The 144179-nt window shown below is 36.9% G+C and overlaps 1 pseudogene; it reads right to left on the minus strand.

The window, feature by feature from the left end:
- Positions 1–25300: 25300 nt before the first annotated feature.
- On the minus strand, positions 25301–82588 carry LOC127090969 (probable LRR receptor-like serine/threonine-protein kinase At1g53430; annotated as a pseudogene).
- Between the last annotated feature and the right edge of the window lie 61591 nt (positions 82589–144179).

Below are 144179 nucleotides of genomic sequence, written 5' to 3' on the forward strand. Positions count from 1 at the left end.
GAGCCTTGGGTATTTGGTAAATCATGTATAATGAAGTTTAACAAAGTTAAACAAAAAACAAATGGATCTCTTGATTACATTCATGGTGATCTTTTGGGGCTTGGAAATAATCATTCATACTCAGGTACAAAGTATTTTCTATCTATAGTTGATGATTATTCTAGAAGGTTATGGGTATTCATTCAGAAAGCTAAGGATGAAACTTTTGAAAATTTCAAAAGTTGGAATACCCTGGTCGAAAACCAAACTGGATGGAAGGTTAAGAGGTTGGGGATTGACAATGGTCTCGAATTTTGCAATGAGGCTTTCAACAGCTATTGTGTTGCATTTGGTATTGCAAGGTATAAAACTACGGCAGGAACTCCTCAACAAAATGGTTTGGCTGAAAGGTTCAATCAAACCATTCTGGAAAGGGTTAGATGCATGTTGGTTAGTGCTGGATTGAAGAAGGTGTTTTGGGCTGAGGCTGTTGCGACTGTAGCATACCTGATAAATAGGTGTCCTTCGACTTCCTTAGGGATGAAGACACTTGAAGAAGTCTAGTCGAAACATCCACCTAATATCAATAGACTTAGAGTACTTGGTTGTTTAGCCTATGCTCACATTAGAAAAGATAAGGTCAAACCTAGAGCTATGAGATGTATGTTTCTTGGATGCCCTGAAGGAGTCAAAGCTTATAGGAATTAGTGCCTAGAGCCAGGTCATAGAAGGTGTATCACAAGTCGAGATGTAGTTTTCAATGAAGCTAAGATGGATTTCAAGAAAACTGATGACATTGGTCGAAGTACCAAGATCTCTGAAGAAGAGTTGGAACAAGAAGTGATTCATGTTGAGGTGGAGCATAGTGATACTGAATTGCATAACCCAGATGAAGTCAAAGAAGAAGCACAAGTTGCTGATGAAGATGAGGAAACTGATAATGACCACCTATTGACAAGAGAAAGATTGAGAATAGTCATCAAGCCACCTCAGATACTTGGTTATGCAGATCTCATAGCATTCGCCTTAATCTCTATAAGTGAGGTCCTTAATGATGAACCTAGAGATTACAAGGAAGCTGTGAGGAGTGGAAATAAGACTGAATGGATGAAATCCATGGATGATGAGTGATCAGTGACTTTTGATGCACTTTCTTCTACTATTGTACTTAGGAAAATCTATAATTTATTATATTATTTTTAAAATTTTAGTGTGTTTTAATATTTAAGTTTATTTTTGCCTTTATTTTATTTTCGTATTTTATTTTCAGCATAAATAGTTATTTGATACCTTATCACTATGTAGATCATAACTTTGGCTATAGGAGTCGGATTGACACGTTCTAATATGCGTTGGAAAGATAAGAGAAAGAGATACACGTTTAATGTTAAAGTCAAAAGCTGTTTCTAAGTGACTGAGGGTCGAATAATTCGTTGAAGTTCCAGACTTAATTAAAATAGTTAGTTTGGGCCAGTTTTTGTAATTTTCGGGCCGGATCCTATAAGAGCTCGAATTTTCCTTTTATTATATTAGGTCTTTCACTACTATAGTAATCCTAATTATGAATTTGGATGATACAATATTGCTTAGAAGATTTCATGGAGAGCTAATTCCCAAATAGTTGATCTGTTGTATTCGAATTCCACTTTGAGGTTTTTATTAATTTCAGTTTAATTTCAATTTCTTTTCAATTCTTCCTATAAAATCGTTTGCTTAATTTGATTACTTTCGTTTGCTTAATTTGATTGTTTCTTATAGGATAGAATTGATTAAATTTGATTGTTTGTATGATCCTTAACTATAATGACATTACCGTAACTTTTTCGTTATCGTGTTTGATTAAGTCGCGTTTGCTTAATTCGCGTATGCTTAAATCCGTTTGCTTAATTCGGAAATTAGGAACATGTATCATATAATACCAATTTGTGCTTGTCAGTGGGTATTGTAATCAAATGGGATAGAAACCGCTAGATAATTGAAATTATAAGAATTGATGATAAGTCGGAAATCGATACAATAGATTAGCTTAGCTATCAATTTTGCTTTTACCTTTAATCATCTTCGATTTATGTTTTGAACCTTAAAAACCCCTTCTTTCTATTCGTTTGGTTATAACATTCAAGAGTCCTTGTGATACGATATCTGAGTGTCGCTTCTGTTTTACTACACTTTTAAACTCGTTTTTGACCCGTGTGCGACAACGGATCAAATTGACGTCATTGCCAGGGACTCTTGTAGATCTTAACCATGATTATAGTCTTATCATTATTATAGTTTTAGGTATTGTGTTTTAGCATTTTTTTCCCTAACTTTCTTGCGTTCTAGTCTTTTGGGGTTTTAGGATAAAAAAATCTGTTTTTTTAAGAAAATTGTCTCAAATTTTTCCGATTCTTTGTCGATTAACTAGGAAAAAATAAATGATCAAAAACCTCTATTTAGAAACTAAATAGTGGAAGCCGTCCTAAAAACCCGAAATTCCTTATTTTTCTATTTTTTTATGATTTATTTTCTGTTTTGATAGTTTCAGAAAATTCCGAAAAAATTCTCAAAATTTTTAATTGACGTTATTAGATTAGTTTTTATGTTTTTGTATTTTTTGTATTTTATTTTAATCATTTTTTTCTTATTTCGATTGTTTTTACTTAATAGGGATATTGTCGGTATTTTTCTATTTGTTGCTGCATTGCTGAATTAGTTGTGTTTTCTCATTGTTTGTTGATTTTTTTTCTTTCCTATTGAGTTTAACATGGTTGATCAAAGAACCCTGAGAGAACTTGTTGCCCCTGATGTTGATAATAATGCATTGTGTATTGAATATCATGTTGTTGTAAAATCATTGATTGAGAACATGTCATTTAACTCCCAACAGTTCACAACAAGGGATAATTTTGTGGTGCCAGCAAAAGCTGTGAATGAGATTCAGGTTTCTTCTTCCAACAAAGCTCTAGAAACCAGAATTGATGAACTTACCTCTTTAGTAAAACAATTGATGTTACCCATTCCACCACCACCATCATATAACCCTCCACAAGTAACCACCTCTTCACCTTCTAAACCTTCACTAGAGGAACTTGTCAAGCAAATGGTTGTAAACAGTCTCCAATTTCAGCAGCGAACAAATTATAGTATTCAGACTTTACAAACACAAATTGGACAACTTGCCACTTCAATGAATGTCATGCAACAAACTCAAGGATTAAACCAACTACATGCCCAAACAGTATCTAATCCAAAAGTCTCTAATGTGAGTGCAATTTCCTTGAGATCCGAAAAAGTTGCAAAACCATCCCTAGAAAAAAAATAAAAAAATTGTTAGTGTAACACCTGAAAATAAACCTGAACCTTCTATTGTTATTGAGGTTGAAAAAAAATATGTATCCACCAATCCCTTTCCCACAAGGAGTACTGAAAAATAAGAAGATTGACGAGGAAGAGCATTATGTTTTTCAAATAGAGTTGCTTTCTGAAGTTGTTGATGAAGCTTGTTCTGATTTGTTTTCAGCTAATTTTCCAACTTTATCTAGTTTTGATGATATTTACTCATGTGATGATTGTACTAACACTAACCTTTATGATGTTTGTGCTGAGATTGACGCTGCCTTGCAGGGTGATAGTGTAAACGAAGTTATTTATGTAGGTGATGCTTTTTACATCCCAGCTACCCCAAATATATCATCCATTGAACAACCACATTTTGTAGATCCTAAACCACTTCATGAGGATTCATATTATTCATCAAAGCTTCAACTTAAAAAGAAACATAAGAAGGGAATTGAATGGATCTTGGCCGACAGTCATGATATTAGCTCATCCATATATATATGCATAAGATCTCACTTAAAGATGTAATAAAAGTAGTGAGGCATCCCCGTAATCCTTTGATTCTTGATGTTGTGAAAAAGGAGATCATTTTCACGTTCTCATTTAACACTTTTACTTATCGAAGATTCTTCTTTGATCCTGGAATACAAGACAAATGCACTAATCAAAATTTTAAGGTCAATGGACACTACCCAAAGCTACTCCATGAGAATCCGACTTTGGAAGGAGATGTTGTAGAAGGGCTCTCTTTAGGAAAGGTTGTTTATGCAATCACTTACCCGCCTTGACTCCTCGGGTGTGTTTTTTCCTTTCTCCCACTCTTATTTTATATTTATGGTCTTTCATTCAAGATAATGTATGTTTTAGGTGTGGGGGATGGAACCATTTATTAGTTTTGTTTTCTTTGTTTTTTTCCAGTTTTTCTCTATTTTGGTTTTTGTTTGCTTTCTTAAAAAAAATTGCATGCTTTCTCCTTTGGTTTTTGAGTTACAATTATGAGTATTTTTCTTAGTTCTCTTGACTAAAGTCTTGTGGTGTGATGTGAAAAATTTGATGTGCATTTTTAGTATGATAGGTAGGACTAAACTCTGAATTATACATCATTTGTGGTAGATCAATTAACCTTGTGAGCTTTGAGCCTTATATGGATAACATACAAAAATCCATCTCTTTCTTTCTTGTGTGATTCACTCATGTCTGATAGTCTCTAGAACTTGAATTGACTCTTGTTGATGCTGTTGTTTACTTGTGCACACTGATATGATAAAGGCAGTTTTCTTTTTTGTTTTTTTAGGCAGTTAGCCAAAAAGCCAACCCTGAAATAATAGCATCCCTTGTTTGAAACCCCCTTGAGCCTATACGTGTCAATACATACTCCTTATGAAAAAGAAAAAGAAAGAAGAAGAAAAAAGAGAAAGGAGAAAAAAAATGAATGAAAACAGTTAATATAGAGTTGTTGAAGTGAATGAAATATTTTATAAATTCAACTTCCGCAATTTCTTATAAGTCTCTTTTGTCTCTTTGAATTTTAGCCTAGTGTCATACCCCGATTTTGGTCCTGAATTTTTTATTTTTGTTTGGCACTTGGCCTAAAGTTCATTTGCATACATTCCCAACTCCATATTTTTGTTACACATTGATCATTGTCTATGCCTTTTTGATCATGGTGCTAAAATGGATTTTAATCATTTGACTTTTGTAATTTTTCAATTTTTGATTTTAATTTCAAATTAAGTTCAATTCCCAAATTTCAATTTAATTTTAATTGTTATTTTTACTAATGATTCAAAACTCTAATTGATTTTAATTTTCAAATAGATGTTAGAATTGATGTCAAAGGTAATTTTAACAAATTATTGAATTAATTTGATTTTAATTGGGTTTTCTACTGATTTTTTTAAATTGATATTGAAATTAGTCTTGGATTATTTCTAAAAAATCCATTTTATATCCATAGTACATTTCAAAATCAAAATGGCATTACAACATTATCATGAATTACAAAGTCATCTTCCAAAGGACAAACAATTCCATTTCCATATCAATACATTGCTAGTATTTATCCATGAGAATGAGCATTGATACTAAAATGTGACATTACATGTTGTTCTTACAAAAAGGTCCTAATCCTACATTAGCTTTTATGCTACATGACATGTTCCAAATACTACACTTCATGATCACTATGGACCAACACTTTGGCATGACAGTCCATCCCATCAACAAGCCCTCATCATAACCTGCAAGGCACACATCAATAACTCACAATGACAGGGTGTTTGTACGTGAATGCATCCAACATCAAAGATAACGACTCATGCTCACATGGATGCCTCATTTTTACAAGTGACAGGATACTGTCATCGAGCAACCACAACATGACATCACATGTTCAATTCATGGCAGCAACTTCACACTTTCAATCATAGCCCAACCAACTCTCTGATAACCGAAACAACCCTGCAGAACTTCCCATTTTATGAAAAAACCATGAGAATTCAATATGCAAAAACAAAGTCAGATTGTATTGCTAAAGAAGAGAAAGTTGAGAAAAAGAGGTTCCCTGAGGAATCAAAACAATCTTCCGTGCCAAATGGAACACATGGTGCCAGTAATTGTGGCCCAACAGCCTCATTCCGTCCAGGGTCTACTTCCCAAGAAGCAGCTGCTCCTAACGTTATTTTGTTCATAGAGAACTTGCCTTATGAAACTACCGGCAGAATGCTTGAAATGCTCTTCGAACAATACCCTGGGTTTAAGGAAGTGCGCTCGATTGATGCAAAGCCAGGTATCGCATTCGTAGATTTTGAAGATGACATACAATCATCTATGGCAATGCAGGCTCTTCAAGGCTTCAAAATCACACCTCAAAATCCTATGGTCTGTTAAAAAAAAAAAGAAACCACTTGCAGAAGTTGTAAGTTTACAGGAAGTTAGATACAACAAGATGACAGAAGAAAAAACAAGAAACACAAGTACAACTACGCGAATTCAGAATGCGCACAAGCCAACCAATACCAACTGAAACGCCTATCAACTGCAATAAACACCATCCAATCATGGTTACCTTCGCTGCAACACCATGTTTGTTGTCTCAGCAGGGAGCTGATATCCAGATGATGTTGGCAGCCGACGCTCACATCGACACCCAGGAACTGCTATCTCTAGATCAACTCTTCTAAGACGAAACTTCAATCAGCCATAGCATTGACAAGTCCGCAAACCAACGCTAGCCCAAAACAGTGCGGATACCTTTGTAGTATCAAACCACCCCGAACACGGACCTTCGCGTAGCAATGAGTTTCCCGCAAAAATCTCAGCAACCTACAAATACAGCACAACCATTTCCAACATTAGCTGCCCAAATTTTTTCTACCATTGTTTTGCCGATAAAAAAAATAGATTTGGATGGGCAAATAATACTTGTTGATGTAATATCTCTCAAAGGGCGGTATGGTTTCCCCTGTTGGTTCATGCAGGTTCGGGGTCAGCCTGTGCTAGATGAGCGGTTGAAGAGTATCCGTAAGGGCAAAAGCGGTGATGCTAACGTCAATAAGTCGAAAGAGTTTTGTTAGCTTTTACACTATGCACTGTATGATCTTCCAGTGAACTTTCGTGCATTAACCTGCAATGTTGGAAAACTTGTTAATAATTCTGAAACTCAAAGGAAAGCAAAAGAACTTGTATTCACTTGGAAGAATCGTGACTGATACAAACACCAAGAACCTGTAGAATCCCGTGGCAATCAATAAGCAGCTTGCGTTTCAATTCCATGGACCTGCAAAATTTCACAACAGAAACAACAAACAATTAGGTAAGAACCCGAGCTTTATGAATGTGATCAAATCAAAGTATCCCGAGGATCAACCGAAGCACAAAACTCAAATAGGACGAGAATTGGAAATGCTTTTGCTTCCGGAACAGTTCAATCTGCTAGTTTGAAGAATTTCCCTGAAAGTAAAAACGGTGTTCTTCAACAGCAGTGTCATTATCTTGGCATATCTCTGTCTCAGGCTTCTCCAACACCTGCATTTGCTTCAGAGTTTCCTACCAAGGAGTTTGCTCATGGGATATCTCTCGCAGCCGAGTCTTCCAATTCCGCTCACATAGCTGCAGCTAGCACTTCTTCGCACCTAGAAGTTCATGGCAGTAGCAATAGTTGAGCTTTGCAAATGACCGAAGTGTTTCTTTTCACCAATTTTTACTACAGTAAAACCAGGTAATTAGCAAAGGTTGTAAAGTTCAAAAAATAACCCAAAATGTAATTAAGGACAAAAGCGAAGAAGAAAGCTAAGTTCAGAGTACCCTTTCCGAATCAAGCATCAAAAAGGCCAATCCCAACTGAGCGCATCAAAAGTAGTTTGCAGAAGATATTCTTTGGAATTCCATACAACAACCCTAAACCCTAAGCTGCAAAGATAAATAGGAAAGTGAGTTCGTGAGGGGAGAGGGAGAGAATTTGAAAACGAAACCCTAATACTCGGAGGCGGCCGCGATTTCGAAGGTACAAAACCTAATTCCAAAAGCAAAGAAAATCAGGGGCAGAGGCGAGAGAAGAGGATTCGAGGTTTACCTGAGTCACTGCCGTCGCCGGAAGTAAGTCTTCGGTTGGTTTTTTTTTCCTTGTACTTTTGGTCTTAGCTCGCCGTGGATCGTGAGATTGTGAGAGCGATTTGTTTGAGGTTGAGAGTTAGGGACGCTCGTGAGAGGGGTGAGAGATTGAGGGAGCATTGTAAAATTAAGAGAGAGAGCGGCGGATAAGAGATAGAGAGAGCATTTGAGGTTGTGTTTTTGTTAGAACGAGTCTGTGCTTTTTTCTTAGTGTTTTTTTATTTATTCCATACAGAATAAGTCATTTTTAAAACTATTAATTTATGATTAGGTTTCCTAGGTTCAGTCAATAAATATTTTCCATTTCCCATTTTATTCTCTTTTTGAAGAAACCAACGGCCAGGGGTTGGGATTAATTAGGGTACTCTACAGTTTTTTATTATTTAGTTTTTTCATTTTAATTTTATTTTAGTTTATATTAGTTTATATATTTAAGTTAGTATTAAAATATTAGTTAGTTAGTAAGTGGTCTGGTGGAGGGGAGTGGCTTCTAGATCTTTAGTTTAGTGGGTTCGATACTCCTAGGCGTAGTTTTTCTTTCTTTTAATATTTTCTTTCATATTTATGCTTTATTGTTTATATTTCTTTTTTTTATTATTGTTTAATAATATAGATTTGTTTTTTCTTTTAATTGCATCATGCATTCGAAACCATTTTTTTTAACTTATAAAAATCATATTTTCTCGATTTAATATCGAGCCCATTTTCCACACCCTTGTAAGTCGATTACTTTTTAAGCATCGCCATCAACCTCACATAGCTTACTCTTGGGCTTTCTTACAATGAGCCGGTTCCCTTGCACTTACACTCATGCATTATTTGTTGTTTGGATCCGATTTAATTATTTCATGATTTTTTAATCCCCATTTGACAAAATGTACCCCACTCCCCCGATGTGTAATAATCTTGTACTATTTTATTTCTTTATTGTTTGGTTATTTAGTTAGATACTAACACAAGAATAAAATCAACAATTTCAAAAAATACAAAAAAAATATGACTCGATCCAACGTCGAGTATTTTCTCAATAAACAAATTAATTCACTTCTCCCTCCTATTCTATTCCATTTCTCTCAAACTCTCATCAAACGCTTGATTCAACGTCAAGCCATTTTTTTCTGATAAAAATTCAAAAAAAATATTAATTCATATTCAAGACCTTTTCAATAAAGATGGAAATGGAACGTGGTGTATACCACGCACTCCTGAGACTAGGATTCGAGATGTATATCTCGCCAATCCTAGCTCTCGCCATCATCCAAAATTATCCACTTTGTTCTCTCGAACACTCATTCAAATTTCTCAAACGTCCATCAATACTTGATCTAGGTTAAGTCATTTTCACAACAAAACTCAAAACACCTAATTCTTACTTAAACACTTTTTCAATAAAGGTGGAAATGGAACATGGTGTATACCATGCACTCCTGAGGTTAAGATTCGAGACGTATGCCTCGCCAATCTTAACTCTCGCCATCGTCTAAAATTGTCAATGTGGTTTCGTCAAACCTTTTTCTCAATCAAATCTAAGATACTTAAATCTTATTTAAGACTCTTTCAATAAAGGTGGAAATGGAACATGGTGTATACCATGCACTCCTGAGGTTAAGATTCGAGACGTATGCCTCGCCAATCTTAACTCTCGCCATCGTCTAAAATTGTCAATGCGGTTTCTTCAAACCCTTTCTCAATCAAATTCCAAAATACATAATCCCTATCTTAACCTCTTTTTAATAAAGATGGAAATGGAACATGGTGTATACCATGCACTCCTGAGGCTAGGATTCGGGATGTATATCTCGCTCATCCAAGTTCTCGCCATCACTCAAAATACATCCAACCAATCAAACTTTTTCTCGCCGCCGTGCGATTAATCAAAAACCTTTTTCATAAACGAAAGGTATCTTGTCTTAAGTGATACAAAACAATGTTTCGGCCACGATTGTTGAGTAGAGGTAATGACGCTTTTCCGAATGTAGATTTATAAATCCGTTCGATGTGTGGTATGCGTCCACTCCTCATCTGTTTTGGGTAAAACAATGTTTTCGTCGATTAATTTAGGATAGCTTTCGCTAAAATCGACCAACAAACAAACATTTTTCTACCCAGAACTACGTAAGCCTTGATTTCTCTTTTGAGATACGTAGGAGCAGGATTTGTAAATCTTGTCAGGCCCACTAATAAAAAACTTAGGTTTAGTCCTTCGTTAAAAAAATCCAAAACATTTCTTCCCTCTTATATTCTCTCTTTCCCACCTAATAAATTGAAAAGCCTAACATTTTAACTAACACTAACGCACACAATTGACCTAATGGTTCCCGTTGAGTACAACGGACGTGAGGGGTGCTAATACCTTCCCCTTGCGTAATCGACTCCCGAACCCTGATATTGGTTGCGATGACCATATCTTATCCTTTCTTTTGTCCTGGGTTTTATCGATATTTCCCCTTTCCTTTCTAGGAATAAATAAAGTTCGGTGGCGACTCTGTTCAGTCCATCATTGCGAGCGTACGATCGCGCTTCGCTTTGAAGTCGTATCCCCATATTTTTTTCGAGGTGCGACAGATGGCGACTCTGCTGGGGAGTCAGAACAACCCTAAGCGAGTCAAGCCTAGTTAGGACGTTTGTGTGCCTTTGTTTGTTTAATTGTGTGGCTTTTCCTTATTTATTGTTTGTTATTATCTTTATTATTATATCGATATATCTGTTGAATATTGGTTCTATTGTGATTGTTGGTGCTTGGGTATTTGATTGCAAACCATGTGGGAAAGACTCTACACCCGAGTCTAGAGTGAAAAAACATAAGATAGGACGATGGTTGAGTAGTACGGACTCCCGAGGTGTATACTTCGTAAGAGTCGGTACGAGAACCTCACTTAGAGTAGATCCTTTTGCAAATATTGTCGCCCGAGGTGTATACCTCGTAAGCGGCGATGTTTCAAAGGGGTCCATGACTCTAAGGACCTTTTAGAACATTAAACCTTTGGCCAACTAGAAATGATGGTTGCGTAGTATGGATTCCCGAGGTGTATACTTCGTAAGAATCGATACGAGAACCTCGCTCAGAATAGATTCCCTAGATGGAGTTGATGACCGGAAAGTATTTTCCGTAAGCGTCAAACAGTCTTTCGAATCCATGACTCTGAGTACCCTGTCTAGAACCCAGACGATGGTTGCGTAGTACGGACTCGCGAGGTGTATACTTCGTAAGAGTCGGTACGAGAACCTCACCCAGAATAGATTCCCTTGATGGAGTTGACGACCGGGAAGTATTTCCCGTAAGCGTCAAACATTCTTGTGAATCAATGACTCTGGGGATCCTTTGTAACAAAAGCCCTAGATCATACCCGGTGAGAACCCCATTTTGGAAAAGCAATCAAATTTATCCATACCTCGAACCGTTGAACCTATCCAAAAAAAAAAAAAAAAAAGCATTGCATCCATTCATTCATTGCATATGCATAAAAAGCAAAACTCTTAGTTGTTTCGCATTATTTCAGGAATCCAAGACTTGTTAGCAAGATGAATCCTGAGAGAAGAGTCACTTTTCAGTTCAAATACAAGAACGTGGACCTTACCGGCCTACAGAAGTTGAGTGCCAAAATAACACCACTCAAACTCAACAGCTTTGTACAAAACTATGGAAGAATTCTGGACATCCTGAATGAGAAGATGGACATGATGACCGCAGTGACTATTGCTCAGTTCTATGATCCACCTCTACGTTGTTTCACATTTTCTGACTTCCAGTTGGCTCCTACCTTGGAGGAGGTTGAGAGGATCGTAGGCCGGAACTTGAAGGACCATAACCCATTTCCTAAGCTCGATGAAGATATTCCCCCCAAGAGAATAGCTTCAGCTTTGGGTCTGAAAGTTGTCGAAGTCGTGGACAATTGGGATGTGAAAGGACCTTTCAGTGGTTTTTCTAGGAAGTTCTTGGAAGATCAGGCCAAGAAGATGGAAAAAGAAGGAGATTGGGAATCCTTCTATGCGGTGTTAGCCGTGTTGATATATGGGATAGTCCTCTTCCCAAATATTGACCATTTCGTGGACCACCTGGCGGTGAAAATTTTCCTCTCTGGTAACCCTGTACCGTTCCTCTTGGCAGATCTCTACTACACTCTCCATGATCGTCATGAGAGGAAGGGAGGAATTGTCTTATGTTGCGCGCAGTTGTTGCACGCCTGGTTTAGATCCCACATGCCCGAAGAAGGTCCTTTCGTCTCCAAGGAACTCAAGCCTTTCCAGAAGTTGGCTTCCCTCACCTCCAGTCACGTTAAGTGGTATATCAGAGATTGGGAAACCGAGAATGTGATTGTCAGCATTGGAGACTTCCCCAATGTGCTGTTGATAGGAACCAAGGGTTGCATTAACTATAACCCCATGTTATCTCTGAGGCAGCATGGGTACCCTATGAATGGCCCTCCAAAAGTTGAAGCTCTAGAGCCTTTCATCTTACATAGTATTGAAGCGGATCATCCCATGGTGAAAAAGATCAAGAGGTCTTGGCAAGCAGTCATAAGAAAGGGTAAGGAGTTGGGTAAGAGAAATGTCATTGCCCAAGAGCCTTACACTTGTTGGGTTAGAGAGAGGGTTCAGATGATTAAACTCCCTTATCCATTTGATCCTTCCATCTATCCAGTGGTTCCTGAGCCAGAGCCCATATTACCTGAAGATGTAGAGAAGCTCAATGCCCGTATCAAGGAGTTGGAGTTGGAAAATGCTGATTTGAGAATCAGGCTTGGCCGAGTCTCGATAGAGAATGGGAACTTGAAAGACGATCAACAAAAGAAGGACAAAGAGCTTGAAGTCTCCAACAAAAGAGCCAGAGAGTCTGAAGCCAGGAGGGAAAAGTTTGGACAAGCGCTCTATAGCACTAAATCTGTGTTCAAATCAAAGGAAGAGGAGTTGGATAGAGCTTTACTCCGGATTCAGAAACTCAACAAGACTTTGGAGCTGACCCTTGAGATGAAAAGGGAAGCACGGTTGATTTCTGAGATTCGTACTCGTGAATTGGAGAATACCATTCAGAAATACAAGGATACTCTGGAGCGTGGGAAGCTGAAGACCGAAGAGTCAGAAAGAGTGTGCACACGATTGAAACATCATTTGGATCGAGCCGATGCCAGAATCCAGGCGCTTGAAGGTGGGGAACAGGATGCTGCCTATATGGTGTTGCTAAATGAATGCAGATATTGGAGAAACCTCTATAGGGACATAGAGGTGACCAAGGCTGAAGACGTGCGCATTATCCAAGATCTCCAAGGGCTTTACACTGAGTGGAAAGGCAAATTTCTGAAGCTGTCCGGATTTGCGAGTTCCATCATGCAAGAACTACCTGAGAAGCTGCAAGAAGCTGATTGGTGCATGTGTCCAGAAAACACCCCGCATCAAGTCTTTAATTTCATTAAGTTTTGTAAGGCAATGTTAGAAGGGTTAACTACCGACCTTGCTACGGTCCGGAAAGCCCATAAACCATGAGCACGTTGTTTGTATTTGAACTCGAATATGAGATTAATGAAAAATTGCTTTTGAGATTCATTTTATTGTGTTTCATTTCCTTATTATTTTGAATATTTGCAAACAAGTGTTGTGACATTTTTGAAATGAATGATTGAAACTAACCAAGAGTTTTGCAAACAAAATGCATTCATACATACATTCATGCATTTTTCAAAACAGAGTCTCATTCTGTCCTTTCCTCCTCCAGTTTCACGCTGAATTTTCAACACCAGTATAACACTCGTGCCAGAGCTCGTCAAAGAATGGCAGATCAAGAGCATGAATTGGAGCGAGTGAGCTCAGAGCTCGAAAACCTGCGTGGAAACATGGGGCAGGTCATGGAAATATTACAGGTTATCAGGGCAAAGCTAGATACCCAAACAACGGTTGTTTCTGAAATCGTAGGTCCATCGATTGAACCCCAACCTGCGAGGGCGGTACCAACAACCTGGCCAACCTATGGTTTACCTCCCGGTTTCACGCCTACAGTTGAAGGTGCACCTGGTTTTGCACCACCTGCTCAGCAGACAGCTCCTCTACCGACCATCAATGAAAACCATCCAGTGGTTCACACATTCGCACCTCCTCTCGTCCGGGCACATGTGCAACCCTACTTTGAGGATCAACAACACGCTCCAGACTTTTCAGATGAAGATGAGGAAAGGCAGGAGGACCTAAGGGGGATGAAGGAGAATTACCAGCTGCTTGAGAAGAGATTGAGGGCTATGGAGGGCGACCAAGTTTTTGGTGCTACCGCTAAGGAGATGTGCTTGGTATCAGGTCTTGTGATTCCTGCGAAGTTCAAGACCCCAGATTTCGATAAGTATGAGGGCCACTCGTGTCCTAAGAGTCACCTCATTATGTACTATCGAAAAATGGTTGCGCATGTAGAGGACGACAAGCTCATGATACATTGCTTCCAGGATAGCCTGAGGGGAGCTCCCTCTAAGTGGTACCTAAGCCTGGATCAGAGTAGGATTCGTTGCTTCCAAGACTTATCTGATGCCTTCATCCAACACTACAAGTATAACATGGATATGGCCCCAGATAGGAGACAACTGCTCAGCATGTCCCAGAAAGACAAGGAGTCTTTTAAGGAGTATGCGCAACGATGGAGGGAAGTGGCCTCGCAAGTCGAACCACCTCTGGCTGAGAAGGAATTAGCGGATTGGTTCATGGATACAGTTAAACCTGTGTTCTATGAAAGAATGGTAAGTAGCGTATCTGCAAGTTTCTCCGACCTGGTCGCTGTAGGCATAAAGGTCGAACTTGGATTAAAGAATGGAAAGATGACGACTACCTCTGAAACATCTGGTAGTAATGCCAAAAAGTTTCCTGGAGGATTTCAAAGAAAGAAGGAGGGGGATACGAATGCAGTGTCAACCAGCTAAAGAAGGAGTCATTCATGGAAGAAGCAACACCAATTTGCTCAACAACAACCGATTTATCCAGTACAATATGTCCAACAACCGTATGTGGCAGTTGTCACACCAAATTTTAACCAACCACAAGCTTCAGTTTATCAACCTGTTCCTACTCAACAAGCGCCGATATATCAGCAAGCGCCCGCGCCACCTGCTTATCAACAGCCGAGGGCACGGGCTCCTCGTCCGCAAAATCCTCAAAATCAAAATAGGGTGCCAAGAAGTAGAGTTCCGTTTGCTTCAATCCCTATGACATACACTGAATTGTACCCGTCATTGCTACAAAAAGGGTTAGTGACGCCCAGATCTTTGGGTCCTCCACCAAATCCTTTACCGCCATGGTACAATCCAGATGCTCATTGTCCTTTCCATGGGGGTGCCCCTGGACATGACTTAGAAGGATATTATGCTTTAAAGCATGTTGTGCGAGACCTGGTTGAAAAGAAGATTCTGTCCTTTCGAGACGTCGGACCCAATGTCAAGAACAACCCTTTGCCAGCACATGGTGATGTCAATGCCGTCGAAGATGCTTCTGATGTGTGTGTAATCAATAATGTGGAGGATGTTAAAACTCCGTTGCTAGTACTTCATGCAGGATTGGTGAGGGCTAGATTGATTGATACCTGTCACGATAGCTGTGAAGAATGTGCCATTCAGCCGAAGGGATGTAAAGTAGTACAAAAGGATATTCAGAACTTGATGGATCAAGGCGTTTTGCAAATTTCTGGTCCAACAATTAATGAGGAAATTTCGGTCATTGAACCTGTCTTTAACATACCAGAACCATTTGAGGTGACTTATCACAGGAGAGACATTGTTCATCCGTCACCCATGGTAGTTTGTATGCCTACCCCATTTCCTTTTGAGAGCACCAAGGCGGTACCCTGGAAGTACGACATAACAGTGGTGGATGGGTTGGTAGATGGAAAGCCCAAGATTGCTAAAAGTAAGGAAGCTTTGGAGAATGTTGACACCGACATCACCAATATCGCAGGGACAAGCAGGATGACCCGCAGTGGTCGGATTTATACTCCCAATTTTAATGTGAACCCTCAAGAGCCAACGAGGGAAGCTGCAAATGTAAATCCTATCCCAGAACGTGGAGGGGCACAGCCGGCTGTGCAAACAGATGAAGCAAGTGAGTTCCTAAGGATAATAAAGAAATCTGACTACAAGATAGTTGATCAGTTACACCAAACGCCATCAAAAATATCTATCTTGTCTTTGCTTCTGAATTCCGAAGCTCATAGGGAAGCTCTGCTAAAAGTGCTTGCTCAGGCTCATGTTACCCAAGACATAACGGTCGGCCAATTCGATGGAGTGGTCGCCAATATCATAGCCTGCAACACTCTAAGCTTCAGTAATGAAGAGCTGCCCAAGGAGGGGAAGAATCACAATCGTGCTTTGCATGTATCCATAAAGTGCCAAGAAGATGCTCTGGCCAGAGTTTTAGTTGACACTGGATCATCCCTAAATGTTCTACCAAAGAGGGAACTCGCTAAATTGTCCTACCAAGGTTCAGAGTTGAAACCTAGTGCGCTTGTGGTGAAAGCATTTGATGGTTCGCGAAGGACAGTAGTTGGGGAGGTAGAGTTACCAATACAGATTGGACCGCATGTATTCCCCATCAATTTCCAAGTCATGGACATAAATCCAGCTTATAGCTGCCTTTTGGGACGCCCATGGATACATGCCGCGGGGGCAGTAACTTCTACTCTACATCAAAAGATGAAGTTCGTTGTCGATAACAAACTCGTTATTGTCTCAGGTGAAGAGGACTTTATTATCAGTCAACTCTCCTCTTTCCGCTATATTGAGGCTGATGAGGATGCCTTAGAAACCTCCTTTCAAGCCCTTGAAATATCCAATGCTACACTTGAATAGGTTAAGGATCCTGTTGAGAAAGCTAGTTTGTCATTCGCTTCTTTGAAGAGTGCAAAATCAGCAGTTGAAAGTGGGGTCCCTGCAGGTTGGGGGCAAGTTATCAACGTCAATGAGAAAAATGACCGTTTTGGTTTGGGGTACAAGCCTTATGCTAACGGAGGAGCCCTGGTCCCTGCAAAGGACCGTGTGCGGAGCATACAAGAGGTTTTCCTGAGCAAAGGATTTATCCATGGAGAACAAGTTGGTGCAGTGGAAGATGACACTGAAGATGGAGAAACATCGAATCTGATATACCGGTGTGAAGCAGCCCTGACAAACTGGGAAGCGGTTGAGATTCCAGAAGTTTTTCCTGTGTCAAAGTAATTGTTGTTTTCCTTTGTGTTTTTTTGAAAATCCTTAGCTCTGCCCAAGGCTAATGGATCATTTGTAGGGCCCCTTTTGAATTTCGAAAAAAATCATTTATGACAAATAAAGAGCATTTTGTTCAAATTCTTGTCGTTCATTTATCTGTTGTTTTTCTTAAAATGGCAATCCTTTCAAAAACTACAAAAATATTTTTTATTTCTTTTGCATTTTATTTCCATTTTTCTAAAAAACCATCATTAAAAAACATGCAGAATAATCAATAAACCATGTGAATTCGATGACCCCGCTACTTCCTATAATTTTGAACTCCCCATCTACCAAGTGGAAGAGGAGAGTGAGGAAGATTGTGATTTCCCAGAAGAACTGGAAAGGATGCTCGAGCAAGAGTCAAAGGCCCTTCAGCCACATCAAGAACCAGTGGAAACAATCAACCTTGGCACTGAAGAGGACAAGAAAGAGGTCAAAGTTGGGACTACCCTTGAGGCAAGCATCAAGGAAAGATTGATCAAGTTGTTATATGAATATGTAGATGTATTTGCTTGGTCATATCAGGATATGCCAGGTTTAGATACTGATATTGTGGTCCACAAGCTACCACTACAGCCAGATTGTCCGCCAGTGAAGCAGAAGCTCCGAAGAGCAAGACCCGACATGGCTCTAAAGATTTGTGACGAGGTGAAACGTCAATTTGATGCCGGTTTTCTAGCAGTTGCAAAGTACCCTCAATGGGTAGCCAACATTGTGCCAGTGCCCAAAAAGGATGGCAAGGTCAGGATGTGTGTTGACTACAGGGATCTAAACAAAGCTAGTCCAAAGGACGACTTCCCCCTGCCACATATTGACACTCTGGTAGACAACACTGCTAAGTTCGCAGTCTTCTCCTTTATGGACGGATTCTCGGGTGATAATCAAATCAAGATGGATCCAGAAGACATGGAAAAGACCACATTCATCACCCCTTGGGGAACATTTTGCTACAAGGTAATGTCGTTCGGTCTCAAAAATGCTGGGGCAACTTACCAAAGAGCAATGGTCACTCTTTTCCATGATATGATGCATAAGGAAATTGAGATCTATGTGGATGATATGATTGCAAAATCCCAAAGTGAAGAGGATCACATAGACCACTTGCAAAAGCTATTTGAGCGTCTTCGGAAATTTCGACTACGACTGAATCCTGCTAAATGCACCTTCGGTGTCCGATCTGGAAAGTTGCTTGGTTTCATTGTTAGTCAAAGAGGAATCGAGGTGGACCCTGACAAGGTCCGAGCTATACAAGAGATGCCTACTCCACGCACCGAGCGAGAGGTTAGAGGCTTCCTGGGACGTTTGAATTATATCTCAAGGTTTATCTCACATATGACAGCCACATGTGAGCCTATCTTCAAATTGCTTCGAAAAGATCAAGCAGTTGAATGGAATTCTGACTGCCAAATGGCTTTTGAGAGAATCGGACAGTACCTGCAAGAGCCCCCTATTCTAATTCCACCTGTTCAAGGGAGACCACTCTTTATGTACTTAACCGTGCTTGAAAAGTCAATGGGATGTGTGTTGGGACAACATGACGAAACTGGTCGAAAGGAACATGCCATCTATTATCTGAGTAAGAGGTTTACCGATTGTGAATCCTGATATTCACTTTTAGAGAAAACTTGTTGCGCTTTAGCATGGGCCGCTCGTCGTCTAAGACAATACATGATTTGCCACACTACTTTGTTGATCTCAAAAATGGATCCAATAAAGTACATCTTTGAAAAGCCTGCTTTGACTGGAAGACTCGCCCGTTGGCAGATGTTACTATCTGAGTATGACATCCAATATGTGTCTCAGAAAGCCATAAAAGGAAGTGTGTTGTCTGATTACTTGGCAAACCAGCCCGTTGAAGATTACCAGTCGTTGAAGTTTGACTTCCCGGATGAAGACATCATGGTAGTGAAAGACTGTGAAATCCCAGGACTCGATGAAGGACCTGAACCCGGATCTCGGTGGAAGCTCATGTTTGATGGTTCCTCCAACTACATGGGGCATGGCGTAGGAGCTGTCCTGTTGAATCCAAATGGTGAATACACTCCCTTCACAGCAAGGTTGTGTTTTGATTGCACGAACAATATAGCAGAATATGAGGCGTGCATCCTAGGCATTGAAGCAGCAATTGATCTCCGAATCAAAATCCTTGAAGTATGTGGAGACTCAGCCTTGGTGATATACCAAGTCAAGGGCGAATGGGAAACCCGTGATGCCAAGTTGATCCCATATCGTGCCTATGTCATGGAATTAATAAAATACTTTGACGAAATCACTTTCCGTCATATCCCGAGAACTGAGAATCAAATTGCTGATGCTTTGGCTATGTTGGCTTCAATGTACCAAGTCAGATTCCATAATGAAGCACCTCTCATTCAGATTGAGCGGAAAGTTGAGCCTGCCTACTGCCAGTCAGTTGAGGAGGAAGCCGATGGTAAACCCTGGTTTCACGACATCAAATGCTTTTTGCAAAATCAAGAATATCCAACAGATGCCACAACCCTTGACAAGAAAACATTGAGGAGGTTAGCATCCAAATTCTTCTTGAGCAATGGTGTGTTGTACAAGAGAAATCACGACATGATTCTGCTCAGATGCGTGGATGGACGTGAAGCGGACCTGTTGATCAAGGAGATTCATGAAGGATCCTTTGGGACTCATGCCAATGGACATGCCATGGCCAAGAAGATTTTGAGAGCTGGTTATTACTGGTTGACCATGGAATCCGACTGCTTCAATTATGCTAGAAAATGTCATAAATGCCAAATCTATGCCGACAAGGTACACGTGCCTCCGACTCTACTAAATGTTTTGACGTCACCTTGGCCTTTCTCGATGTGGGGCATCAACATGATTGGCGCCATCGAGCCTAAAGCTTCCAATGGTCATCGCTTCATCCTGGTTGCCATCGATTACTTTACCAAATGGGTAGAAGCCGCCTCTTATGCTAATGTGACAAAGCAAGTGGTTGCACGGTTCCTCAAGAAAGAGATCATTTGCCGTTATGGAATTCCAAGTCGGATCATCACAGATAATGGGACGAATCTGAACAATAAGACCATGAAAGAATTATGCGACAGCTTCAAGATTGAGCACCATAACTCTTCACCATATCGTCCAAAGATGAATGGCGCCGTTGAAGCCGCTAATAAAAACATCAAGAAAATCCTGCAGAAAATGGTAAAAACCTATAAGGATTGGCACGAAATGCTACCCTTCGCATTGCATGGATACCGGACTTCCGTCCGCACTTCAACAGGGGCAACCCCGTTCTCTTTGGTATATGGGATGGAAGCAGTTCTCCCAATTGAAGTGGAGATACCTTCAATGCGAATCTTGATGGAGACCAAGTTAGAAGAGGCTGAGTGGATTCAAAATAGATTTGATCAGTTGAACCTCATAGATGAGAAGCGTTTGACTTCTTTGTGCCATGGACAATTATACCAGAAACGGCTTAAAAGGGCTTTTGACAAGAAAGTACGTGTTCGGGAATTCAGAGAAGGAGACCTCGTGCTTAAGAAGATCTTGCCAATACACAAGGATTCACGTGGGAAGTGGACTCCCAATTATGAAGGCCCATATGTTGTAAAGAAAGTTTTCTCCGGAGGTGCCTTGATTCTCACAACTATGGATGATGAGGAACTCTCACACCCCGTGAACTCTGATGCGGTTAAAAAATACTATGCCTAATAAAAACCCGCTAAATCGAAAACCTGAAAGGGCGATTTAGGCAAAAAAAGGGTATCCCGGTGGACTGAAAACCCGAAAGGGCGGTCCAGGCAAAAGTTAGGGATGAATAAAAATGGTAGCTCGCTAAGTTGAAAACCTGAAAAGGCGACTTAGGCAAAAAAGAGCGTCCCGGTGGATTGAAAACCCGAAAGGGCGATCCAGGCAAAAGTTAGGGGCATAAAGGCATAAACTGCATCAGTTGTTACTGATTAACACCGAAGAATTTGAGGTGGAAGATTAATCCAGTTACTCCCCTCAGAAGCAAGGTTTTGGGAAGTCATATCTAGTAGGGATGTTAGTGGTCACTGAATTCAATGTAAACCTTTCCTTATTGCCATTTTCAAGAAAATGTAACACTCTATGGAGCTACGCCATTTGTGTGCTACCATTCTTGAATAAAATACAAGTTTTCCCAATCATTGTTAATTTGTGTTCATCTATGCTTTCTTTGTTATGCAAAATGTCATTTATTTGTTAATAATGAAATTTTGAAACTTGGAAAAAGAATTTGAAACTTAGAACAAATTTACTTTGATACATGTGAAAATTGAAGGAAAATCATTTGTTTCCCCAAAAGGCTCAAAGTTTGCATAAATACTCCAGGATCACCAACAAAAGTCCCCATGGAATACAACTCATGAATCCTCTAGAAGGATAGACCTTTGGTTATTTATAACTGTCAATCATGATAGTTTCTCCACTGGATGCGCCTGTTAATTGTACGGGTATGAGTTATTGGTGTTGATGAATCAGAATCTCTGTCTCTACAAACTCCCAGTCTGCCCAGTGTCAGCATTCTCATAATCATGATCATTCATATATCATGCATAAAAAGAAATTCAAATCATGCATAGCCGAAATGTACTTCGTGCTCATTTTGCATTGATCCAGGTCTTGTTGTCGATCCTATGATCCTTTGACCTTTGATTCCAGTTTGTATTTGGTGCCCTTAAACCAACATCCGGTTTTCGCAGTCATTTTCAAGTCCAATTGTTGTTGGCAAAATCCGTTAAAAGTTGGTTGTAGTCCATTGCTTACGGTCAAAGTCCAATTGTTGCTATTCCGGGGTCAGGTCATACTTGAACCTGCTCTGAAGAGTTTTTCCAATTTTTGTTCAATACCATTCAGGTCATGTATGAACCTGTCATTGAGCTTTATTCTGGGGTCCGGTCACACTTGAACCTGCTCTGAAGAGTTTTTCCAATTTTTGTTCAATACTATTCAGGTCATATATGAACCTGTCGTTGAGCTTTTTTCCGGGGTCAGGTCATACTTGAACTTGCTCTGAAGAGTTTTTCCAATTTTTGTTCAATACTATTCAGGTCATGTATGAACCTGTTGTTGAGCCTTTTATTCCGGGGTCAGGTCATACTTGAACCTGCTCTGAAGAGTTTTTTCCAATTTTTGTTCAATACTATTCAGGTCATGTATGAACCTGTTGTTGAGCCTTTTATTCCGGGGTCAGGTCATACTTGAACCTGCTCTGAAGAGTTTTTCCAATTTTTTGTTCAATACTATTCAGGTCATATCTGAACCTGTCATTGAGCTTTATTCCGGGGTCAGGTCATACTTGAACCTGCTCTGAAGATTCTTTGTTCAATCCCATTCAGGTCATGTATGAACCTGTTGTTGAACCTTTTTATTCCGGTGTCAGGTCACACTTGAACCTGCTCTGAAGATTCTTTGTTTAATCATATTCAGGTCATGTATGAACCTGTTGTTGAACCTTTTTATTCCGGTGTCAGGTCATACTTGAACCTGCTCTGAAGTTTTTTCTCTGTTTGTTCAATACCATTCAGGTCATGTATGAACCTGTTGTTGAACCCTTATTCCGGTGTCAGGTTATACATGAACCTGTTCTGAAGAGTTTTCTCCTTGATTATTCCCCAGCGTTGTCAGGTCATATATGAACCTGTTGTAGCATCTTTTCCTTTATTCGGGTTTAGTAAGTCATGTGTGAACTTACTACCGAAATCCCTTGTATTCTAAGTGTCGTTTATCAAATCTCATTTTGAATACTCCCCAGTGTGTGTCTGATTCTCCAGCAGGACTGTTTCCCCAGCAAGTTGTTTCTTACCATTTGTCTGTCTCCCTGTGGATCATCAGCATTCCCCACAGTTTGGTCTGTCTAGTAGCATCTCCTGTCAAGGGTCCACCATATCCCTAGCAGGGAAGAAAATTAAAAAAAAAAAAGAATCATGCATCCATGCATATCATATCATATCATATCATATCATATCATATCATATCATATCATATCATATCATATCATATCATATCATATCACATCATGTCATAGGGATTCAGGATCAAAATCCGGGTCTTCTTAGTATTTAACCATCTCCCACTATGATCATATGAAGAGTGTCCTGCTTCATATGATCTAGTAGAAGATACTTAAATAGGGGCAACTGTCATACCCCGATTTTGGTCCTGAATTTTTTATTTTTGTTTGGCACTTGGCCTAAAGTTCATTTGCATACATTCCCAACTCCATATTTTTGTTACACATTGATCATTGTCTATGCCTTTTTGATCATGGTGCTAAAATGGATTTTAATCATTTGACTTTTGTAATTTTTCAATTTTTGATTTTAATTTCAAATTAAGTTCAATTCCCAAATTTCAATTTAATTTTAATTGTTATTTTTACTAATGATTCAAAACTCTAATTGATTTTAATTTTCAAATAGATGTTAGAATTGATGTCAAAGGTAATTTTAACAAATTATTGAATTAATTTGATTTTAATTGGGTTTTCTACTGATTTTTTTAAATTGATATTGAAATTAGTCTTGGATTATTTCTAAAAAATCCATTTTATATCCATAGTACATTTCAAAATCAAAATGGCATTACAACATTATCATGAATTACAAAGTCAACTTCCAAAGGACAAACAATTCCATTTCCATATCAATACATTGCTAGTATTTATCCATGAGAATGAGCATTGATACTAAAATGTGACATTACATGTTGTTCTTACAAAAAGGTCCTAATCCTACATTAGCTTTTACGCTACATGACATGTTCCAAATACTACACTTCATGATCACTATGGACCAACACTTTGGCATGACAGTCCATCCCATCAACAAGCCCACATCATAACTTGCAAGGCACACATCAATAACTCACAATGACAGGGTGTTTGTACGTGAATGCATCCAACATCAAAGATAACGACTCATGCTCACATGTATGCCTCATTTTTACAAGTGACAGGATACTGTCATCGAGCAACCACAACATGACATCACATGTTCAATTCATGGCAGCAACTTCACACTTTCAATCATAGCCCAACCAACTCTCTGATAACCGAAACAACCCTGCAGAACTTCCCATTTTATGAAAAAACCATGAGAATTCAATATGCAAAAACAAAGTCAAATTGTATTGCTAAAGAAGAGAAAGTTGAGAAAAAGAGGTTCCCTGAGGAATCAAAACAATCTTCCGTGCCAAATGGAACACATGGTGCCAGTAATTGTGGCCCAACAGCCTCATTCCGTCCAGGGTCTACTTCCCAAGAAGCAGCTGCTCCTAACGTTATTTTGTTCATAGAGAACTTGCCTTATGAAACTACCGGCAGAATGCTTGAAATGCTCTTCGAACAATACCCTGGGTTTAAGGAAGTGCGCTCGATTGATGCAAAGCCAGGTATCGCATTCGTAGATTTTGAAGATGACATACAATCATCTATGGCAATGCAGGCTCTTCAAGGCTTCAAAATCACACCTCAAAATCCCATGGTCCGTTAAAAAAAAAAAAAGAAACCACTTGCAGAAGTTGTAAGTTTACAGGAAGTTAGATACAACAAGATGACAGAAGAAAAAACAAGAAACACAAGTACAACTACGCGAATTCAGAATGCGCACAAGCCAAACAATACCAACTGAAACGCATATCAACTGCAATAAACACCATCCAATCATGGTTACCTTCGCTGCAACACCATGTTTGTTGTCTCAGCAAGGAGCTGATATCCAGATGATGTTGGCAGCCGACGTTCACATCGACACCCAGGAACTGCTATCTCTAGATCAGCTCTTCTAAGACGAAACTTCAATCAGCCATAGCATTGACAAGTCCGCAAACCAACGCTAGCCCAAAACAGTGCGGATACCTTTGTAGTATCAAACCACGCCGAACACGGACCTTCGCGTAGCAATGAGTTTCCCGCAAAAATCTCAGCAACCTACAAATACAGCACAACCATTTCCAACATTAGCTGCCCAAATTTTTTCTACCATTGTTTTGCCGATAAAAAAAATAGATTTGGATGGGCAAATAATACTTGTTGATGTAATATCTCTCAAAGGGCGGTATGGTTTCCCCTGTTGGTTCATGCGGGTTCGGGGTCAGCCTGTGCTAGATGAGCGGTTGAAGAGTATCCGTAAGGGCAAAAGCGGTGATGCTAACGTCAATAAGTCGAAAGAGTTTTGTTAGCTTTTACACTATGCACTGTATGATCTTCCAGTGAACTTTCGTGCATTAACCTGCAATGTTGGAAAACTTGTTAATAATTCTGAAACTCAAAGGAAAGCAAAAGAACTTGTATTCACTTGGAAGAATCGTGACTGATACAAACACCAAGAACCTGTAGAATCCCGTGGCAATCAATAAGCAGCTTGCGTTTCAATTCCATGGACCTGCAAAATTTCACAACAGAAACAACAAACAATTAGGTAAGAACCCGAGCTTTATGAATGTGATCAAATCAAAGTATCCCGAGGATCAACCGAAGCACAAAACTCAAATAGGACGAGAATTGGAAATGCTTTTGCTTCCGGAACAGTTCAATCTGCTAGTTTGAAGAATTTCCCTGAAAGTAAAAACGGTGTTCTTCAACAGCAGTGTCATTATCTTGGCATATCTCTGTCTCAGGCTTCTCCAACACCTGCATTTGCTTCAGAGTTTCCTACCAAGGAGTTTGCTCATGGGATATCTCTCGCAGCCGAGTCTTCCAATTCCGCTCACATAGCTGCAGCTAGCACTTCTTCGCACCTAGAAGTTCATGGCAGTAGCAATAGTTGAGCTTTGCAAATGACCGAAGTGTTTCTTTTCACCAATTTTTACTACAGTAAAACCAGGTAATTAGCAAAGGTTGTAAAGTTCAAAAAATAACCCAAAATAGAATTAAGGACAAAAGCGAAGAAGAAAGCTAAGTTCAGAGTACCCTTTCCGAATCAAGCATCAAAAAGGCCAATCCCAACTGAGCGCATCAAAAGTAGTTTGCAGAAGATATTCTTTGGAATTCCATACAACAACCCTAAACCCTAAGCTGCAAAGATAAATAGGAAAGTGAGTTCGTGAGGGGAGAGGGAGAGAATTTGAAAACGAAACCCTAATACTCGGAGGCGGCCGCGATTTCGAAGGTACAAAACCTAATTCCAAAAGCAAAGAAAATCAGGGGCAGAGGCGAGAGAAGAGGATTCGAGGTTTACCTGAGTCACTGCCGTCGCCGGAAGTAAGTCTTCGGTTGGTTTTTTTTTCCTTGTACTTTTGGTCTTAGCTCGCCGTGGATCGTGAGATTGTGAGAGCGATTTGTTTGAGGTTGAGAGTTAGGGACGCTCGTGAGAGGGGTGAGAGATTGAGGGAGCATTGTAAAATTAAGAGAGAGAGCGGCGGATAAGAGATAGAGAGAGCATTTGAGGTTGTGTTTTTGTTAGAACGAGTCTGTGCTTTTTTCTTAGTGTTTTTTTATTTATTCCATACAGAATAAGTCATTTTTAAAACTATTAATTTATGATTAGGTTTCCTAGGTTCAGTCAATAAATATTTTCCATTTCCCATTTTATTCTCTTTTTGAAGAAACCAACGGCCAGGGGTTGGGATTAATTAGGGTACTCTACAGTTTTTTATTATTTAGTTTTTTCATTTTAATTTTTTTTTTAGTTTATCTTAGTTTATATATTTAAGTTAGTATTAAAATATTAGTTAGTTAGTAAGTGGTCTGGTGGAGGGGAGTGGCTTCTAGATCTTTAGTTTAGTGGGTTCAATACTCCTAGGCGTAGTTTTTCTTTCTTTTAATATTTTCTTTCATATTTATGCTTTATTGTTTATATTTCTTTTTTTTATTATTGTTTAATAATATAGATTTGTTTTTTCTTTTAATTGCATCATGCATTCGAAACCATTTTTTTTAACTTATAAAAATCATATTTTCTCGATTTAATATCGAGCCCATTTTCCACACCCTTGTAAGTCGATTACTTTTTAAGCATCGCCATCAACCTCACATAGCTTACTCTTGGGCTTTCTTACAATGAGCCGGTTCCCTTGCACTTACACTCATGCATTATTTGTTGTTTGGGTCCGATTTAATTATTTCATGATTTTTTAATCCCCATTTGACAAAATGTACCCCACTCCCCCGATGTGTAATAATCTTGTACTATTTTATTTCATTATTGTTTGGTTATTTAGTTAGATACTAACACAAGAATAAAATCAACAATTTCAAAAAATACAAAAAAAATATGACTCGATCCAACGTCGAGTATTTTCTCAATAAAGAAATTAATTCACTTCTCCCTCCTATTCTATTCCATTTCTCTCAAACTCTCATCAAACGCTTGATTCAACGTCAAGCCATTTTTTTCTGATAAAAATTCAAAAAAAATATTAATTCATATTCAAGACCTTTTCAATAAAGATGGAAATGGAACGTGGTGTATACCACGCACTCCTGAGACTAGGATTCGAGATGTATATCTCGCCAATCCTAGCTCTCGCCATCATCCAAAATTATCCACTTTGTTCTCTCGAACACTCATTCAAATTTCTCAAACGTCCATCAATACTTGATCTAGGTTAAGTCATTTTCACAACAAAACTCAAAACACCTAATTCTTACTTAAACACTTTTTCAATAAATGTGGAAATGGAACATGGTGTATACCATGCACTCCTGAGGTTAAGATTCGAGACGTATGCCTCGCCAATCTTAACTCTCGCCATCGTCTAAAATTGTCAATGTGGTTTCGTCAAACCTTTTTCTCAATCAAATCTAAGATACTTAAATCTTATTTAAGACTCTTTCAATAAAGGTGGAAATGGAACATGGTGTATACCATGCACTCCTGAGGTTAAGATTCGAGACGTATGCCTCGCCAATCTTAACTCTCGCCATCGTCTAAAATTGTCAATGCGGTTTCTTCAAACCCTTTCTCAATCAAATTCCAAAATACATAATCCCTATCTTAACCTCTTTTTAATAAAGATGGAAATGGAACATGGTGTATACCATGCACTCCTGAGGCTAGGATTCGGGATGTATATCTCGCTCATCCAAGTTCTCGCCATCACTCAAAATACATCCAACCAATCAAACTTTTTCTCGCCGCCGTGCGATTAATCAAAAACCTTTTTCATAAACGAAAGGTATCTTGTCTTAAGTGATACAAAACAATGTTTCGGCCACGATTGTTGAGTAGAGGTAATGACGCTTTTCCGAATGTAGATTTATAAATCCGTTCGATGTGTGGTATGCGTCCACTCCTCATCTGTTTTGGGTAAAACAATGTTTTCGTCGATTAATTTAGGATAGCTTTCGCTAAAACCGACCAACAAACAAACATTTTTCTACCCAGAACTACGTAAGCCTTGATTTCTCTTTTGAGATACGTAGGAGCAGGATTTGTAAATCTTGTCAGGCCCACTAATAAAAAACTTAGGTTTAGTCCTTCGTTAAAAAAATCCAAAACATTTCTTCCCTCTTATATTCTCTCTTTCCCACCTAATAAATTGAAAAGCCTAACATTTTAACTAACACTAACGCACACAATTGACCTAATGGTTCCCGTTGAGTACAACGGACGTGAGGGGTGCTAATACCTTCCCCTTGCGTAATCGACTCCCGAACCCTGATATTGGTTGCGATGACCATATCTTATCCTTTCTTTTGTCCTGGGTTTTATCGATATTTCCCCTTTCCTTTCTAGGAATAAATAAAGTTCGGTGGCGACTCTGTTCAGTCCATCATTGCGAGCGTACGATCGCGCTTCGCTTTGAAGTCGTATCCCCATATTTTTTTCGAGGTGCAACACCTAGTACCCCTTAGGATTTATCTCACCCTTACCTTGGCCATGTTACAACCAAATAAAAGTCCTTTTGATCTTTGTGTGCATGTATTTAAATTGTGGATGTTAGAGTATTTTCAAGCTTATGGTAGTACTAATTTTCATGTTGTGCTTTGAGTGTAAACAGTTAATCTAAACACTCGAGAGTTGAGCGAATTATATCCTGTGAGGATCTTACTATGGTTGATGTACTCTTTGGTAACTTGTTTTCCTATCTACTTTGAATATCACAAAAAGTTGCTTACTAATACCATATTCTTAAAGCTTAGACTTAGAATTTTTCTTGCACCTTGTGTCTTGATAACCTATGGAATTGCATGTTTTGTTTGTTCTCATTTTTCTGTTTTGAGTTTTGAATTTATAATTTTGCTCGGAGTGCAAAAGTTCAAGTGTGGGAGAATTTGATCAGTGCATTTTGATGAACTTTCTTCTACTATTGTACTTAGGCAAATCTATAATTTATTATATTATTTTTAATATTTTAGTGTGTTTTAATATTTAAGTTTATTTTGGCTATAGGAGTCGGATTGACGCGTTCTAATATGCGTTGGAAAGATAAGAGAAAGAGATACAAGTTTCATGTTAAAGTCAAAAGCTCATTCTAAGTGAAGGAGGGTCGAATAATTCGTTGAAGTTCCAAACTTAGTTAAAATAGTTAGTTTGGGTCAGTCTTTGTAATTTCCGGGTCAGATCCTATAAGGGCCCGAATTTGCCTTTTATTATATAAGGTCTTTCACTACTATAGTAATCCTAATTCTGAATTTGGATGATACAATATTGCTTATAAGATTTCATGGAGAGCTAATTCCCAAAGAGTTGATCTGTTGTATTCGAATTCCACTTTGAGGTTTTTATTAATTTCAGTTTAATTTCAATTTCTTTTCAATTCTTCCTATAAACTCGTTTGCTTAATTTGATTAATTTCGTTTGCTTAATTTGATTGTTCCTTATAGGATAGAGTTCATTCAATTTGATTGTTTGTATGATCCTTAACTATAATCACGTTAGCCTAGCTTTTTCGTTATCGTGTTTGATTAAGTCGCGTTTGCTTAATTCGCGTCTGCTTAAATCCGTTTGCTTAATTCAGAAATTAGGAACATATATCATATGATACCAATTTGCGCTTGTCAGTGGGTATTGTAATCGAATAGGATTGAATCCGCTAGGGAATTGAAATTATAAGAATTGATGATAAGTCGGAAACCGATACAATAAATTAGCTTAGTTATCAATTTTGCTTTTACCTTTAATCATCTCCGATTTAAGTTTTGAACCTTAAAAACCCCTTCTTTCTATTTGTTTGGTTATAACATTCAAGAGTCCTTGTGATACGATATTCGAGTGCAGCTTCCATTTTACTACACTTTTAAACTCGTTTTTGACCCGTGTACGACAGCGGATCAATGAGATGCAATCTCTTCATGATAATAACACTTGGGAGCTGATCGAGAAACCTTCAGGGGCCAGGTTAGTTAGCTGTAAGTGGATCTTCAAGGTTAAAGAAGGAATTTAAGGAGTGATGTCGAAGTGATTTAAGGAAAGGATGGTTGATAGAGGGTTAACTCATAAAGAAGGTGTTGACTTCAATGATATGTTCTCACCTGTTATAAAGTATAGATTCATTAGAATGTTGTTAGCCATGGTGGAAAAGTTTGACCTAGAACTCAAACAGAGGGATGTGAAGACAACTTTTCTTGATGGTGATAAAATGAAACAATCCTGATAAGGCAACCTGAAGGGTATGCAGAAAAGGGAAAGGAAGATTATGTGTGTAAGATGAATAGGTCTTTTTATAGCCTGAAACAATCTCCTCGATAATGGAATAGAAGATTCTACAAGTTCATGAAACACATAGGTTTCACCAGGAGCCAGTTCGACCATTGTGTTTGCTTCAGATTTTGACCTGGAAATTAACTTGTTATTTTATTGCTTTATGTGGATGACACCCTCATAAAAATACAAAGTGTCTAAGATGTTATGAAGTTAAAGGTTGAACTCAATAAGGAGTTCGACATGAAGGATCTGGGAGCTGCCTCCAGAATTTTTAGGATTGACATTCGAAGAGATAAATAACAATCAAATTTATGCTTATCTCAAGAGACATACCTAAAAAAGATTCTTGACAAATTTGGTATGTCAAATTCAAAGCCTGTTGTAACACCAACTAATCCTCAGTTCAAGCTGAGTTCGACTCAAAGTCCTAGTACTGATGTCGAAAAAGCCTATAAGAATAGCATTCCATATGCTAGTATAGTAGGTTCTTTGATGTATGTTATGGCTTGTACGAGGCCAGACACAACGTACAGAGTGAGCCTTGTAAGCAAATATATGGCCAATCATGTAAAGACGCACTAGAAAGCATTAAAGTGAATTCTAAGGTATATAAATGGGTCTATGAATATAGTAATTATTTATGGTGGAGCCTTTAATGATGATAACAAAGTCAAAATCGAAGGATATTTTGACTTTAATTTTCTAGGTTGTATGGATTCAAGAAAATCTATTTTTGGATATGTGTTTGCTAAGTTTGACATAACAATCAATTGGTTCCTTATCAACCACTGGAGCAGAGTATATTACTCTCACAGAAGAAGCATTGTGGCTTGAAGGTTTTGCTAAGGAGCTGAAACTTCAAGGCCGAGTTATTATTGTTAAATGTGATAGTCAAAGTACAATACACTTGTCGAATAATTCAGCCTATCATGAGTGAACCAAACACGTCGTTGTGAGGTTACACTTCGTTAGAGAGATAATCGAGCACGGAGAAGTCCAAGTGTTGAATGTTTTGAATGATGATAATGTTGTCGATGTGATCACCAAGACATTTTCAAGCTGCAAATTTTTCCACTGTATGCAGTTGATAAAGCTGCACGAAGAAAGCTAATTTGTTCCCGTGATCTTGTAGAAGTGTTCCAAGGTGAAGATTTGTGAGAATTTGGATCGAACTTTAGTCTCGACAGGGATAGCTTGATATTTCCGCAGGAGTTGTACATGTTATAGTCGAAGTCTGTTCAAGCATGTTGTCGAAATATGTTAACTTGTTTTCTAGGTTAATATTTCGAATTGGACCTTTGTTTAAGCCTAATCATTTAAATTAGCTTGTTGCTTAAGTTGGCTTAGTAGTCCATTCAGGTTGATGAACAGGTTAATTGTTGTTATTCACTTGTAATCTTTAAATCTTATTAAGGAAGTGAATAGTAACACAGTTTTAACCAATTATGATTCTTCTTCTTCCTTTTTCTCTCTCTTTTATAAAATCTAATAGGGCTTCTTGTGTTTGTCAAAGAAACTCAATCTTTATCTCATAATTTGATTTATTCTTGATAACATCAATTCACAATAAAAACAATAATTCATAAATAAAAACAAACGAAATCAATTATCTATCTATTAAAATTAATTATCACCAAAGTTCCTAATATATCATTTTCTTTTTTAAAAAAATGTACTAGTCAAATGGCATATTTGTAATTACAAATGCTTAAAAATTTAAATTATCTTCTTTTGCCACCTCATTCATTTTCAACTTTTTACCTTTAACTTTCTTACTTTTTCTTTTCTTCTCTTAATTTAAATTTTAAATTTCTCACACATTTCTTTTTCTCACACTCTCTCACTTTTATTTTAATTTTTTTCTATATATTTTATTTTTTTATGTATAAATAATAAAATTTGAACATCTTTTTAATTTAACGAAGAATAACAGAAAAATATTAAATTTTTAAAACACAAAATTTAATCTCAAAATAAAAACATAATTATTTTATAATTATTAAAATATAATTCAAAAATTATATAATCATTGTTCATTCTATAATTAAATAACTCATTTGAAATTGACATGTCTATCGGAGAGACAAATTCTTTATTTAATTACTCTAACAAGAAGGAAACTTTGAGACTACTCACACTCAAGATGAACCGTAATAAAGTGACCATTTAGTCATAGATAAGATTTTTAGCTACTGGAGAAATAAATTTTATATTTGGTAGAAGATAAGAGGTGTGTGACCTTTTTAGTTTATTATATTTATACGACACATTTTATAGTGTAAATATGGGGAACAAGTATCTAACCCATAAAAAAAATATAAAATTAGATAAACCTAATATATCTGTTATGAAATTCTTCTTCTCACAAATTGGGAAGAAGTTTCACTGAATCTCTTTTTGAATGTAAAAACTTAAATCAGCGCAATTATTTCTTTTACAGAAAATATGAGACACCTTAAAATGAAAAGACTTAATGGTATGAAGACAATTTTCCACTAAGATAAAAGCTCCCGAGAGAAAATGGTAGTATTAGTTAATACTTGTATGGCAAGAAAAGAATCACTTTCTAGTCAAGGTTGAGTTCATCCTCTCCTAGAAGCATGCACTATAACTAGAATGATACTTGTAAGTTCAGCTTAAAAAGAGGTTGTGATGCCCCATTATTTTCTAATATTGCTAATTAGATGTCCAACATGTCATGAAAATATCCTCTATAGATTGCAAGTCCAACATTCCCTTATGACACACCATTTGTGTTTCATTAAACCCAATGAGATTGTGGAAATCTTCAATTGATTTTCTTAATGTAGGGTGGATGAGGGTAGAAATTTGACATCAAACTATTTCAATATAGTAAATTGATGCATCTATGAGTACATACTCTCTTTAAGAGAGGTATTTGTACCGTGAATTCAACTTTTATGTCTCTAAGTTCCCTACCAAAGTTTATCGAGTGTCGTTGAATCTAAGCTGATTACTTGTGTATTATGTTTTTCCATATGATTAAGATCATTATTACAATAATAAGATTATTGTGTTGTGGACTCACACCTATATTAGTAATGTTTCATAAGATCACGAAGATAGTTCTATCAAGCTTCATGAATGACAAGGATTCCTACAATGTCCAAAACCGCAATTTGTGGCTACAGTTCAAAAAGATGTTTTGAGAAGTTCCCAAGTCTTTAATGCAAAGGTAAGATCTAGAAACAAATGTAATTCCTCTCTTGCTAAGATTAACATATGTGGCAATAACACTTTTCATGATTCTCCAAGACATGAGAGATTTTGTAGGTGGAACGTAGGGTTGTCGTATGGTTTTTGCCCAAGTAACTTATGCATGTTCATTAATATAGAATTAATGAGAAATTTTTAATGTAAGTGTTTCATTGCTTAAAATTTTCCAAATTAGGACGTCTTCATCAATTTCATAAAAAGGAAAAGTGACTTTTAGAATATCATATGCTATCTTTGGTGTAAAGGTGGTGAAATTCTTAGGAATGTTTCAAATAATTCCTTTAATAAGTTCTTGGAGAGTAGTAATTCTAGGTACTTACGTTGGTCCGAAAAGACAATTGAGTATTTGATTTTATAACCTAACCACATGTTATGCCCAAAAGCAATGTCTTTGGCAATCCATATTTTCCACATGTTATGATTTTAATATCACTTAAAGCATGCTTTAAACCAAACCATATTAAATAGGATTTGTGATATTTAATAGGCTACTTGTTCTTGAAGTATCTTCTTATAGGGGTAATAACCCATTGATTTTATGTTGTGATAAATTTCCATCCAAGAATGACACAACCTTATTTCTTAATGCTCTTGAGTTTCCTTACACTAAGTCCACCTGAAGAGATAGGAGTGCAAAATTTCTCTCAGGAGAAAATGACTAAATTTTTATCTCAGTATTTCTTGTCTAGACAAATTTTCTAATGAAAATATCCAATCTACTCAAAAAGGTCACTAGCCACTCATATATTTTGCTCAAGAATATAAAATGGGTTTCTTAGATAAACAAATAGAAGAAATATTATCACAGAGTATAGGAATGTTACTCTCATATATCTGGAAATCTTCTAGCTGACTTTTCATCTAGAGCATATGAGTGTTGCATCTAGAGGCTGCAATGCATTCAGCTTCAGCAGTTGATAGTGCTATTGTTGATTGCCTTTTGCTGGACCATGAGATCAGGTTGTCTCCCAGAAACTAACAGTTCCATAGGTGCTTTTTCTCTCAAGTCTATCTCCAACATAATCAACATCACAATAACCCACTAGCTTGTAATCTTTATATTTTCTATAGCATAAGCCAATGTTAATCGTACCTTTCAGATACATGAAGATCCTCTTAACAGATGTTAAGTGGGACTCTCTAGGATCTGATTGGAAGCGAGCAAATAAACAGACACTAAACAAAATGGCAGGTCTAGAAGCATACACGTATAAGAGAGAATCAATCATACATCTATGTACCTTATGTTCTACATTAGCACTTACTTCATTCTTCTCAAGGATACATGTAGGATGCATATAAGTCTTTGACACCTTGCATTCTGACATGTCAAACTTCTTCATAAGTTCCTTGATGTACTTGCTCTAATGGATGTAAGTTCCTTCTGGACTTTGATTGATCATAATCCCTAGAAAGAACTTGAGTTCTCCTATCAAACTCATCTCAAACTCTGCCTACATATACTTAGCAAATTCCTATCAATTTGTGCAAAGGTTTCTGTATAGTCGATCCCTTATTCCTGATTATAACCTTGTGCAGCCAGTCGATCCTTGTTTCTTACAACTTCTCCTTGTTCGTTCAGTTTGTTTATGAAGACCCACTTTGTTCTAATAACGTGAGTTCCTTTGGGTCTTGATACAAGATCCCACACATCATTTCTGGATAATTGATTAAGTTCCTCTTGCATATCCAGAATCCATTATGTGTCCAAAAGCACTTCATCAATTGATGTAGGTTATATTAGAGACACTAAACCTAGAAGAGTCTCTTCAAAAGGTTTGAAAGAGGATCTGGTTCTGACAGGTTTAAATTTATCTCCCAGAATCAATTCTTCAGAATATGAAGATCTCTATTTGTCTTTCCTGAGAGGAGTCTGAGCTTCAACAACTTCTGGTTGAGGATCTTCAGAGTCTTTTGCCTTAGATTCTTTGGCTTATGAAGTCTTTCCTTTAGAACCTGAATAAGTGATCTTCAAATATGCAAATTTCTCAACTAGCTTTGACTTTTCAGAGTCAAGCTTGTCATCGAATATGACATGGATAGATTCTTCAACAATATGTGTCTCAATGTTATATACTCTATAGCCTTTTGGCTTATGAAGGAAAATTGCGGTCCAAAACGCAGCGGAAATTAAAATTTTCTCCTTTAGAGATCCTTACGAATGGTCATGATCAGTGATAGAATATTTACCTCTTGTGACGATTGAAACCTTTGGTGCAGATCTCTTGTGACGATCAAAACCTTTGATGCAGATCCACGGAGCGATCACGAACATTGAACGATGACAACGTCTCTACTCAGTCCACACGAACGGATTCCTTCAATCACAGTGCTAGCTGGTACGAATGAAGGCTTTGAGTGAGTGAGAGAGAGAGAGAGAGAGAGAGAAAACGAAAATGATGCAACCGCAAAAAATGCTTCTGCACAAGGGTTCTATTTATAGAACCACTTGTGTGGGCTTCAAGCTAAAAAGCCCACTTAAGTGTATTTTGGCCCATATCTTATAATATGCCCAAAATCATTTAAGCACATGGTACCTTACCATATTTCGTATTCTACTTAAGTACACCGTACCTTACGATGTTCCATAACTCACTTAAGGGCACCGTACCTTACGGTATTCCTTAGTTACTCTATCTCTCATCAATCCGTCCTTTGTGTGTGACCCTGTAGGTTTTCGCGGCGTTGGCAATTATATTAAATCACGTATTTAACATAATAAACAGTGAGCGGTATCTAGCAACACATCACTGCTACCCAAGACACAAAAATGTCATGTGATCTGACAATTCCTTCTGTGATAATACTTATGTGTATAATTACCCTTTTGTCCTTATGTCTATATTGAACACAAGGCATAGACCGTGTCATCCTTGTCCAGTTCAATATTGGGCCCATAGACATTTATCCTGTTATGTAGGATGGGCAAATTCCATCTAGGTCACTCATGTCCCTCAGCATGCTTCGTGGAGTACCCATCAACTGTCTTTATGGTTATCCAGTTACGGATAACGTTTGATCAGCAATAAAGCACCCGACTCTACATCTAGGGTCCATAGTGGTTTCAGGTCGAAGAGTGGTATACACCATTATCACCATGAGAATAACTTATGACACTTTGCATAACTTTCTATATAGTATTCTCATAGCGGGTCAATCCGGTATAAATATTACTCTTAACATTCATACCTATGTTTAAGACTTTATAACTCTTTATCCATGATCCATGAGATGTGATCATCAGTCTACAAACATAATAATCTTAATGCTTTAATGTTATCCCACTTCACACTAAAGCTCGACTACGGATACTTTAAGAATAGTGTCCTTATGTTTAATGTGTTCTCATGATTAAGTCACACTTAATACATTAAACGGACTATCTATTCCAGGGACTTTATTAATCAACCATAATAAAGAAAATGTCTTTTATAATTAATAAATAATTCGATACAAGTACCAAAAGGTATTGGCCTCTAGGGCTTACACCAACACTTTTGCCTTAGATTCTTTGGCTTATGAAGTCTTTCCTTCAGAACCTGAATAAGTGATCTTCAAATATGCAAATTTCTCAACTAGCTTTGACTTTTCAGAGTCAAGCTTGTCATCGAATATGACATGGATTGATTCTTCAACAATATGTGTCTCAATGTAATATACTCTATAGCCTTTTGAGAATTCAAATTATCCTAACATGATGAACTTTTGTGCTTTATAATCAAACCTGCTCATATTCTCCTTAGTGTTCAAGATAAAATAATAACATCCAAAAGGATGAAAGTATCAAATGTTGGGCTTCAAATTCTCCCACAATTCATAAAGAATCTTACCCAGAATAGGTTTTATAGAGATCTTGTTCTGAATGTAACACGTTGTCTTGGCTTCTTCTACCCAGAAGTGTTTAGCCACATTAGTCTCGTTGATCATGGTTCTGGCCATCTCTTGCAGAGTCTTATTCTTCCTCTATACAACTCCATTTTATTGTGGAGTTCTAGGACAGGAAAAATCATGGAAAATTCCATTTTCATCAAAGAAGTTTTCAAAATCTTTGTTTTCAAACTCTCCACCATTATCACTTTTAATTTTTACAATTTTGAGATCTTTCTAATTTTGCACATGGGAGCAAACATAGAAAACACAGAATGTGACTCATCCTTGTGTCTAAGAAATTTCACCCATGTCCATTTGATGTAGTCATCAACAATGACTAGCCCATATTTCTTACCATTGATAGAAGCAGTTTTCGCTGGTTCAAACAAGTCAATGTGTAGAAGTTCCAATTGTTTGGAGGTTGACACAACATTTTTAGCTTTGAAAAAAGTTTTAGAAAACTTGCCTTTCTTACATACTTCACAAAGATCATCTGAATCAAACTTCAGATTTGGCAGTCCTTTGACGAAATTAAGCTTGTAAAGTTGAGAAATCCTCCTCGTGCTAACATGACCCAATCGTCTATGCCACATCCATTTCTCTTCATTTACAGACGTAAGACATTTTACATTCTGACTTTTCAAATTAGAAAGTCTTATCTTATAAATGTTATTCTCCCTCTCTCCATTGAAAATAACTGAGCCATCCTTTTGACTGACAACTTTATAGGACTTTTAATTGAAAATAGCGTCATTAACCATTATCACTTAATTGACTTATGGGCAGAAGGTTAGGCATTAATCCTTCAACTAAAATAACAATAGTAATTGACTTATGGACCAAGGTTCTGAAGATTCTGTCAACTTGTGTCTTGATCCTTCTAAGCATGTTTCAACATAATTTCATCAGAAGCCTCTGAAGATTAGAAGATAAGATCAAAAGGTTTTGTATCAAGAAAATAATACACAATAAGATCAACATTTTCTCCACTACGCTGATTTTGTGGGTCAAGGACAATACTATTGTACCATTTTTCCTCTTATATGCAAATCGTTATGAAAGAGACAGTTGTATTTCAGTATTCCAATTCTACCTTCCAACAATTCTTTTATATGCCTATACAAAGGAGACTTGAAGATTGGAAGAAGTTGTTAATGCTTTGATAACACTTACACTACTGAATGAACATACACACGTTTTTGCTGAAGTAAATATTTTTTGTGTATATTCTTTGTAAACACACAAAAGTTTTTGCTCGTTACTGTGTGAGAAATATTCATTATATTAACTTGTGTTAATCTGCTTTCTTATAAGCATTCTTTGTAAACACAACTTGTAAATCTCAAATTTGTTTGAATGGTTTCCTTGAATGACTAGGGTTTAGTCAGATAGACTCAAGAAGACAAATATGATTTGTCTTTTTGGTGTCTGTAATCAGGTTTTGGTTATAGTAGATTAAGTCCTTTTTAAGAAGGCGAAATCATATTGATAGGATGTATTGGAGGTAGCTTCGTTAACACCGAACCAATATAAAAATAATTTTTTATTTTGCTTATTCATGTTTTTGTTTGAGTGAGTTGGTTTTAAAAAAGTTTTTCCTTTTAAAAATTCAATCCAAATCTCTTTTTTTATTTATTTAATTTTTTTAATTTTTTGTATTTCGCCACCTTCATTAATATCTGTGTATCTAACTAATTATAGCAGGTTAGGACAGTTGAGAATTAATTATGAGTTTTACTATGAAAACGGCTAGACGATAGTTGGTTGTGTGTTCATTAACTTATATTCGAGGTAACCATGTACTCATTCATTCAAGGCTAATAAAATTCCCTTCTTTCTATTCATTTTTCCAAATTTCATAACAATAATAATATATTTCTAGTATCTAAATTACTGTAGCAGCATAGATTTATATTTAGATAATTCATTTAGAGCCTCCAGTACCTTCTAAAACGCTCAATTATTTTCACTCATTTCTTCAAATCTTTTAAAAACATTCCCCATCCATGCCTTCCGAACTCCCAAACAATAGCTTGAAATACATATAAATGTGTTGTCACCACTTGGTATGTTATTTTTCAAATAAATTTTGTTATCATTCATTATTATTGCTGTTTTGCTTTTAAAATCTTCCTAACCTATTCAAAATTATATATATATATATATATATATATATATATATATATATATATATATATATATATATATATATATATATATATATATATATATATATATATATATATATATATATATATATATATATATATATATATATATATATATATATATATATATATATATATATATATATATATATATATATATATATATATATATATATATATGAACTTTGACGATCATCAAGAATTTTATGTGACAGTATATTAAAATTAATTGATCGTTTGAAAGAGTAAAAGGGATGCACGTAATATTGATTAGAGACGTTTATTATTAATTTTAATTTTATAAATGGCTTCTTCAAACATGCCAATGCTAAAAAAGTTATTTAATTGAAGTTAGCAATGCTTTAAATTGTACTAATGAAGCTATACAAAGAAGTATATTTATTAGAAGTAAAAGAGAAAATATATGGCTCCAAAAATCATGTTTGCATATACTTTGATCATCTTTCTTTTTCTATTTTTTGTTGAAGCTGGTAGAGCTGGAAGTGGAAGTATATCATTTTTCACACTATTTAGATTTTCTAATTTATCTTATAAATCGTATTTTATCTCTTTTTCTTAACATTCATTTTTTTGTTATTTGACAATGCAGCAACAACCATTCCTTGTGCTAATGATCATGATTGTGATGAGGTTTTTAATTGTATGCGTATGTGCATTGGTGGTTTTTGTGACTACGTGGTTATGAATCTATGAAATTGTAGAAACTAGTTTGTTGTAGCAGTTTCTTAATTTTATTTTACTATTTAAGATTTTTTTAATTAAGAACTCACTAATCAATTTATAGGTATCATTAACAAAAAGTTGATTTAACAAGACTTATTTTTCAATGTTAGAATACTCAATAACCAAATTATAAACTTTAATAATCAATTTACTACACTCGACTAACTAAGTTTACTTTCCCACTTAATACTACTTTGTAATATCAATGCACATATTAACTGAATTAGACATTGTATTAACCAAAGTTTTACACACCATTAACTAAAATTATTTTGATGAAAGAAAAAAAATATAAAAATGTCAAAGTTAAAAATATCACTATGCACCATATTTGTAAACACTTACATACAATACGAAATTTGGTGCAAAATAGCATTTTTTTTCTCGTAATTATTTATTGGTATATGTGTTAGCCTATTAGACCAATAATAAAATAATAAAAATAATATCCATTCATTTTAATTATAGTTATTACACTATTATCATACTTTAAATTTTAATCATATTTTTTTTATCTGACTAATTTTTTTTTTGAGTATGTGCCCTATCAATATAGGACTATCGTATATGAGCCTTAGGTCAATCTCAGTTTATTTGAGTCACCATTTTTATCCGAATTCATCATGTGTCAATCAATTGATCAACTCCAATAATTCAAAAGTTAAAGGAGGACAATTTTTTACTTTTATCCTTTTATTAGTCCATATTTATTTTTTAATTGCTATTTATTCTTATTTTATTAATACACTTAGTATTTGGGTCATGTCACTATTTTTGGCCCATATTAATTCTTTTGTTATTATCTCATTATTAACATATTTTATTATTATTATTATTACAATTATTTTATTTAATAGTGTTATTTTTATTTTTAGTTTTTAGTTTTAATGATCTCACTTCTTTTCAAGTTTTGTTATTCACACATTACTTGATTTTAACTTTATTATTAATATTATTAGGCTATTTTACCTTATTATTATTTATTATTATCGTAACTATTTATTATTGAGTCTAGCCCTAGAGTTGAGTCAACAGTCAACAAGTCCAAGCACAAGAGTCTAAAAATAATCAGAAATATCAAATGTGTAAACAAGATTGCAGAAATGGATCAAATAGAATATTAATAAAAAAAATCAAATATTTTCATGAAGTGTGATTGCTGTTACATTTTGAATATACCAAAAACAATACAAATCACTTCTAAACCTTTCTAATTTAATCAATCTAACCTAAAAATTCTAACCTAATTCTCACTATAAAAATAATCAAATTTACAAATAATGAAGAGCCACAATTTAAAAAATTAACTAACCCTAAGTTGTTGTTCCTCACACCGAAGAACAACAACAACTAAAACCCTAAAAAAGGCCTCCAACCTCTTGAAGCTTCCATCCATCCCAGCAGAAAGCCATACCTTACCTCAAAAAGGAAAAAAAAAGAGGAGTCAGATAGAGAGATAAAGAAAAAGGAGTAATAAGGAAAGAAAAGGAAAAAAGTAGAAAATAAACAAAAAAACTTTACCTTTTCACCAGGGAAAGTCTCATCCCTATAGGTTGGTGTGCTTAGTCCCTTTGCATGATGGCTTGACGTCTGTTCTGGTTAGGATTTTTCTGTTGCAGTTCTATGGATTTTTTTATGCTTACAAGTTTTATTATGTGGTACTAGTATGGTTTATGTTTGGAAAGGGTTCAGTTTGGGTTCAAATAGAAAGTGGTTTTGGGATTAGGGTTGGGAAATTGATGTTTGATTTGGTGGTTTTGAGTTCAGATTGGTGTTTTGGGAGGTTCGATCTGAGGTTTAGGGATGATTTGACGTTTATCGGGGTATGTTAGGTTAGTTTCTAGGTAGTTTAGGGTTTGAAGGGTTGAAGGTTGAAGAATAAGATGAATGTAAGGTTAGGGTTCACTACTAGAAAAACAGTTATTAGCGTCGGCCACTTTCAGACGCTAAAGGTGGAAAAACAGACACTAATATGTGGTTAGCGTCGGTTTAGCGTCGGTGTCGGGCCTTGAATAAAAGGTGCGAAGCTACTGTGTAACGTCGCCTGAAGATACACCGAGGCTACGTAGCCTCGGTGGAACGGAGGCTAACGCGGACACTAATGGGACCGACGCTATATTGTTTCAAAACCATGAAAAGTCAATATTATGTTTAGCGTTGCCCTGTCCGACTCTAAAGTCAACAAAAAAAGTCAACATTTTTTGTATGCATCGATCGACTGGCATTGAGGTCAATTTATAAAACTCATGAAAAAAAAGATAGCGTCCGTGTCACCGACCCTAAAGTCAACATAGAAAAGTCTATAATAATATTTAGCCTTGCATATGATATGGAAGAATAATCAAATCTCAAATAAGCCTATTGTCGCATCACGCGAAAAACCGGCGGGAAACGAAGACAACAGAGCCACCACCGTGCGTTATTTATCCCAAAAGAGGGAAAGGAAACGCTCGAAGTAAACCTAGGAAAGAACATGGTCTCGCGACCAGAGAGAATGGGATCGGGAGTCGGTTATGCGAAGGGAAGGTATTAGCACCCCTACGCATCCGTCGTACTCGACGGGATCCACGCACAAAAGGAAGGAAAATGGTTGCTAAAACACTGCTCAAACACACACACACTGGCTGAAAGAGACACAAGGAAACAGACTGAAACTGACTCGGCAGGATATAGCATCCTGGGCCTACTTAGTCTATCAGGCATAGACATCAGAGTCGAAGTAGTTCGGACTGGGGAAACGACACATGCTCGCTAGGATGTCGCATCCTATGCATACGTATCTCCTTGGACGAAGGAGAATCAGAGCATTCGTAGCTCGGCTGACACGCACACAAAACAAACACAGGCAAAGGCAAACGTGAAGCCTGAATGCCAATCACTGGACTTACATCAGCATCCGAACCAACAAACACACACAGGAAACCAACTGCCAATCGCTGGACTTACGTCGGACTCCAACCAGAAAAGAGAAACAAACTCACACAAACAAAACAAAAAGGGCGCCCGGAGAGATCAGCTCATCTCCTGCCTACGTACCTCATCTGGTATGAGGATCAGGGCGACGTAGTTCCCCTACGCAGGGAAAAAGGACTAGCCTAACCAGATAACAGAGGGAGACACAACTCTAGGGAGACTACGACTCGAGCCTAGATGTTGTCATGCAAAGTCGTCCCTAAGTCAAGGTTTCTAGCTAACTGGCACAGGGAGCCAGCCTATCCTAATCATGACTTGCACAGGAAGCAAGCCACACCTAACCTAACTTGCACAGGAAGCAAGGGTCTCGATTGCAACTAGGGCAAGAGAAAGGGGAGGTCTCAATCGCAACGAGGGCGAGAGAAGAGAATTAGTGTTAGTTGTTAGTCAAACTCGACAAGACATCGCATCTCGTGCCTACGTATCTCATCTAAACATGAGAATCAGAGTTGCCGTAGTTCGGCTAAACTATTCCTGTTGGTTTGTGTTTTTTAAGTGGACAACGTCACTGCACAATCTACCTGATGCTCGACCTTTGGAGACTTACTCATCTGTAGTAGAAGGAGTTAACGTATCCTTAAGAGGGGATGATGTTTGTTTATGTTTTAAGAAAGCTCAAGCAAGAAAGGAAGTCCTATACGAAGGAACCGTGCTACCTTAATTGACATGCAAACGAGACTACGCGGAGTCTAACAAACCTAGGGGATACAATCACACCACACAAGCACATACAGCATAAAATAAACACACCAACAAAGGGGGCTCAAACATCAAGGCTAGGTTTTAGTCGAGGGGTCATATCAACCTCAACAAACAAACCTCTGGAATTGGGTAGATGTTGCTCTTAACTTTGCCATTGAGGGGCTAAGGTGAAGCAGATGAAAGGAGATGAGGGGTGTGCCTCATTGCTCTTATCCCTGGTCAGGGAGAGCTCAAGACAAGAATGTGTGGGTTCAGAAAATGGGAACCCTTCTACACATTTGATACTGACTCAACTGTACAATTGTACAAGATCTTGGGTTTGTATCTGCAATGCATCAACACAGTGGTGTGAGCAAAGCAGATGACACACAGAATAGCAGGGGATAGGTTGCATATCCCTTGGGTTCTGCCAATTGCCTCTTCACTTAGGAGGTCTTTGACTATGTACAAGGACAAGATTTAAACATACACAAACATTGCCTCTTAAGGAGGACTTCAGACAGTTGCCTGGCCAAGTAACAGGCCAGGTCTTCCAGACTACATGAAGATAAAGAGATTATACCTCAAAGCAAGTTGCTATTTAAAGCAAAGCAAAGCAAGTTCAAAGAACTAAGCAACTAAATGGTACCTGAAATGGTCAAACAAATCAGTACACAATTCAAGAATTAAAGCAACAGGAAGTAAGAATCAACAGTCAAAACAGACAGACAAATGAGCCAAGCACAAAACTCAAGGCATATGAGCCAAGTCACCTACAAAACACACAAGTTAGTCAATGATATTCAAGCAAACTCATATCAAAAGAATTAGCCTCATTGGTCATTTGTTGGTCAACCTGAAAACACAAGCTCAAAAGTGAGTAACAGGACCACTAGGGCAAGCCTAGGGTCAAAAGAGGATGAAAAAGTCAAAACAGCAGAGGGCAAGCATTCAAAATCATGTTTAATCAATCAAGAAACAATCCCAATTGGGTTCATGTTCATATCATGCATCATCATCATTTCATAAGCAAAAGAAGTCAAAGCATGGCAAGTGAGAGCTCATAGAAGTCAACAGAAAGACTTGCATCAAAAGCAAACTCAAACATTTCCAAAAATCACCAAATAAATCATGATCAATCACAACACATAGCATGGTACGCATGTCAAATTTCATCTCATTTGGACAAGTGGAAGGCAGTCAATGAAAATCAGAAAGTCAAAGCAAATTTGAACATGCTCAAAGAAGTCAACCAAACATGCATCAACTTGAAAAATTCATAAACCAGTGATAACACATGAGAAATGAATGGGATCAACACCATGGCAAAGCTTAAGATGTCTAGTATTCACATGTAAAATTTCATGATCATCCAGTAAAGTATGAGAATTTCACAAATGAAATGGCAACATGCATCACAAGAAGTCAACATTTTGGTCAAACAGGGGAGAAAATCTCAAACAATTAGGAAATGGCACAAATAATTCCAAGAAAAATCATGTGCAAACTAGACATACAAGAGTAGGTTCATGCAAAAATTTACATCAATTGGAGGTTAAGAAGCATGGTATCAAAAATTATGAAGTTGCATATCATTGGTGTGACACAAATTGTCACACCCTAATCTAAAAATTCACAACTCACAATCCAGAAATGAGAAATTCACAAACTTTACATCAAAATAAACATGAGTGTGTCTAGTTTGTGCTCAAAAAGTTTCAAATCCATTGGATAAGTTATGACCATTTCACAAAGGTTTTGGCAAGATGTACAAAAATTGGGCACATGAACAAAACCCTAATGCCATTAAAAATTCAACCATCCAAAAAATCAGCAAAAATCATGATAAAAAAGTAGAGACCAAGCAGAGTATGATGCAAAACTTTTCATGAAATTTGGATCAAAGATGATGATGTTATGATTTTTAGAAGATGAGGTATCAATTTGGAATAAATATCAAAAACAAACATGGTTTAATGAGTCAAAGGGTTGACCGGTGGCAAACTTGTAAATCTTACTCCAACTAACCAAAACGCAACGTTTAGCATACAGAAATGAAATATTGTGATTGGTTGATGGCTTAATGGAACAGTGGACACATGCATACCACGTGAACATCAAATTTCTGGAAATAAATTAGGGTTTGTAACAGCAACATTGAAGCTTCATCACTTTTCATTCAATCGAAAAAAACAACATGCCCAGAAATAGCAATTAAGCATGGCAATCGAAACAGCAAACCAAGCACATTCATAATATAGCATCTACATTCATCAAATCGAGCTAACAAAAGAGAAAGAAGCAAGAACAAGTTTGGTCATGAAGTTTAAAATCCAGATTTCTCTTAACACAAGCAACCACAATGCACGATTCTAAGCTTAATGCAACCAGCAAACAAAGATCTACAAGAGGCATGGCATAATTTAATGAAATATGAGATTCGAAAATTTACTTGGTTATGAAGAAACTTGAGAAACAGTTGTTATTTTGGAGATGTAAGCTCAAACAGATGATGCTTGTGGTTGGTATTGATGGATACTTGAAGAAGTTTAGCTCAACAAATCCAAATCCAACTTAAATCAAAACTTGCCATGGCTGTGTGCTTGGTGAAAACAGACTCGAGATGAACTTCCAGTTGGTGATTGATGCTTGGAAATGGCTCACAATGATGGTCAGGTGATGAAACCACAAAGGGTTGCTCGAGTCTTTTGGAGTTTTGGTCAGAAAATGCAAAGTGAGAAAAATGGTGATTTTGAGAGAATGAGTTTTCGGTCTGATTGATGGCTGCTGCTAGGGTTTAATTGTGCAGAAAATGAGTTTATATACATCTGTTTTACATTGGCTAAGCAAGTGTTAAGCATGATTATCTTAAATGAAGCCATTTGCCATTTTGCTAATTTTCATCCAAATGCACAAGGAGGGTGTGATTCTGCACGAAATGGGCCTTGGGCAAGTTTCAAATAACATTTCAAACAAGTTCCAATTGGCCAAAATGCTTAAAAATCAATATTTGGCAAAGTCAAATTTTAACTTCACTTGAAATTAAATAATGCAAGTCCAAAAAGGCCATTTTGAATGGTGAAGTTTTGGTGAATGAGGATGACATTTTTGGAAAGAGGGGATCAAATATGACTTGTTGGAAAAAACCTCACCAAATTTGGCCAAATGGTTTGAGAGATATGGTCTTTTGAAGTTCACAAATTTTTGAGATTGATTTGATCATAACTTGCCAACCATACATGGGAATTGAGTGTTCTTGGACTTTTTGGAAATGGGAGAACAAGATCTTCAACTTTCATGTTGGGCAAAAATTCATTTGAAGCTTGTATCATGATGTAAGTTTAGGCTCAAGAAGTTTCCATTTTTGGCAGTTAAAATTACAGGTCCAGTTTCTATTTTTGGAAATTTCTGATTTGGCTTCAAATTCTTCAATGATGATGTTTGCCATGATATATGAGGCCTATTTGGACATGAATAAGCTCTCTCAAACCAAATCCATCCATCAAAACCATAAAATCAAACACAGTTGACCAAGTTTGACTTTTTAGGGTTTCTGACTGATTGTGCATGGACTGATGACCTCTGAACATCCAATGTTTGACCTAAACACTTCAAATGGATCCCCAAGTCATGTGAACATGTTGGACCAACCCTAGGGCCTTGGCTCAATGAGAAACACCCTTGCTTGCTTGGTTGACTGATCTCCTGATCAGTTTGACCTAATTTCCTGAATGGCTTGCACTTGAGGCAAAAGGGACAATGCAATGCTATGCAGTGGATCATGTTATGCTATGACCTAATATGAGAATGTATGTACAATGATAGGTGCAAATTTGAGGTGCTACAGCTGCCCCTATTCAATCAGCTGGGAACCCGAACGGATGATAGCAATGGCTGTCAGACTTTCAGGGTAAACAGGGATTGAATACCAAAGAACCGTAGAAATTTGCACCGACTGGATATAATACAAGAAACCACGTCATTTACCGATGACAACTGCATGACAACTTCAGAAAAGCAAAACCATTTACCGATGGCTAGAAAACTTGGAACTTGATATTTACCGATATCAACTTCAGCAAGACCATTTACCGATGGCTGTTGGGAAAACAACTTCTGAAAAGTGAAACCATTTACCGATGGTTAAAACTGGAAACTTGATATTTACCGATATCAACTTCAGCAAGACCATTTACCGATGGCTGCTGGGAAACAATTTGATGTTGGAAGGAAGCAAAACCATTTACCGATGGTGGCTTCAAAGAACCCTGACATTTACCGATGTCAACTCTAGCAAGACCATTTACCGATGGTTGTTGCAACTGGGAATTCGATATTTACCGATATCGAAGAAAACTGGGCCATTTACCGATGGCATCTCCGCTTGGGGAGGAACAAAATCTCTGTGATGGAGCCAGACAAGACGTTTACCGACGACTTCTGGGGATCTTGATTTTTATTAACAATAAAACAAAGCATGACCAGACATTTACCGATGACTGGGATGAGACTCGATGTTTACCGACATCGAAAGATGATGTTTACCGACATCCAAAAATGACCAGACATTTACCAATGACTGGGGAAGTTTTATTGAGGAAACGAATAATCGCAACCGGAAACCAGATAGGACATTTACAGATGACTCTACTGGGGATTTCTAGCTAGGGAATTATCAGACATTTACCGATGACCGAGGGAAAGACTCGATGTTTACCGACATCGAAAGATGATGTTTACCGACATCAAAAAAATGACCAGACATTTACCGATGACTGGGGTGAGACTCGATGTTTACCGACACCGAAGCAATGGTGTTTACCGACACCAAAAAATGACCAGACATTTACCGATGACTGGGTGAGACTCGATGTTTACCGACACCGAAACAATGGCGTTTACCGACACCAAAAAAATGACCAGACATTTACCGATGACTGGGTGAGACTCGATGTTTACCGACACCGAAACAATGGCGTTTACCGACACCAAAAAAATGACCAGACATTTACCGATGACTGGGTGAGACTCGATGTTCACCGACACCGAAGCAATGGTGTTTACCGACACCAAAAAAGAAAACACACGCGGGTGCTGACATGATACTTACTGGTATTACAAGAACGGACATCTGAGATATGTCAAAGCAAGGCTGATCACTTGCTGGGGGTCTCACTGGGGAGAAACAAACTTTCTGTCACCATCGGGTGAGGAAATAAACCTCTGTGGGGATATCAATTCTGAATGCTGTCGAAGCAACTGTAGCAGACGTGCTGTGCTGATGTTGAATAAAGATGATCCGCCTCTGCCGGGGATACTGCCTGATGGGGGGTCAACCACATGAATGCATATGTTTGAATTTTTCTATGGCGTAATGCTCCATATGGAATGGAAATGCTACGCAGTTTTGAGGATGCGATGATTACTATATGCAAGATGCAAAATGATGAAAACTCCGCTGGGGAATACACAGGACGACTGTGCTGAGAAAACTTCAATACAATTCCGCTGGGGGAAGCAAGGCAACTGCCGGGGAGCCATCGATACAACTCCGCTAGGGGAAAACAATGCAACTCGCTGGGGAGTAAGCACACCACTTGCTAAAGACAAGAGTAAATTGCTGAGGATATCCCAATCAATTCACAAGAACTCCGCTTGGGGAAATAACTGCTCCGCTGGGGAAGATAAACCAGGCAACTCTCTGGGGATAAGGCTCATACCAACCTCAGGTATGATAAACTCTGCTTCGGGGAATATCTGCTCCGCTGGGGGCGACCCATGCAATCCACAGGTAGGATAGACTCAAACTGGGGATGCAGATATCAGTCTGCTACGGGAATTCGTCCAATCCATTGGTAGGATGAACTCTGCTGGAGAAAACAATCGAAAGATTGACCAAAGAGTGCATGAGATATATTATCTATAGCCGTCAAAACGTAGATAATACACTCGCATGGGAGATTATCCATAACCGGGTTGTAGGTTGTTAGATGGATAAACGACCGAAAAGAAAGGCATCAGGGTACCAGGACTAGGTATGCAAAAGATGACCAATCAAAAGAGGATAAAGTTGCTTACTCGGAGCAAGTATCCAAAAAGAAGGGGAAGACCCAATGGGGACAATACTGCTTGATCAAGGCAAGTATCCAAAGGGGAAAAGAATATCAACACCGCAAACCGGATACTGATAACTGCAAGGAGGGGATTACATCTACCGGTTTGTAGGTAGAAAACCACGGAAAAGTAACCAGTCATCGATAGGATGAGCACACAGGGTTAACTCCACCAAGGGGATGAAAGTGGGATTTTACAGCTACCAGTTAGTAGGTAGAAAACCACAAAGATAGGACTTACAACTACCGGTTTGTAGGTAGAAGCCACAAAGATAGGACTTACAGCTACCGGTTTGTAGGTAGAAGCCAACAAATTCCGCTGAGGATAAGATGAATGAGTGCCGGTTAGTGAGCGACTATTCATTTATGCCCCAGGGAAGCACAGGAGACAGCCAACAGGAAGCCAATTTAGGATCGATCCAAAAAGGAAGACTGAAACAAGACTCATCCTAATGAGGAAAGAACTCAATAGGGAGAACCCATCCCAATGTGTGTTAGGAGGGAACGGAAACAACCGTCATCCACGAGGATGTATCTCAGTGGGGAAATGGCAGGAAAGGATAGACACTTTCTGCTTAAGGGGTTGGCTCTACATGGAGAGATCAGACACACCCAACTCTGCTAGGAGGATTTACTGGAGAGATCTGTATCAACCAATAGCGGGAGACAACCATCAACAGATACACGGCAACAGCTGCATCATGAGTATCCGAATGCTATGATTATGCATGTATGCATTATGCATGATGAATGTATGATGAATGCTGACAAACAGACATATTCAACACGCAGGCCCAGGAATCAACCACACGGTACTACTCTTCTTCCATAGGGAAGGCCAAAACACCAAAGAGCAAACGCGATCCGCTGGAAACCGGGATATCAGGGAACAACACCATCCTGCGGGGAGAGGAGAAGACTGCTCTGCTGGAGAGAGGAACGCTAACGTCTTCAGTAAACACTCTGCTTTGGGGAACTGCCCCACAAAAGTATTTCAACAGCAACCTTGCTGGGAATGCCCCACGGTAGGGCTCAAACAAACCTATACTGGAGATGCCCCACAGTAGGGCTAACAGGGACCTGAAGGAAGAATGTTGTACTGCCGGGGATATGAAGATGAACAAACTTCAACCGACACTGCACCGAGCAACCTCGCTGAGGAGAAACCATGAAAATGTTCTGCAGGACAAAGATACAGTCATGCTCGAGATACGAACAAATGTCTTACCTGTTGGTAATCATACCGCCCTCGGGAGAGCACTGCGGATCTCCTAAGTATCCTTCCATCATCGTGAATGTTCACTTTGTTTAAGAACAAAAATTTTTTTTTGAAAAATTTGTCTATTTTGAAAACAATGATACTTTATCAATTAAAACCATGCAAAACATTTGTTGAGTTGAAACAAATAAGAGTGCAAACAATTGGCTAAAAGCTCAAATTGATGTGATGGAATGGTAGTCTGCAAAGGGAGAGACTCCATAGATCTGTACAAGTTTGAAATCGGTGATATATATTGGAGAGGGCTACATTGAACATAATGACCTTTCCTCTACCATTCCGAATTTTCGATGTATTCGGAGCTTCAGTCGACGACGAATCGAGAATTCCTGACGGATGACAGATATAGAGCGTAGTCTTGTCAAGATGCAGTTACTTGCCAAATCCCTAATTTTTGCCTAGATTGCCCCAGTGTGAGGTGATCAATCCAGCGGGATGCAAATTCTTTTTTCAATGTCTCTAACTTTTGCCTGGATTGCCCTTTCGGGTTTTCAATCCACCGAGACGCTCCTTTTTGCCTAAGTCGCCCTTTGGGGTGTTCGACTTAGCGAGCTGTTCTGCTTTTTTTTTTTAGGCGAAGTATTTCTTGACTGCATCGGAATTCACAGGACGAGTGAACTTCCATCCATTGTTGTAAGTGTCAATTCATTGCCTGAAAAGGCTCTCTTGACGACATATGGACCTTCATAGCTTGGAGTCCACTTGCCCCTGGAATCGGGCACGAAAGACAAGACTTTCTTGAGCACAAGGTCACCTTCTCGGAACACACGACTTGACCTTCTTGTCGAATGCTTTCATCACTCTCTACTGATATAACTGACCATGACACATGGCAGATGATCTCTTCTTCTTGATCGAATTCAGCATCAGTCAACTTGGGACTTTGAGGGTGCTATTTTTCTTTTGTTTTCTTTTGATTTTGCTTTTGATTTCTTTTGATTTCTTTTGATTTTTTTTCTCTTGGATTTTGCACCCTCCTCTCTTTTTTTTTTGATTGATTTTTTTTCTCTTTTTTTTTTTGATTAATGCCCCAGTTGGCTGTTCTGCTGATTCTCGAGATGCAGCTGAGTGATCTTCTTTTCTTGCTCAAGAAGTTGGGAAATCTCGTCAGGAATCCCCTCAAGCATCATCTTCTTCCGCTTCGAATACAGGGAATTCAAAATTGGGAGATGACGTCCGATCATTATGTTCAATGGGTTTGAGAAACAACCTGCATAAAGATTTTGATATGAAAAGCTCTTTGAAAATCAAACAAGACAATCGTTATGCAGATGAAAAGATTGCTTTTATTCTTGTTTTTTTTTTTTTTTGTGATCACCAATTTCATGCAAAAAGCGAAAAGGGAAAACAAATGGAAAAACAAATGTTTAACATGAATTTATTTGAATGAAAATATCATTGCACAAAATGTTGCCAACAATGTCATCACTTCTCCTTTTGGCATGGGAGAAGGGTTTTTAAACAAAGTGATTATTACTCTGACTTATGAACAACTGTAGGAAAGCCCACAGTGACCCAATTGTGATAGATCCCACCGGGGATGACAACTGTCAGTATCTCTTGCATCAGCAGCTTCTGTTTTTGAACAACCCTTCTGAAGAAAAGTCGGCGCCAGCCCAGGACTTGTTATCTTCAAGCTTGATTATCACGGGGACCTAAATCCTCCAAGATCAGAATACCTGACCTCACAAGGTCTTGAACCTTCATCTTCAGCTGGAAACAACTATCCACATCATGACCAGGAGCACCCAAATGATACACACAATGCTGTTCAGGCCTATACCACCACCGAGGGTTGACGGGTATGAGCGGCGGGTCTCTGGGAGTAATCAAGTTCCGCTCTAACAGAGAGGGATACAGTTCGGCGTAGGACGTGGGGATTGGATCAAAAATGATCTTCTTCCTCTCATTACTAGTATTGGCTTGGTTATCATAAGGAGGCTGGTAAGCCTGCTGCTGAGGATGACGTTGTTGATGCTGATATTGCTGAGTTGGTCTTCTCTGTTGCTGTTGTTGAGTTGCTGGGATAGTCACAGCAGCGACCTGACGATGTGGTCCTCTGTTTGCACTCCTTCGACGGTGCACAACATTTGTTTCACTCTCTCCCCTTTTGGGTGCCTCAGAGAATGTTTTCTTAGAACTGGAAGAACTTGAAGAGCCAGGATGGCGAACCGGAGCGCGGGTTGCTCTGACATTAACAGTCTCTGCAGCAAGAGGCTGTTCACTGATTCTGATCCTCCTCAATTCATCACTCACGGCATAATCATCGACGAGAATAGTGACAACAACATTCTCATGAACGGGTACACCCACTGGTGAAGCACGGTGGACTGGTGGAATCATGGCTTCCAGTCTCTGGGCTAAGGCACGCAGCTCCTCTTGCCCCTGAACAACTCCTTGCATCATTGTCATGAACTGGGCCATGTTTGCCCTCATCTCGGCCGATTCTGCTTGAACCTGATCCATACTCCTCTGTTGATTCAATCTGGTTGAGTAACGGTGCGGACGACGATCAGCAATCCTGTCTCAGTCAGGAACCAAAGTGACAAGTCTCTCCCAAGCATGTCCGCAATGCAAGGATGTGCATGATATGCATGATATGCATGATATGGGTACTATTTTGTCATGAATGATCCTGATAAAGGATATGCGTATGCGAGTTAACTTTTTTCTTTTTTCATGCATTATTATTTTTTGAAAATAAACATGCTATGATGCAAATGATGCAACATGAGTGGTCAGGCTGTGCGTCTCAAGGCACAGGGTCAAAGCTTCGGCTTGAATTCTGAACCACAACTCATCTGAAACCCAAAGTCATCTGAGGAGCTGTCATCTGAACCCATTCTTAGAAACCAAATCATCATCTGAACGAGTACCCTCAAATTCATCCCAGGGATCCGAAATAAACGAAACCCTCTGATCAATACCAGGGTCGAACCTTCGGCATCCAGAAATAAATGTCCAGAATTCATAGTCACCATCAGTACTGGGAGTCACCAACTGTACCTGTTAAAATGATCAATCCCGCCCCGCTCACGGGTGTCATCTAGGCCAGGGTAAGGTCGAAAGAAACGCAGCATAAATAACCTTTCGCAGGATATCATCCTGTGCACACCCGATGTATGCACCGATAATATCCCACCAGGGTCTGAACTGCTCGTGATATCAATGTTCCGCAAAGTGGCGTACGCCACCCGCTTCCCATGAATCACTCTATTCCTAGGTTTCCTAGATTTCACTCATAGCCTGGGTATTGGGCCTTTTACCTCGAGTAACTCCCACCCCAAACAGAGAAATACAGACAGCACAGCAGATGATAATGAATGAATGCAAACATTGATGCAAACAATAAATGCAAATAATAAATGCACATATATACAATGAATGCAATAAATAACAGCAAAAAGCAACCAAAGCCCTAACCTAGAGAGCGCTAGGAGAGACTCGCTCAGGGAAGATGGACCAGCAGAGGTCAACTTCTCTATAGTCCCCGGCAGAGTCGCCAGCTGCCGCATCACGCGAAAAACCGGCGGGAAACGAAGACAACAGAGCCGCCACCGTGCGTTATTTATCCCAAAAGAGGGAAAGGAAACGCTCGAAGTAAACCTAGGAAAGAACATGGTCTCGCGACCAGAGAGAATGGGATCGGGAGTCGGTTATGCGAAGGGAAGGTATTAGCACCCCTACGCATCCGTCGTACTCGACGGGATCCACGCACAAAAGGAAGGAAAATGGTTGCTAAAACACTGCTCAAACACACACACTGGCTGAAAGAGACACAAGGAAACAGACTGAAACTGACTCGGCAGGATATAGCATCCTGGGCCTACTTAGTCTATCAGGCATAGACATCAGAGTCGAAGTAGTTCGGACTGGGGAAACGACACATGCTCGCTAGGATGTCGCATCCTATGCATACGTATCTCCTTGGACGAAGGAGAATCAGAGCATTCGTAGCTCGGCTGACACGCACACAAAACAAACACAGGCAAAGGCAAACGTGGAGCCTGAATGCCAATCACTGGACTTACATCAGCATCCGAACCAACAAACACACACAGGAAACCAACTGCCAATCGCTGGACTTACGTCGGACTCCAACCAGAAAAGAGAAACAAACTCACACAAACAAAACAAAAAGGGCGCCCGGAGAGATCAGCTCATCTCCTGCCTACGTACCTCATCTGGTATGAGGATCAGGGCGACGTAGTTCCCCTACGCAGGGAAAAAGGACTAGCCTAACCAGATAACAGAGGGAGACACAACTCTAGGGAGACTACGACTCGAGCCTAGATGTTGTCATGCAAAGTCGTCCCTAAGTCAAGGTTTCTAGCTAACTGGCACAGGGAGCCAGCCTATCCTAATCATGACTTGCACAGGAAGCAAGCCACACCTAACCTAACTTGCACAGGAAGCAAGGGTCTCGATTGCAACTAGGGCAAGAGAAAGGGGAGGTCTCAATCGCAACGAGGGCGAGAGAAGAGAATTAGTGTTAGTTGTTAGTCAAACTCGACAAGACATCGCATCTCGTGCCTACGTATCTCATCTAAACATGAGAATCAGAGTTGCCGTAGTTCGGCTAAACTATTCCTGTTGGTTTGTGTTTTTTAAGTGGACAACGTCACTGCACAATCTACCTGATGCTCGACCTTTGGAGACTTACTCATCTGTAGTAGAAGGAGTTAACGTATCCTTAAGAGGGGATGATGTTTGTTTATGTTTTAAGAAAGCTCAAGAAAGAAAGGAAGTCCTATACGAAGGAACCGTGCTACCTTAATTGACATGCAAACGAGACTACGCGGAGTCTAACAAACCTAGGGGATACAATCACACCACACAAGCACATACAGCATAAAATAAACACACCAACAAAGGGGGCTCAAACATCAAGGCTAGGTTTTAGTCGAGGGGTCATATCAACCTCAACAAACAAACCTCTGGAATTGGGTAGATGTTGCTCTTAACTTTGCCATTGAGGGGCTAAGGTGAAGCAGATGAAAGGAGATGAGGGGTGTGCCTCATTGCTCTTATCCCTGGTCAGGGAGAGCTCAAGACAAGAATGTGTGGGTTCAGAAAATGGGAACCCTTCTACACATTTGATACTGACTCAACTGTACAATTGTACAAGATCTTGGGTTTGTATCTGCAATGCATCAACACAGTGGTGTGAGCAAAGCAGATGACACACAGAATAGCAGGGGATAGGTTGCATATCCCTTGGGTTCTGCCAATTGCCTCTTCACTTAGGAGGTCTTTGACTATGTACAAGGACAAGATTTAAACATACACAAACATTGCCTCTTAAGGAGGACTTCAGACAGTTGCCTGGCCAAGTAACAGGCCAGGTCTTCCAGACTACATGAAGATAAAGAGATTATACCTCAAAGCAAGTTGCTATTTAAAGCAAAGCAAAGCAAGTTCAAAGAACTAAGCAACTAAATGGTACCTGAAATGGTCAAACAAATCAGTACACAATTCAAGAATTAAAGCAACAGGAAGTAAGAATCAACAGTCAAAACAGACAGACAAATGAGCCAAGCACAAAACTCAAGGCATATGAGCCAAGTCACCTACAAAACACACAAGTTAGTCAATGATATTCAAGCAAACTCATATCAAAAGAATTAGCCTCATTGGTCATTTGTTGGTCAACCTGAAAACACAAGCTCAAAAGTGAGTAACAGGACCACTAGGGCAAGCCTAGGGTCAAAAGAGGATGAAAAAGTCAAAACAGCAGAGGGCAAGCATTCAAAATCATGTTTAATCAATCAAGAAACAATCCCAATTGGGTTCATGTTCATATCATGCATCATCATCATTTCATAAGCAAAAGAAGTCAAAGCATGGCAAGTGAGAGCTCATAGAAGTCAACAGAAAGACTTGCATCAAAAGCAAACTCAAACATTTCCAAAAATCACCAAATAAATCATGATCAATCAAAACACATAGCATGGTAAGCATGTCAAATTTCATCTCATTTGGACAAGTGGAAGGCAGTCAATGAAAATCAGAAAGTCAAAGCAAATTTGAACATGCTCAAAGAAGTCAACCAAACATGCATCAACTTGAAAAATTCATAAACCAGTGATAACACATGAGAAATGAATGGGATCAACACCATGGCAAAGCTTAAGATGTCTAGTATTCACATGTAAAATTTCATGATCATCCAGTAAAGTATGAGAATTTCACAAATGAAATGGCAACATGCATCACAAGAAGTCAACATTTTGGTCAAACAGGGGAGAAAATCTCAAACAATTAGGAAATGGCACAAATAATTCCAAGAAAAATCATGTGCAAACTAGACATACAAGAGTAGGTTCATGCAAAAATTTACATCAATTGGAGGTCAAGAAGCATGGTATCAAAAATTATGAAGTTGCATATCATTGGTGTGACACAAATTGTCACACCCTAATCCAAAAATTCACAACTCACAATCCAGAAATGAGAAATTCACAAACTTTACATCAAAATAAACATGAGTGTGTCTAGTTTGTGCTCAAAAAGTTTCAAATCCATTGGATAAGTTATGACCATTTCACAAAGGTTTTGGCAAGATGTACAAAAATTGGGCACATGAACAAAACCCTAATGCCATTAAAAATTCAACCATCCAAAAAATCAGAAAAAATCATGATAAAAAAGTAGAGACCAAGCAGAGTATGATGCAAAAATTTTCATGAAATTTGGATCAAAGATGATGATGTTATGATTTTTAGAAGATGAGGTATCAATTTGGAATAAATATCAAAAACAAACATGGTTTAATGAGTCAAAGGGTTGACCGGTGGCAAACTTGTAAATCTTACTCCAACTAACCAAAACGCAACGTTTAGCATACAGAAATGAAATATTGTGATTGGTTGATGGCTTAATGGAACAGTGGACACATGCATACCACGTGAACATCAAATTTCTGGAAATAAATTAGGGTTTGTAACAGCAACAGTGAAGCTTCATCACTTTTCATTCAATCGAAAAAAACAACATGCCCAGAAATAGCAATTAAGCATGGCAATCGAAACAGCAAACCAAGCACATTTATAATATAGCATCTACATTCATCAAATCGAGCTAACAAAAGAGAAAGAAGCAAGAACAAGTTTGGTCATGAAGTTTAAAATCCAGATTTTTCTTAACACAAGCAACCACAATGCACGATTCTAAGCTTAATGCAACCAGCAAACAAAGATCTACAAGAGGCATGGCATAATTTAATGAAATATGAGATTCGAAAATTTACTTGGTTATGAAGAAACTTGAGAAACAGTTGTTATTTTGGAGATGTAAGCTCAAACAGATGATGCTTGTGGTTGGTATTGATGGATACTTGAAGAAGTTTAGCTCAACAAATCCAAATCCAACTTAAATCAAAACTTGCCATGGCTGTGTGCTTGGTGAAAACAGACTCGAGATGAACTTCCAGTTGGTGATTGATGCTTGGAAATGGCTCACAATGATGGTCAGGTGATGAAACCACAAAGGGTTGCTCGAGTCTTTTGGAGTTTTGGTCAGAAAATGCAAAGTGAGAAAAATGGTGATTTTGAGAGAATGAGTTTTCGGTCTGATTGATGGCTGCTGCTAGGGTTTAATTGTGCAGAAAATGAGTTTATATACATCTGTTTTACATTGGCTAAGCAAGTGTTAAGCATGATTATCTTAAATGAAGCCATTTGCCATTTTGCTAATTTTCATCCAAATGCACAAGGAGGGTGTGATTCTGCACGAAATGGGCCTTGGGCAAGTTTCAAATAACATTTCAAACAAGTTCCAATTGGCCAAAATGCTTAAAAATCAATATTTGGCAAAGTCAAATTTTAACTTCACTTGAAATTAAATAATGCAAGTCCAAAAAGGCCATTTTGAATGGTGAAGTTTTGGTGAATGAGGATGACATTTTTGGAAAGAGGGGATCAAATATGACTTGTTGGAAAAAACCTCACCAAATTTGGCCAAATGGTTTGAGAGATATGGCCTTTTGAAGTTCACAAATTTTTGAGATTGATTTGATCATAACTTGCCAACCATACATGGGAATTGAGTGTTCTTGGACTTTTTGGAAATGGGAGAACAAGATCTTCAACTTTCATGTTGGACAAAAATTCATTTGAAGCTTGTATCATGATGTAAGTTTAGGCTCAAGAAGTTTCCATTTTTGGCAGTTAAAATTACAGGTCCAGTTTCTATTTTTGGAAATTTCTGATTTGGCTTCAAATTCTTCAATGATGATGTTTGCCATGATATATGAGGCCTATTTGGACATGAATAAGCTCTCTCAAACCAAATCCATCCATCAAAACCATAAAATCAAACACAGTTGACCAAGTTTGACTTTTTAGGGTTTCTGACTGATTGTGCATGGACTGATGACCTCTGAACATCCAATGTTTGACCTAAACACTTCAAATGGATCCCCAAGTCATGTGAACATGTTGGACCAACCCTAGGGCCTTGGCTCAATGAGAAACACCCTTGCTTGCTTGGTTGACTGATCTTCTGATCAGTTTGACCTAATTTCCTGAATGGCTTGCACTTGAGGCAAAAGGGACAATGCAATGCTATGCAGTGGATCATGTTATGCTATGACCTAATATGAGAATGTATGTACAATGATAGGTGCAAATTTGAGGTGCTACACCTATCAGATGAAGAATAATCATCTTTACTTGGATATGATATGGAAGAATCAATCCATGGTCCATCCATTGATTTGCCTCTTAGCTCTCTACTATCTTGCGCCACTAGCACTATCGCTTCGCTTGATTATCGGCGCTTGAATTGGAGTGTTTCCTTCAAGCATGCTCATGACCGATGACATTGGTGCTCTAAGAGTTGGAGATGAATTGGTGCAAAGGAGTGCCAATTGCAGCATTCTCATGGCCTCTTCAGCTGAGTAGTTTGAACCAAGACTTGGATCCACCAATTCCAGAAGGTTTCCTTGTTCTTGGAGAACATAGGCCTTAAATGACATGCAAGATATAGTAATTATAAATTTTGAAACAAAGGAAATTACAATGAAAAGAGATACCAAGTGTAGCTTACCCAATCCAGAAGATAAACAAATTCCTCTTTTGGCCTATAATTTGTGTTGCTCATTCCACTAACAATCTTTAAAGCTACAACTCCGAAACTATATACATCTGCTTTGTCGGTTAAGTAACCCCGCATTGCATACTCAGGAGCCATGTAACCTCTGATAAGGAAACGTTTGTAACACCTCAAAATTTGCCCTCCTCTCTTGGGACTAGCATTAACATATTTGCATATCATTTTAGGGCATTAGGCATTTCATATTGCATAACATGTGGATACATTTTTGCAAGCCATTCTCCCCAAGTCTTGGTCAGAAGGTGAGAAAGTCAGAAGGTGCAAGCCTAGGGTTTTATTGATTGATCATGGCCATCTGAGGATTGGGTTGTGAATTAGGGTTGTATGATTCCCAAGGGTATTGGTCTTCATCTTGATTGAATTGATACATCATCATCATCATGGTTGGATGTCATCAGAAGATTGAAGAAGATTCCTTGAGATTAGGGTTTTGACCACTAGTCAACCCTAATCAGTTGTATTGGGCCAGTCAGGGCTGGATCAGGAGATGAGGTTTATGATGGAGATGAGGTTCATTCCTTGATTATATTGTGCTTATTGAGGCTAGGGTTTCACCCTGGAGCCATTTCAGTTGGACATTGGGGTTCAAATTGATCTATGCATTGCCAGATTCATCTGTCAATGGAAAAGTCAACTGTGGTCAACTGTACATGATCTGATGGATGTGGAGGTAGAAATGAGTTAGACACACTTCATTCATGTTGGAACAAGTGTTATATGACATCTCAAAGCTTAAGAATGAAGAAAATCAAGTCAGGACAAAAACTGCCAAAAATAGCAGGTGACTGGTAACTGAAGTTTCCAAAAATGGAAAGTTTTTGACCTCAAAAACAGATGTCCAAGGAAGCTTCAAATGAAAAATTGTTCAACATGAAAGTTGTAGATCTTGTTCTCACCTTTCCAAAAAGTCCAAGAACTTGAAAATCCAATGTGTGGTTTGCAAAATATGGCTCAGTGAATTTCAGAAAAGACCCGTAATCAGGAGGCCATAACTACCACATACTTTGTCCAAATTGCAAGTTCTTTATATGCACAAACTCCATTTGACATGTACTTTGAGGGTGCATCATTGGATTTTCCCAAAAATGGCCAAGGCAAAAAGTCACTTTTCAACTGGACAGCTGAATTGGACCAGGGGCAAAATTGTCCAACTCTCAAAATAATTGGAATTTTTGAATGGGACTTTTTCCAACACCTCAGGAATGGCATTTAGAATGTGTTTGAATTTTCATTTCATGCATAAGGCTTTTAATTTGGATTTTGTCTTGAAAAATGGAAATGCTAAAATTGGTCATAATGCATACACATGGTGAATTTGAGAATGGAGCAACCAATGAGCATGAAACAAGTTTCTACAGTTCACATATGATATTTAGAAGGTGTATGTGCTGTCATTGAGGTGGCATGAGCTGTCTAAAGGAATTGACCATTTTACCCTCCATTTGCAAAATTACAATTTCACTAATTAAGCCAAAATGCTAATTAACATGATTAGTAATGGATTAAGCTACCATATATATTCTAAATCATCTCCTAATCATAACAGAACCTCACAATTACCAAAGTTGGATCTCAAAACCTCTCACATTCTCTCAATTTTCATCAAGAACACCAAACCCTCAAATCCTTCAATCTTCCTCAATCTTGAACCAAATCTCGAAATTCTTTTTGCTTTGAACTTGTATCATCATGTGCTAGGACTGTTTTTGCCTCTCATCATCAATCAAGCTTCGAATCATGGCTGTTCCAAGAAGCTCCATCAATGGTGAAATCGGATTTTGAGCGATAGAAGCCAAGGCAAGTGGAGTTGAGCGCATCAATCACCTTCTCGATCTCTTTCCTGCATCTGTTTGAGGAAGAAAAGCTCAAAGAGCACTGATTTCGTGGCTGCCATTCCAGGTATGTGAATTTTCGACCGTCACGATTCTCTTAATGCTTATATGCGTTAGAAAGAGCATGAGACGTAGGTTCTAAAGCTGCTTGTGGTTTAGAAAATGATTAACCATAGGAGGAGAAATCTGGAATTAAAGTTTCATATCCAAACCCTAACTCGTTCGATTCTTGAGTTTTAGGAACTTTTAGGATGAATTGAATGGATATTTGGAATGTGCTTGAGAAGACGAGTTCAATGACTATATGCATGTCCATTTCTTTTGACGTTTGATGTTCTTCGATTTTTCGATTTTCTGGAGAATTTCGTGAGGAAGACGAAGCTGGAAGGTGTTTTGATCTGAAAATCTGTTCAAATTTTCAAACTGGAGGTTTCCCTCCCGCGCCTGTTTTATTTACAATACTGCCACTGTGCAGTTTTAATTAATTTGCTTAATTCACAAAAAATCATTAACACATTGAAAAAATCATAAAAAATTGTAGAAAATTCATAAAAATGTGAGGATTTTTTCTATGACTTTGTTGATGAGTGTAGGATTTTTTTGACCTATTGGTCAAAGTTGTGCATGGCAAATATCTTGTTTGACTTAGACTTGTTTCACATGTGTCCATTTTTGATACATTTCACCAATTTGATCACGAAATGCACATGCCGTTAAATAAATTCTTGAAAATTTTTGTGGTGATTGTAGACAGGCCAATGGTGATTTACATGTAAATTTTGTGAATTTTAGATACCTGGTCAATGAGCAGCAAATTCTGGAACTTAGGTGTGACAATTTGTGTCACACCTCATTATGTCAACTTGCTGGATTTTTTTGAGTGACCTATACTTGTTGGAATTGATTGAAATTTTGCATGATGATTGGTTGGCATGTTGAGATGTTGTATGAATTTTTTTGGAATTTTACATTGCATTTTCAATTTGATCATGATTTTTCATTTCTGGTGGTCATTTGTGCAAGCTCATGTGACATAGGTTGGTAGAATGATTGGGAAATCCTCATGTGGTACTGTATGATCATGAAATTTGATATGCTTGTAGTAGACACATGTTAGGACCTCCCTGTTTTGGTCTCATCCATTTCTTTTTTGTTTTCATTGAGTTATGAATTTTTGAAGTGGAAGCATGTATTAATGTTGTGAATTGAAGCATGTGATTGTGTCTGTTTTTGTTGATTTTCATTGACATAGTTCCATTTGCCCAATTAAGCTCAAATTTGACATGGTAGACCTTGAATAGTCCCTGTTTAGGCATAATTAATTTGAGAATTTTTGGATGTGTTTTGGTGTGGATTTGAATGCAATAATTCTGTTTGCATGTTTGATGCTTCATTTGAGCTAAGTTGAATTGTTTTGTGCATGACATGAGCATGATGGATGATATAAACATGAGACCAATGATGTTTGCTCTTGTTTGATGTTAATTTGATATTGGTTGATGAATACCTTGCTGTTTGATATTTTTTCTTGCTTTTGGACCCTAGGCTTGGCCTAGTGGTCTAGTTGCTAATGTTTGTTTGATTTTTCAGGATCAAAAGCGTAATGCGCATGGATAATGGTTCAAATCAATTTTGATTGATGTTGTTGATGTTTGTACACTAACATAACATTGTTTTGTAGGTTGTGGAGCTTGGGCTTAAGCTTTGAGCTTGCCTTGTGTTGTATATTTTATCTGATTGAACACTTGTTGTTTATGGTTTGTCTGTCTGATTACTGACTGAGTTTGATTGTTTCCAGGTACTTTAGTTGCTCAGTTCCTTGTGAACTTTTGCTTTGCGTTGCTTAGGCAACTTGCATAGAGGTATAACCTTCTTACTTCATGTAGTCTGGAGACCCGGCTGTTACCGGGCCGGGCAAATAAATGTCTGAAGTCCTCCTTAAGAGGCAATGATTGTGTTTGTTTATTTTCAAGCCCAAGCAGGTGAAAGTCCTTTGAATAAGGCAATTGGTGGAAGGTAGGGGCAAGCAACCTGTCCCCCACTATTCAGTGAGTCTTCTCCTTGCTCCCATTACATGGTTGTAGCATTGAGATCAAAAGCCCAAGATCTGTTGTGTCAGAGTCATCGAGTATAGAAGGGTTCCCCTATTCTGGACCCATGCTCATTTGTCAGCTCTCCCTGGTTAGGGATAAGAGCTGTGAGGTCTGATCCTCACTTCATCCTTTCATCTGCTTCACCTTAGCCTCGTAATGGCAAGGTTAAGAGCAAAACCAGCCTGTACAGACGACTCGCTTCGGCGGTCAAACCCCATTGATTGAGCCTCTTGTTTGGTTATAGTGGGTGTTTTGTGATTATTTGATTGACATGTTTGTTTGAGATGCCTGTTCTCATTTAATGTTGATGTATGATGGTATGCTTGTGTGCTAGCTTCTTTCCTGGTTAGGTTAGTTTGCTTATGCAAGTAGGATAGAAAACCGAACTTAGGGTTAACGATGCATGACAACATTAGGCTCGAGTCTCAGCTCCCTAGTTGTGTATCTTTCCCCGGTTTCTGGTTAGCAATTTAGTCCCTTTCAGGGGAACTACATCGCCCTGATCCTTGTTCCAGACAAGGTATGTAGGCAGGTGGTCGTGCGAGACCACTCCGGGCAACCTTTTTCTTTTTGCGTGTGTTAACTTGTTATCTGACTGTGTGTTTTGGCTCGGATGCCGACGTAAGTCCAGTGATTGGCAGTCGGGCTCCACGTTTGCCGTTTTGTGCGTGTTTTGGTTTGGATGCCGACGTAATTCCATCCAGTGGTTGTCGGGCTCCATGTTTGCCACTCTTGCTTGTTTGTAAGTTTTGTGTTGTTTGGCGTGCGTAAGCCGAACTACAGTGGCTCTGATTCTTGTTCCAGACAAGATATGTAGGCATAAGGTGCGATACCTTATCGAGCTCCCTTCTCTTAACCCCACCTGCGTTCCCTGTGTGTGTGATGTTTAGCAACCTTTTCTTTATTCTAAGACGTGGATCCCTAGGAGTACCTAGGACGTGAGGGGTGCTAATACCTTCCCCTCGCGTAACCGACTCCCGAACCTTTTCTCTCTGGTCGCGAGACCATGTCTTTCCAGGTTTCTCTGAGCGTTTCCTTTCCCTATCTTGGGATAAATAACGTTTAGTGGCGGCTCTGTGTGTTTTTATTTTTAGGCTCGCCGGTTGATTTTTCGCAGGATGCGACAGCTGGCGACTCTGCTGGGGATACGACATGTTGACCTATGCTGGTCCATCGTCCCTAAGCGAGTCCTTCCTAGCGTTTTAGGATTAGTTTAGGTTGCTTGTTTGTGTTATTTATTGCATTTATTATTCTAACCAGTGTGTATATATTTGCATTAAATGTCTGCATGCATCATACTATCATGTTGTTGCCGTCCTCTGCAGGTGGTTCTGTTGTTTGGGGTGGGTGTTCTGAGTGGGGCTAAAACCCAGGCCCGAGGATACACCTAGGATTAGTGTGGGTCTCGCGTACCTCACATGTCGGTTGGGCATGATGTTGCGACGTGACATACCACAAGCCGGACGAGGTTCAGTCGATAGTGCTTTCCATTGTGGAACATTTCACGGTGGCTTAGTTACTGCTTCTGAGCTGTTGACTCTGGTGACCGATCATTCCCGGATCTTTGGTTCAGACGATTTTAAGAGAGCTACAATGGCACACCCGAAAGGGCAAACCCATTGAGTATCTCCGCCCGATTGTCGAGACTATTATCCGCCTTAGGGTGACCTGATTAGAATTTACCTGTGAGGGGAGGGTGACTCTTTCAGATGCATAATCAGATGGACTCAGATGGTGACTTTGTGATCAGTGATTCAGAGACATAATTATGAGTCGGATTTATGGTCAGTTATTGCCGAGACGCCGGAGTGCTGTCCGAGATAGTTATCAGCGGGGATCCGTTTATTTCAGGATTCCCCGGGCCGAGATAGTTATCAGTGGGGATCCGTTTATTTCGGATTCCCTGGGCCGATTCAGATGGTGATGTGTCTGCTCAGAGACTGATGATGATGATGATGATGTATCTGTCTTCCGTTTATTTCGGAACCCGTGGGTCAGAATTGTGGTTGTTTATTCCTCAGATGTTTATGATCAGTTCAGAATCCAGATTCAGTGCAAATGATCAGAGGACTTGGAGGATGGCCCAGTGCATTGCATACATCTGCATCATTCTCATTTTGCATTCATCCGCACTCAAACTCACGTCTAGCCATATGGGGAGTATTATTGATTGAGAATCTGGTTGAGAGACATCTTGAATTTCAGAATGTGGATGTCAAAATGTTGTCTGTCTCGATGAAATCAGAATCAAAGGACAGAAGCTTCCTCATATGGATAGACGTTGCATTCATGCATATTAACTTGTTTGCTGTTTTGCAGGAATCATTGCTCGTGCTCGCAGAACTGTACCTTTGCACTCAACTCGTCCTCACAGATACTTCACCAGACGCAATACTCCCAGACTGATGGATCCTCCCAACGCTGACATCCTCGAACTGAAAGAGAAGATGGGAGAGCTGATCAATGTCATGCAAGAGTTCGCATTGGGGCAGAAAGTAATTGCCGAAAAGGTGGGGAGGATTGAAGACTGGCTGAAGATGGGGAACATGCAAGGAAACGCTTCGTCGTCTGGACCGAAGAAATCTTTTGGTAATGACCAGCACAAGGATGAGGGTGAATCGAGTGCTGTGTACGCCCAGAGAGGACACGGTAGGGGTCGTTACTACCAGCGCACCGCTGCGGTAACTATTCCTGCTGACATTCAGCCTGCACAACAGCAACAGCAGCGTCAGCCATTTCAGCGGAGGTCTCCGAGGGTAGGATATCCAGTCAAGAGGAGGATGAGTGATCGACATTTCGACAAGCCGCCTGTGACATACTCTGTCCTATTGAAAAAGCTGAAAGATATGGGGCTGGTACAGTTGAGGACTTTGGCACCTATGAGACCTGATCAAAGGCCAGCCAATTTTGATGAAAATGTCAAATGTGAATTCCATTCGGGTGCTCCCGGGCACAGTGTAGAGGACTGCAAAGCTTTTAAGCACGTAGTCCAAGACCTGGTGGATTCCAAGGCCCTCAATTTTACATTGTCATTGAATGCTGATGCCAATCCCATGCCGGCACATGGTCAGGCGATGGTGAATGCAATTGCTGAAGATTCAGATCACGCCTATACAGTGGGTAAAGAAGCTGACAGTGACTGCAAGTTCAGTGGTTGGATAAAGCCGTGCGTACCAGGAAGCTGCAAGGCCTAAACAAGATCATCACTGACACTCGTCCGGAAGAGTAATATTTCTTGTTTTCAGTTTATCTGCATGAAAGCCATACGTGTTGCCCGACACGTAATGGTCCATTGTAAGGGCCACCTCATGTTTAAATTTGCATTTTCTGCATCATTAATAAAAGGATGTTTTTCAGTCAAAAAGCAGTGTTCCCTGTTTTTCATTTATTTTGCAGTTTAAAAACAAATAAAAATGGCAATGTTTATTTTCATTTTTTATCTTTTTGTTTTGTCTCGTCCCAACTTCAAAAATAATTCTCCGGATCTCGCTGATAACAATTTGGTTACCCCTCATATGACTTCGACAATCCGAGCAATCAGGCTGAAGAAGAAGACGAAGAGGATTGTGATCTGCTGGGAGATTAGCCAGGTTGCCAAAACAAGAGGAGAAGGTGATTCAGCCGCATGAAGAGCGGATGGAGATTGTTATTCCAAGCACCGCCGAGGTCAGGAAGTGAAAATTGGAGCCGCTTCAGAGGCGAGTCGAAAGCAGAATGGTAGTCCTGTTGAAGGAGCATGTGGATACCTTCACCTGGTCGTAACAGGATATGCCAGGGTCGGATATCGATGTCGTTGTGCACAAGCTACCATAGAAAGGAGACTGTCCTCCAAAGAAGCAGAACGCCAGTGCCTGTATTAGAGAGCCATGGTGACTTTGTTTCGTGATATGATTCATCATGGAATCAAATGCTATGTTGATGACATGATAGTAAAGTCCCAAACAGAATAGGGGCACCTGGCAGATCGGGACAAGTCGTTTGACCAGTGGAAATGATTCAAACTGAGGTTGAATTCAGATAAGTGCACGTTCAGAGTGCGATCCGGTAAGATGTTGGGGTTCAGTGTCAGAGAGGAATCGAGGTTCCCGCTAAAAAAAAAAAAATGCCTGAACCGAGAAAAAGTAAAGAAAGAGAGGTTCGTGGTTTCTTAGAAAGATTGAACTACCTGTCATGGTTCACATCTCATCTAGCAGCCACATGTGAACCCACGTTCAAGATGTTGAAAAAAAAAAAAGATCAATCGGTCAGGCGAATTAATGATTGCCAAGGGGCATTGAAAAAAAAGAAGTAAAAAAAAAAAAGAACAAGTTGCAGGAACCTCTGATTCTGATGTCTCCTGTGGAAAGAGCAATTGTCAATCTGTACTTGACGGCCTTCGAGGGGTCTACGAGGTGTATTGGGTCAGCATGACGCGTCTTGTCGAAAAGAGCATGCAATTTACCTTAGCAAAAAGTTTACCGACTGTGAAACAATACATTCACTGTTCGAGAAAACTTGCTGTACTTTGGCATAGGCTGCTCGCCGACTGAGACAGTTTATGCTGGTTCATACCACTTTGTGGATTTCCGAGATGGATCCGATCAAGTATGGGGTTTGAGAATCCAGCATTGACCGGACGGGTTGCGAGAGTGAAAAAGAATATTGACTGATTTGTGATACTCTCAGAAAGCAATCAAGGGGTGTATCGTCTGATTACATTGCTCCGCAACCCATTGAGGGTTATCAACTGATGAAGTTTGAAGTTCCCTGATGAGGACATCTCGAGGTGCTCTAATCGAAAGATTGAGAGTAACCGATCCCGGAGGAGGGGCCTGACCCTGAATCCGAACGGATTCTGATGTCTGATGGGGAGGATAAGGTGGATGAGTTAGTGCTTCCCGGGGCACGATGGAATGTACCAACGATGGTGACCGAGTACGAAGCTGGTATCCTGGGTACTGTACCGCGGTACGTACGTCTGCTGGGGCACACGCCTTTCTCACTTAGAAAGCTTGATTGAAGAAAAGAGGCTAGCAGCCATCTGTCATGGGCAGTTGTATCAGCAAAGGATGAAGCGTGCTTTTGACAAGAAGGTGCGACCTCGGGTATATCACGTGGGTGATATGGTGCTGAAAAGGATTCTTCCTCCTCAAAACGATCGAAGGGGCAAATGGACACCGAATTATGAGGGTCCATTCGTGGTCAAGAAGGTTTTCTCTGGCGGAGCCTTGTTGTTAACGACCATGGATGGCGAGGATTTTCCATCCCCTGTGAATGCGGACGCAGTTAAAAAATACTTCGTATAATTGACCCGCTGGACGAAAAGAATAAAATAGTCCAGGCAAAAATGGGCATCCCGGCGAACCAAAAACAGAAGAAAGGTTCGGGCAAAAATTAGGGATAAAATGAAAAAATGTACACCCGGCAAGTCGAAAACCTGAAAAGGCGACTTGGGCAAAAAAGGGTATCCCGGTGGACTGAAAACCCGAAAGGGCGGTCCAGGCAAAAGAGGGATTGAAACGAACAACTGCGTCCAGCATGATCGTTTTCGCTTTGGTTAAGGCATCATGGATAATACCCGGTAAGGATCAGTCAGAATCGTCTTGTTCAGAAGGCAGAAAGCATGGAGAGTCTGAGGACATATGGGGTGTAACCGAGTTGGAACTCGATGAGATCACGGGTTTCACATTGCCATTAGGATAGATTTTTCCTTTTGAGCGCAATTACCTCTTTTCAGGAATTGCTTCCTTTTGTATTGCTCATTTGAGCCACACTTTTCAAATCAACAAAATGCACATTCAGTCAAATAATTTTGTTTTTGTTTTTCATTACCGTTTTGATTGCAAGAACATCCAATTATTTTTGATAAAGAATCTTGCATTTTAAGACATACAGGTTCCTTCCAATGCATGTTTATAAGATTGAAAGCTTGAAATCTTATTTGGAAGGTTGAGTGACCCAAGTGTTGGAATCTTGACACGCCTGGGGCACGGTTTTATCTGACGATCTGTTTTGCAGGAACTGTTAGATATTTTCACTCACTTGCAGGTGGTGATGTGGAAGCTTTGTAACAGATCCCCAGAGAGTCCGGTCAGGGACGAGTGTATGAAGAAGGACGAAGACGTTGAGGCGTACGACGATCCTTGATGGTAATCAAGAAGACTCTTCAAAGTCGGAAGACTTGAAAGTGTGTAATTCCCCGCAGAGTCCGATCAAGGACGAGGAAAGGGCGGAGAGACGTCGAGACGAGGGACGACCCTTGAAATTAACCAAGAAGACTCTTCAAAGTCGGAAAATTGAAATTTCTGTATAAATCCCAGGAGTACGTTTCTCGTCGAGCGCGGGGCGATTTGGAATACAAGATGATGGAGCAGAAAAGGTCCAGATGAGTCTGGGAGTTCTCAAAAGTGGAAAGCTGACATGAGATTGGGAGGTGGATACCGTGGTTCGATAAGTCGAAGGGTGTTAGACCAACCTTTCTCACTTCCCCAGCTATTCCCCGAGTGGAGCGGGTTTCAATGAAATATATCTCCAGCAGTTCCCCGAGTGGAGCGGGTCTTTTTCAAAGAAATATATCTCCAACAGTGTTCATCCTACCAGTGGATTGAACGAGTTTCCGTAGCAGACGAATATCTGCATCCCCAGCCGAGGGTATCCTACATGTGGATTGATTGGGTCCTCCCCAGCGGAGTAGTTGTCGTTCCCCTAGCAGGGTCTGGATGGTATTCCCCCAGCAGGTTGAAGATTGCTCTTTTCCCCAGCGGGAGTATCTGTGAGGGTTCCCAAAGCAGAGTTGGGATCTATATCCCCAGCAAGTCAAAGACTGTGGTATTCCCACAGAGTGCAGTGAAGGATCTGTATCCCCAGCATGTCCTCGAGAGGGTTGGGTGCAAAGGATCTGTATCCCCAGCAAGGGTTGTCTATTTCCTAGCAGCAGTGCTATCCCCGGCAGGGTGGAAATCGGAGCAGTGGCGAGTTCCTCAGCAGAGAGTCTCGTTTTCCCCAGAAAATTCCCTTGAGGGGGATATTTTTATGCATTCATCATGTAGAATAAGCATTGCATATTGCATAGAAAAATAAATAATCGCGTAGCATTTCCATAATTATGGAGCATTGCGCAGAAGAAATCAAGCATGCATCATTGCAAACGTCAGCTAGTCTCAAGCCGTGGTTACTGTTTGAGAGGTATTTTGCCAGAAAATGAAAGTGTTACTCCGAGTAGTATAGCCTCATGATTGGATCACAGGTATTGTCCCAGTGGTACGACACTGGAGAAGACTCCTTCCGTCGGACGGAGATGGAAAAGGGATGTATTCAACGCAACCCAAACTGTGGTTACCGCTTGAAGATTTGGGGTTCACCAAAGGTGAAGATGTTACTCTGAGGAGATTAGCATCACAACGTCAGATCAGCAATGTTCCCCAGTAGTGCGATATTGGAGGAAATGTTCCCGTCGGACAGAGATGGGGATACAGTCAGAAGTCGTTACGCGATCAGCGCGATTCAAGCCGTGGTTACCGCTTGAGATTTGGTTTTGTCGGACAGTGAAGACGATGCTCCGAGGAGTTCAGCATTGTGAGTTTGGAACCACCGTTTCTTCCCAGACACCAGTAAGTGTTTGGTCGATCATTGTTTGATGTCTGTCCGCATCATTGTTTGATGTCTGTCCGCATCATTGTTTGATGTCTGTCCGCATCATTGTTTGATGTCTGTCCGCATCATTGTTTGATGTCTGTCCGCATCATTGTTTGATGTCTGTCTGCATCATTGTTTGATGTCTGTCCGCATCATTGTTTGATGTCTGTCCGCATCATTGTTTGATGTCTGTCCGCATCATTGTTTGATGTCTGTCCGCATCATTGTTTGATGTCTGTCCGCATCATTGTTTGATGTCTGTCTGCATCATTGTTTGATGTCTGTCCGCATCATTGTTTGATGTCTGTCCGCATCATTATTTGATGTCTGTCCGCATCATTGTTTGATGTCTGTCCGCATCATTGTTTGATGTCTGTCCGCATCATTGTTTGATGTCATGTCAACATCATTGTTCGGTGCCTGTAAACATCGAGTTTCCTCCCGGTCATTGGTTAATGTCTGGTCGAGCTGTTTTTGGTGTCAGTAAACATCATCGTCCGATGTTCAGTAAACGTCGAGTTTCTTCCCAGTCATCAGTCAGTGTCTGGTTGAAGGTGTACCCTCTGACGTGTTGCCCTTAGAGTGGTGATTAGTGAAGTTTCCGACTATCAGGTTGAAGCACTTATGGTATTCAGGCCAGTTTTTCGGAGTTCAGACCGAAGTGGTTTTCGGACCAGGTAGAAGAAGAGAAAATTTTCGGGGTTCAAGAAAAGCAAAAAAGGAATGAGAATCCCGAGTGGATGTGGTGTTCAGACCATGGTTATCCCTGTGTTACCGTTTATTTTGGTATCCAGGTCGACAAGTTCAGAGTTTGTTTCTTCGCCGATGCTGACAGGCGTTGTTAATTATTATCCCATCAGAGTGCAAATTGTTCGTCTGTTCTTGGTATTCAATCACTCTTCATCCTGATCATCCGAAAGCCGAGGCTATTTCGTATCGACAGGTTCACAGTGGATTGAATAGGGGCAGCTGTAACACCTCAAAATTTGCCCTCCTCTCTTGGGACTAGCATTAACATATTTGCATATCATTTTAGGGCATTAGGCATTTCATATTGCATAACATGTGGATACATTTTTGCAAGCCATTCTCCCCAAGTCTTGGTCAGAAGGTGAGAAAGTCAGAAGGTGCAAGCCTAGGGTTTTATTGATTGATCATGGCCATCTGAGGATTGGGTTGTGAATTAGGGTTGTATGATTCCCAAGGGTATTGGTCTTCATCTTGATTGAATTGATACATCATCATCATCATGGTTGGATGTCATCAGAAGATTGAAGAAGATTCCTTGAGATTAGGGTTTTGACCACTGGTCAACCCTAATCAGTTGTATTGGGCCAGTCAGGGCTGGATCAGGAGATGAGGTTTATGATGGAGATGAGGTTCATTCCTTGATTATATTGTGCTTATTGAGGCTAGGGTTTCACCCTGGAGCCATTTCAGTTGGACATTGGGGTTCAAATTGATCTATGCATTGCCAGATTCATCTGTCAGTGGAAAAGTCAACTGTGGTCAACTGTACATGATCTGATGGATGTGGAGGTAGAAATGAGTTAGACACACTTCATTCATGTTGGAACAAGTGTTATATGACATCTCAAAGCTTAAGAATGAAGAAAATCAAGTCAGGACAAAAACTGCCAAAAATAGCAGGTGACTGGTAACTGAAGTTTCCAAAAATGGAAAGTTTTTGACCTCAAAAACAGATGTCCAAGGAAGCTTCAAATGAAAAATTGTTCAACATGAAAGTTGTAGATATTGTTCTCACCTTTCCAAAAAGTCCAAGAACTTGAAAATCCAATGTGTGGTTTGCAAAATATGGCTCAGTGAATTTCAGAAAAGACCCGTAATCAGGAGGCCATAACTACCACATACTTTGTCCAAATTGCAAGTTCTTTATATGCACAAACTCCATTTGACATGTACTTTGAGGGTGCATCATTGGATTTTCCCAAAAATGGCCAAGGCAAAAAGTCACTTTTCAACTGGACAGCTGAATTGGACCAAGGGCAAAATTGTCCAACTCTCAAAATAATTGGAATTTTTGAATGGGACTTTTTCCAACACCTCAGGAATGGCATTTAGAATGTGTTTGAATTTTCATTTCATGCATAAGGCTTTTAATTTGGATTTTGTCTTGAAAAATGGAAATGCTAAAATTGGTCATAATGCATACACATGGTGAATTTGAGAATGGAGCAACCAATGAGCATGAAACAAGTTTCTACAGTTCACATATGATATTTAGAAGGTGTATGTGCTGTCATTGAGGTGGCATGAGCTGTCTAAAGGAATTGACCATTTTACCCTCCATTTGCAAAATTACAATTTCACTAATTAAGCCAAAATGCTAATTAACATGATTAGTAATGGATTAAGCTACCATATATATTCTAAATCATCTCCTAATCATAACAGAACCTCACAATTACCAAAGTTGGATCTCAAAACCTCTCACATTCTCTCAATTTTCATCAAGAACACCAAACCCTCAAATCCTTCAATCTTCCTCAATCTTGAACCAAATCTCGAAATTCTTTTTGCTTTGAACTTGTATCATCATGTGCTAGGACTGTTTTTGCCTCTCATCATCAATCAAGCTTCGAATCATGGCTGTTCCAAGAAGCTCCATCAATGGTGAAATCGGATTTTGAGCGATAGAAGCCAAGGCAAGTGGAGTTGAGCGCATCAATCACCTTCTCGATCTCTTTCCTGCATCTGTTTGAGGAAGAAAAGCTCAAAGAGCACTGATTTCGTGGCTGCCATTCCAGGTATGTGAATTTTCGACCGTCACGATTCTCTTAATGCTTATATGCGTTAGAAAGAGCATGAGACGTAGGTTCTAAAGCTGCTTGTGGTTTAGAAAATGATTAACCATAGGAGGAGAAATCTGGAATTAAAGTTTCATATCCAAACCCTAACTCGTTCGATTCTTGAGTTTTAGGAACTTTTAGGATGAATTGAATGGATATTTGGAATGTGCTTGAGAAGACGAGTTCAATGACTATATGCATGTCCATTTCTTTTGACGTTTGATGTTCTTCGATTTTTCGATTTTCTGGAGAATTTCGTGAGGAAGACGAAGCTGGAAGGTGTTTTGATCTGAAAATCTGTTCAAATTTTCAAACTGGAGGTTTCCCTCCCGCGCCTGTTTTATTTACAATACTGCCACTGTGCAGTTTTAATTAATTTGCTTAATTCACAAAAAATCATTAACACATTGAAAAAATCATAAAAAATTGTAGAAAATTCATAAAAATGTGAGGATTTTTTCTATGACTTTGTTGATGAGTGTAGGATTTTTTTGACCTATTGGTCAAAGTTGTGCATGGCAAATATCTTGTTTGACTTAGACTTGTTTCACATGTGTCCATTTTTGATACATTTCACCAATTTGATCACGAAATGCACATGCCGTTAAATAAATTCTTGAAAATTTTTGTGGTGATTGTAGACAGGCCAATGGTGATTTACATGTAAATTTTGTGAATTTTAGATACCTGGTCAATGAGCAGCAAATTCTGGAACTTAGGTGTGACAATTTGTGTCACACCTCATTATGTCAACTTGCTGGATTTTTTTGAGTGACCTATACTTGTTGGAATTGATTGAAATTTTGCATGATGATTGGTTGGCATGTTGAGATGTTGTATGAATTTTTTTGGAATTTTACATTGCATTTTCAATTTGATCATGATTTTTCATTTCTGGTGGTCATTTGTGCAAGCTCATGTGACATAGGTTGGTAGAATGATTGGGAAATCCTCATGTGGTACTGTATGATCATGAAATTTGATATGCTTGTAGTAGACACATGTTAGGACCTCCCTGTTTTGGTCTCATCCATTTCTTTTTTGTTTTCATTGAGTTATGAATTTTTGAAGTGGAAGCATGTATTAATGTTGTGAATTGAAGCATGTGATTGTGTCTGTTTTTGTTGATTTTCATTGACATAGTTCCATTTGCCCAATTAAGCTCAAATTTGACATGGTAGACCTTGAATAGTCCCTGTTTAGGCATAATTAATTTGAGAATTTTTGGATGTGTTTTGGTGTGGATTTGAATGCAATAATTCTGTTTGCATGTTTGATGCTTCATTTGAGCTAAGTTGAATTGTTTTGTGCATGACATGAGCATGATGGATGATATAAACATGAGACCAATGATGTTTGCTCTTGTTTGATGTTAATTTGATATTGGTTGATGAATACCTTGCTGTTTGATATTTTTTCTTGCTTTTGGACCCTAGGCTTGGCCTAGTGGTCTAGTTGCTAATGTTTGTTTGATTTTTCAGGATCAAAAGCGTAATGCGCATGGATAATGGTTCAAATCAATTTTGATTGATGTTGTTGATGTTTGTACACTAACATAACATTGTTTTGTAGGTTGTGGAGCTTGGGCTTAAGCTTTGAGCTTGCCTTGTGTTGTATATTTTATCTGATTGAACACTTGTTGTTTATGGTTTGTCTGTCTGATTACTGACTGAGTTTGATTGTTTCCAGGTACTTTAGTTGCTCAGTTCCTTGTGAACTTTTGCTTTGCGTTGCTTAGGCAACTTGCATAGAGGTATAACCTTCTTACTTCATGTAGTCTGGAGACCCGGCTGTTACCGGGCCGGGCAAATAAATGTCTGAAGTCCTCCTTAAGAGGCAATGATTGTGTTTGTTTATTTTCAAGCCCAAGCAGGTGAAAGTCCTTTGAATAAGGCAATTGGTGGAAGGTAGGGGCAAGCAACCTGTCCCCCACTATTCAGTGAGTCTTCTCCTTGCTCCCATTACATGGTTGTAGCATTGAGATCAAAAGCCCAAGATCTGTTGTGTCAGAGTCATCGAGTATAGAAGGGTTCCCCTATTCTGGACCCATGCTCATTTGTCAGCTCTCCCTGGTTAGGGATAAGAGCTGTGAGGTCTGATCCTCACTTCATCCTTTCATCTGCTTCACCTTAGCCTCGTAATGGCAAGGTTAAGAGCAAAACCAGCCTGTACAGACGACTCGCTTCGGCGGTCAAACCCCATTGATTGAGCCTCTTGTTTGGTTATAGTGGGTGTTTTGTGATTATTTGATTGACATGTTTGTTTGAGATGCCTGTTCTCATTTAATGTTGATGTATGATGGTATGCTTGTGTGCTAGCTTCTTTCCTGGTTAGGTTAGTTTGCTTATGCAAGTAGGATAGAAAACCGAACTTAGGGTTAACGATGCATGACAACATTAGGCTCGAGTCTCAGCTCCCTAGTTGTGTATCTTTCCCCGGTTTCTGGTTAGCAATTTAGTCCCTTTCAGGGGAACTACATCGCCCTGATCCTTGTTCCAGACAAGGTATGTAGGCAGGTGGTCGTGCGAGACCACTCCGGGCAACCTTTTTCTTTTTGCGTGTGTTAACTTGTTATCTGACTGTGTGTTTTGGCTCGGATGCCGACGTAAGTCCAGTGATTGGCAGTCGGGCTCCACGTTTGCCGTTTTGTGCGTGTTTTGGTTTGGATGCCGACGTAATTCCATCCAGTGGTTGTCGGGCTCCATGTTTGCCACTCTTGCTTGTTTGTAAGTTTTGTGTTGTTTGGCGTGCGTAAGCCGAACTACAGTGGCTCTGATTCTTGTTCCAGACAAGATATGTAGGCATAAGGTGCGATACCTTATCGAGCTCCCTTCTCTTAACCCCACCTGCGTTCCCTGTGTGTGTGATGTTTAGCAACCTTTTCTTTATTCTAAGACGTGGATCCCTAGGAGTACCTAGGACGTGAGGGGTGCTAATACCTTCCCCTCGCGTAACCGACTCCCGAACCTTTTCTCTCTGGTCGCGAGACCATGTCTTTCCAGGTTTCTCTGAGCGTTTCCTTTCCCTATCTTGGGATAAATAACGTTTAGTGGCGGCTCTGTGTGTTTTTATTTTTAGGCTCGCCGGTTGATTTTTCGCAGGATGCGACAACGTTTTGTAGGTTTGTGTCAGAGATTTTAAAAAACTTAATGAAACAATTTCTAGATAAGACTGTGTAAATGATTATAGCAGCAAGAAATACATAGATTGTAGTTAACATTGCAAGCATGACCGGAAATTGTAGACAACTACAGTCCATGCGGCCACAATTGCAATTTAAATCTATGAGTGCAAGCCAACGAATGATAAACAAAGTCTTTAGGATTCAAAACTTTATAATATTGTCGTATAATACTAACATTGTCCCAGCTATTCGCATGCTGATATGAGTGTTTTCTTCTTCGTCAAGCTTGGCTAAACCGAAATCAGAGATTTTGGCATTCAGATGCTTATCGAGTAAGACATTAGTTGCCTTAATATCTCTGTGTACTATTTTCAACCTTGATTCCTCATGAAGATAGGCCAAACCTCTTGCTATCCCTACACAAATCTTCATTCTCGAGCGCCAGTCCAAGTTCAACTTTTGTTTTGGCTTACCTAGAAGAAAAGTTGTCTTTTAAAGTTTGATTTTAACTTATCAGAAACATATATAGACAACCAAAATCTGTTACATGAAGCCCTTACCGAAAAGAGCACGAGCAAGACTATTGTTCTCCATGTATTCATATACAAGCAGCAATTGGTTTCCTTCAATGCAACATCCATAAAGTTTCACAAGATTGGGATGCTGCAAAGCAGATATCATGCCTATTTCGTTTACGAATTCGCGGTTCCCTTGCTTTGATTTGGACGAGAGCTGTTTAACCGCAATCACAGCACCATCTGACAATATACCCTGCGAAATAGGCAATGCCTTCAGTATCATAGTTGAGGATAACCTTTCAAAGCTTTTAACATATAGTTTATCTAAATTTACCTTGTAAACTGGCCCAAATCCTCCTTCACCTATCTTATTTTCTGGATCGAAGTTATTAGTAGCATCTTTAATTTGTCTCAAACTGAAATAACCTGTTTTCAATTCTAGGAGTTCTGCAATAAGATAAGTGGTTTACTCAGGAACAAGAAGTGAAAATAAAGCGGTCCATGGTTCAACCATGAAAATGTTTTATTTACTTAGAACTAAAATCTTACCTTTGTCTGTTTGATCTTTCCGAAAAATGTAACCCATCTTCCAAAGGACAAAAAGTATCAGCAAAACAGGTGCCAATGATCCAATCACAATTCCAGCAATTGCTCCGGCAGACAACCGATTCGAAGGAATTTTAAAGTCTAAAGCAAAGTATAAATGATTTTAAGAATATGAAATACAATGTAGTTTAATTGGTATATTTGACAGAAGGTTATGAAATCAAAACGATATGAAAACTAGTACTTACTTGGGGTCACAGTGATAGCAGATATAAGAGGTCCATATACACCTCTCATAGGGACTGCATTAGTTCCTTTTCCTGCCCATGATAAGTGGATTTGCAAGGTGCTATCATTAACATCAACGTTAAAGTCCCGAGTAATTCCCTTGCCAACTCCACCGGCTTCTTCCATAATGTTAAAGTCTTTTAAATATTTACGACCCTGTCATTATATAGTTTTGAAATTCGGAACTTTAGATTTGTTAGAAACCAGATACAAAATATGAGCAACATTTTGGTCGAAACTAGAAACTAAGCGCCGGTCTGGATTGGTTTATTTGAGTTTATCTACGGACATAAGTACAAGCAGAACTGTCTGTAAGAGCTTATAGGAACAACTTAAGATATGTCCATAAGTTGTTTTCAACTAAATTCCATAAACTCTACAAGATAGCTTATGAAAATAGCTTTAAAATGAGAAGGGTTTGATTTTGTGGTATCTTTTTTTTTTTATAGAAATAGGTTATACACAAGCAAGCACTTATATGATAAAAGTTTATGCTATAAGTGCTTGATTAAGATACTTACCAAACAAAGCCTAAGAAAGAAGTAGTTGTGTATTCATTACTTACTTGAATTGAAACATCGAATATGCGCCTTCCAAAACTGCTAAAAGTCCGGTCATTAGAAAACATTATCTCAGCAAAATGAAGTTTCACATTATAATTTCCCTTCATCATACAAAATCCAAAGTAGTTAAGAGATATCGGCGCAATGCGGGCTGTTTGGTAGTAGTGTCCAGAAGACTCATTAATATTCAAAGAGAAAACATTTCTTGCCACATAATCAGCTTTTTCATTTCCTAGAAATACTCCTGTGCTTCTATAAGCCCATTTTCCATCAGCACTTTCAACAAAGTTTGAAATTCCGCGTAAATGTTCGTCGGCTTCATATTCTTTGTCATCAAACTCAATTGCAGGATTTCTTTCATTGGTCTGATTCCAATCATTACATCCATATCCCTACTCTTGGAAATAAATTCACTTGGTCTAATGGTAGGAAAGGTAGGCAGTTAACATAGAAAAGGTTGGATCGGGAAGCCTATAGTGTGGATTGGCTTTAGGCTGTCTTGTGATTTTCAAGAAGCTTGCAGGGAGAGTTCATATTTTTTAAGAAAACCATTTCTGGTGCAGGTTTTAGCTTTGGCTGCTGTGTCAGCTGGTGTAGCAGTTGCAACTGTATCAGATTTAGAGTTCAATTTGTATGGTAAAATGGCTAATCCTACTCATCGCTATTCAGGTAAAATGGCTAAGTTAAAATGGCTAAGTTAAGTTCAGATTTAGAGTTCAATTTGACACCACACATATGTTCATAACAGGAGTATCATAGAAACTATACAACTTTCACAAACACAGCTTTCACTACTGATGCAAACAGTTAATAAATTTGAGTCCAGAAAAAACATTTCCTTCAAAATAAATTATAACCCCAACCTTGAGAAATACTAACTGATGCAAACACTAACTATTGCAAACACTAACTGTTCAGTCTGGTTCCAAATTAACATAGGGATGACTAACCTTGAGAAAGAGTTGTCTTTGCAAAATCCCGGATGATATAGTGCTTCGGTTCCAAATTAACTTGCATTCAACAACTGCTTACTGCCTCCACTAAGTAAGATGAGCATTCTTGAAAACCTACATTCAGAAAACCAATTAGCAAATAATTTGATTTTCGTAGTTTCAGACTTAAAGGAGACTTTAAACATATTTGGAAACAATACTAAACTTGCAAAGAAAACTTGATTCCAGCATCCACAAAGCCGATTGAGTATTCATCAATTTCATAAAAAGGGAAAGTGACTTTAAGAATATCATATGCTATCTTTGGTGTAAAGGTGGTGAAATTCTTAGGAATGATTCAAATAATTCCTTGAATAAGTTCTTGGAGAGTAGTAGTTTCTAGGTACTTACGTTGGTCTGAAAAGACAATTGAGTATTTGATTTTATAACCTAACCACATGTTATGCCCAAAAGCAATGTCTTTGGCAATCCATATTTTCCACATGTTATGATTTTAATATCACTTAAAGTATGCTTTAAACCAAACCATATTAAAGAGGATTTGTGATATTTAATAGGCTACTTGTTCTTGAAGTATCTTCTTATAGGGGTAATAACCCATTGATTTTATGTTGTGATAAATTTCCATCCAAGAATGACACAACCTTATTTCTTAATGCTCTTGAGTTTCCTTACACTAAGTCCACCTGAAGAGATAGGAGTGCAAAATTTCTCTCAGGAGAAAATGACTAAATTTTTATCTCAGTATTTCTTGTCTAGACAAATTTTCTAATGAAAATATCCAATCTACTCAAAAAGGTCACTAGCCACTCATATATTTTGCTCAAGAATATAAAATGGGTTTCTTAGATAAATAAATAGAAGAAGTATTATCACAGAGTATAGGAATGTTACTCTCATATATCTGGAAATCTTCTAGCTGACTTTTCATCTAGAGCATATGAGTGTTGCATCTAGAGGCTGTAATGCATTCAGCTTCAACAGTTGATAGTGCTATTGTTGATTGCCTTTTTCTGGACCATGAGATCAGGTTGTCTCCCAGAAACTAACAGTTCCATAGGTGCTTTTTCTCTCAAGTCTATCTCCAACATAATCAACATCACAATAATCCACTAGCTTGTAATCTTTATATTTTCTATAGCATAAGCCAATGTTAATCGTACCTTTCAGATACATGAAGATCCTCTTAACAGATGTTAAGTGGGACTCTCTAGGATCTGATTGGAAGCGAGCAAATAAACAGACACTAAACAAAATGGCAGGTCTAGAAGCATACAAGTATAAGAGAGAATCAATCATACATCTATGTACCTTATGTTCTACATTAGCACTTACTTCATTCTTCTCAAGGATACATGTAGGATGCATATAAGTCTTTGACATCTTGCATTCTGACATGTCAAACTTCTTCATAAGTTCCTTGATGTACTTGCTCTAATGGATGTAAGTTCCTTCTGGACTTTGATTGATCATAATCCCCAGAAAGAACTTGATTTCTCCTATCAAACTCATCTCAAACTCTGCCTGCATATACTTAACAAATTCCTAGCAATTTGTGCAAAGGTTTCTGTATAGTCGATCCCTTATTCCTGATTATAACCTTGTGCAGCCAGTCGATCCTTGTTTCTTACAACTTCTCCTTGTTCGTTCAGTTTGTTTATGAAGACCCACTTTGTTCTAATAACGTGAGTTCCTTTGGGTCTTGGTACAAGATCCCACACATCATTTCTGGATAATTGATTAAGTTCCTCTTGCATATCCAGAATCCATTATGTGTCCAAAAGCACTTCATCAATTGATGTAGGTTATATTAGAGACACTAAACCCAGAAGAGTATCTTCAAAAGGTTTGAAAGAGGATCTGGTTCTGACAGGTTTAAATTTATCTCCCAGAATCAATTCTTCAGAATATGAAGATCTTTATTTGTCTTTCCTCAGAGGAGTCTGAGCTTCAACAACTTCTGGTTGAGGATCTTCAGAGTCTTTTGCCTTAGATTCTTTGGCTTATGAAGTCTTTCCTTCAGAACCTGAATAAGTGATCTTCAAATATGCAAATTTCTCAACTAGCTTTGACTTTTCAGAGTCAAGCTTGTCATCGAATATGACATGGATTGATTCTTCAACAATATGTGTCTCAATGTTATATACTCTATAGCCTTTTGAGAATTCAAATTATCCTAACATGATGAACTTTTGTGCTTTATAATCAAACTTGCTCATATTCTCCTTAGTGTTCAAGATAAAATAATAACATCCAAAAGGATGAAAGTATCAAATGTTGGGCTTCAAATTCTCCCACAATTCATAAAGAATCTTACCCAGAATAGGTTTTATAGAGATCTTGTTCTGAATGTAACACGTTGTTTTGGCTTCTTCTACCCAGAAGTGTTTAGCCACATTAGTCTCGTTGATCATGGTTCTGGCCATCTCTTGTAGAGTCTTATTCTTCCTCTATACAACTCCATTTTATTGTGGAGTTCTAGGACATGAAAAATCATGGAAAATTTCATTTTCATCAAAGAAGTTTTCAAAATCTTTGTTTTCAAACTCTCCACCATGATCACTTTTAATTTTTACAATTTTGAGATCTTTCTAATTTTGCACATGGGAGCAAACATAGAAAACACAGAATGTGACTCATCCTTGTGTCTAAGAAATTTCACCCATGTCCATTTGATGTAGTCATCAACAATGACTAGCCCATATTTCTTACCATTGACAGAAGCAATTTTCACTGGTTCAAACAAGTCAATGTGTAGAAGTTCCAATTGTTTGGAGGTTGACACAACATTTTTAGCTTTGAAAAAAGTTTTAGAAAACTTGTCTTTCTGACATACTTCACAAAGATCATCTGAAGCAAACTTCAGATTTGGCAGTCCTTTGACGAAATTAAGCTTGTAAAGTTGAGAAATCCTCCTCGTGCTAACATGACCCAATCGTCTATGCCACATCCATTTCTCTTCATTTACAGACCTAAGACATTTTACATTCTGACTTTTCAAATTAGAAAGTCTTATCTTATAAATGTTATTCTCCCTCTCTCCATTGAAAATAACTGAGCCATCCTTTTGACTGACAACTTTATAGGACTTTTAATTGAAGATAGCGTCATTAACCATTATCACTTAATTGACTTATGGACAGAAGGTTAGGCATTAATCCTTCAACTAAAATAACAATAGTAATTGACTTATGGACCAAGGTTCTGAAGATTCTGTCAACTTGTGTCTTGATCCTTCTAAGCATGTTTCAACATAATTTCATCAGAAGCCTCTGAAGATTAGAAGATAAGATCAAAAGGTTTTGTATCAGGAAAATAGTACACAGTATAAGATCAACATTTTCTCCACTACGCTGATTTTGTGGGCCAAGGACAATACTATTGTACCATTTTTCCTCTTATATGCAAATCGTTATGAAAGAGACAGTTGTATTTCAGTATTCCAATTCTACCTTCCAACAATTCTTTTATATGCCTATACAAAGGAGACTTGAAGATTGGAAGAAGTTGTTAATGCTTTGATAACACTCACACTACTAAATGAACATACACACGTTTTTGCTGAAGTAAATATTTTCTATGTATATTCTTTGTAAACACACAAAAGTTTTTGCTCGTTACTGTGTGAGAAATATTCATTATATTAACTTGTGTTAATCTGCTTTCTTATAAGCATTCTTTGTAAACACAACTTGTAAATCTCAAATTTGTTTGAATGGTTTCCTTGAATGACTAGGATTTAGTCAGATAGACTCAAGAAGACAAATATGATTTGTCTTTTCGGTGTCTGTAATCAGGTTTTGGTTATAGTAGATTAAGTCCTTTTTAAGAAGGCGAAATCATATTGATATGATGTACTGGAGGTAGCTTCATTAACACCGAACCAATATAAAAATAATTTTTTATTTTTCTTATTCATGTTTTTGTTTAATTGAGTTGGTTTTAAAAAAGTTTTTCCTTTTAAAAATTCAATTCAAATCTTTTTTTTTTTTATTTAATTTTTTTAATTTTTTGTATTTCGCCACCTTCATTAATATCTGTGTATCTAACTAATTATAGCAGGTTAGGACAGTTGAGAATTAATTATGAGTTTTACTATGAAAACGGCTAGACGATAGTTGGTTGTGTGTTCATTAACTTATATTCGAGGTAACCATGTACTCATTCATTCAAGGCTAATAAAATTCCCTTCTTTCTATTCATTTTTCCAAATTTCATAACAATAATAATATATTTCTAGTATTTAAATTACTGTAGCAGCATAGATTTATATTTAGATAATTCATTTAGAGCCTCCAGTACCTTCTAAAACGCTCAATTATTTTCACTCATTTCTTCAAATCTTTTAAAAACATTCCCCATCCATGCCTTCCGAACTCCCAAACAATAGCTTGAAATACATATAAATGTGTTGTCACCACTTGGTATGTTATTTATTCAAATAAATTTTGTTATCATTCATTATTATTGCTGTTTTGCTTTTAAAATCTTCCTAACCTATTCAAAATTTTATATATATATATATATATATATATATATATATATATATATATATATATATATATATATATATATATATATATATATAATATATATATATATATATATATATATATATATATATATATATATATATATATATATATATATATATATATATATATATATATATATATATATATATATATATATATATATATATATATATATATATATATATATATGAACTTTGATGATCATCAAGAATTTTATGTGACTGTATATTAAAATTAATTGATCGTTTGAAAGAGTAAAAGGGATACACGTAAATATTGATTAGAGACGTTTATTATTAATTTTAATTTTATAAATGGCTTCTTCAAACATGCCAATGCTAAAAAAATTATTTAATTGAAGTTAGCAATGCTTTAAATTGTACTAATGAAGCTATACAAAGAAGTATATTTATTAGAAGTAAAAGAGAAAATATATGGCTCCAAAAATCATGTTTGCATATACTTTGATCATCTGTCTTTTTCTATTTTTTGTTGAAGCTGGTAGAGCTGGAAGTGGAAGTATATCATTTTTCACACTATTTAGATTTTCTAATTTATCTTATAAATCGTATTTTATCTCTTTTTATTAACATTCTTTTTTTGTTATTTAACAATGCAGCAACAACCATTCCTTGTGCTAATGATCATGATTGTGATGAGGTTTTTAATTGTATGCGTATGTGCATTGGTGGTTTTTGTGACTACGTGGTTATGAATCTATGATATTGTAGAGACTTGTTTGTTGTAGCACTTTCTTAAATTTTTTAATTGGAAGAGACTTTATGAAAATTCATGCGAGATTACCACTTCATATAGATTATTAATTAATGAATACAATTTTTTGGAGTGATATGCTTTATTAAAGAGGTATGTTATCTTGACACAAGTTTTTACACCCAAATTTAACACCATACACTTTTCACTTGTTTTTTTAAAATGAAAAATATATTATTAAAAAAACTTATTTTAAATTAGTTTGTAACACAAATATACAAATATAAGGTATGTCATTAATCAATTTCACTATTATATAACCACAAAAATATATATATATATATATATATATATATATATATATATATATATATATATATATATATATATATATATATATATATATATATATATATATATATATATATTATTAACCATTAATTTTATTTATGATTTATTAATTATTTTTACTATTTTATTAATCAATAAAATAAATAATATTAATAATTTTTTAATATTAAATTATAAAATGTATTAACTAATCTTTACGCTCTATTAACCCCAACTTTATTTTACTAGTTGAGATTTTTTTTATAATTAATAATTCATTAATTTTATTTTATTATTTAAGATTTTTTTAATTAAAAACTCACTAATCAATTTATAGGTACCATTAACAAAAAGTTGATTTAACTGGTAAGACTTATTTTTCAATGTTAGAATACTCAATAACCAAATTATAAACTTTAATAATCAATTTACTACACTCGACTAACTAAGTTTACTTTCCCACTTAATACTACTTTTTAATATCAATATACATATTAACTGAATTAGACATTGTATTAATCAAATTTTTACACACCATTAACTAAAATTATTTTGATGAAAGAAAAAATATATAAAAATGTCAAAGTTAAAAATATCACTATGCACCATATTTGTAAACACTTACCTACAATACGAAATTTAGTGCAAAATAGCATTTTTTTCTCGTAATCATTTATTGGTATGTGTTAGCCTATTAGACCAATAATAAAATAACAAAATAATATCCATTCATTTTAATTATAGTTATTACACTATTATCATACTTCAAATTTTAATCATATTTTTTTTATCTGACTAAATTTTTTTTAGTCTGTGCCCTATCAATATAGAATATAGGACTATCGCATATGAACCTTAGGTCAATCTCAATTCATTTGAGTCACCATTTTCATTTGAGTTCATCATGTATCAGTCAATCGATCAACTTCAATAATCCAAAAGTTAAAGGAGAACAATTTTTTACTTTTATCCTTTTATTAGCCCACATTTATTTTTTAATTGCTATTTATTCTTATTTTATTAATACACTTAGTATTTGGGTCATGTCACTATTTTTGGCCCATATTAATTCTTTTGTTATTATCTTATTATTAACATCTTTTTTATTATTATTATTATTATTATTATTATTATTATTATTATTATTATTATTACAATTATTTTATTTAATAGTGCTATTATTATTATTTTATTTTTTAGTTTTAATGATCTCACTTCTTTTCAAATTTTGTTATTCACACATTACTTGATTTTAACTTTATTATTAATATTATTAGGCTATTTTACCTTATTATTATTTATTATTATCGTAACTATTTATTATTGAGTCTAGCCCTAGAGTTGAGTCAACAGTCAACAAGTCCAAGCACAAGAGTATAAAAATAATCAGAAATATCAAATGTGTAAACAAGATTGCAAAAATGGATCAAATAGAATATTAATAAAAAAATCAAATATTTTCATTAAGTGTGATTGCTGTTACATTTGAATATACCAAAAACAATACAAATCACGTCTAAACCTTTCTATTTGAATCAATCTAACCTAAAAATTCTAACCTAATTCTCAATATAAAAAGAATCAAATTTACAAAGAATGAAGAGCTACAATTTAAAAAATTAACTAACCCTAAGTTGTTGTTCCTCACACTGAAGAACAACAACAACTAAAACCCAAAAAAAGGCCTCCAACCTCTTGAAGCTTCCATCCATCCCAACAGAAAGCCATACCTTGCATCAAAAAGGAAAAAAAGAGGAGTCAAATAGAGAGATAAAGAAAAAGGAGTAATAAGGAAAGAAAAGGAAAAAAAGTAGAAAATAAACAAAAATAACTTTACCGTTTCACCAGGGAAAGTCTCATCCCTATAGGTTGGTTTGCTTAGTCCCTTTGCATGATGGCTTGACGTCTGTTTTGGTTAGGCTTTTTTTGTTGCAGTTCTATGGATTTTTTTATGCTTGCAAGTTTTGTTATGTGGTACTAGTATGGTTTATGTTTGGAAAGGGTTCAGTTTGGGTTCAAACAGAAAGTGGTTTTGGGATTAGGGTGGGGAAATTGATGTTTGATTTGGTGGTTTTGAGTTCAGATTGGTGTTTTGGGAGGTTCGATCTGAGGTTTAGGGATGATTTGACGTTTATCGGGGTATGTTAGGTTAGTTTCTAGGTGGTTTAGCGTTTGAAGGGTTGAAGGTTGAAGAAGAATATGAATGTAGGGTTAGGGTTCGTGTTGATGTTGTTAGGGTTCATATGAATATGGGTTATGGGATGAATGTAGGGTTAGGATTTTTAGGATTCGTGGTTTTAGGTCTAGGATTCATGGGTTGGATGGAGATCTGGGTTGGTGTTCATCATTTGGATGAAAAACGATGAAGGATAAATGTGGTCTTAGGTGGTGCTAATGGTAGATTAGTGGGTAGGTGGTGACCGAAGTTGGGTTTGTGGGGTGTTCGGAGAGAGAGTTCTAGAGAGAAGTGGGAATGAATAGTAGAGACGATAGGGAGAGAAGAGAGGAAGAGAGATAAAGTAAAATGCAAAATGAAGTGAACTCTAAAGAGAGCTCACTTATATACTTTCCCTACGTGGCCTTTGATAAAAAACATGTGGCTTAGTAGGAGCCTTCATATGGTCATACTTTGAACCCTGTTCATACACACACGCCTATCACAGCTCTCATGCACTGTCCCTCCCATCCATATTATAAGATCCCAATTTTGACCCTAAGACCCCTCATGCTATCTCATCATATGCATTAATATTGGGATCACAACTTGGCATCCTCCTTACCCCTCATCCAGTGGGTTTGCATTGGGAGATATCACCAAGCACATTTGATTGTATCATACTCCTTTTTTTATTATTTACTAACCAAAATACCAAAAATATGTCAATGTATAGTTTGTTGTTTTTGTAGGTAGTGTGTGTGCTCACATATGCTCTATCAAGCTTATATTTATGGTTTGAGACCCTTAATGCAAGGAGCTCAATCAAGAAATGATTCACATTGGCTTTAAGTATCATATATGGATCCCCATGTTCTTCACATGTTATTTTGATCAAAAAATCATCAAGAGTTTGGAGTTTGTTTGCCTTGGAAACCCTAGTTCATCTGGGTATCTTGCGTGACTTCTTCAACAAGTTTATTCAACAATTGATCAAATATTTCAAGGGATACTTCACATTACATCATCATATGCATATATGATCCTCCATTAGTCCCAAAAGTCAAGATATTGTCAAGCTAGCAAGTTGGTTCATGGTGGTTGACTAGAGGAAGTCAACTCGTCAAAACTGGGGTTTCCCTAGACCCTATCTCCTACAATTTTTGTCATATGAAAATTATTCCAAGAGAAACGTTACTATATATTACATTACAAACAACTTTCTTGTCGAGGTCAAGAGCTAGTTTTTCTTGGAAAATCATTTTTTATGGTGAAAGATTATAGGTCATTTTGTCTGAACCCTAGTTTGGAGGTCAACTTACCAAGACCATCACTTGCTCAATTTTTAAGATATGAAATCCATTCAAATTCTATGATCAAACTCAATATGTCTACTTCATCTTTTATGTTTGGGGGAAGTGCAAATTCAACTTGCAAATGCATGTTCCAAGAAGAAACATTATAGGTCATTTTGAGCCAATACCATTGAACAAGTGATTTTCCTCAACTTCTAGAATGCATAACTCCTTCATGAAAAATCCAAATAAGGTCAAATTTGTAACAAAATTTAAGTGGTTTGAAATAGCTACAACTTTAATGGAGGAACTTTTCTCATTTGAAGTCCATATAAAAAGTTATTCAAGGTGGAAGAAGTGAACATTTGACGTGGGACTTAGAAAATTTTCAAATATGTTTGATTTCCCAAACTTCCACGTTAAAATTAATCATTATCCAATCTTCAAATAAAAAAGTGTTCAACATGAAAGTTGTTCCGCTTGATCTCACCTTTCCAAAAAGTCCAAGATCATCTCATTTGGATCTAAATTGAGGGACTTGCGTATGGTTTTATTGTGGGAAGTGTTTTGGCAAGATTTGAATTCAAATGATCAAACTCTTTTGCATCCTTCCACATGATGAGTTCAGCATACTTTGCACAAGAATTTGAAGTGGGTTGCATAATTCCCAAATCCCAAATCATTGCCTATGCACCCATGCAAAGAAGTTTCTAAAATTGGCCAAATTTGAAGTGGTGAAAATATCAAGTGCATTGCCTATTTAAACAAGCTAAAGGCTTCAGAATCATCATCAACACCTTGCCTAAGCTTTGCTAGACTGTTTCAAAGCCCCACTACCATAGAATTTATAAAGTTCGTTGAAAACGAGCTTGAACTTCATCTTCTGTTTGGAAGTTTAAACTCCAAAAATTCACTCCCCTTTTTATCTCAATTGGTTTCTGCAAGCTAGAGGAAGAGAAAGCAATCAAATCCAGATCAAGATCAAGTGGAATTGGATCAACACGAAGGTGATATTTTCAGAAACTTCATCTCTTCGATTCTCTCTCAATTCTTCACCATTCTTTGTGATTTTTGGTTGTCTGAAGTCCTATCAATGTAGGCAAGAAGATTGAGTTGCTTTGAGGTCAAATCGAAGCAACTCAGTTCATGATCCTCAAATTTCAAATCCCTGTATCTTTTTATATACTTGGAATTGGACAAAATTGAAGGCAGATCCGAGCTCCTCAGTATTTTTTTCTTTAAATCCATGTCTTGCTTTTTCATTTTGGTAATGGTTGATGGTGGACCAGTCCAGTGAGGTCCACCGGAGAAGAAGACCGAAGCCCTAGCTCCGGTGATGTGTTGTCATGCATTTTAGCCATATGATCCAACTGATTTGTTCTAATCTCGTGCGTTGCTTTTGATTACCACGCGTATGGGATAGTTGATTGAAGCGCATGTGGAACACGCGTTTCCATCCATCTGATCTGCCACCTTAATTAATGAGGGAGATCAGATGACTCTCCTTTTTTTGAATTTCTGAATATTTCATTTAATTGCTTATTTTTAATTAATTCATATTAATTTCATTTTTAATCCAAAAAATATGGGACTTTCACCAAAAAAAATTCAAACATTTTCCTCTTTCATTTTCTAAATTAAAATTATTTTTTGGGTTAATTTTGATATTTTTCATAGATTAATTATTTTTATGCATATTTTAAATTGTTTTAAAATACTTCTGACTTTTCAAAAATTATGAAATTTTTTGTCCAACGTCCTTTGATCTTGTTTGACCTATGATAAATGTCTTGGAAATTTATTTGGTGTTTTGAAGAGGTTTTAGATTTTTGATCAAACATAATTTAATTTAAATGCATTTTAAATTTGATATTTAATTGATGCATTGTGTAAAAATTGTGTTGAGCCATTTTTATTGACTTGTGAAGTTTGACTATGTGTTTGGGCCTTGGTCAAGGTTGATTTCACTTTTGTTAGATTAAAATCATTGGATTTAGGGGATTGATGAAATGTACATTTCATCTCCCAAAATGGATGAATGATTTTAATTTGATAAAATTCCTCCCATGACCAATTTGTGTTTGTCTCATCTCCGCTCCCTTTTCATCTTCAATCCTATTATATCTTATTCCTTCCTTTGACCAATGACATCTCAATATCCTAAGGCTAATTGGTTCATCAATAACTTCATGTTAGATGAACCAATACAAGTATGAATGAGATTAGGTCCATTCTTTGATCATTTTCTTTTTGAGTGTGGTATGTTTTAGGAGTATGGTTCATTATACCATATCTCTAACATGCATTAACACCAAAATTTTATTGCCCGATCTCAGATAGTTGTGACTTCTACATAAGTCCAATTACGATTGCTTAACATAACGCTAAATTTTGACCCAAAAGGCATAGCATTCTAGTAAATGAGAGTGTAAGTCTCCCCTCTTTCATGGTATTGTATGGAAACTTGGCATTTTTCCTTCCTTTGGAAGATGTCTTGGTTCAAGGATCCATGCTTGTGAAAAGAGGGTTGAGTGTTCTCCGAAGAATGACTTAATCAATTGAAAAGAAAACCCCACTAACATCTAATCAACTAACATTTGACTAACTTTTATTATTATTGCCATTTACTTTATGTACTTTAAATTCAAGTCATTTGCCATTTTGCATATCATTTAATCTGTTTATGTTTATGCCATTTTCACTTTGCTCATTTGAGCCATATATTGTGATTGTACATATTTGTTTGTGTATCTTGTTTGTGATTATGGTCTTAGGACCTTAAAATAATTAATAAACAACAAAAAACCCTAAAAATGTTTGTGTGGACTGTTGGATTTGATTTGAGCTTTGGACTTAGAATTAGGCAACATTCCCTATGCAAAAGGACTTGGCCAATGCTAACATTTCTAAAACCACGTCATTGTGAATTGAGCTTTCATCTGATGCAAGTATTGGGATCCACTTGAGTTCACCTGCTACATGGCCTTGATGCAAATGTTACTTTGAACCTATGTCTAATGCCTTATTCTGAATCAATTAAGGAGTATGTCATCTGATACATGGGAAGATTTAAAATAAGACTATGAAGTTGCTAGCTTGGATGTGGCTATATTTATTTGATGCCTTGCTCTTCATATTGGTACTTGTTTATTGATATTACTTGATTCTAAACTCCAAAGGAAAAATGGGTTTCTATATGACATTCTTGTCTATTGGATTGCATCCCATTGGTCAGATCTTTTCAACTTTCAACTTTTAAATTTTATGCTTAGGATTAGTCTCTTCATCTCCTCCCATTTATTAAATTTCAAATCTCTCCCCCTTTTTTTAAAATCTTCTTTGCTTGTGATTTCTAAACTTAGACTTTATTGCAAACTAGAAACCTTGGCCTTATGCCATTGCATCTTACACTTTTTTCTTAATCAAACTTGTAAATGAACTTAACCATATTTACTTAAAATTTCAAAAGACAAAAAGAATTAACACTCATGCAAACTCTTTTAGGCCCTTTGTGCCTCTTTAAAATTTAATTTTTTTGTTAAAAGCAATCAACTCACTTTGAAATTGATACCATGAACTATGAGGGTTTGATCCCTCATTTTTATGTTGGTACGTAGGAACAAGTCCGAAGGTCTTGTCAAACACAAATATGTAATTAATTAATTCTTTTCTGATCCCCACATTCGATTTATTGCAAACATCTTTTATACCAAAAGCACATACACACATAAAAAGGGCTCCCTAGGAGTACCTAGGACACTTTGGGTGCTAACACATTCCCTCTGTGTAACCAACCCCCTTACCTGTAATCTCTGGCATTTTATTAGTTTTGATTTGAAAACTTCTTATCTTTGGGTTTTGTTCGTACTTTTCCCTTTTCCGTTGGAAACAATAAAAGCGCGGCGGCGACTCTGGTTTTATTGACGTTAAGTTTATCCATAGCTTAATGGTCATGAATTTACCGCTACAGAAATTAAGTGGCGACTTTGTTGGGGAGTAGTCCTCAGTGGGTTTAGCCTACTTTTTTTTATGTGTATATATTTGTATATTTGATGCTTGTATATTTGTTTGTGTGATATGATCTGCTGGTTGTGCTTGGTGATCTCTGAGTGTTGAGATAAGTTCTAACCCGAACTTGAGTGCAATTAAGATAGGAGGATGGTATAGTTATGTTCGACTTGTGTGGAGTAGTCCTTAACAATTTGTATTGAGACCCATCTACTCAGTGGAGACCCTTTTAGAGCTATTGATGTCACCCAAGTTATTTATGGTTAGGCATTACTTTCTCTGATTTGGGGTCCGAGAAGCTGAGGACTGTAGAATATTTAACCCAACTTGGCCTATTTAGGACGTAGTGTGGAGAATGTTCAGGTGTAGACTTGATAACAGTTGTTATGCGATACTACACTCAGACGAGTTTCTCTTGAGAATATTATGGGTTGATGAGTCAGTCATTCTAACCTGTAATATCCAATAGATGGAATTAAGACTCTGGGAACTTTTTAGAACATGATCTAAAAGTTTTATCCTTAGTACACTCCTTGGGGATGGTTCTTAACCTGACTCCATGCTCGTGACTCACAACAAACCCTTGATTCTTGGTTGATCCAATCAAGTCTTGTCAATATCAATGGATCTTGGGTATTGATAAGGTGAAAACCATAATCCACCAAAATGGATGATTGATCTTGACAATGATTTGATTCTCCCTTGACCTTTTTTTGTTTGCCTTGTGTGTGATCCCTTATTTGTGGTTGTTGCATTCATGCATTCATGCGCATCATGACATTCATCACACGAAAAATAGTTTCAAGGAACTGAGGTTTTATTTGCAAATATTTTCAGACCATGGATTGTGGACAAAGGAACACTAAGAAGTACATTTTCAGATATTCTGACTTGAAAGAGATAAGAAAGCTATCATCTTTTGTATTAGATCGCTTGACTTCAAGCAACGTCATGGGAAGCTTCTATCTGTATTGTCTATTGATGTGGTTGAAGGAATTTTGAGTGTGTTGATTCAATTTTATGACCCTCTCTACTGTTGCTTCACTTTTCTGGATTATTAGCTCATGCCTACGTTAGAGGAGTATGCCCATCTCTTGGGAATACCTATTTTTGATAAGGTTCCTTTTAGTGGATTGGAAGATATTCCCAGATATCATATTATAGCTGAAGCTCTTCATCCGAGGAAGTCTGAGATTGAGGCTCATTGGGTGAAGAAAGGAGGAATGTTTGGGTTGACTTCTGAGTTCCTTATTGGGAAAGATACTGCCTTTGCTCAAGCTGATAGTGTAGATGCTTTTGAAGCCATCTTTATGTTACTTATCTATGGTTTGGCTTTGTTCCCTAACATTGACGGTTTTGTTGATGTTAACGCCATTAGAATCTTCTTGATTAGGAATCATGGGCCTACTCTGTTAGGTGATATGTACTTCTCTTTGCATTGGAGGAATTCTAAAGGTGGTGAGACTATTGTATGATGTGTTCTTCTTCTATACAAGTGGTTTATTTCGTACTTGCCTCATACGCCTTCTTTTGTGGAGAACAAACAATGTCTATGGTGGTCTCAAAGACTTATGTCTCTCACTAATGATGATATTGTGTGGTATGATTCTATGATGAGCAGCTTGGATATTATTGATAGTTATGGTGAATTCTCTAATGTGCCTCTCATTGGTACACAAGGAGGAATCACTACAACCCTGCTTTGGCTCATCGTCAACTTGGGTTCCCCTTGAGAGACAACCCTAATAACACTTAGTTAGAAGGTCTTTTCTATCAAGAGGGTAAAGATCTCCAACATTTGAAGCAAAAGATGATACATGCTTGGCATAATGTGCATAGGAAAGGAAGATCCAGGCTTGGTATACGCAACTGTGTAGCTTTGGAAGCTTACATTACTTGGGTGAAGAAGAGCGCTTTGGAGTTGAAGATGCCTTATGCTTGTGAAAGACCTATGTCTATGGTTGTGGTTGAGCCATTAACTCTCCCTAACCAAGATGTAGAGGAGTTGGAAGACGCACTTGCCAAGATGAAACAAGAGAAGGATGTGTGGGAAGAGCGGTTCCATGCTTTGAGCCGAAAGCATGAGGAGTTGCAGCTTGAGTCTAAGGACAAAGATGCGCTTATTGAACTTCTTGAAGACCGAGCGGTGAAGAGACAGAGAGAGCCATAGGGTCCATCATCCTTTAGTATGCCTCAGTCTTCCGGTGCTTAGAAGAATATTGTTGATTAGGTTGTCCTTGAGAAGGCTCAGATGAAGACTTCTTTTGAGTCCGAGATCCGACACATCCGAAGGAAGTACGCGCCAGTAGCTAGATCATCTGACACTGTTGTTAAGGGATCCTTAGGATGATTAGTTTCCTTTTCTCTTGTATTTGTATTTTGGTTTCTGAAATTGTACTCAGTGTAATCCTTCCAAAATTTATATGAATAAAAGAGATTTTTTATGGTCAAATCAAATTGTTACTATTATATAATATTTGCGAATATAACTTTGTATGTTCCTTGAAATTGAAAATAAACAAACAAAAGCATTGCATTTCATGCATCATTTGCTTATACAGGTTTCTTTGCCAGATGTCTTATCAGTTATTCTTCTATGCTTCAGCCAAGCTAACTCACCGATACAACACTCGTGCCAATCAACCGAGAATCATGGAACATTTGGAACAAGAGAACCGAGAGTTGAAAGATGAGATTGCTCGTCTAACTGCTATGATGGAGTATGCTTTAGCTGCTCAGAATCAGTCTTCTCCAACTCTTGCAACTCCTCCTCCTCAGAGGACTGTCATCTCCGAGGTTGCTACTTCAACAATGTTTGTGGCTGCTACTCAATCTGGTCCGACTATGCCTGCTGGATTCCCGTGGGGAATGCTGCCGAATTTTATTCCTGAAGGTTTTCACCCACATTTGCTTCTATGCCGACATCTAGCCCGATCATGTCCGTTCCGCCTCTAGTTATTCACACTCTGCCTCGTGTTAAGGACACCATATATCATTCTGATTCGTCTGAGGGCCCTGATGTCTATAAGAAGATGGACGAGATGAAGGATCAGTTCCTCGAGTTGTGAAAGGAATTGAAGACGTTGAGAGGAAAATACTTGTTCGGTAAGAGTGCTGCTGAACTTTGCTTAGTGCCGAATGTCAAGATCCCGATGAAGTTCAAAGTCCCTGACATTGAAAAGTATAAGGGAAATACTTGTCCACTTAGCCATCTTGTCATGTATTCCAGGAAAATTTCAACGCAAACTGATAATGATCAGTTATTAATTCACTACTTCCAAGACAGTCTGATTGGTGCCGCTTTGAGGTGGTACATGGGGCTAGATAGTGCAAGTGTTCACACATTTAATGATTTAGGTGAAGGTTTTGTGAAACAATATAAGTACAACATGTACATGGCGCCTGATAGAGACCAGCTGAGGTCTATGTCTCAGAAGGACAAAGAGACATTCAAAGAGTATGCCTAGAGGTGGAGAGAGCTTGTTGCTCAGCTCAATCCTCTGTTGGAAGAGAAGGAGATGACCAAGATTTTCCTCAAGACCTTGAGTTCGTTTTATTAGAATGAATGATTGGTAGTGCCCCCAGTGATTTTACCGAAATGGTAAACATGGGGATGAGATTAGAGGAAGGAGTCCGAGAGGGACGTCTATCTAAGGAAGAGGTGTCATCAAGCAAGAAGTATGGAAGCAGTTTTGCAAGAAAGAAGGAAGGTGAAACCAATGCAGTGTCAGTAGGGAGGCAGAGGAGGCCTCATGTCAAAAGAAATCCGCAACTGCGTCAACATCATCACAAGGTTTCATCAGTTATTCCAGTATTATCAAACAATCAATCAACGCCCGTTCAACAACAAAGAACCAACAACTACAAAAACAACACTAATAATCAACAACAACAACAACAGAATTTCGAGAGGAAGAAGGTCTCTTTCGACCCTATTCCTATGACATAGGCCGAATTGTATCCATCTTTGGTTCTCAAGAACCTACTCCAACCAAAGAATCCATCGCAAATTCCAAAACCACTTCCATGGTGGTATAAGCCAGAACTCCGTTGTGCCTTTCATCAAGGAACTCCCGATCATGATATCGAAAACTTTTACCCGTTGAAGTATAAGGTCCAGAAGCTTGTAAAGAGTGGGATGATGTCATTTGAGGACCGTACGCCGAATGTGAAAGTTAATTCGTTGCCTGCTCATGGTAATTCCTCTGTCAATATGGTGGATGGTTGTCCAGGAAATTTCTGAGTGTTCGATGTGCAATGTATTAGTCCGTCTTTGGTAGAGATGCATAAAACCCTGTGTACCATCAGTGATTATGAGCACGGCCATGACGATTGTGCAATTTACAATGTAAACCCCCATGGGTGTTTGATCATCAAGAGAGATATCCAGAAGTTGATGGATGACAATGTAATACAAATTCAACAGTCGAGGGATATAGATGATGTGAATGTTATAGTACCAGTGTTTAAGACCCCAGAGCGGGTAGTGATTCAATTTGACAGCAACAACAACAATAACTTCAATAAATCGGTATCGCCGTTAGTGATACGGTTAGCGGGCCCCGTCCCGTATGCATCTGATAGAGTTGTTCCTTACTAGTATAATGCTACCATGGTAGAGAACGGTCAAGAGGTTCTGTTGCCTATGACCAATTCTGTTGTGAATATTGCTGATGTCACGATAGTGACCCGTAGCGGTCGTATTTTTGGACCTGTCTTTCCGGGAGAGGTGATAAAAGATGTATCCGTTGGAAAGAAAGTTGATGTGCCTGTGGTGAATCCGGTTAGTGCTCCAATGTGTCAGTCTGGCGAGTCCAGTAAATTGAATCCTAACGATGATGATGAGGTACTAAGTTTGATCAAGAAAAGTGAATTTAATATGGTGGAGCAGCTGCTCCAAACTCCTTCGAAAGTTTCAGTGTTGTCTCTGCTCATGAATTCTGAAGCGCACAGAGAAGCATTGCAAAGAGTATTAGAGCAAGCTTATGTCGAGCATGACGTAACTGTGGATCAATTTGACCATATTGTGGCTAACATTAGTTCCTACAACAACTTGAGCTTTTGTGATGAAGAACTTCCGGAGGAAGGCAGAAATCATAATCTGGCACTGTATATATCGATAAACTGTAAGGAGGATGCATTGTCAAATGTGTTGGTTAATACCGGTTCTTCTTTGAATGTATTCCCCGAATCAACTGTCTCAAGATTATGCTTTCAAGGAACCCCAATGAGGTATAATGGTGTAATCGTCAAAGCTTTTGATGGTTCTCGCAAGACTGTCATAGGAGAAGTGGACCTTCTAGTGAAGATAGGTCCGAGTGATTTTCAGATTACTTTTCAAGTAATGGATATCCACCCGGCCTATAGCTGCTTATTGGGAAGGCCATGGATCTATGAGGATGTAGCTATGACATCTACTCTGCACCAAAAACTAGAATTTGTGAAGAATGGCAAGCTTGTCATTGTGGGTGGAGAGAAGGCATTGTTGGTAAGCCATATGTCGTCTTTTTCATATGTTGAAACTGAAGAGGAGGTTAGAACCCTGTTCCAAGCTCTATCTATTGCTGAAGTGAAGAAAACTAGGGCACCCATGTCTTCTTTCAGAGATGCGTAGAAAATTATTGAAGATGGCAGTACTGATCAGTGGGGCCGTATGGTAGAGGTTGCCGAGAGCAAAAATAAAGCCGGTTTGGGATTCCAGCAAAGGCTGTCTAATGTTAACGCTGAAGATATGCAACCGAGTTTCCATAGTGGAGAGTTCATCCATGGTAATGAAAAATACTCAGCTACTGTGATCGAGGGTGATGAAGATGAACACTGCGTCAATTTTGTGAAACATGGAAAGGCTTGCAACAATTGGGTTGCTATTGATGTTCCTGTTATTGTCCACGACTCTAAGTAATTTGTTTTCATTATTTTTGAGAAAATCCTTCTCCTATGCCTAAGGGAGAAGTGAACATTGTTGGGCATTTTTTCATCATCAATAAAATGCAATTCTATTCATCCATATTTATGATGCTTTATTTTTACTTTTTTCTTTTCTGAAAATGGTAATCACATAAAACATGATTAAATAAATAATAAATTGTCCATCTGCATAATATTTGGTCACAATTCACTTCTCTAAAATCAAAATATCAAATCATTATGTAGGTTGGTTTCTAAACCCATTGAATACAATGATCCTGCTCCCTCTCCAAATTTTGATTTCCCTGTGTTTGAGGGTGAGGAAGAAATTAATGATGAAGTATCTGATGAATTGTCTCGCCTACTTGAGCATGAGGAAAAGGCCATTCAATCATTTGAAGAGCAGATTGAGTTAGTCAACTTGGGTTCCGAAGATGATGTGAAAGAAGTTAAGATTGGGTCTCAACTATGTCCCGGGGTTACGAAGGGGTTGATTGATCTTCTTCGAGAGTATTCAGATGTGTTTGCTTGGTCCTATCAAGACATGCCTGGTTTGGATTCTGAGATTGTGGAACATAGATTGTCGTTAAATCCAGAATGCCCGCCAGTCAAGCATAAGTTAAGGAGAACTCATTCTGATATGGCAGTGAAGATCAAAGAAGAAGTGCAAAAATAGATCGATGTCGGTTTCCTTGTTACCACTGAGAATCCGCAATGGGTGGCCAATATTGTGTATATTCCTAAAAAGGATGGAAAAGTCTGTATGTGTGTTGATTATAGAGATTTGAACAAAGCTAGTCCAAAAGATGATTTCCCTCTACCACACATTGACATGTTGGTAGATAATACAGCTAAATTCAAAGTCTTTTCATTTATGGACGGATTTTCCGGATAATTAGATCAAGATGGTACCCGAAGATATGGAGAAAAGCACATTCATTACACCCTGGGGAACATTCTGTTATAGAGTGATGCCTTTCGGTTTAAAGAATGCTGGTGCAACATACCAGAGAGCTATGACTACTCTTTTTCATGATATGATGCATAAAGAGATTGAAGTCTATGTTGATGATATGATCTCTAAATCCAATGATAAAGAAGAACATGTTGAGCATTTGTTGAAGTTATTCCAGCGTTTGAGGAAGTACAAACTTCGCTTGAATCCCAATAAATGTACTTTTGGTGTTCGTTCTGGTAAGTTGTTGGGCTTTATTGTTAGTGAGAAGGGTATTGAAGTTGATCCTGCCAAGGTCAAAGTAATATAATATATGCCTACACCCAAAACTGAGAAGCAAGTTAGAGGTTTTCTCGGCCACTTGAACTATATCTCAAGATTCATATCGCATATGACTACCACATGTGCACCTATATTCAAGCTTCTTCGGAAAGATCAGTCTTGTGATTGGATTGAGGACTGCCAGAAATCTTTTTACAGTATCAAAGAATATATGCTTGAACCTCAGATTTTATCATCGCCTGTTGAAGGAAGACCATTGATCATGTATTTAACTATGCTTGATAAGAGTATGGGTTGTGTTCCAGGTCAGCAAGATGAAACTGGAAAGAAAGAATATGCAATTTACTACATCAGTAAGAAATTCCCCGATCGTTAGACCCGATATTCTATGCTTGGGTTGCTAAGCGTCTGCGTCAGTATATGTTGAATCATACCACTTGGTTGATATTCAAAATGGATCCAATTAAGTATATTTTTAAGAAGCATGCTTTAGCTGGGAGGATTGCCCATTGGCAGATGTTGTTATAAGAATATGATATTGAATACCGATCTCAAAAAGCAAATAAAGGTAGTGTCATGGCTGACCATTTGGTCCACCAGCCGATTGAAGATTATCAGTCAGTACAGTATGATTTTCCTGACGAAGAGATCTTGTACCTGAAGATGAAAGATTGTGATGATCCATTTCTTGAAGAAAGGCCAGAACCTGGTTCCCGTTGGGACATGGTATTTGATGGAACTATTAATCAGTATGGTAATGGCATTGGGGCAATGATTATTACTCCTCAAGGCACTCATTTTTCGTTTACAGCTAGATTGACTTTCAAGTGTACGAACAATATGACTGAGTATGAAGCTTGCATTATGGGGCTTGAAGAGGCCATTGATCTCATAATAAAATATCTGGACGTCTATGGAGATTCAACTTTGGTTGTGAATCAGACCAAAGGTGAATGGGAGATGAATCAACCCGGTTTGATACCCCATAGAGATTATGCAAGGAGGATTTAAACTTTCTTTACAAAGTTTGAGTTTCATCATATCCCTCGAGATGAAAACCGGATGGCGGATGCCTTTGCAATGTTGGCTTCAATGATTATGGTGAAGTTCTGGAATGAAGTTCCTAATTTGACTGCGATGCGTCTTGATAGGCCAACTCATGTGTTTGCTGTTGAAGAGATCAAAGATGAAAAACCGTGGTATTTTGATATCAAGCGTTTTCTCCAAAGTCAGATTTACCCGCCTGGAGCATCTTTGAAAGATAAGAAGACTTTGAGAAGGTTAGCTGACAACTTCTACCTGAATGGTGATGTGCTGTATAAGAGAAACTTCGATATGGTTATGCTCAGATGCGTGGATAGACATGAAGCAGACTTATTGATAACTGAAGTCCATGAAGGTTCCTTTGGTACTCATTCCAATGGACATGTTATGGAAAAGAAGATGTTGAGATCAGGTTACGATTGGCTGACAATGGAATCTGACTGTTGCAAGTTTGTGAAGAAATGCCACAAGTGTCAAATTTATGCCGGTAAGATTCATGTTCCTCCGACACTTTTAAACGTCATTTCCTCTCCATAGCCCTTCTCCATGTGGGGAATTGATATGATTGGCATGATTGAGCCTAAAGCTTCGAACGCACATCATTTCATTCTGGTGGCTATTGACTACTTCACAAAATGGGTTGAAGCGGCATCATATGCAAATGTGACAAAGAAAGTCGTTGTAAGGTTTATCAAGAATCATATTATATGCTAGTATGGTGTGCCAAGTAAGATCACTGCTGATAATGGATCAAACTTGAATAACAATATGGTGGAAGCTCTTTGCAAAGACTTCAAGATTGCACACCATAATTCTTCTTCTTACAGACCTAAGATGAATGGGGTTGTTGAAGCTGTGAATAAGAATATCAAAAGGATCATTTAGAAAATGGTTGTGACGTACAAGGATTGGCATGAGATGCTCTCATTCTCTTTGCATGGGTACCGTACATCCATCCGCACTTCAACAGGGACAACCCCTTTCTCGCTTGTTTATGGTATGGAAGTTGTGCTCCCAATAGAGGTTAAGATCCCATCATTGCGTGTCTTGATGGAAGCCAGGTTGACAGAAGCTGAATGGTACCATACCAGATATGACCAACTGAATTTAATTGAAGAGAAGAGGTTGACTGCCATGTGTCATGGTCAGTTATACCAGCAGAGAAAGAAGAAAGATTTTGATAAGAAGGTTAGACCTCGTGTGTTCAGAGAAGGTGACCTTGTGCTCAAGAAGATTTTATCTTTCAAACCAGATGCTAGGGGGAAATGGACTCCTAATTATGAAGGCCCCTATGTTGTTAAGAGAGCCTTATCAGGCGGTGCTTTGATTCTTATAACTATGGATGGTGAAGAGTTCACACATCCTGTGAATGCCGATGCAGTCAAGAAATACTTCGCCTAAAAAAGAAAAGAACAACTCGCTAAGTTGAAAACTCGAAAGGGCGGCTTAGGCAAAAATGAGCGTCTCGGTGGATTGAAAACCCGCAAGGGCGATCCAGGAAAAAGTTAGAGGCATAAAACATAAGGTTTATCCCGATAAATTGAGCACCCCATCTTGGGGAAATTTATGCAAAAAATAGGGATTTATGGCAAGTAACTGCGCCCTGTTGATCTTCAGTTTTGAAGACATTCTTGAGCACGTCATTGGGTTCTGATTCCTCATCTTCAATCGAAGCCAAGAGCATAATGGATGTCAAAGTTGTTAGAAGGATTAGTGCTAATTGTATTTAATGTATCCCTTTTCCCATGTAAATTACCATTTTTCAACTTTTGTAAAGATCTATGGAGTCTTGTCATTTACAGACTACCATTCTACTAAATAAAGTTGAGCTTTTTTATCCAATTGTTTCTACTCTTATTTACTTCAGCTAAATAGAATTAAATTTTATGATGATCATTTTGAAATTGAGTTTAAAAATTAAAATCATATTTTTCTTCAATAATAAAAGCAATTACTTTTTAAGAGCAATCGATTTCATTTAAGAAATATCAACAACAGTCTGAGAATAGGTAAGCCCAAAAAAAGCGAAACATGTTTGGTTTTCCCCAAGCAGCTGGTTTGGCCATATCTTTCCAAACGGAAACTCAACATCTCCAGCCGTGTTTTGTTGGTTTCCCCAGCCGAGTTTGTAATTGCCTCCCCCGAGTTGTAGGTGCGTTATCTCAGCGGTTTGCATAGATTCAGCACAGATTATTATTCCCCTCAGGTCGTCAGCAGAGTTTATGCCTGATCCCTATTAGCACTGATTCTTGAGCAATATTTCTGGTCCTCTTCATGGTTGTCTCCCATTTGATATTGTTGACCTAAAATTCTCTGCGGAATTGATGATACAGATCCCCAACAAATTTGTCTTCTTTCCCCATCCAGGATTGAGCCCTTGGGAAGGATGATTCACGTTCATCTGATACAACTCTTTCTCCGGCAGATGCCTCCATCCCATTGAGATTGGCTGAGTGTTGTAACGATGATTCAGATCATTGACATTTATATCCTTGTGATTGTTCTGTCAGCATAATCATCATATATGCATATACATATACATTCATAGATTTCATTATTGCCTTATTATTATTGCACTTTGTGATTCATTCTGTATAGATCCTCTGATATGGTGGTATCCTTTTCCCCCACGCAGATTTGGCGTGTCTGTCCTCCCTCAATTATAGAATGTCATCCCCTTAAGCAGAAAGAATTTAACCTTCCTCATTCCCCTCTGAGTTATTTCCTCATGGATGATCATTATTTCAGCTTCCTCCCCAGTTGATTATCTGGATGGAACCACTCCCCCTGAGTTATATCCTCATTGGATTGGGTCTTTGATTGACCTTTTCTTTCTAGACCTTGCCTAGATATATACATTGATCCCCCGAGAGTCTGTTACCCAGTAAATGGTAATATTCTTCTCGATTTTTGTGAGTACTTTACTTTGGCCCAATACCCGGTAAAAGTAATATACTTCCTTTATTTCTCCCCTCGGAGTCTATCCTTGATATGTTCATCCTAACCGATGACGGGTATTCTTTCCCTATTGAGTCTATCCTCGATATGTTCATCTTAACCGATGACGGATATTCTCGTTCTCGTTTTATGCCCAGTAAAAAGGTTATTGTAATCCCTATTTCATTCCCTAGAGGGATAATCCTTGATATGTTCACTTTAACCAGTGACAGGTTTCCTCCTCTTTGCGGTCTTCTGCCCAGTAACCGGTAGTTATAAATCCTGCTTCCCCTTTGTGGAGTCTATCCTTGATATGTTCATCTTAACTGGTGACAAATATTCTCTTTTTGGTTTTCTATCCAGTAACTGATAGACACAATTCCTATTTCTCCCCTCGGAGTCTATCCTTGATATGTTCATCTTAATCGATGAAGGATATTCTCTTTTCAGTATTCTATCCAGTAATTGATAGATGTAATTCCTAATTCTTCTGATAGTCTATACTTTATATGTTCATCTAAATTAATGACAAATATTCTTCCCTTTGAGTCTATCCTTGATATGTTCACTTCAACCAGTGACGAATATTTTCTTCCTTTGCGGTCTTCTGCCCAGTAACCAGTAGTTGTAAATCCTATTTTGGCTTTTCCCCAGCTGGTTATTCTTACCTAGTAACTAGTAATGAATACACCTCCTGTTGTCCTCAACGAGTCATCCTTGATATGTTTACCCTAACCGGTAACGGATGTCCTCTCTGTCAGATTATGTTATCTCCTTACCCAGTAACCGGTAGTGGATAATATACTTCTGTTACTCCTGTGTCGAAGATCTTTTCTTCCCCAGTTGAGTTCGAGTGCATATTTCCTCAGTGAAATCGCCATTTCCTGTTTGGTTCAGGCATTTCAGCTTTGTTTTGATTTACCTGTTTTCCCTGCATATTTTTCCTTTTTATCCCTGGCTGAGTCTTTCCATTGATTTATTTTCATGGAATCCCTCGTGTCCCCCAGAAGTTTTAAGTCGTGGCCTGGCCCACGCACAACCTTTTATCCTCCAGAGTGTCTGCCTCCCAGTGAGTTTTCCTTACGAAATGCATTATACTCCTGTGGACTTTCAGTTTCCCCGGATTCTTTTCCTTTGTGGAAACATTTTCCCCACAAAGATTATTTTTTAGCATTCATATCATATGCATCATGAGGTCTCTTAGGGACCAAAACTTGTTTCTAGATGTTGTTATTTAAGTCCATTCTACTGAGTCAATATGAAGATTTTAACCTTCATCTCCTCAGCTAGAACGTCCTTAAATAGGGGTAGCTGTAAGACCCCAATTTTGACCCTAAGCCCCCTCATGCTATCCCATCATATGCATTAGCATTGGGATCACAACTTGGCATCCTCTTTACCCCTCATTCAATGGGTTTGCATTGGGAGAGATCACAAAGCACATTTGATTGTATCATACTTATTTTTTTATTATTTACTAACTAAAATACCAAAAATATGTCAATGTATAGTTTGTTGTTTTTGTAGGTAGTGTGTGTGCTCACCTATGCTCTATCAAGCTTATATCTAGGGTTTGAGACCCTCAATGCAAGGAGCTCAATTAATAAATGGTTCTCATTGGATCTAAGTATCATATATGGATCCCCATGTTCTTCACATGTTGTTTTTATCAAGAAATCATCAAGAGTTTGGAGTTTGTTTGCCTTGGAAACCCTAGTTCATCTGGGTATCTTGTGTGACTTCTTCAACAAGTTTCTTCAACAATTGATCAAATATTTCAAGATATACTTCACATTACACCATCTTATGCATATATGATCCTCCATGAGTCCCAAAAGTCAATATATTGTCAAGCTAGCTAGTTGGTTCATGGTGGTTGACTAGAGGAAGTCAACTCGTCAAAACTGGGGTTTCTCTAGACCCTATCTCCTACAATTTTTGTCATATGAAAAATTATTCCAAGATTAAAGTTACTCTAAATTATATTTCAAACAACTTTCGTGTTTAGGTCAAGAGCTAGTTTTGCTTGGAAAGTCATTTTTTATGGAGAAAGATTATAGGTCATTTTGTCTGAACCCTAGTTTGGAGGTCAACTTCCAAAAACCATAACTTGCTCAATTTTTATGATATGAAAGACATTAAAATTCCATAATCAAATTCAAGATATCTACTTCATCTTTTATTTTTGGGGAAAGTGCAAATTTAACTTGAAAATTCATGTGCCAAGAGGAAACATTATAGGTCATTTTGAGCCAATACCATTGAACAAGTGATTTTCCTCAACTTCTAAAATGCATACCTCCTTCATGCCAAATCCAAATGAGGTCAACTTTTTGAACAAGTTGAATAGGTTTGAAAGAGCTACAACTTTGATGAAGGAACGTTTCTCATTTGAAGTCCATAGAAAAAGTTATTCAAGGTGGAAGAAGTGAACATTTGACTTGGGACTTAGAAAATTTTCAAATATGTTTGATTTCCCAAACTTCCACCTCAAAATTTATCATGGTAAAAGCCTCAAATTAAAAAGTGTTCAACATGAAAGTTTTTCTCCTTGATCTCATTTGGATTAAAATTGAGAGACTTGTGCATGGCTTCATTGTGGGAAGTGTTTTGGCAAGATTTGAATTCAAATGATCAAACTCTTTTGCATTCTTCCACACGATGATTTCAGCATACTTTGCACACGAATTGGAAGTGGATTGACTCATTCCACACCCATGCAAATAAGTTTCTAAAATTGGCCAAATTTGAAGTGGTGCAAATATCAAGTGCATTGTCTATTTAAACAAGCTCAAGGCTTTAGAATCATCATCGACACCTTGCCCAAGCTTTGCTAGATTGTTTCAAACCCCCAGTGTCATAAAATTTCTTAAGATTTCTCTTGAAATAGAGCTTGAACTTCAACTTCTGTTTGGAAGTTCAAACTCCAGAAATTCACTTCCCTTTTCATCTCAATTGGTTTATGCAAGCTAGAGGAAGAGAAAGCAATCAAATCCAGATCAAGATCAAGTGGAATTGGATCAACTCAAAGGTGATTTTTTTCAGAAACTTCATCTCTTCGATTCTCTCTCAATTCTTCACTATTCTTTGTGATTTTTGGTTTATCAATGTAGGCAAGAAGATTGAGTTGCTTTGAGGTCAAATCGAAGCAACTCAGTTCATGATCCTCAAATTTCAAATCCCTGTATCTTTTTATATACTTGGAATTTGACAAAATTGAGGCCAGATTCGAGCTCCTGAGCATTTTTTCTTTAAATTAATGTCTTGCTTTTTCATTTTGGTGATGGTTGATGGTGGACCAGTCCGGTGAGGTCCACCGAAGAAGAAGGCTGGAGCCCTAGTTCCGGTGATGTGTTGTCATGCATCTTAGCCATATGATCCAACTGATTTGTTCTAATCTCATGTGTTGCTTTTAATTACCACGTGTGTGAGATAGCTGACCGAAGCGCATGTGGAACACACGTTTCCATCCATATGATCTGCCACCTCAATTAATGAGGGAGATCAGATGGCTCTCCATTTTTTGAATTTCTGAATATTTCATTTAATTGCTTATTTTTAATTAATTCATATTAATTTCATTTTTAATCCAAAAAATATGTGACTTTCACCAAAAAAATTCAAATATTTTCCTCTTTCATTTTCTGAATTAAAATTATTTTTTTGATTAATTTTGATGTTTGTCATGAATTAATTATTTTTATGCATATTTTTAATTGTTCTAAAATACTTCTGACTTTTCAAAAATTATGAATTTTTTTGTCCAAGGTCTTTTGACCTTGTTTGACCTATGATAAATCTCTTGGCCATTTATTTGGTGTTTTGAAGAGGTTTTGGGTTTTTGATCAAACATAATTTAATCTAAATGCATTTTAAATTTGATTTTTAATTGATGCATTGTGTAAAAATTGTGTTGAGCCATTTTTATTGACTTATGAAGTTTGACTATGTGTTTGGGCCTTGGTCAAGGTTGATTTGACTTTTGTTGGATTAAAATCATTGGATTTAGGGGATTGATGAAATGTACATTTCATCTCCCAAAATGGATTTTAATTTGATAAAATTCCTCCCATGACCAATTTGTGTTTGTCTCATCTCCCATCCCTCTTCATATTCAATCCCATTCTATCTTATTCTTTCCATTGATCAATGACATCTCAATATCCTAAGGCTAATTGGTTCATCAATAATTTCATGTTAGATGAACCAATACAAGTATGAATGAGATTAGGTCCATCCTTTGATCATTTTCTTTTTGAGTGTGGTATATTTTAGGAGTATGGTTCATTATACCATATCTCTAACATGCATTAACACCAAAATTTTATTGTCCGACCTAAGATAGTTGTGACTTCTACATAAGTCCAATTAAGATTGCTTAACATAGCACTAAATTTTGATCCAAAAGGCATATCATTCTAGTAAGTGAGATTGTAAGTCTCCCCCATTTCATGGTATTGTTTGGAAACTTGGCCTTTTTTTCTTCTTTTGGAAGATGTCTTGGTTCAAGGATCCATACTTGTGAATAAAGGGTTGAGTGTTCTCCAAAGAATAACTTAATCAATTGAAAAGTGAAACCCAACTAACATCTAATCAACTAACATTTGACTAACTTTTATTAATATTTCCATTTACTTTATGTACATTAAATTTAAGTCATTTACCATTTCATTTGTCATTTTACATATCATTTAATTTATTTATGTTTATGCCATTTTCACTTTGCTCATTTGAGCCATATATTATGATTGTACATATTTTTTTTTGTGTATGTTGTTTGTGTTTGTGGTCTTAGGACCTTAAAATACCTAATAAACAACAAAAACCCTAAAAAATGTTTGTGTGGACAGTTGGATTTAATATGAGCTTTGGACTTAGAATTAGACAGCATTCCCTATCCAAAAGGACTTGGCCAATGCTAACATTTCTAAAACCAAGTCATTGTGAATTGAGCTTTTATTTGATGTAAGTATTGAGATCCACTTGAGTTCATCTGCTACATGGTCTTGATGCAAATGTTACTTTGAACCTATGTCTAATGCCTTATTCTGAATCAATTAAGGAGTATGCCATCTGATACATGGGAAGATTTAAAAGAAGACTATGAAGTTGCTAGCTTGGATGTGACTATCTTTATTTGATTCCTTTCTCTTCATCTTGCTACTTATTTATTGATATTTCTTGATTCTAAAGTCCAAAGGAAAAGTGGGTTTCTATATGACATTCTTGTCTATTGGATTGCATCCCATTGGTCAGATCTTTTTAACTCTTAACTTTTAAATTTTATGCTTAGGATTAGTCTCTTCATCTCCTCCCATTTTTTAAATTTAAAATCTCTCCCCTTTTTTTTAAAATCTTCTTTGCTTGTGATTTCTAAACTTAGACTTTATTGCAAACTAGAAACCTTGGCCTTATTGCCATTGCATCTTACACTCTTTTCTTAATCAAACTTGTAAATAAACTTAACCATATTGACTTAAAATTTCAAAAGACAAAAAGAACTAACACTCATGCAAACTCTTTTAGGCCCTTTGTGCCTCTTTTAAATTTAAATTTTTGTTAAAAACAATCAGCTCACTTTGAAATTGATACCACGAACTACGAGGTTTTTATCCCTCATTTTTATGTTGGTACGTAAGCACATGTCTGAAGGTCTTGTCAAACACAAAAATGTAATTAATGAATTATTTTCTCATCCCCACATTCTATTTATTGGAAACATGTTTTATACCAAAAACACATACGCACATAAAAAAGGGCTCCCTAGGAGTACCTAGGACACTTTGGGTGCTAACACCTATCATCTGTGTAACCAACCCCCTTACGTGTAATCTCTGGCATTTTATTAGTTTTGATTTGAAAACTTCTTATCTTTGGGTTTTGTTCGTACTTTTCCCTTTTCCTTTGGAAACAATAAAAGCGCGGTGGCGACTCTGGTTTTATTTAGGTTAAGTTTATCCATAGCTTAATGATCATGAATTTACCGCTACACATATGATCAGTATACTCCTTATTGGTCAACTGATCTAGTGGTCCAAATGGCATATTGACTTCCTTGGGTACTCTGATCTAGGGCCCTGATTTTACACCATTTTCTTTAATTTTATTTTGTTTATTTAACTTCTTTTTTCTATTTTTCTTTTCCTGACTGGGCCTGGGACATTGGGCTTAGCCCCCTGTTATTCGCACCTCCATTTTTATACTAACTCAACTGATAATGCACCTCCTTAGCTTCTAAATTAATTTTTGTCATTTAATTGTATTTTATATTTTAATTATTTTTTTTTAATTTAATGACTTGCTTTTGTTTTGTTTTAGTCAGTTTAATTACCTTGTTATTAATATTTTTTTTAATAGTTTAATCAAGTATCTCTTTTAATGTAATTTTCTTTTTAATTTAGTTTTTTTTTAGATTTAACTTTCAAAATTAGTTAATCTCTAACTTATAAAAATACCAAAAATACTTTTCTTTCATAAAAACTCCAAATATTTCTTTATTAAGATTCAAAAGTACAAAGACACCCTTTTTTTCATTTAAAAATATTGAAAATATTTCTCTTTTCTTTAAGTCAAAAAATACTAAAAAAAATATTTCTCTTTTCTTTGAAATAAAAAATGTCAAAACTAAATCTTTTCTTGTGTAAATATACTTTTTATATCATATACAAAAATCATCAAATTATTTTCTTATAAATCTAATTAATTTAACTTGTTGCAAATAAATGGATAGGTGGATGCACATCCACCATGTCCCTGGGTATTTGATAGATTGGCGCACGCCGCATCGACCATTTTATCAAAATTTAAAATATCTAAAATCAACACAACACATCAAACTTTTTTTTGTGCCCTTGTGCACCTACTTCAAACTTTTTTTTTATATAAAAAGGATAGGTTTAGTCTTTTCGGCACGAAACACAAACGAGCACTTAAGCCTCCATCGTGCGAGCACACAAGTCAATGTTTAAATATAAGAATTACTTAATACATAATTCTATAAAATCAACCAACAAACACTTCTTTTTTATGAACTACGAAGCTCTGACTTTCTCATTGCAATTTGAAAATATCCAAGCACAGAGTTTTGAAACTTTGATGAGCACACTAATTAAAAAACTTTTTTTCTTTCTTTGTAAATAATTTTTTTTTGTAAATATATTATTAATAAATAAATTAAATTAAAACAAACATATTTTTAGCAAATCATTCACCTTAGAACTATAGGAGGTTTCCATTGAGTACAACAAATATGAGGGGTGCTAATACCTTCCCCTTGCATCACCGACTCCCGAACCCATATTTGGTTGCGATGACCTTCATATCCTTTTTCACTTAGGGTTTTATCGTTATTTTCTCGTTCCTTAGGAATAAACAAAATTCAGTGGTGACTCTGTTAGTCATCCGCGAGCATGTGATGCGTTCGTGAGGTCGTGTTTTTCGAGATGCGCCAACTATACTTACTTAACTCACCATCATGTAAGTAGAAAGTTAATTAGAAAAATTAATAACTAACTTGTTACACAAGCTACCAAAAGTAGTAAAAGTTAGTTAGATACCAAATCTTGTTTTTTATAGTAGTGAGAGATTGTTAGTAGTTATGATAGTATATAGATGCTCTACCATAACTATCATGCATCATGTACCTTGTTATATAAGTTTCTTGTACCATTCAATGAAAATCAATAAAGAATCACCATTTTTCAAGAGAATAGTAAAAATAATAATATTTATCATATGGTCTTTTAATTTATAAATATATGTGTTTCATCACTTCAATACGAAGAATCACCATTTCTCATAACATGCTATCTAGAGCTCTCTCTTAGAGAGATTGATATTTTGTTTTTCTTCTTCATTCTTTAGCAAGTATTACAATAAAACTTGATTGTTCTTGATTCTTTTTTTTATCATTGATTCTCTATTCCGCTAAAATCTTCATCCTCCCTGGTTCGAGTTTGAATTATTTCATCTTCAAATGTGTTTCTTCCTTAAAATGGCGTCAATAAATGCTTAAGTTCAACAAGTTGATCAACCTTAAAGTGATATAATTTTCTACGTACATCCTAGCGATGATCCCAATTTAGTTGTTGTTTCCAAAAAGCTTGATGGTAATAACTATGCAGCTTGGAGAAGGTCTATGTGTAAGGATATTGAAGCTGAAAATAAGCTTCCACTCATTGATGGATCTTTGTCAATCATGATTTTGATGGCATGAATAGAGCAACTTGCGAAAGATGAAACCATTTGATAAATTATTGGCTCTAAATTCAGTTTCTAATTCAATATCTCAAATAATTACTTTCCATGAAAATTCCATTGTTGTGTGGAATGATCTCAATGAGAGGTTTTCTAAAATTGATCTTGTTCGCGTAGCTACTCTTATATTTCAGTTCAACAATTTAAAGCAATGTTTAAAAACTGTTCTTGAATATTTCATTGAAATGAAACTTTATGGGATGAAATCACTGCCTATGAATTAATTCCATCATTCACTTGTCCACACCCTTACAATTCTGAATATATGAGATCAGCAAGAAACTATATTCTTGAGGACCAAGTAATTCAATTCTTGACTGGCTTGACTGAACAATTTTTTATGGTCAAAACTCAAGTGTTGTTAATTGATTCTCTCCCATCTATCAACAAAGTATACCCTTTTGTAGCATAGGAAAAAGCAATAATACTTCATAATTTGTTGTTGATGACTCCACCATTCTCACTAATGCCTACGATGCTAAGAAAAGTTATGGTCAAGGAAAATGGCTCAATTATAGAGGTAATGGAAAGAACCATTCCATATTCTACATTCATTGTCACAAATATGGTTATACCATTGATTTTACTTATTAAAAGCATGGCCATCCACATGTTACCAAACCTCCATCATCTTCTAATACCTAGAACAACATTGCTAATAACTCTCAACAACCAATTTCAGCTTCAGATCCCAATCAACATGAACCTAATATTTTTGGTGTAACTTAAGATAATTATAATTAGCTCGTATCTTTGCTCCAACAAGAAAAATATTGATTCCTTTAGCAAATCCTGGCATTGGTTCAAGCTCTAATCAACTCAACATCGCTATCTCATCTCATCCTGGTCCTTCATCAGATGAGCAACACAATTCAGTCATTCCTAGTGTCATTACTTGCTCTGCGAGTAATAAGTCTAGTTTGCGGGTCCTTAATTTAGGAGAAAATGACCATATTTATTTTTATGGACATTCTTTTGAATAATTTTATAGAATTATTCCTAAACAAGAGAAAAAGAAGTAGGAAGAAGAAGGAAGAAAAGTATGTAAAAAGATAACTCATTGTTTACGACCACTGCGCCTCAACCAGGAATTGCGCCTCCACCAGCTACTGCACCACCGTTTGCCTCTCCTGCAACAACCACCATGTCACTATTACGTGTTGTCTATGACCTCTACAACACCGTGTTTCCTCCACCCTCGCCACCTGATTTCGCACACTTATTATCGATGTTTTCCATTTTTTAATTGGTTTCTTCCTATTTTCCTTCCCTATTTATATGCAATCTTTTCCACAAATGAGAAACATTCTTGTCGAATGTATATTGTGCTTATGACTGTGTTTGATTCCTCCATTTTTTTACCATTTTTGTTTCTTCATGATTGATATGCACAATCGCGTTTCTTTGAAAAGAATGAGAAAGTGTTTTTTGTTTCTATTAACAAGATTTTGACTTTAGGGTTAGTTTGGACACTTATTATTATTATTAATGATGCAAATGGATTATGGGCATATAACCCATTACTAATTGCCTTTAAGACTTTAACGTGGTTTAAATTAGTTTAGTTTAAATGATGTTAGCGTGAATACTAGGAATGATAAGTATTTTTTAATTATTTTTACTTTCATACTTTATACGAAACAAATATTTTATTTTAAGTTATAAATAAAACTTACAAATTAATATTTTCTATTTTTTTATAACACAAATATAAGAAAATACCACAGTCTTACATTTTCATACTTTACACTTAAATTTCTAGTTTTAAGTGCCAAAGTTCAATTTCTATAGGAGTTTAACACCATGGTTTGCATATTTTAATCAAAACTAAAACACAAATAAGTTTTGATTCTAACAAAACCTAAACTTAGGTAACAAATCGCTACCAACAGGAATTAATGATAAACTATACTAAGAAACGATTACCTAAACATGCAATAGTCTACGAAATTAAAATATGAGAGAGAGAGAGAGAGAGAGAGAGAGAGAGAGAGAGAGAGAGAGAGAGAGAGAGAGAGAGAGAGAGAGAGAGAGAGAGAGAGAGAGAGAGAGAGAAGAGAGAGAGAGAGAGAGAGAGAGAGAGAGAGAGAGAAGAGAGAGAGAGGAGAGAGAGAGAGAGAGAGAAGAGAGAGAGAAGAGAGAGAGAGAGAGAGAGAGAGAGAGATTTCACATCGACCCACCAATAGTCGAGGTAAATGTCCCTGCATTGCCATCATTTTCTTTTAAATATATACAACATATATGCTCGATTATTACCTAAATCGAGGAAATATAAGTATGAAGGAGCTCGTTTCGAATCCCAGTTAGTGCGTTTTATACTTTATTTTTATTTTTAATTAGTTTAGGATCACATAACGCATTTTCCTCTTCTCATTTTTTATATTTGTATTACCCTCAGTTATGTTGACTAACCAAGGGGTAATCTCTTTTGCATCACCATTTTCAAATACCTTTTTTTATATATTATTTTTAGTTATTAATTAATATATTACCTCAATTGTGTCTTAAAAGCGACGTGATAGTTAATTTAAATAAATTTCCAGAATATGACGTTATATGGAGCTTTTATATATTTTTTTAATTGATATATTCCTTCGGTTTTTTCTAAAAAATGGCGTGTTTGATATTTTTTATGAATACTTCAGAGAACTAGACTCTAACTTTTTATTTACCTATCAACAAACACTATAATTTCATCATCATTCTCTTCAAAAAACCGTAGACGATTTTCATCAAAACTCGAACATCATCTATTTTCAACGTCAACTCTTCCAACATCAACTTGAATATCATCTCTTTTTAAAACTTCTAAAGATTCATCATCTTGTTTGAGCTACGTAACTCACCACTAAAATATTCATCTCTCACCACTGAAATGTTATTTGGAGCGCTGTTAAAAACGTAGTTACCACTGAAATGATATTTGAAATATAATACCACTAAAATGTTCATAGAACTCAAATATTTATCATATATGTTTCAGCATAACTTGTATTTTGATTTTAGTTTAGTTATTGTATTTCTTCTCTATGAGTTTGTGCATACTGTAACACCCCAAATAAAGTAAAAGAATTATTTAATTAAGTTGATAATATTATTTTATTAATTTAATTAAATAAATTGGGTTATTATTATTATTAGTATTATTGTTATTATTATTATTATTTGGAATAATAATAATTGGAAAATATATAAGTTGGGATAAGAGAAAAAGTTTCTCATTTGGAACAGTAGAGTTTTACGTGGAAGTTGAGAAGCTGCAGAGAAGGGAGAAGCTGTAGAGCAAAGGCTGAAGAGCGGAAAAGCGGAAGCGTTGAGTTGCCGAATTATCTCAGGTAAGGGGTCTGAACCTTATTAAATGATAATATGCGAGCATTTTCATGATTTATGTAGGATTGTTGATGGATTTTGGGGAATTAGGAAGATTGGGGAAGTTGGGGTTTACCGTCGTTTAGTACTATGATGAATAAGTCGAATTAAGCTGAAATTGAATCCGTAGTTGTGTGAGTCGCGTTTTCCCGAACGCGTAGCCTTTTACGGAAGTTGAATCGGAGGTCCGGAAGTCCTCCGACGGCGGAAAATGCGGAGAACTCTGCATTCTGCCTTGTGTTAGCGCAGGAACTGCTGTTTTGTCTGCGTTAACCGGTTAACCCAGGGTGTTAACCGGTTAACACTGTTGTATATTGTGAAAATGTTGCGTTTTGCCTGCGTTAACCGGTTAACCTATAGCGTTAACCGGTTAACACTGTTGCGTTTTGCCCAGAAGTGAGTTTTGCCTGCGTTAACCGTTAACCTGTGGCGTTAACCGGTTAACACTGTTCCAGTATTGAAAAATGACTAATTTTTATGTTGAAATGGTGATTTGGCCTATTGTGGTTGATTGTGATGAATCCATGTGTTAAGATGTAATGTTGTTGTTGTTTTGTTGAGTTGTATGTCATGCTATTAATGATGAAGATAACATGATCATATGATGTTGTTGTTGCGATGTTTTGCGATGTTGATTATGATGCATGTTTGGTGTGCATGCATTCATGAAAGGCCGATGCCTAGTGATGAACGGACTGAGTTCCAATGATGTTGTTGACTCCGGGCTTGTTGAGAGGCTTGGTTCCTTACGGGGAACTCGGATTCTATGGTGATGAATCTGGGAGTGGTGATCCTGTAGTGGTCACAAGATGGGTATACCGAGTCGTGTTGAGTCATGCATGGGTGTGTGCATTGCATTTGATATGTTGTTTCGTTGATGTTCATGAGTTTGTTGATTATGATGATGATGATGAGCTGTGTTGGCATGTGTGAAATATATAATTATGTTTATATTTATGTCGTTATATTATTATTTAATAATGTAATTCTCACCCCTTCTGCATGTGTTTATGTTCATCTATGATGAGCAATGTGCAGATAAAGAGGAGTAGCTTTCGTTGAGGTTTGAAGAATAAATGTAGAGCTATTCTACGGAGTCGAGTCAAATGCTCTGGTCATGTGACACCGGGGTTATGGGATTCGATAGATAATTATATTTTATTTACGTTGTTCATGAGGATTAAAATGTTGAGATGTTTTGTCGAGACAATGTTGAAACATTTTTATGAATTATTATATGATGAAAAATAATAATTATGTTGTTGTCCGCTGCGAAGTTTTAAATATAATAAATAATGTGTTATGTGTTGTGATGCGATAAGTGTATGTTGTAAGAAATGTAAACTCTTCTACATGTGGTACTCTGATAACTTATTTAAATATGTCGATTGGGTAGAAGGGTGTTACATTAGTGGTATCAGAGCATGGTCAGTCCAGTCGAGTCATAATGTGATGTTTTCCCTGTTGGTCGATTAGTGTAAATGACACTGTCGATATTTAACGATTGTGGTTGTGTTGTGCAGAGTATGGCTGGAGAAAATGACCGTGCGATTGCTGAGGCTTTGGCTGCTATGGCGCAGGCTATGCAGGCGCAGCAGAATCCGCCGGTCGACGAGTTTAAGAATTTGGGAAGGTTTCTGAAGAATAACCCTCCTACATTCAAAGGGCGCTATGATCCAGATGGTGCTCAGATTTGGCTGAAGGAGATTGAGAAGATTTTCCGGGTGATGACGTGTACTGAAGCACAGAAGGTGCAGTTTGGTACGCATATGTTATCTGAAGAGGCTGAAAACTGGTGGGATAACACTCGCCAGAGAATTGAAGTACCAGGTGCTGAGATGACTTGGGAAAGGTTCAAGACGGCCTTTCTGGAGAAATATTTTCCTGCTGATGTGCGATGTAAGAAGGAGATGGAATTTCTAGAACTGAAGCAGGGTAACCTGTCTGTTGCTGACTACGCTTCGAAGTTTGAGGAGCTGGTGCAGTATTGTCCTCACTATAATAATGCTGATGCTGAGGGATCCAAGTGTGTCAAGTTTGAGAACGGGTTGCGTCCCGAGATCAAACAAGGCATTGGTTACCAGGAGATTCGTAGGTTTCCTACATTGGTTAATAAGTGCAGGATATTTGAGGAAGATAGCAAGGCTAGGACTGCTCATTACAAAAGTCTTAGTGAGAAGAAGAATAAGGATCGTGGTAGTCCTTATGCATCTCCGAATGGTAAAGGTAAGCAGAAAATGGTAGATGAGAAGAAGCCAAGTGGGGGAGAATCTTCCATAGCTGGTAAATGTTTCAAGTGTGGCGAGCCAGGCCACCGTGCTGATAGCTGTACCAAGAAAGTGCTGAGATGTTTCCGATGCGGTCAGACTGGTCATAGAGTTACGGAATGTAAGGATGCTGGTCCGACATGTTTTAATTGTGGCGAGAAAGGCCATATCAGTTCGCAGTGCTCGAAACCGAAGAAGGCGGCTACTGCAGCTCATACTACTGGTAGGGTGTTTGCTCTGAGTGGGGTTGAAGCTCCTAAGGAAGATAATCTGATTAAAGGTACTTGCTTGATTAATAATGTTGAATTGCTTGCTATTGTTGACACTGGTGCTACTCATTCGTTTATTTCATATGAGTGTGCAACTAAGATTGGTGTGACTATGTCGTCCCTAGGCGGAAGTATGGTGATAGATACTCCTGCTAATGGTTCTGTGAAGACTTCTGTTGTCTGTCGAGGTTGTCATTTGACGATCTTTGAAAAAGAGTTCGTGGTTGATTTGGTGTGCTTACCCTTGCACCAAATTGATATTATTCTGGGAATGAATTGGCTAGAATTCTATGGCGTGTTTATCAACTGCTACAGGAAGACGGTGCGGTTTTCTGAAGTTGGGGAGAATGATGAGGCAAGATTTCTATCTGCTAGGCAGGTGGGGAATTTTGTGAAAGATGAAGCTCAGATATTCGCTTTATTTGCGTCTCTGCAAGCGGATAAGAAAGTGGTGAGTGTAGATTTTCCCGTTGTTTGTGAATTTCAGGATGTGTTTCCGGGGGATGTAAGCGATTTACCTCCAGAACGTGAAGTCGAATTTGCCATTGACTTAGTACCAGGTACGAGTCCAGTGTCGATGTCTCCTTATAGAATGTCGGCAGCTGAATTAGTTGAATTGAAGAAGCAGCTTGAAGAATTGCTTGAGAAGAAGTTTGTGCGTCCAAGTGTTTCTCCTTGGGGTGCACCAGTATTGTTAGTGAAGAAGAAAGAAGGTACGATGAGGTTGTGTGTCGATTATCGGCAGTTGAATAAGGTGACCATCAAGAATCGGTACCCATTGCCGAGGATTGATGATTTGATGGACCAGTTGAGTGGAGCTCATGTTTTCAGTAAGATTGATTTGCGGTCGGGTTATCATCAGATCCGAGTGAAGTCAGATGATATTGCGAAGACTGCTTTCCGTACGAGGTATGGTCATTATGAATACACTGTGATGCCGTTCGGTGTGTCTAATGCTCCAGGTGTGTTTATGGAATATATGAATCGTATATTTCATCCGTACCTTGATGATTTTGTTGTGGTGTTCATAGATGATATATTGATATATTCTAAGACGGAAGAAGAGCATGCAGGACATCTGAGAGTTGTTTTGCAGGTGTTAAGAGAAAAGAAATTGTATGCAAAATTATCTAAATGTGAGTTCTGGTTGAAGGAAGTGAGTTTCCTTGGCCATGTGATTTCGAGTGGTGGAATTTCTGTTGATCCTGCTAAAGTTGATGCTGTATTACAGTGGGAGACTCCGAAGTCTGCTACTGAGATACGCAGTTTTCTGGGGTTAGCTGGTTATTATCGCAGATTTATTGAAGGCTTCTCTAAGTTGGCATTGCCGTTGACGCAGTTGACTAAGAAGGGTCAAGTGTATGTGTGGGATGCAGCTTGTGAAGCGAGTTTTGTTGAGTTGAAGAGGCGGTTGACCAGTGCTCCAGTGTTGATCTTGCCTAATCCTGGTGAGTCCTTCGTTGTTTATTGTGATGCTTCTTTGATGGGTCTTGGTGGTGTTTTGATGCAGAATGGTAAAGTTGTAGCTTATGCTTCTAGACAGTTGAGAGTTCATGAGAGGAATTATCCTACGCATGATCTAGAACTTGCAGCTGTTGTATTTGTGTTGAAAATGTGGAGGCATTATCTGTATGGTTCCAGATTCGAAGTGTTCAGTGATCACAAGAGTCTGAAGTATCTGTTTGATCAGAAAGAGTTAAATATGAGGCAGAGAAGGTGGTTAGAATTACTGAAGGATTTTGACTTTGAATTGAGTTATCATCCCGGTAAGGCTAATGTAGTTGCAGATGCGCTGAGTAGAAAGTCTCTACATATGTCTATGATGATGGTTCGGGAACTTGAGTTAATTGAACAGTTCCGTGATATGAGTTTGGGTTGTGAAGTTTCCGCTGATAGTGTAAAGTTGGGTATGCTGAAGTTGACTAGTGGAATTCTGGAAGATATTCGGAATGGTCAGCAAGTTGATGTCGCTCTAGTTGATCATATTACTATGGTTAACCAGGGTAATGGTGGTAATTTTGAGATTGATGAGAATGGCATCCTGCGATTTAAAGGTAGAGTTTGTGTTCCTGAGGTGTCTGAATTGAGAAAGAGTATTCTTGAAGAGGGCCATAGGAGTGGATTGAGTATCCATCCAGGTGCAACTAAAATGTATCAAGATTTGAAGAAGTTGTTTTGGTGGGCTGGTATGAAAAGAGATGTTGCTAAGTTTGTGTATGCCTGTTTGACTTGTCAGAAGTCAAAGATTGAACATCAGAAACCGGCAGGTATGATGCAACCTTTGAAGATTCCTGAATGGAAGTGGGATAGCATTTCCATGGATTTTGTGACGGGATTGCCGAGGACGGTGAAAGGTAATGATTCTATTTGGGTGATTGTGGATCGGTTGACTAAGTCGGCGCATTTCTTGCCGATGAAGATTAATCACTCTTTAGAGAAGTTGGCAGAGTTGTATATTGAGGAGATAGTGAGGCTGCATGGTATTCCATCCAGTATTGTGTCTGATAGAGATCCCAGATTTACTTCTAGATTTTGGGAAAGTTTGCAGAAAGCGTTGGGGACCAAGTTGAGGTTGAGTTCAGCTTATCATCCTCAGACTGATGGTCAGACTGAAAGAACTATCCAATCCTTGGAGGATTTGTTGAGGGCTTGTGTGTTGGAGCAGAGTGGTCCTTGGGATAGTTATTTGCCGTTGGTGGAGTTTACTTATAATAATAGTTTTCATGCTAGTATCGGTATGGCTCCATATGAAGCATTGTATGGTAGGAGGTGTAGAACTCCATTGTGTTGGTATGAATCAGGTGAGAGTGTTGTACTCGGACCTGAGATTGTGCAGCAGACGACTGAAAGGGTTAAGATGATTCAGGAGAAAATGAAGATTTCTCAGAGTCGTCAGAAGAGTTATCATGATAATAGGAGAAAGGCGCTTGAGTTCCAAGAGGGAGATCATGTGTTCTTGAGAGTTACTCCGACGACAGGTGTGGGAAGAGCTTTAAAGTCTAAAAAGCTTACTCCGAGGTTTGTGGGTCCGTATCAGATTTTGAAGAGAGTTGGGGAAGTGGCGTATCGGATAGCTTTACCGCCGTCGCTTTCTAATCTGCATGATGTGTTTCATGTATCTCAGTTGAGAAAATATATTGCGGATCCTTCGCATGTTGTTCAGTTGGATGATATCCGGGTGAGGGATAATTTGACCGTTGAGGTGTTGCCAATTCGGATAGATGGCCGAGAAGAGAAGACCCTGAGAGGTAAGAAGATTGCTCTGGTGAAAGTTGTTTGGGGAGGTCCAGCTGGTGAGAGCTTGACTTGGGAGCGTGAAGATCAGATGAAGGAGTCGTATCCGGCTCTATTTGCTTGAGGTATGTTTTCGAGGACGAAAACTTCTAAAGTGGGGGAGAGTTGTAACACCCCAAATAAAGTAAAAGAATTATTTAATTAAGTTGATAATATTATTTTATTAATTTAATTAAATAAATTGGGTTATTATTATTATTAGTATTATTGTTATTATTATTATTATTTGGAATAATAATAATTGGAAAATATATAAGTTGGGATAAGAGAAAAAGTTTCTCATTTGGAACAGTAGAGTTTTACGTGGAAGTTGAGAAGCTGCAGAGAAGGGAGAAGCTGTAGAGCAAAGGCTGAAGAGCGGAAAAGCGGAAGCGTTGAGTTGCCGAATTATCTCAGGTAAGGGGTCTGAACCTTATTAAATGATAATATGCGAGCATTTTCATGATTTATGTAGGATTGTTGATGGATTTGGGGAATTAGGAAGATTGGGGAAGTTGGGGTTTACCGTCGTTTAGTACTATGATGAATAAGTCGAATTAAGCTGAAATTGAATCCGTAGTTGTGTGAGTCGCGTTTTCCCGAACGCGTAGCCTTTTACGGAAGTTGAATCGGAGGTCCGGAAGTCCTCCGACGGCGGAAAATGCGGAGAACTCTGCATTCTGCCTTGTGTTAGCGCAGGAACTGCTGTTTTGTCTGCGTTAACCGGTTAACCCAGGGTGTTAACCGGTTAACACTGTTGTATATTGTGAAAATGTTGCGTTTTGCCTGCGTTAACCGGTTAACCTATAGCGTTAACCGGTTAACACTGTTGCGTTTTGCCCAGAAGTGAGTTTTGCCTGCGTTAACCGGTTAACCTGTGGCGTTAACCGGTTAACACTGTTCCAGTATTGAAAAATGACTAATTTTTATGTTGAAATGGTGATTTGGCCTATTGTGGTTGATTGTGATGAATCCATGTGTTAAGATGTAATGTTGTTGTTGTTTTGTTGAGTTGTATGTCATGCTATTAATGATGAAGATAACATGATCATATGATGTTGTTGTTGCGATGTTTTGCGATGTTGATTATGATGCATGTTTGGTGTGCATGCATTCATGAAAGGCCGATGCCTAGTGATGAACGGACTGAGTTCCAATGATGTTGTTGACTCCGGGCTTGTTGAGAGGCTTGGTTCCTTACGGGGAACTCGGATTCTATGGTGATGAATCTGGGAGTGGTGATCCTGTAGTGGTCACAAGATGGGTATACCGAGTCGTGTTGAGTCATGCATGGGTGTGTGCATTGCATTTGATATGTTGTTTCGTTGATGTTCATGAGTTTGTTGATTATGATGATGATGATGAGCTGTGTTGGCATGTGTGAAATATATAATTATGTTTATATTTATGTCGTTATATTATTATTTAATAATGTAATTCTCACCCCTTCTGCATGTGTTTATGTTCATCTATGATGAGCAATGTGCAGATAAAGAGGAGTAGCTTTCGTTGAGGTTTGAAGAATAAATGTAGAGCTATTCTACGGAGTCGAGTCAAATGCTCTGGTCATGTGACACCGGGGTTATGGGATTCGATAGATAATTATATTTTATTTACGTTGTTCATGAGGATTAAAATGTTGAGATGTTTTGTCGAGACAATGTTGAAACATTTTTATGAATTATTATATGATGAAAAATAATAATTATGTTGTTGTCCGCTGCGAAGTTTTAAATATAATAAATAATGTGTTATGTGTTGTGATGCGATAAGTGTATGTTGTAAGAAATGTAAACTCTTCTACATGTGGTACTCTGATAACTTATTTAAATATGTCGATTGGGTAGAAGGGTGTTACACATACCACAATGTAAGATATTTTATTCCATATATGTTTCATTATAACTTGTTGTGTATTCCGATTGTGGTTTTGTTGTTGTAGTCCAAACTAAGAAAATCAAGAAATATGATAATATCACTTTACTAAATGTAAACCTTAGTAAAAACAAGTGTTCTACATAAGAAGTTTATAAAGTTTAATTTGTCACATTGTCATTAAAATCCATATTGGTGATTAATGTCAAACTTTCTATTCGTCTTTTAGGTAACACACTTGTTAGGAACTTAAGTGTATATTTCTATTATTGTTGTTTATATGTTCTAGTTAAACACAAAATAAAAATGTGAAATATTTAGTTTGGTTGTTATTTTAAAATGTTAATTACCTTAATGTGAATCAAAATGAATACATTGGTTTAGGTTTAGTTGGTAACATTTCTGATTGTAGTTGATATATATGTTGCTATTTTTCTTAATTTACACATGCATGCGTGATTCAACAAGTACCTCTCATACAACTTATGTTGCAACCTCTGTTAATATAAAAAGTAAAAGAAAAACTAGAAGAAAAGTAAGTATTTTAATAGATAATTGGCACGAGGTTGAAGGCGATTTGAAAGATATCATATGAACCGATATTACAGTATTTATTATGATTTTTTTATATATTTTTTATAAGTATACTTGATTTTTTTTTGTTTAATACTAATATCAACTCAATTAATTATGTAAATGCAGGGACTGTTTATTGTTCCAGAGGAAAATATACTGAAAAATAAATGAATATATTAAGACACATCTCACAGATGAATATATTAAAAAAACAAAAGATAACGTAGATCCTCCATACGTGAAGTATTCATTTATTGATAAGAAAGTTTGGGAGGATTTTGTAAAGTCTCACACCACTCTTGAATTCTTGGCTAAGAGCCAAAAAGGAAAGGAGAATAGAGTTAGAAATATATATCCATATAGATTGTCTTGTGGAGGATATGGTAAACTTGAACATAGGATGATTAATGAAAAAATAAATGAAAAGGGATCTAGAGTTGGGAGATCCTTATAGAAGCCTTGATCGTAGTCCATTTTCACCATCATGACATGAGAAATGGAAGAGGGCACGTTAATAAGAAGATGGCTCGTTCACTTCATAGGATACACGTGAAATGGCTGAAAATATTGTAAGGATATACTTTTTTCAACATTCCTTATTTTAGTTATTTCAATTTTAGTTATTTCAATTTTAGTTAATTCAATGTGTTGTAAGATGTACTGGTTGAACATGCCAAAGTTGGTAGAAGCGATTGGAACTAAGGAGCATGTTGGGTGTGCCTATGGTCTTGGAAGAGGCGTCGACTTGAGGCTATATTTTGGACCATTACAACCAATTAATGAAGTAAATCGTAGGAGATAAATTAAAGAGATAGTTTAAAAAAAGATAGTCGAGGTATTAGGACAGGAGCGGGAGATGTGGAATCAGGAGGAGCGAGAGAGGATGTTGTAGGAGGAGCGTGAGGGGATGTTGTGGGAGAAGAGGGGGAGGTTGGATGAGGTTGAATGAGAGAAGTGTACCCGTGACATGATTGAGGTATAAGTATAATTTAAAATATTTGTGTTGTTTGTTGTTGTTATTGTTTATGTATTTTAATTTTTGTATTGTATTCAGTTGTTTTTATGATGCTGAAATTGAAATTAATGGGTAACTCAACCACCCAAATCCATATCATTTAGACATGCCTGAGAAAGTAGTTGAGAAAGTTGTTATGGATGGTGCAAGCACAAAAGATAGTTGTTATGTCTTTGTTCACAAATAGAGACTACACCACCTCAACTAGATAACACTCAGAGACTATCTAGTATGATAGATGAGATTCCAGAAGTCGGCATGTTTAAATTTAAATATGAACTAGAACAAGAATATATTCTTCATATGAGTTATGTTGTAGAATTTTCAAAGGGAGGTGATTGGCTAAACATACATGTAATACAATTGTGGTGCTCGTAAGTATAATTCTTATGGTGATTTCAATTTATATTCATTGTTCTCATAATTTAACATATAGTTTTGGCATTTGCATTGATTTCTAATTAGGGTCCCGTATGATTTGCGTGTTGAAAGAAAATTGAAAAATTATTGTTCCATAGATCCATTGAATATTCACTTTCAAGGTAATTTAGCAAACATTATCATCATGCACTTACAATATAAGTTGGTTAAGAAGAATAAAGATTGATACATGACACCGTTTATCCATAACTAATTATATTCTTTAATTTGTATTTTCATTTATAAATTAATTTCATACACGTTATCAATTATTTTGAGTGTTCATGTAGGGAACATTTCCAACTAATTAGTTTATGTTCGAAGCAAAATATTGTAGTTATGTTATGCTCGTTACACTATTATATTGATGAAGATATGCAAAATATTTTGAGCGGGTAAGTGGTATTAGTTGTAGTACTCAAATTCTACCTTTAGTTTTGAATAGTTTTTATTCATGTTTAATTTTTACCGATATGTAGAGCTATGGAGAGATACAATTTTGTGTTATATAATCTACAAGGTAGAAAGCTAAAGCTCATAAAACAACACGTAAGTACTATTTGTACTTTTTGACATTTTTTTATTTTCACTAATGTATTACTTATGCTTTGTGTGTATTAATTAGTTACTATATGAAAATTATTTGTAGTTGCTTAGACAACCTAACAACTATGAATGTGGATACTATATGATGAGACATTTGTTTAATATTGTCTCTAGAGGCATTAGCAGTTCATGGACTAAGGTATTAACTATCCATATGCATATATTTATCTATATTTGTTAAGTTAATATTGGTATTGTTAGTTTACCATAATTTAAATTTTGTTTAAGTTATAGAGGTTTAGCCACGAAACGCCATTCTTATGAGAAGATATAAATGGCATTTGATCACGTTAGACCGGTTCCTTCCTATCTTATCATGAATCTCGTAAACACTAATTTTTCTTGATTTACATCTATGAACTAGCATTGTATAGAGTTTTTGTCATTATAAGTGAAAATATGTATAGGTTTTCTTGGTAGAGGTTTTATGTATCCCAAATGTCATTATAAGTATTGTAAGCATTATACATTTGGTTTTGTAAAAATGTAAATTTGGTATTTTGTGTTATATTTTGTATAAAATACAAATGATCTGATTTTACACATTATTATGTAAGTTTTATGTAAAAAAATGATCCAGGTAAGTGTAAATGGGATTTTTTATAAAAAGTTATACCCCTCAGTTGTTTATAAAATCTGATGTAAATAGGGGTATATTTCCTTTGGTTATAAAAACTTATAGGTATATGGCGCGCGCTACATTGTTTTGAAAATTAAAAAAAAATGTTGTTATCAGGGATCGTACCATTGACCTTATCACTCATCCACTCGATTATTCGGAACCGAGGGGTAAGGTGGAGGTTTTCATAACGCCCTTTGTCATCTCACCTTTGTAACCGAGGTATACTCCCCATTGCGTCCAAGGTAAAACAGGTATATTCGCAGTAGTGATAGTGTGTAGTTATTTTGGCCTTTATGACTTTGGTTTTGTTTCTTTTCTCATTTATTACGTTTATCATTTATCGCTTTCGTAATTGAGTCTCCTCTAGTTACATCTTTGCATATATCTTAGAATTGAGTGCAATGCTTTTTAAATAAGTGTTTTGCATAAAATCATGTTTGCATGCATAAATCAAAATGTTTTAGCTTGAATGTGAGAAATATGCTTTAAGTCAATTAGTCGAGTTTTTGGAACAAGAACCATATTTGAGGTTGGTTCAAGTTATGTGGGAAGCAAAATCTCAAACTATTTTGAAAAACTTTAAAAATTCAGATTTATTGTGTGTGACTTGAGTCACTCACAATCTATGATTCAAATCAAATGAAACAAAGACTTTTAGAAAATTTTGATGTTGTCATGACTTGAGTCACACTGTTCATGATTCGAATCACACTATTCCTAACTAGAATCAGAAAGTATTCACGATTCAAATCACATTGTTCATTATTCCGATCACATTATTCCTTACTCGAATCATGAAGTGTGTAGTCCCATATTTTGGCTTCTGATTTGTTTGATTCGAATCATAATGTTCATGACTTGAATCATGGTTGAAATGGATCTCTCAAAAGTGTAGATATTATTCCAAATTACTTTGCCTTTTAACTAGAAACATACATGTGCTTATGACTCAAATCGAACCTTATTTTTACTCGTTTTTATGCATAAACTCAAGCACCTACGTAAATCATTTTCCTCTCACCTTCACCATTAATTTTTTATTTTTTCATTTTTCATTTATCACCATAATAATGAGAATGATTATTGTGATGATAATGATATCTTTGAAAGTCTTTCTAAAAATATGGAAACTCGCTTTCAAAGAACACCTTTTCACATCTATCTTTCGCATATGAATTCATCTTCAACCTCTATCAAGAATAACATATTTATTTATTCTCAATTATAGGTAATGTGAGATATATTGTAGAGGAGGTTAATTCTTTATTGATGTTTATGATGTTCTTGAGTTGCAGGTCAAGATTGAGATTGTGTGGTGGTGTCGGAGTTTGGCAATCTAAAAAGAAAAAGAAGAAGTATTTTCTCCGGGAGTACTTCGTTAGAGATGTGTGGAATCCTATACAAAAAGTCAGAGTTTTTGTATTGTTCTTCAGACATATCAATGTTCAAGGGACCGGTAGGATCAAGTGAATGTGTTTGCAGAACAAAGGCTTGGCATAATTATTGATTCCGGAAGAGTTAAGTTGAGATCAGGCGGATCTTACAAGATCGTCAAAGTAGATGTCATATGCAACAAGAGAGGACCAAGATGATAATAATAGCTACTTTTAGGAGTATCTTGTATCAAGTGGTTGTATAATTTCTATAAAAAATTGGCATATCATTTTTATTATTATTATTATTATTATTATTATTATTATTATTGAAAGACTAACAAATTTCCAATGGGAAATAATCAAAGATTGGATTAAGCTCATGAGAGGATGATAAAGTTGAACCATTATATATTCGGTGTATTCTCCTACTTCCCTTTCTCTATTTAATTCTATGCATAATTTTGCATGCTTAGGTTTGTATCTCTTTCATAGAATAACATGTTGTTAGGGTTTATTTACTTATAGAGATTTCATTATTAAATTTTAGGTTTGTGATAAATCTAATCATTTGAATATTATTTCTCATGATTATTGATGTATGAACTCTTGTTGTTAGACTGATCATTCAATTAATTGAATTCAATTTGAGCTTTGTGTGAAAATTTAATTATTATCATTTTTAAATTGCTTGTTTAAGCAACTTCATCTTTCTCGGTTGTTTTGATTACTGATGATTTGAGTTAACTATAATGTCCATTTAATTGTATGTTTTATAAAACCATTACTATCTTTTTCTTCTGTTTATTATCTACTCTCATGGTATCAACAATTGACCATATAGCATGTAATACGCATATCTGCTTGTAACACTCTGATTTCATAAAAGGAAATTTTTAAAAAAATATTATTTTAAGGAAATGGTGTATTCACCCCCGCCCCCCTCCTCTAGATTGTTTTGATCCCCATGTACTCCACCAATAAGTTGTATCAGAGCCTGGTTTTTTATCAGGTATAGTCGACTCAAAAGTTAAGGATATAGACTAGAACAATCTGAAGGGTGTGTTTAATAGAGCTCTCATATTCAAACAACAGTATCTATACGATTAAATAGACATCATGTTACTTATTTGATATCAATTGATTAGATAATTTTGAGTTATATGAATCAATCTAATATCATTATGTTAACAATTTATATAATCATAAGTTATAATTTCCATGTGACTTTATCTAACCAGGATCGGGCTAACAAAGTGTTGAGGTATATGTGTAGGAATGACCATCTAGCCACGTGACTTAAAGACTTTAAATATATCAACTATGTTTGGGAAAGTCATGTATCATGAAGCTTAAAGCATTTGAATCTAACAAAAGGGAGAAAAGGATGTTAGAAGAAAGTAGAAGCATTTCCTTGAAAACCTACTCTTCCAAGGTCATCGTAAAGGAAATGAAGATAGTTTCTATGAAGATGTTGATGTGTTCGTTAACTGTTCAACAAGCATATGAGAAGACTCAAATTATTAAGTTTTTGAGTAAGCCAAATCACTGTCAAATGTTGAATAAGTCATTCAAGCTTGTAAATGCAAAGTTCAAGCAACAAAGTAATTAATCATTGTTAGACGAGAAAACACAAGCAAATATAATCAGGACATTTTCCATTCCACTTCATTTGATATCTTGATATCCAATTGTATTTTTTTCTTGATCTTATTTATTTTTGCTTAAGTTTTGTGTAATAACTATTATTTGCACCACAAGTTAGAGCCTTGATCATCAAATTGGTATGACCATTCCACTCTCGTCTGTCTTCTATTAGTGTACCTTTAATTATTTGTTGATGTGTTTTTTTTATGTATTTTACATATGTACTATATGTTTTCTACGTGTGCATGATATATCTCATTCTTCTAAGCATTACATTCATTTTTGCATTTTGTTGTCATCTAGATCATTTTATTCATTTGATGTTTTGTGTAATCATTTGCATCATGACATTCATTGCCATTAAAGTTTTTTTTCATTAAAATATCTTGCATTACATATTTCATTAATTTTTGGCATCGAGTTGTCGCTATTCATATATGTATAACATTATTCATTCATTCATGCATCATTAAAATTGTTTTTCATATCACATTAACTCCTCTAGCATATTCATTAAAATACTTTAGCATTTAAAAACCTCAGTTATCATTTTTTTCAATTTCATAAAAGCTATTTTCATGCATTTAAATTTTTAAGATTTTTGCTTCACGATTCGAATCAAAAGATATCACGATTTGAATAAAGACATCTTAATTTTTCTTAAAAAGTTACTGGTTCATTTGATTCAAATCACGCCACCATCTGATTCGAAGCTTAATTGGCTTCTCATAAAAATATTTCTACTTGATTTGAATCACATTTATACCTAACTCAAATCATAGCTTTCAATTTTTAATTTTATAGCGTGTCTTTTTAGTCTTCATTCAATCATTTCATTTCATCAATAAAACCTTTCTTTTTAATAAAAACCTCATTTTCTTTCATTCATATCATTTGATTGTGTTACATCTGTATATCATACTGTTTTCATTTTGATAATTCATTACTTCAACTCATTTGCATCAAAATTATTTTCTTCATATTGTTTTTTCATTTTTGACTCCATGTTTTTGCATTTAGAATATCTTTAAGTGCATCCCCTTTGATTATGTGCATGTTGACATATATCTTTATGTCGATGCATTATTTATACCTCTTCCAATAGGCTTTTGTATGTGAATTAACAATTGTGTCTTGATGTTGAATGTTCCATGTTGTTGTTGTGTATATTTGTTGCATTTGGCATGCGTTAGCTTCCGTGCTTCAATGATGTATCATTTTATTTGTTGTATATTCTTATTTAGCTATGTTAAGTTATATTTTCTCTAGATTATCTGTTTTGTTACTGGTTATTTTTCGTTTAGACTCATTAGCATCTATTTCTTTTTTATCTTGTCAAAGGGGGAAAAGTTGTAATTTGAGTCTTAATTTGATTTATGTGTTTTATGCAAATTTGAAATGGTGCAATGTTTTATGGGGAGCACAAAGAAAAACCTTCATCACATTTTACTTAATTCTCAAGTCGACTCAATTACAATGCAAGTTTTCCAAGTATTAAAAAAGGGGGAGATTGAAGTTACTATGGCCTTTAGGGCTTTGAATTTGTTGCTTGTCTCGTTTATTATTATTTATCATTTATCGCTTTCGTAATTGAGTCTCCTCTAGTTATATCTTTGCATATATATTAGAATTGAGTGGAATGATTTTTAAATAAGTGATTTTTATAAAATCATGTTTTGCATGCTTAATCAAAATGTTTGTTTTGAGTGTGAGGAATATGCTTTAAGTCAATTAGTTGAGTTTTTGGAACAAGAACCATATTTGAGGTTGGTTCAAGTTATGTGAGAATTGAAATCTCAAACTACTTTAAAAAACTTGAAAAAATGAGATTTATTGTGTGTGACTCGAATCACTTACAATCTATGATTCTAATTAAATGAAATAGAGGCTTTCAGGAATTTTTGATGATGTCATGATTCAAGTCACACTTTTCATAATTCGAATCACATTGTTCATGACACGAATCACACTGTTCCTAACTAGAATCATGACGTATTCATGATTCGAATCACATTGTTCATGATTTGAATCACAATGTTCTTGACTCGAATCATGGATGAAATGGGTCTCTCATAAGTGTAGATCTTATTCCAAATTACTTTGTCTCTTGACTCAAAACATACATGTTCTTATCACTCTAACCAAACATCATATTTACTCATTTTTATGCATAATCTCAAGCACCTATATATATCATTTGCCTCTCTCCCTCGCTGTTAATTTTTTAGATTATCATTTTCATTTCTCACCATAATAATAAGAATGATTATTCTAATGATAATGATATATTTGAAAGTCTTTCTAAAACCTTGGAAACCCACTTTCAAAGGACATATTTTCACATCTATCTTTTAGATTTGAACTCATCTTCAACCTCTAGAAAGATTAACATCATTATTGCTTCTCAATTATAGAGAATGTGAGATTTATTGTAGAGGAGGTTCATTATTTGTTGATGTTTATGAAGTTCTTGAGTTGCATGTCAAGATTGAGATTGCATGGTGGTGATGGAGTTTTCCAATCCAACAAGAAAAATAAGAAGTTGTATCTCTGGGGTTACTTTGGTAGATATGTGTGGAATCCTACAAATGCAGTCAAAGTTTCATTATTGTTTTTCAGATAGATAAATGTTCAAGGGACCAGTAGGACCTAGTAAAGGTGTCTGTGGAATAGAGGCTTGACATAATTATTGATTCTGGAAGTTACTCCACTCTCCAATGGTTTCCCATTGAAAGTTATTCTTCCACTATGTTTTGACAAAAATTACACGAGTTCATACAAACACAATATCCATAATGATGCTAAGAAAAGAAATCTCCTATTTCGATCTGGACTCGTATACAACCTTGACGCGAAACTCTCTATGAAATCTTTACTCGATTTTCGCTTCTTGAATCTTCCATTTTCACCAATCTTCTCTCAGTCTTTGTGTGTGACAATCACCCCTAATCCCCACCGATTTCTTGAGCATTGAACTGTTAAAAGATTGAGAATAACTCTTAACTTGTTTGTAGGCTTCCACACAACTCTACCAAGGTGAGCTTGGAGAGAAGAACCATATTTTTTCATTGGAATTTGTCACAATTTCCAAGATCTTACAAGCCTCCTGAAAATCTTTACATGCTCTTCAAGAAATGTTAGTTTGAAGATACGTCACCATCAATAATTAAAAATCTTCATAATCAAGATCTAAATCCAAACTAGAGGTTAAAGATGAAAGAAATTCGATACACTACACTTTTCAAAATTGGAAGTTGTTTTTAAAACATTTTAGAATTTTCAAAATTGGAAGTTGTTCTCATGTAGTTATGTACGTTAAGCTTGTTACACTACACTTTTTAGAAATTTGATATGATAAAATATTTATAGGTTCTAGATATAAAGCACAAAAATAGGTGAAAATGGTTACTTGATTCGAGTCAAGAACATTTGTTGATTTGAGTCAAGTGAACAAGTAGAGTGAAACAATACCAATATAAAAGAAGTGACCCATTTTCTTATAATTCAAGTCAAGGTATAATCGTGATTCAAGTCATGAAAGGTCATGATTCGAGTCATGTATAAATTATTATTCGAATCAATTTAGACAGAGGCCAGCAGGAAAAAGTGAGAAATTGTGTGATTCTAGCCATGTGTAAGTGGTGATTCGAATCAAACTTGGCAGGTGCTAATAGGAATCATGTGATTCAAATCAGGTGTAACTTATGATTCGAGTCACGGTATTGAATGATTCGAATCAAGTGAAAATTGTGATTCAAGTCACAGATCTAAAACCTTTCATGTTTTCCCTTGGTTTAATTGATTCGAATCAGGGTTTATGAGTGATTCGAGTCACACGCATCTTAATTTTTCAAGTCTTTCAAAATAGTTTTAGATTACACTTGTCAGATAAATTGAATCAACATCAAATATGGTTCTTATTCTATTAACTCAACCAATTGACTTAAAACATAATGATACTACTCAAATGCAAACACTTGAATTATGCATGCTAAAACGATTGGATTCAAAACTTTAATACAAAGATATGTAATACAAAAGGAGACTTAATAAACAATAATAAAGAAACGAAAGCTTAAGACATAAGAAAAAAATAGTATTGGGGTTCTCCCTCTTAATGTATTAGAGACATGCAACTTCAGTCTCCCTTTTTTTATGCTTGGTAAACTTTCACTTGGAATTGAATCGACTATGAGCCAAAAGCACACAAATTATTATGCTCCCCCTGAAACATTGCACACATAACCAACATAAAACGCATAAAACAAATATAGACTCACATTACAACTTCTCCCCCTTTGAAAATATCAAAAAGAGATACATGACAATGAGTTTAAACTCCAAATAGGAAGCAACATAAAAGATAAATTGCATAAGAACACATGAGCTAAAAAGTTAAGAAGAATATACAACATCAGAGATCGGATACAGAACACGAATATTGGAATGCTACATACAACAAATACTCAAGTAGACATGCAACAACGTATCAACAAAAGATTTTGTGATAAAAACTACTATGAATGGAATATTAAATAATGCATGAACAAGTATATGAATGCTCAAATGCACATAATTAACAACACGAATTTACAATGAATTTAGATGAAAAGATTAAAAATGATAAGCATGTTAGAGATGAACGAATGAAATAAATAGTGTAATAAACAAGCCAATGAATATATGCAGACCAAACATACACACAATAATATAACCAGATAGAAGAGTCATAGAGACATACCAATGGAGTTGGTAAAAATATTATTTGCTACAAGAGATTATTAGTGAATTAAAAAATATAAATAGAAAAAGAATCTCGACAGGGATCTTAATCTATTTAGAGCACGAGGAATCCAAGATTCCCAGTTCCTTACACCTCTTGCGAAAAGGTTCGGATGATAGTGGTTTTGTACAAATTTCAGCAATCTGATTTTTTGTATCAACATATTAAAAAAAACGTCTTCTTTTTTAACACGATCTCTAAGAAAATGGTGTCAGATTTCTATATGTTTAGTTCGTGAGTAAAGTATTGGATTCCAGGTAAGGGTTATTGTGCTAGTGTTATCTCACTTGATCATAATGCAACCAAGTTTTAAATCATAATCTAGCCTTTGTTGCTTTAGCCATAAGACTTGTGTACAATAACTACTAGCGGATACTTATTCAACCTTGGTGCTAGAAAGAGGAAGGCTATGATGCTTCTTACTATGCCAAAAAACTAAACAATTTCCAAATAAGTGACAAGTACCACTAGTACTTTTCTTATCCAACTTTCACCCTGCACTATCAGAATTAGAAAAACGTACTAAGCTACATGTGCTACACTTGGGAAACCAAAGACCGTGTTGCGAGGTTCGGTTAAGATACCTCAAAATTCTTTCTAAGACCTTAAGTGTGATTCCCTAGGTGACGCATGATATCTAGCACACATACACACACTAAACATAATATTTGAGTTACTCGTTGTTAAATATAGTAAGGATCCTATGATACCCCTATATTTGGTGATGTCAATTTCCAATCCATTCTCGTCTTTGTTAATCAGCACGTTTGAAGTCATGAGTGTCGAGATGCTCCACGAATTTTGCATATCAAACTTCTTGAGAAGCTCCAAGCAATACTTTGTTTGGACTATGAAGGTTCCTTCTTCGGATTTATTAATTTGAAATCCTAAGAAATATGTAAGCTTTCCCATGAGGGACATTTCAAATTTACTGTATGATAGTAGAAAACATCTTGCAAAGAGATTCATTAGTGGTGTGTAGCGGTAAATTCATGACCATCAAGCTATGGATAAGTTTAACGTCAATAAAACCAGAGTCGCCACCGCGCTTTTACTTTTTCCAAAGGAAAAGGGAAAAGTACGAACAAAATCCAAAGATAATAAGTTTTCAAATCAAAACTAATAAAATTCTAGAGATTACAGGTAAGGGGGTTGGTTACACAGAGGGAAGATGTTAGCACCCAAAGTGTCCTAGGTACTCCTAGGGAGCCCTTTTTATGTGTGTATGTGTTTTTCTATAAAATATGTTTGAGAAAAATAGAGTGTCGGGATGAGAAAAGAATTCATTGATTATATTTTAATGTTTGACAAGACCTTCGGACTTTTGCCTACATCCCAAGATAAAAATGAGGGATCAAAAACCTCGTAGTTCGTGGTAACAATTTCAAAATGAGTGAATTACTTTTAACTAAAGTTTAATTTAGAAGAGCACAAAGGGCCAAAAAATTTGAATGAAGTTGTTAATTCTTTTTGTCTTTTGAAATTTTAAGTCAATATGATTAGATTTATTTACAAGTTTGATTTAAGAAAAAGGAGTTCAAAAAATTCAATGGCATAAGGCCAAAGTTTCTATTTTGAAATAAGGTCTAAGTTTGAAATCACAAGCAAATAAAGTTTTTGAAAAGGGGGAGAGATTTTGAAATTTAATAAGTGGGAGGATATGAAGAGGTTATCCTAAGCATAAAATTAAAAGTTAAGAGTTGAAAAGATCTGACCAATGAGATGCAATCCAACAGACAAGAATGTCATATAGAAAACTCATTTTCCTTTTGGACTTTGAATCAATCAATAATCAACAAGCAATTGGAAATATCCAAGCATCAATAAAATCAAGGCATCAAATAAAGATAGCCTCATCCAAGCAAGCAAATCCCATAGCTAGCAGTCTTCTTTGTCTTCTCATGTGTCACATGAAATATTCCTTGACCAACTCAGAGCAAATCATTAGACACAAGATTAAAATAACAGTTGGCACCAAGACAAATTAGCAGATGAATCCAAATAAGTCTCAAGACTTGCATCAGATGAAGGCTCAGTTCTCAATAACTTGGTCTCAGAATGTTGGCATTGGCCAAGTCCTTTTTGCATAGGGAATGTTTCCTAATCCTAAGTCCAAAAGTTCAGATCAAGGTCAACAGTCCACCAAATATTTTTTTAGGGTTCTTGTTGTTTATTAAGTGTTTTAAGGTCCTAAGACCATAAACAAAATAAAAAATGCACAAACAAATATATATAATCATAAGATATGGCTCAAATGAGCAAAGTGAAAATGACATAAACATAAACAAGTTAAATGAAATGTAAATGGCAATGAATGATAAATGACTAAAAATTAAATTGCATAAAGTAAGTGGCTTGAAAGTAAAGTAATATTAATAAAAGTTAGTCAAATGTTAGTCAAGTGTTAGTCAAGTGATAATGATGTTTTGCTTTTTAATTAATTAAGTCATTCTTTGGAGAACACTCAACCATCCATTCACAAGCATGGATCCTTAAACCAAGACATCTTTCATAGGAATGAAAAAAGGTCAAGTTTTCAACAATACCATGAAGGATGGGAGACTTACAATCTCACTTACTACAATGCTATGCCTTTAAGGTCAAATTTAGCTCCATGTTAAGCAATCGTAATTGGACTTATGTAGAAGTCAGAACTATATGAGGTCGGGCAATAAAAATTTAGGTGTTAATGCATGTTAGAGATTTGGTATAATGAACCAAACTCCTAAAACATACCATACACTAAAAGAAAACATCATGAGGGATGGACTTATTTCATCCATACTTGTATTGGTTCATCTGACACAAGGTCATTGATGAACCAAGTAGGCTTAGGACATTTGAGATTTCATTGGTCAATTAAAGGAATGGAAAAGAATGGGGATGAAGATGAAGAGGGAGGGGAATGAGAGAAACACAAATTGGTCATGGAAGGAATTTTATCAAATTAAAATCATTCATTAATTTTGGGAGATAAAATATACATTTCATCAATCCCCTAAATCTAATGGTTTTAATCCAACAAAAGTTAAATCAACCTTGACCAAGGCCTAAACAAATAGTCAAACATCACAAGACCATAAAAATGGCTCAACATAATTTTTACACAATTAATAAATTAAAAATCAATTTAAAAATGCATTAAAATACAATTTAATTTGGTCAAAACCTAAAATCTCTTCAAAACACCCAATAAATGGTCAAGAGATTTATCCTAGGTCAAACAAGGTCAAATGATCTTAGACAAAAGATTTCATGATTTTTGAAAAGTCAGAAGTATTTTTAAACAATTAAAATATGCACAAAAACATTTAATTCATGAAAAATATAAAAATAATCCAAAAAATAATTTTAATTCATAAAATGAAAGAGAAAAATTTTTGGATTAAAAATGAAATTATTATGAATTAAACAAAATAAATGGATTAAACCTAAAATCAGAAATTCAAAAGAAATTCAAAAAAACAAGGCCCATCAGATCTCCCTCATTAATTGAGGTGGCATATCTGATGGTCAAGCGCGCGCATTCCACAAACACCTGAGTCAAACGCGTTGTACACTTGGTAATCAAAATGGACGCTCAAGATTAAAACGTTTGAACCAGATCAAATGGCTTGGGCCTTGCCAACGCACCACCAGATCCCTAGCTCCGGTCATCTTCTATAAGACCCCAATTTTAACCCTAAGATCCCTCATGTTATCTCATCATATACATTAGCATGGGGATCACATATTGGCATCCTCCTTACCCCTCATTCATTGGGTTTGCATTGGGAGAGATCACCAAACACCATTTGATTGTATCATACTTTATATTTTATCATTTTTACTAACCAAAATACCAAAAATATGTATTTGTATAATCTAACTCTTTTGTAGATAGGGCATATGCTCACCTTTGATCTATCAAGCTCACATCTAGGGTTTAAGACCCTCAGTGCAAGGGGTTCAATCAAGAATTGGTTTATTCTGGCTCTAAGCATCATATATGAGTCCCCCATGGTCTTTACATGTTATTTTGATCAAGAATTCATCAAGAGTTTGGAGTTGGTTTGCCTTGGAAACCCTAATTCATCTAGGTATCTTGTGTAACTTATTCAACAAGCTTCTTCACCAATTGATCAAATATTTCAAGGGATACTTCAAATTTCATCATCTTATGCATATATTATCCTCCATGAGTCCCAAAAGTCAAGAGAATACCAAGCTAGCAAGTTGGTTCATGGTGATTGACCAGAGGAATTCATCTAATCAAAACCGGGGTTCCCTAGACCCTATGTCCTATAATTTTTGTCATATGAAAATGATTCCAAGAGAAAAGTTACTCTAAATGACATTCCAAATGTTGAGATCAAGAGCTAGTTTTTCTTGGAAAGTCATCTTTTATGGTGAAAGATTATAGGTCATTTTGTCTAAACCCTAATTGGGAGGTCAATTTCCCAAGGCCATAACTTGCTAAATTTTAATGAGATGAAAGCTATTCAAGTTGCACAATCAATTCAAGATGTATACTCCAACTTTGATGTTTGGAGGAAGATCAAATTCAATTTTTATATGCATGTGATATGAGGAGACATTATAAGTCATTTTGGACCAATGCCATTGAACAAATGATTTTCCTCAACTTCAAAAATGCATAACTCCTTCATGATAAATCCAAATGAGGTCAAATGTTTGACAATTTCGAAGGACTTTGAGAGAGCTACAACTTTTTGAAGGAACTTTTCTCATTTGAATCTCACATAAAAAGTTATCCAAGGTGGAATAAGTAAACATATGGCTTGACACTTAGATTTTTTTTTTTACATGTTTGATTTTCCCAACTTCCACCTCAACGTTCATCATGATCCAAGCTTCAAATGAAAAAGTGTTCAACATGAAAGTTGTTCCTCTTAATCTAACCTTTCCAAAAAGTCCAATTTCATCCCATTTGGAGAAATTATGAGTGACTTGCGCATGGCTTGGACTTGGATCACCATTTGGCATAATTGAACTTGCATTCCTCATACACAATTGCATGGCTTACCAATGTGACTTCAGCAATGTGTTGTACTCATTTTTAGACCTGAAGAGATGATTACATGGGCCTATCACACGCCCATGTATCCTTGAAATGTACATTGCTATTTTTGGAACATAATTTCAAGTGTTCAAATAACAATCATTTGGCCTATAAATAGAGCCCTTCATGCTCAGAATTAAGGACCCTGCGCGCCAACTTTGAATCCCTAGCTCCAAACCCTCTCATTCAAAGTTTAACCTTGAGAATTTCCATTGGAAATTGAGTTTGAATCTCCACTGTTTTGAGGTTCAAATCTCTAAGAGTCGTGTGCCTTTTGTTGATTCAATTCCATTCCATTAAGTGTCCAGAGCAAGATCAAGAGCAATTGGAAGCAAGATCGTGTTCATACAGACCTGCATTGAAGGTAATTTACAGAATTTTTCATCTCTTCATTTCTCACTCAATTCTCCATAATTCTTCTTAATCTTTGGTTGTCTGAAGTCCTACCAATGTAGACAACAAGATTGAGTTGCTTTGAGGTCAAATTGAAGCTACTCAGATCATGATCCTCAAATTTCAACTCCCTGTATCTTTCAATATGCTTGGAGTTAGGAGAAATTGAGGCCAGGTTCGAGCTCCTGAGCATTTTTACTTTAAATTCGTGTCCTTCTTTTTTATTTTGGTGATGGTTGAGAGTGAACCAGTCTGGTGAGGCTCGACGGAGAAGGAGACCGGAGCTTTGGCTCCGGTGGTGTGTTGGCATTCATCTGAGCCATAAGATCCTTTTTAAATGTTCTAATCTCACGCGTTGGTTCTGATTACCTTTCCTACTGCGCATTGACTAAGGTCTACTGTGGAACGCACGCTATAAGCCACTTGATCTGCCACCTCAATTAATGAGGGAGAACAAGTGGTCCACATTTTTTGCTATTTTCTATTTTTCATTTTATTTGGTTTATTTTCATTAGTTCATATTAATTTTAATATTTATCCAAAAAATATGAGAGTTTCACCAAAAAATTTAAATAAATTCCTCTTTCATTTTCTGAATTAAAATTATTTTTTGGATCATTATTATTATTTTTCATGATTTAATTGTTTTTGTAAATATTTTTAATTGTTTGACCTATGATAAATCTCATGGCCATTTATTTGGTGTTTTGATGAGGTTTTAGGATTTTGACCAACCATAATTTAATTTAATGCATTTTTTAATTGATTTTAATTGTTTAATTGAAAAATAAATTGTGTTGCGCTTTTGATATTGACTTGTTGAGTTTGACTTGTGTTGTTGGGCCTTGGTCAAGGTTGATTTGACTTTGTTGAGTTAAAATCATTGGATTTAGAGGATTGATGAAATGTACATTTCATCTCCCAAAATGAATGAATGATTTTAATTTGATAAAACTCCTCCTTTGACCAATTTGTGTTGATTCCATTTCCCATCCCTCTTCATCTCAATCCCATTCTCTTCTCATTCATTTAATGGACCTATGATGTCTCTATATCCTAAGGCTAGTTGATTGCAAAATCAACATAAGTGTGGATGAGATTAGGTCCAACCCTTTTGCATATTCTTTTAAGTGTGGTATGTTTTAGGAGTATGGTTCATAATACCATATCTATAAAATGTATTAACACTAAAATATATGTTGCCCAACCTCAAATAGTTGTGACTTTTACATAAGTCCAATTACGATTGCTTAACATAGAGCTAAATTTTTGACACAAAAGGCATAACATTCTAGTAAAAGCAATACTAACTTCTAATCAACTAACAACTAACATTTAATTTCAAGCCATTTACTTTTATGCACTTTAATTTTTAAGTCTTTATTCATTTGCCATTATTTATACCATTTAACTTGTTTACCTTAATGCCATTTTCACTTTGCTCATTTTAGCCTTATCTTGTGATTATATTGTGATTGTATATACTTGCTTGTGTTTGTGGTCTTTTGACCTTAATATACATAATAACAACAAAAACCCTAAAAGACATTTGTGTGGACTGTTGGATTGGATCTGAGACATTGGACTTAGAATTAGGCAACACTCCCTATGTAAAAGGACTTGACCAATGCCAACTTTCATGAAACCAAGTGCTTGTGAATTGAAACTTCATCTGAAGCAAGTATTGAAGATTCATTTGAGTTCATCTGCTACCTGGTCTTATTGAAGATGTTACTTTGAACCTGTGCCTAGTGCCTATCTTTGAGTTCATCTGATACATGGGAGATTATGAAGAAGATCATGGAGTTGCTAAGCTTGGATGTGGCTATCTTTATTTGATGCCTTGCTCTTCATCTTGCTATTTGTGTATTGATATATCTTGATTCTAAAGTCCAAGGGAAATTTGGGTTTCTATATGACATTCTTGTCTATTGGATTATATCCCATTGGTCAGATCTTTTCAACTCTTAACTTTTAATTTTTACTTAGGATTAGTCTCTTCATCTCTTCCCCACTTCTTTAATTTCAAATCTCTCTCTCCTTTTAAAATCTTATTTGCTTGTGTTTTTTAACTTAGACCATATTGCAAATTAGAAACTTTGGCCTTATGCCATTGCATTTTTAAACTCTTTTCTTAATCAAACTTGTAAGTGAACCTAACTATACTTGACTTCAAATTTCAAAAGACAAAAAGAAAAAACACTCATTCAAACATTTTTAGGCCTTTTGTGCCTTTGTTAAACTTAAATTTTTGTTAAAAGCAATACACCCATTTTGAAATTGTTACCACGAACTACGAGGTTTTGATCTCTCATTTTATGTTGGTACGTAGGCACAAGTCTGAAGGTCTTGTGAAACAAAAAAATATAATTAATAAATTCTTTTCTCATCCCTCCACTTTTTTTGTTGCAAACATCAACTTTATACCAAAACACATGTACACACAAAAATGGGCTCCCTAGGAATAACTAGGACACTTTGGGTGCTAACACCTTCCCTTTGTGTAACCAACCCCCTTACCTGTAATCTCTGGAATTTTATTAGTTTTGATTTGAAAACTTCTTATCTTTTTGGGTTTTGTTCGTACTTTTCCATTTCCCTTGGAAACAATAAAAGCGCGGTGGCGACTTTGTTTTAATTGACGTCTAGCTTATCCATAGCTTGATGGTCGTGAATTTACCGCTACATCTTCTCCGATGACCACCACCGGACTAGTCCAACCTTACCTTAATGAAAAATGAAAAACAAGGACACTATTTCAAGGAGAAAATGCTCAGGAGCTCGAACCTAACCTCAAATTTCTCAAATTCTAAGTATATAAAAAGATACAAGGATTTGAAATTTAAGGATCATGAACTGAGTTGCTTCGATTTGACCTCAAAGCAACTCAATCTTGTTTCCTACATTGGTAGGACTTCAGCCAACCAAAAATCAATCAAAATAATTGAGAAATGAGGGATAATCGAAGAAGAGAAGTTTCTGAAATTTCAC

Source organism: Lathyrus oleraceus, chromosome 1, assembly GCF_024323335.1.
Source record: "Lathyrus oleraceus cultivar Zhongwan6 chromosome 1, CAAS_Psat_ZW6_1.0, whole genome shotgun sequence".
In the NCBI taxonomy this organism is placed as follows: Eukaryota; Viridiplantae; Streptophyta; class Magnoliopsida; order Fabales; family Fabaceae; genus Lathyrus; species Lathyrus oleraceus.